General features: G+C 48.7%; 1 protein-coding gene, 1 long non-coding RNA gene, 1 other non-coding gene and 1 pseudogene across 4 annotated transcripts; 2 read left to right on the plus strand and 2 right to left on the minus strand.

The window, feature by feature from the left end:
• Nucleotides 1-27567: 27567 nt before the first annotated feature.
• Nucleotides 27568-79384, minus strand: SEC14L1 (SEC14 like lipid binding 1). 2 transcript variants are annotated; one of them, XM_029211840.1, is made up of 17 exons: nt 79204-79384; nt 77777-77881; nt 76563-76655; nt 45237-45386; nt 44991-45122; nt 43623-43751; nt 42635-42869; nt 41289-41398; nt 39430-39619; nt 38499-38587; nt 37320-37390; nt 36207-36378; nt 35768-35902; nt 33769-33903; nt 31485-31736; nt 30186-30364; nt 29562-29948 (listed from the first exon to the last, which is right to left on the minus strand). In XM_029211840.1, exons 3-17 carry the CDS (start codon nt 76623-76625, stop codon nt 29843-29845), a joined length of 2148 nt encoding a protein of 715 aa, XP_029067673.1. In that variant the 5' UTR covers nt 76626-76655; nt 77777-77881; nt 79204-79384; the 3' UTR covers nt 29562-29842. The 2 variants fall into 2 exon arrangements, with proteins under 2 accessions (XP_029067674.1, XP_029067673.1); XM_029211841.1 differs by lacking the exon at nt 77777-77881 and having other exon boundaries at nt 27568-29948; nt 79204-79378.
• A 1911-nt stretch (nt 79385-81295) lies between these two features.
• Nucleotides 81296-85034, minus strand: LOC114889530 (annotated as a pseudogene).
• Nucleotides 85035-114272: 29238 nt separating this feature from the next.
• LOC114889694 lies at nt 114273-119538 on the plus strand. The gene is made up of 3 exons (XR_003792077.1): nt 114273-114512; nt 114658-114776; nt 115990-119538. It is a non-coding gene; the product is annotated as an uncharacterized LOC114889694 (long non-coding RNA).
• LOC114889821 lies at nt 114813-114999 on the plus strand. The gene has a single exon (XR_003792123.1).
• Nucleotides 119539-144179: the final 24641 nt, after the last annotated feature.

The following is a 144179-nucleotide window of genomic DNA, read 5'->3' on the forward strand; positions in this document are numbered from 1 at the left end:
CAAAATAAATAAATAAATAAATAAAACAAAATAAAATTTATCTTTTTGGCAAAATGAAGACATAGCCACTCCATCTTAAAATCTCCAATTAAAAAAACAAAACTGGACTGTGAAATCCCAAAGCCAGGGGCAGTAAAATGATTGTCTCCACACCGGAGTCTGGTGGGTTCGCCCCTCCCCAGGTCCTGTCAGAAGTTACATTTCTCTGCTCGCAGCTGCCACTTCCCAGCCCTTCCCCCCTGCTCCCCCCTACCCCCCACCCCCCAGCCTTGAGGCCTGGCTGTGCCCTCCTAGCTGGGAACCTTGGAAAAAGCCCTTGACCCCTCTGACCTTTTGCTTTCTTGCCCTTGGGATGGAGACCATGACCCAGGCCACAGGGTTGCTCAGGATCGGGTAGAGGCTGCACAGGTGTCTCCACGTGCTGTGTTCTTCGTGTTGTACACTTATAATCTGCGCACTTTTCTAGTGTTGATGCTATAATTCAATAAAATCGCGCATTAAAAATTAACAACTAAGTTCAATTAGCAAAGAGGCTTCGAATAGAGAGAAACTGACACGATTTATCTTGCTAGGAAATGTTCTTACCTCCAACTTTTAAGTGGGGATAGTAATTTATTATTTGTTGCCTGCATGTAGCTGGCAAAGCCCGCCACTATGGAACCAAAATGTTCAGCTGAGCTCACATTTGGGTCAGTTTAATGAGGTTTTATTTTTTTAAATTAACCTTCAAACCTATTACATTCCAGGACACTAAAAATTTCCACTGGTTTTCCATTTTTAATGGGCTTACAATAAAAGGAAACATTTAAAGCTCAAAAAAAAGAAATAGATGGCACTTTAAGTTCATTTTTCAAGTCATCCCGTATAGACATAAGAGACAGAGAAAGACACATAAACTATAAAAAGAGAAACTTAAAAGACATAACCATAATAAAAAATAAGACACCCATCTCCACGTAACAGACACTAAAGGAAGCAGGGACTGGAGCCACGCTCGGCACAGGGGCTGGAGCAGGGCTCTCAGCTGTGTACCTGGAGAAGTAGGAGGAAGCAACCAGAGCTTCCAAGCCATGACACCCAGGGACTTAGCGACTGGGTCTCCAATATGCCCAACATCTCCCCAGGAGATGGGTTCTGAGCCGACAGGAAATGACTTCACTGTTCTGGACTGTGACCACCAGGAGGCCAAGTGGAGGCCACTGGAAAATGGGGGAAGGTGGTGGCATGGGGAGGATTGAAGAGAAAGAAACATCCGCTCAAGATGAGCCTACAAACCTGACCCCCCAAACTTGGGCACAGTTAATGGTAATAAAGATAATCAAGAAAAATCAACCACGGAGACATGAAATCATTCCATAAGAAATGGAAATAACAGAGGAACCTGAAAATGATTTTCAGATAAAAATATGTAGGATTATCAAATAAAATTTTTAAATTATGAAACCCAAACTGGCTTAAATGAAACAAAAATAGGTGGTCTTGAAAAAGAATCAACTAGAAATCCCAGAGGTAAAAGGTGTGATTATTGAAATTAAAAACTCAACGGAATACACTTGGTTGGACACACTGGAGAGAGCATTAGTTGGCAGATATTACTGAGAATGGGGCCCAGAAATAAATAAATGAAACAGACAAAATAAGAAGTTACAGGTAAGAAACACAAGGGTGGATCAAGAAGCTTCCGAACATGTCTAACAGGGACTTCAGAAGATGAGAATAGAAGGAATGATGCAAAAATAACATTCTAAAAGACAACAGCCAAAATCTTCTGAACACAAAATGCAGCACATGATAAGATAAATAAACATCAATTCACACTCAGACACTGAATAGTGAAACTGTACCACACCCAAGGAGAAAGAGAAAATCCAAAAAGGTATCAGAGACAAAAAGACAGATTATCCACAAAGGAATGAATAGAATTCAGTAGATCTCTTGTAGTCTGGAGAAATATTTCCAAGGGCTAAAGGGACACAATCGTCATCCTAGAATTCTATAGCCAGCTAAACTATCATTCAAGAGTGAGAGTAGAGAACAGACATTTTCAGACATGCAAAGTCTAAGAAAGAGTTCCCCTACCTCAAACCACCCCTGAAAGATTTACCAAAGGGTGAACTTTAGCAAGAAGAAAAGTCAACCCAGGAGGAAAGAGAAGGCTGCAAGAAACAAGGGTGAGCACAAAAACATACTGGTTGATTTAGTACATGTTGATTGTGAAAATAATAACTAATTTCATGTGTTATAAACAGTGGGACTGAAATTCTAAAAACAGTAAGAAAGACTATGAAGGATTATGTTCAATGGCAAGTTCAAGCTTGCAAAGAAGGATAGAAATACTGAATAACCTTCCACTTTGTTATAAAAATTTACAGTTAAATATCTATATTTAAATACCTAGCAGGAATTCCCTGGCAGTGCAGTGGTTAGGACTCCACGCTCTTACTGCCAAGGGTGTGGGTTCAGTCCCTGGTCGGGGAACTAAGATCCCACAAGCTGTGCAGCATGGCCAAAAATAATCAATTAAATAATTAATTAATTCCTACCAAAAGGGTGCTTCCTGCAGCTTCCAAACAGAAAAGAAAAAGAGAATGTTGAAACCCTTATCAATTCAACAGAAGATAGGAAGGGGAGACAAAGCGTCATGGTAAATAGGAAACATAAAATTAAACAACAAAGTCCAAATATATCAATGATGCAGAATGATATGAACAGCAGGATTGACACACAATCTAGGTATTCCTTATGGATATTTATACATGTTAAAAAATATATAAAATTATAAATGTAAAGACATTAGGAAAGTAGTTAGCCTTGCAAAAGCAGGAAAAATGGGGTCCCAGACAGGGTACAGAGTGGTCTTCAATTTTATGTGTAACATCTTATTGTTAACATTTACTGGAGGGGAAGGAGGGAGAGAGGGGCGGTCTGAATCAAACATGGCAAGATGTTCACCTTTGTTAGCTCCAGGCAGTGGACACACATGTTTGTTACATGGTTCTCCACTCGGCAGCTGTGGTTGTTTCCGGGGGCAAAGGCGGAGTGTGGTGGGCAAAGGAGAAAGCCCCTATTTAGGCCCCTGCCTGGGTCTCCAGGCTGCCAGGGGGGCTCCTGGGAAGGCAGCTCCTCACTGACCAATAAGCTCAGAGGACCTGCTGGACCTCTCAGAGCCTCGGCTGTCAACTGGGAAGACAATTCCTGCCTTGCAACGTGGCTTCAAGGACCAAGAAAGGGTCCGGCGCTGAGCCTGGCTCCGAGTAAGAGGTGCTCAGTGATGGTGCGAGACTTGGGACCTGGGGGTGCCTTCCTGCCTGGCAACACTGCTGCTTGCCCCTCCACTGCACACCCCTCACCTATGGGGCAGGAGCCCACGCCTGGGCCAAGAGCACTGATCCTTTCCCAGGATGTCAGGCGTGGCAGGGACAGGCACTGGGGCTGATCTGACTTTTCCAATTAGGAGATGGTTTGGGTTGGTACCTTCCAGAGAGGAGCATGGCAAGGTCAGGAAACAGAGCTGGGAATGGTTTCAGGAAATGATGAAACAGGCCAGAAATAGGATGTGAAGGTAGAAGTGGAGGTGGAAATGGAGGAGGTGATATGGATGGAGGAGGTCATAGAGATGGGGGAGGTTGAGGAGGTGATGAGAATGGAGATGATGGAGGAGGTGATGGGATGGAGGAGATGGGGTGGTGGAGGTGATGGGATGCACGAGGTGACAGGATGAAGGAGGTGGGGATGGAGGGAAGGCAGTTGAAGGAGGCCACAGCTGTAGGCTGGAGTCCACGTCATGGAAAGGGTGACCAGCTTACTGAACGGTGACCAGCTTACTGAAAATAAAGCAAACCGCTTTATTTTTTCCTCCATCACTATTGTTCACTAGGCAGTTTGAGAAGATTTCCTCCATCTTCAGCACCAAGAACCATCTCATCTTTGCTAATCTAGACTCGCTGTCACATATTCAAATAACCAGACTAATCCAACCCATAATGTCAACATCACACTCCATTCAACGCCGCAGGGCCCGAGGCTGACTGCCCTTCACCTACGGGCTCCCCTCCAGCCCCACCCCCCACACCTCCTCTCCCCTCACTCTGGTGAGGCAGGAGGGAGAAGGAAAGGGGGGCGAAGCTGAGGCTCACTCAGTTGGCGCCGGCGCAGTTCTCTTGCCCGTCAAGTCCTGGGTCGGGGGGTGTCCCAGCAGAGGCTCTGACGTGGAGATGCCCGCAGGGACCACTCCAGGCCCCACCGCAGCCCCTGGCTGGTGGCTCAATGCACTCAGGCAGCCAGCCCTCCAAAGACTCCCCACCTAGCCCACCCCGCGGTGCCATGAGGAGAATAGTAGAAATGTAGAGCGTGGCCACCCAGGCAGCCTTCAGATCGCTCCAGACGCACGCAGAGCCAGCTCTGCCTGTCTGCACACAGGAGCCCCACTCACACCGGCCAAGCCTCCCAGGAACGGCCCACTTCTCACATCCCGGGGCGCAATTCTGAAGCTCAGCAAACGCCCCGCTGAGGATCTGACCTCTGCGAGTGGTTCCCTCAGGACTCCCTCTCTCGGCTTGGGTGGGGGGAGCACGCCTCCCCCTCCCCACTCCCCACCTCTGTTCCTAAAACCTTGCCTCCAGCTAAGCCCACTGTCAGATTCTAGCATCCTCTGTGCTCTTATGGCCTTGGCTCAGGCACGCCCTGTCTTTGTGCTTTACAAGCACTAGTTCATCGAAGCCTCATCACAGTCCCGTTTCAGATGAGGAAACAGAAGCACAGAGAGGTTAAGTCACCCACTCAAGGTCACACATTTGCTCAGCAGTGCAGCCGTAACGCAATCCCAGGCAGCACACCTCCTGGCGCTGTGCTCGTAACCACTATGCTGTCCTGTCTGCCCTCTGCTGACTGCTCTGCCATCTCTTGGTGAGTCCTGCACGGCGTGGCCAGCACCCCATTTGAAATGTGCAGGCTTTGTCCATTCTTCTCTGCTTCTGGGCTTCATCCAGACCCCGGGGGCATCGGGGAAAGCCCAGTGGATGTGGGGGGCCCAGCGCTGCCTGAGCGGGCGGGGTGAGGGAATAAAGGAGTGGCTATTCTCAGCCTGGACTCATAGCATTTAAAGGCTTATTCACAGGCAAGGCCTCCTGGGAACAGGCCTCTGGGCTCCCCACCGCAGGCCCAGGACCCAGCAGCTCACTGCAGCGCCCATGCTAGGCGGCACGCTTACCCGGCTCTGGGCAGGCGGCAGTGACTCAGCCCTTAGAAATTACAGGCTTCCAAGGATCGGTGGGCGTCTGTCGGAGGAGGTGGCCCAAGAGGGGCCTAAATACAGGCTGGGGGAAGGAGAGAGGGGCAGAGCCGGGGTGGGGCAGGGCCTCTGCTGAGGGCGACCCGGGTCACACCCTCTGGGAGCCACAGACGGGCCCCAGCAAAGGGAGGTGAGGGGAACACAGTAAGCACCGGGGGCGGGGGGCCCCCCCCCGCAAGACAGGCCCCAGCAGGAGAAGGGGAGGGAGCACAGGACAGGCCTGGGGGCAGTGACTGGGGGCTGGGCTGGGCCTCAGCTCCCCCTCAGTGATGGAGGGGACCCCTCGCCCGGCCAGGTGCCAACCTAGAGAGAGATTGGCTCTGTCCGAACGCTGGCATCTGGAACCTTCCAGTGCTCTGAACTGCGACCACCTAGGGCAGGACTGGGAAGCATTCTCACTTTGTTGCATTCCTGAGCCTGCGTTGCTCTTCCAGGGCTAGGCTGTGGATTAAGGGTTTGCGAACTGGCACGGAGAGCGGGGCTGGGTCTGATTCATCTGTGTGCCCACTCCCCACACCCTGCCTCTCTCCCAGCACGGAGTTGCGCACAGAAAGGGACTGTCTATGTTTCTGGAAGGAAATGGAAAAGAACGAAAAAGGATTGGCCTCTGGGGTCTCCCTTTCCTCCTGTCCTAATCCCCCCAAAGTCACCTGCCTCCACGGCCTCCCCTCCGGGCCCCACCCCGGCGGGGCTGTTTACACACTGACTCAGTGGCCAAGATTCCAGGCGATAAGGAGCTGGGAAGCTGGCGGGCTCTGAAAGGCAGCAGCCATTCCCTCTGGAACAAAGGCCCGTGACGGAGCTCTGAGTTTCGTTAGGCCCACAGAACTTTCTAGAGGTTTGTGCAGCTCCCACCTGAGCCCAGGCTCAGGCACTGGGGCAGTAGGAAAGGAGCAGAGAAAGGAGATTTGGTCTCAAGAGGTCCCTGGGCTCAGAGGGATCCGTGCGGCTCGCCGCCCAGCTTTTCTCTTTCCCACTCCAAAAGGCTGCACACCCATCCTCACAGACCCTCCACTCGAAAGGGTGACCCTCATCTGGGGCAGAGGTGGTTTTGCAGGTGTACCTCTCCCTGCTTCTCTCCATCCCTCAGCTGGGGAGCAGTTGGCTGCTTCCCCCCGGCCAGTGCCTTTCAGTGGAGGGCAGATGAGCAGCGGGTCCTTCAGGACACATCCCGTAGCCTGGGATCCTGGCCCATCGCTCCAGAGTGGTGCCCCTCCGGGGGTGGGACAGTGGGAGAAGCTGGCTAGCCTGCAAGTCCAGCCTGTGTCTCATGGGTCCAGCAGGAAGCAGTTCGTCCACCTTTCACAGAGGAAGGTCTTGCCTGGGACAAGGTCCTGTGTGCATCACTGTCCTTCAAACAGATGCTCCGTCACTCAGACAAATAATTAGGGACGTCCAGGCTGGGTAGGACGGTGCAGACTAGTCTCTTCCTGCACCTCTCTGCTAAGCACAGCTATAAACCCTGGGATGATGCAGGAGGCAACCAGAGGGGGTTCTGACGAGTGGAAGGAGAAGGCGAGCTGGTCAGGGACCCCAAGGCTGGGTCAGGACAGTGAACAGCAGGGCACCTATGATCCTTCCCCTCCGCAACCCAATAGAAGCAGGTGACCCAGGTGTGCATTTCCCAAGCTCTGACCGCGAAACAGGAGGCAGTCCCAGCAGGCTCACTGCTCTCCTGGACTGACCCAGAGTCCCACAAAACACAAGCTCCCCCAGGCAGAACCAGCAAGAGGACCGACTGCGAGTCCCTGACATTAAGTGGCCAGGTGTCAGACGGTGCTACAGTTTTTGTTTCAATCATCACATTTGATTTACAACCCTGGTGGGGAGGAGAGTCTACTGTATGTACCTACATTTCTGCTCTTTCCATTGTTCTTTACACCTTCCTGATGCTTTAAGATTCCTTCTTGGGGCTTCCCTGGTGACACAGTGGTGAAGAATCCACCTGCCTGTGCAGGGGACACGGGTTCAAGCCCTGGTCCGGGAAGATCCCACATGCTGCGGAGCGACTAAGCCCGTGCGCCACAACTATTGAGCCTGCGCTCTAGAGTCTGTGAGGCACAGCTACTGAGCCCGTGTGCCACAACTACTGGAGCCCGCGTGCCACAACTTCTGAAGCCCGCGCGCCTAGAGCCCGTGCTCCGCAACGAGAGCAGCCACCGCGATGAGAAGCCCGCGCACCGCAATGAAGAGTAGCCCCCACTCGCCGCAACTAGAGAGAGCCCGCGTGCAGAAAAGAAGACCCAGCGCAGCCAAAAATAAATAAATAAATTTATTTTAAAAAAAGATTCCTTCTTTTATTATTTCCTTTGTTTTAAGAAATTCCTTTAGCCATTCTTTAGATCTGTCAGCTAGCAAAAATTCTTCTAGTTTTCCTTTATCAGAGGAGGCCATTCATTCCTGAAGGACAGTTTCACCGGATTTAAAATTCACAGTTGACAGTTCTTTTATTTCAGTACTTTTGTGGCCATGATTCCAATGACAGTCTCACTTTCAGAGCCTTGGCAGTGCTGTTTGGGTTGGGCCGGTTTATCCGGTGCTTCTGGAGCTCCCGCTGGTTTCGGCTGGTTCTGCTCAGGTGGAAGGATCCCGGGCCGGTGCTTCTCGTGGTGGGGTTTCCCTCATCAGTGTCTCCCTCTCTCCCTATGCCGGCATTTTTTTCCCCAAGTGCCCAGAAAACACTCATCAAGATAGACCGTATCCTGGACCATAAAATAAACCTCAACAAATTTTTAAAAATTAAAATCATACACAGTATGTTCTCTGACCCTAATAGTATCAAACTAGAAATCAGTAACAGAAAGACAATGGGAAAAACTCTGAACACTTGGAAATTAAACAACACACTTCTACATAATCTATGGGTCAAAAAGGAAATCTAGAAGGAAATTTAAAATACATAAAACTGAGCAAAAATAAAGATGCCACATACTAAAACATGTGGGATGTACCTAAAGCAGTGCTGAATGGGAAATTTATAACCCTGGATGCTTACATGAAAAAGAAGGAAGTCTCAAATCAAGTGTTTATGGAGATGAGTCCTGTGCTTGGTGCTGGGGTAACAGTGGGGCTTACCAGTACCCAAGGGGCAATTCCCTGGCGGTCCAGTGGTTAGGACTCCACACTTTCACTGCCCAGGGCATGGGTTCAATCCCTGGTCAGGGAACTAAGATCCCACAAGCCATGCAGCACGGCCAAAAAAAAGAAAGAAAAAATACCCAAGGGGCTTACAACTCAAATGAAAGTGAGGCAAGGAAATAAAGATTTCACATGCAGTGTGGTCAGGGGCTTCCATCAAGGGTGGTGCAGAGGTCCAAGAGAGCAAAGACAGTGCCAAATCCAGGCTGGGGGAACCAAGGAAGGCTTCTCAGAGGAGGTGATCCTGAGCTGAGTCTGGTAGATGAGGTAGACCCCTAAAATGGGGAGAGGGAGCTCTGGGATCAGGGAGCTGGACACTCAGGAGTGCCCGGCAAAGGCGAACACGGCCCACTGAGGCCCAGTCAGCTTGGCCAGGGCAGGCAGACAGTGGCAGGCAGGGCCAGGCCCAGAGCAAAAGGGCCTTCCAAGACCAGTGAGGAGTTTGGGCTTGACCCCAAGGCAACTGTGGTTTGCAGATATCTTCTTCCCTTCCACAGGTTGCTCTGTCGCGCTGTTGGTTATTTCCTTTGCTGTGGAGACCCGGATTTAAAGGATGCCTGTGATTAGCCCAACCTGATAATCTCCCTACCTTAAGGTGAACTGTCTTGGGACCTTAATGACACCTGCAAAATCCCCTCACTGCAGCGTCTAGACTGGCATTTGAGCGAATCACCGGGAGAAGGTGTGAGCACACGGGGGGCTGGGAATCCTGGGACATCTTGGAAGCCTGCCCTCAGCTGTCACTGAGTGGAGGAGGCTGTTGTCACTCAGCCGAGGGTGTCGGCTAAGATGTCACAGATACTGAAGCTGTTTATCAAGATGGCAGGATCTGGGTGAAAGGAACACAGTGAACCAGGGCCCGAAGCCCTAGGGTGTGGCAGTGGGGGCTGAGTCAGGTGGGAGCCCTGGCCTCAGTGGGGCAGGGGGAGGGGGAAGACCAGGCCTGGAAGCAGCATGGGATCCAGAGGTGCTGTCTGTTAGAAAGGGGGTGGGGGGCTTCCCTGGTGGCGCAGTGGTTAAGGATCCGCCTGCCAATGCTGGGGACACGGGTTCGAGCCCTGGTCTGGGAAGATCCCACATGCCGCAGAGCAACTAAGCCCGTGCGCCACAACTACTGAGCCCACGAGCCACAACTACTGAAGCCCGCGCGCCTAGAGCCTGTGCTCCGCGACAAGAGAAGCCACTGCAATGAGAAGCCCGCGCACCTCAATAAAGAGTAGCCCCCGCTCGCCGCAACTAGAGAAAGTCCGCGCGCGGTAACAAGGACCCAACGCGGCCAAAAATAAATAAATTTATTAAAAAGAAAAAGAAAGGGGGTGGGGAGGGCAGAGGAGGATGGGAATTGGGGTGGCAAGTCAGCACCCTGCAAGGAGCACCCATAAGATGCTCCTGCCGAATCTGAGATATGACCAGCTACGGGGCTGCCCCTGGACCTCACTGGGGGATAAGGGTCCTGGTGCCCATCTGTGAGCTCGGCAGACACAGGTCCTGCCTCTGCACTGCTCAGAGCCCAGCTCAGTATCTTCCTTGGAGGCAAACCCCAGAGGTACCCCCAGCCAAACCCAGCAGGAGATGGGCTTCTGGTGCGTCCTCTGACCTTGCTCCTCCTTCACTGTTCTCCACCCTCTTGTAATTAAGTTAAAATTATGCAATTAAAGGTTTGGTTCATTACAGTGGGCAGGTGAACAAAACAGACGCGGTGACACCTTCAGGAGCTCACAGACTGGGATTAAGGTGAACGTGGGACAGATGAACAATGATGGTCCAACCTGGCGAAAGCTAGGATGGGAAACAGGCTGCTAGGCGAGCACAGAGCAGGAGTACCCACCCTAATGTGGAACGATCAGGGAAGACTTCCTGGAGGAGGTGGCCTCCTGGAGGTAAAGTTCCTTAGGTTAGGCTGAGGGAGAGAACATTCCCGGCAGAGAGCCACAGGTGACTGTGGAGCCAACCAGCCTGGGTCGGAATCCCAGGCCCTCTGCCCACCCACAGGCTGTGACTTCTTTGGGCCTCAGTTTCCCTGTCTTTAAGATGGAGAAGCAACGGGGGAGGGGGGGTTAGGGGGGAGGAGTGCAGTGTCATCCACCTGGTGCAATGAGGCTCAGTGAGGACCAGCCCTGCGAGGGAGGAGGGAGGCCCAGTCCCCGCTGACCTTTGGAATGTCCACTGAAGGTCCCAAGGCCCAGCTCTGGGTGTCAGACGCTTCCCCGTGTCGCGCAGTCTCCTGGCCTTGGTCTTTCCGGGAGCGTTTGCGGGTGGGAAGGGCTAGGTGAGCCCCTGGCACCCTCGCCAGAGGCTGGGAGATGGCCCAGTGCCCGCCGGCCTCACTCCAGCAGGTGGCGCTGTTGCCCGTCGGACCGAGGCCCGGGGCTCCCTCCCCGCGGACCAGACCAAGAGCCGAGCAGAGGCGGGGTCGGGCCAGTCTTCATCTGCAAAGTGGGGACAGCATTCTTTGTCGCCCCTCCCTACAGAGAGGAGGGAGCTGAAAATCCAAGCCCATTTTCAAGTGCTTCGTTTCTAATTATCCTGGGACCATGGAATTTGGAGTTGAGAAGAGCCTTCGAGGTCTCACAGATGGGACAAACGGTCTGGCATTCCTTGACCTTTGCACGTGCCCCCCATCCGGGGCTGAGGTGCCTTCAGCTGGCTTTGGTTTCACCTTCAGAGGGATCCTCCCTCTACTTTTTTTTTTTTTTTTAAACATCTTTATTGGGGTATAATTGCTTTACAATGGTGTGTTAGTTTCTGCTTTATAACAAAGTGAATCAGTTATACATATACATATGTTCCCATATGTCTTCCCTCTTGCGTCTCCCTCCCTCCCACTCTCCCTATCCCACCCCTCCAGGCTGTCACAAAGCACCTCCCTCTACTCTTAGGTCTTCGTCAGGCAGGTGAGAAGGTCGGGTCTCAGAGAGGCTGAGAAACTCACACCAGGGCCCACAGCCAGTGACTAGGAGGCAGGGCTGGAAGTCTGACCCCACCAGCCCAAGCCCGATGCTCTCTACCACGCAGTCTGCAGCCCCGAGACCCTGGGAGGGCCTGGAGACCCCAGCTCCCTGCCCTGCAGCCCTCTCCTGTAGTAAGGACCTTGATGATCCATCTTCATCCTCCATTCAACCACCCCCACCCGTGAGACTCCGGGGCTACAGCACTGAACACGGCACACGGGGCCCCTGCTCTCATGGGGCCCGAGTCTGCGGGTCACTTCAGAGGAGACTGCAGGAGTACCTGAGCAGGCGGTGCCATTTAAATCAGGTGGTCAGAGATGGGGCCATCAGGCCAAGACCTGGGGGAGAGATGGCAGGTGCAAAGGCCCTGGGGCAGAGACCAGCCTGACTTGAGGGAAGGGAGGCAGGGGAGAGGGTCTGCAAAGAGGCTGAGCTGATGAGCGGGGCTGGTGTGGTGAGCTGCACACAAACCAAGTTCATACAAGAGACCAGGCATCGGCAAGTGTAATCTTCTACCTCAGTGCTGGCCAGTGGACACTGTTCTCTTCATTTTTGTAGGTAAGAGGCATGAGCTTCTGGGACCTCCCGGTGGCCCGGTGGGTAAGACTCCATGCTCCCAATGCAGGGGGCCTGGGTTCGATCCCTGGTTGGGGAACTAGATCCCGCATGCATGCCGCAACGAAGACCACACACACCGCAACAAAGATCATGCACGACGCAACTAAGACCCAGCACAGCCGAAATAAATAAATATTAAAAAACTTTTAACATAAATAAAAAAAGAGGCATGAGCTTCTGAGAAATTCATTCTCCCAAGGCCTCGCAGCTAGAAAATCATGGCCTGGGATGGGCGGCCTTTCTCTCCCTGTGATGTGCTGCCTCAGAGTCTCTGCTCCCCTCGTTCCCCTGAACTTTGCAGAGTTTAACTGCCCATCCCTTGCACAGACTCTCCTCAGGCCTCGAGTCCCCCCCCACAGTTCCTTCCTAAAGCTCTGAACTTTCTGCTCTCCTTCCCCTCAGACTCCTCCCCCCACCACCGCCCCCCCACCCCGACACACACACAGTGTTGATTACAGCTGCCCTGTAATCAACAGGTTGATTGATGCCCTGTAATCAACAGCTGGTGCTCAGCACCCTGCCCTGGGTCCTGTCACTGCCCCCTCCTGGCTGAGTTCCCTGCCCAGCCCACCATCCACTCTCACTGTTCTGATCGGCTCAGATTCCCCAGTGTTCACCCCCAAAGTGGGTCACAAAAGTTTGAAGTGGATCCTTAGGAACCAAGCTTATAGGAGATCATGAACAGGTTAGCCTGAGGTTTGGAACCAAGGCCGCAAATACCCTGGGGGAGATCCTTCCACTGAGAAAACTCAGGGGGAACAGTCACCATGCAGTGGGAGGTCTGCAGGTTCAGACCCCAGCTTGATGAGTGTAGGGGAGGGGCTGTTGAAGCCGTGTTACCTCGGATAGATTTGGGGTCAGAGACAGTATCTCTCAGGAGGGACCAACAATCAAGGAGACAGGGTGAGGACGCAGAGAGGACACTTTAGGCTCCGGGTCTGACGGCCACAGAGCCTGGTGCTGGAGGCAAAGGTGAATGAGCTGATTTCATCAGGAATCAGTGAGACTTGGGCACAAATGGTTCTACTCCCGCCACAGGGGAGAAGTGCCCCCTGGTGTCGGGGGGGGGTGGGTAGGAGGTCTTCCATTTCCATACAGCACACAGAGCGGCCCTGACACAGCTAGGGGTAAGCGGGGCAGTGCACTCCGGTCTGGTGAGTCACAGCCATGAAGGTGTGCGCCCCCTTCCTTCACCTGCAATCGTTAAGAAGTGGAGCTGGACAGAACGCACCTGCACACCTGCCGTAAACAGGTGTGAATGAATCACCTGGGAGACACGGGCTTATGGCAGAGGCAGAGGTTCTGACGTTTGGGGGGTTTTGCCGATACTCTGGCCTAGTGAGGCCTTGGGAAGCTCAGCTTACAGGTGGGAAGGAAAGATCGCAGAGCCAGACAAAACCCGTCCTGTGTCACTTAGCCACACGGTGACCAGCACTGCCACTTTAACCACACCGCTGCTACTCTTCCTATGACTGGGTCTCCTTGCCTAGGGCAGTGCACCTGCTCTGGGCCAGCATTCTACCCCCAGGCGTGGGCCGAGAGGCTTGGAGTTCAGCCAGCTCCCCAGGCCCAATGTCTCGGGTCTGGAAAAGTGACATTATGGGTGATGCAGCCAGACCCCAGGCTCAAGAAGGACGTGCAACTACCAGGAATCGATGAGAGATGGGAGTGTCCATGCTTTGCAGACCACGAGCACCCCCGTGCTCAGATTTTGGTCTCTAAAACCAGTCTCTACTCAAAGGAACCAGGGCTCCTTGGAGAAATGGCTGATTCCAGGTCTAGGGGCAGAGAACGTACAAAGTGATCATGGGACATCTTGTGCCAGAAAGCAAGGAAGCTTTCCAAGACTAATAGGGTCATGTCAAAAGGACACAGGAACCAGCTCAAAGAGGGTACCCCTGGCCAAAGCGGTGACCATTTGAGCATCAGAAAGAATAATGATTGAAACACACTGGATATATAAAAATCCACGAGTCCATTATAATCAACAAAGAAAAAGCAAAGACAAAACAAACAAATAAAACCTTCCTTGCCTTTCTTGGAAATTATTACACTTACTCCTTAATTTGAAAACAGTATATAAAGAGAACAAATCAAGTGTCAACACTGCCACTCAAGTAGGAACTGTATTTAAGGACAACAGAATGGTCCAGGTGATGAGGCAAATTCTTCTTTCAGAAGAACGTCACGCGGGCGAGAGAGAGGCATGGACATATATACACTAACAAACGTAAGGTAGATAGCTAGTGGGAAGCAGCCGCATGGCACAGGGATATCGGCTCGGTGCTTTGTGACCGCCTGGAGGGGTGGGATAGGGAGGGTGGGAGGGAGGGAGACGCAAGAGGGAAGAGATATGGGAACATATGTATATGTATAACTGATTCACTTTGTTGTAAAGCAGAAACTAACACACCATTGTAAAGCAATTATACCCCAATAAAGATGTTAAAAAAAAAAAAGAAGAAGAAGAACATCACGCAATAAACGTAGAAGGAGTGATCAACTAGAAATCCCCATTTTGTAACTCCGAATGAAACGACTGACTCAAGCAGGGTCATTAGCAGGTGCTGGGGACGGACTGGCAGGGAACTGCATGTTCTCCCTGTGCCACGGTGTCTCCCACGGGTTACCCGATGGCCCCCAAGAGGGGAGCTGTGGCTTTAAGAACGGAGAGGGCCAGCTCTCACTCCCGGGCCCAGGGACCAACCTTAGAACCACTGGCCACTATGTGCGTCCTGAGGTGACGCATCACCTATAAGACATTCCCGCCAAACGTCTAACCTTCTGCTCACAGCTCGTTCAGATCTGACACCCGTGTCACAGCCAACGTGGGGCGACAAAGCGAGTAACGGCAAGAGGGAACAGACAAATCCTGAAGGTCGGACACTCTGCAAATCACCCGGCCCAGTCTCTTCCACAGTCAGTGTCATAAGAACAAAAGGGGAGGCGGGTCTGGTTCTAGGTTACAAGTGACATAAGAGACTTAACGACCCAGTGCAAGGCACCATCCTTGATCACATCTTGATTGCACAAGTCAGCTCTGAGAGACATCTGGGAGATAACTGGACAGATTTGAACATGGACCAGGCGCTCAACGACATTAAGGAATTATTGTTAATTTTGTTAGCTGTGATAATGGCATTTTTGTTTTGCTTGGTTTTGTTTTTTGGTTGCGCCATGTGGCATGCGGGATCTTAGTTCCCCGACCAGGGATCGAACCCGCGACCCTTGCAGTGCAAGCGTGGAGTCTTAACCACTGGACCGCCAGGGAAGTCCAATAATGGCATTGTTGAAGTAGGAAATGTCCTTTTTTTGGGGGGGGGCCATGTTGCACGACTTGTGGGATCTTAGTTGCCCGACCAGGGACTGAACCCAGGCCCCGGCAGTGAAAGCACCAAGTCCTAACCACTGGATCGCCAGGGAATTCCCGAAAATGTCCTTTTTTTTTTTTTTTTTTTTGCGGTACGCGAGCTTCTCACTGTTGTGGCCTCTCCCGTTGCAGAGCACAGGCTCTGGACGCACAGGCCCAGCGGCCATGGCTCACGGGTCCAGCCGCTCCGCGGCATGTGGGATCTTCCCGGACCGGGGCATGAACCCATGTCCCCTGCATCGGCAGGCGGACTCCCAACCACTGCACCACCAGGGAAGCCCGAAAATGTCCTTTTTTGAAGATACGTGTACTCAAATACTAAGGGCGGAAATGTCACAAAGATGGCAACTTACTTTAAAATAATTTTGGAAAAAACAGATGAAGCAAATATGGCAAAATGTTAGCAACTGCTAAATCTAGAGGATGGATGCATAGGCATTTGTAATTCTACTCTCTGTACTTTTCCATACGTTTGAAATTTCTCATAATAGTCTTTTTTAAACTTTCAATAAAGATCAAGTACAGATCACACAGGGGACGTGGGCGTTGTATAGCACACAATTATAGTGGCAACAATAAAGTGCAGTCGATGGCCCTGACATACAGGGAGTGGCCGTGTTGGAAATTCCACGTGAGTGCTTGGGAGGTGGGGACGGGCGCCAGAGGACGAAAGCCCTGGGGGCCCCGGGGGCACCTTCTCCGGGGCTCAGCACCCGGTCCATGGCTCACACACCCCACGGCCAGAGTGGAGACGGAGGAATTGTATGACTTGTCACAAACCACCACATCGTTAGTAGGTGAGGGAGCTGAGTGTTGAACAACAATTTTAGAAACTGGAGAGCATGGCAGCCTGGGGACACTTAGTGAAGGAGCAACATAGGGGCATGTGAGTGGGGAAGCCCCGGTGCTCAGACTACAGCCTCCACCTGAGACCTCCGCTCCTGACCAATCACAGCACCTGCTGAGGCTTCTGGCCAGTTCAAAGTGTTCCTTGAGCCACAGGCCCCCGCAGGCCAGTCCGCACCCTGCCTGGGGGATTCTGGTCACCCCTGACTCACCTCCAGTTTCATCGTCCCATTGGGAGGATTTGCTTTGTTTCTGGACGGGAGCTGCCTGTGTGAGGCTGGCAGGATTGTCTGGTGACGTGCGCTGCAGGCTCCCCCTGAGCCACTTTCATGGAAGAGGTGCTATTTACCCTCTCAATTCGCTTCCAGGGGGCTGGGGGTGTGGGAGTCTCGCCAGGAAAAGTATTGAGAAACTGCGGCGGTCTCTGAGAAAGGTCACCGGTCCCTGCGGCAAATGCAGCGGCCCGGCTGGTCCGTGGGTGCCCCCAGGTCACTGCCCTGGAGTGTGCACAGCCGTCCTCGGCCACAGATGGAGGCACAGCGAGCTGTCCCCAAGGCAGCCATCCCGGGAGCCAGATCTGAGGACGGGAGTGTCGTGGGCACATGCGCTAGCAGCCCTGGCTCAGCTCGGGGCCATGCATCTACCCGGGATTCTCCCGAAGGCTCAGCTGTCTGGGGAGTGGGCGAGTCTGGAGTTGGCCCTTTGGAAAGGCCCAAGGCATAACATGACACCCCAAATCAAGGGGAAGGTCTCCAGGAAGGAGCGCTGCTGTATGGCGTCAGGTTTGCGGACATCTAAGAACTAACGTAATCCAGCTACAGGTACTGGAGTATGCAGACTTCTACCGTGTTATTATGTTCATCAGCTTGTCTCTCAAGTTTCAGGGGACCCTCAAGTGGGTCTGAGTCCTTTGCCTGGAGGAGCCTCGGCTGCTGGACCCCGAGGGGCTGTGTGGCCGTGTTCCCAGGACCACAGGCGCAGAAGCAGCCGGCGGTCCTCGCTGGCGTGCACAGCCTGGTGGAGGGCCTCACCCTGTGTTCTGCTCCCCTACTTCTGTCTTCCCTCTGAGACCAAGCAGGCGTCCTCTGGCTGTGAAAGCTGGAGGGAAGGGACAGCGGAGCAGACAGCCTGTGACAACACCCGGCTGGGCTGAGCTGGAGCCCGGAATGGCTCTGGGGGCCTTGCTGCAGCCGAGACCCTGCAAGTTTCAGACTAGCTCTGATCACATCTGAGGAAGGAACCGAACCCTGAGTGTGACTGCAAGGTCCTCAGGTCACCTTGAATCAGCGTCATCACGGGCCTCCTCCAGTGGTGAATATTTATAAAAGATTTGCTGTGTATGTGCCAGGCTCGAGGCTAAGCACACCATGCATGTGAGCTCATTCCGCCCGGAGGATAATCCTCTTGAGATTTAAAGAGGTCCCATAGCTTCCCCAATGCCGAACAGGTAGCCCGTGGCAGAGCTGAGGCCCGCAGTCCCCGAGCCCTCGCCGGCTCCCTGACACCTGGGCTCCCGTGTCTCGGTCTGCAGACGTCCAGCCTGAAGGCGTGAGACGGGACACACGCAGACCCCAGGGCTGTGGGACGTGCCTGGATGAAGATTAGAAACCCCCACCTGGCTCTGACCGAGGCCGTCCCAAGGGAGTCGGGAGAACAGGCTAGAAACAGGAGCGAGGCTCTGCTTATCTGGGGCGACTTCCCTCGGATGTGCGCATCGTGTGCGGGAGCCGCTGACCCCGTCTGGATGACAACGTCAAATGCGTGCCTGGATTCACGCACCCTGTTCTAGGACAGACAGACTCAGGCCTTAGGGTATGTCTGACCCCCACAGCACACGCACACACTTCTATCGCTGCCCCCAAATAACTGTATTCGTGATTTAAGGAAATTCCCCACCGTGTCTAGTTTCATTTATTAAACAGAAAATCAGGAAGTAACCACAAGGGGAATCTGGCATTACTAAAGGGTTCTTTTTTTTTTTTTTTTTTTTTGCGGTACGCGGGCCTCTCACTGTTGTGGCCTCTCCCGTTGCGGAGCACAGGCTCCGGACACGCAGGCTCAGCGGCCATGGCTCACGGGCCCAGCCGCTCCGTGGCATGTGGGATCCTCCCGGACCGGGGCACGAACCCGTGTCCCCTGCATCGGCAGGCGGACTCTCAACCACTGCGCCACCAGGGAAGCCCCTAAAGGATTCTTGCTGGGGGCTCCTTTCTACACCCTTTTCCCAGAGCACATCTTCAAACCTGATCTGAGCGACTGGGGAGGTGTTTACCGAGGAGCCTGCAGTCACGTCTGGACCTCGGAGTCTGCGGTGAGTAGTTATCGATGATTAGGAGGATGAAGACGGTCCGTGAGGCTGAGCACAACAGCTGGAACAACCCGGGCATTGTCCGGAGGTGAGCGCGTTACTGTCTGCTCCAGATGTCCCGGCCCGGATCTGCAAGGCTGTGTTCTCCGTGCAGGATCAGGCAGGGGAGGGTCCATGTTGGGGCCTGGAATTCAAACTCCCTTGGCTCTTGGTCCAGCCGAGGAGACTAATTTCTGCCCGTCCCAAGCACCTGCAGTCTCAGTGACTGCCGTGGGAGAACTGGGCCTTGGAGGAGTCCGAGTTGCACCCTTCATTAAAACCGCACTCCTGGGCTTCCCTGGTGGCGCAGTGGTTGAGAGTCCGCCTGCCGATGCAGGGGACGCGGGTTCGTGCCCCGGTCCAGGATCCCACATGCCGCGGAGCAGCTGGGCCCGTGAGTCATGGCCGCTGAGCCTGCGCGTCCGGAACCTGTGCTCTGCAACGGGAGAGGCCACAACAGTGAGAGGCCCGCGTACCACAAAAAACCAAAAAAACGAACAAAAAAAACCCCACACTCCTCGCACCGGCTGCTGCACTTGCAATGGGCAGAGCACCAATCTGGGGGCCCAGGACCAGAAGCCAAGCTCCAGCTCCACCTCCATGGACTCGCTGTGTTACTTTGGGCAAATGTCTTAACCTCTCTGGACCTCAGTTTCTTCCTCCCACTCATGAGAGTGTTGGATTAGAACAGCAATTGGGGACGGTTTCACCCCCACAGGGGGACAGTGCACAATGTATGGAGACATCATTGGCTGTCACAACTGGGGGATGCTACTGGCACCTGGAGGGTAGAGGCCAGGGATGCTGCCAAACACCCTGCAGTGCACAGACAGCCCCCACTGCAAAGAATGATCCCGCCTAGAATGTCAGTGGGGCCGAAGTTGATGCCATTTGTCAGGATGACGGGGCAGGACCAAGGTCGTAGCCAGCCCTGGCCGGGCAGGACTCGACCGGGGAGGCGGAGAAGGCTCACTGCCCAGTTCTCCCCCCGTGCTTGAGGGTTTCCAGGGAATCTGGTGGCATTCCAATGGGATTCCCTCCAGCTCTGGCAGCAGCAGAGAAGATGTGAGGAGCTGGCAGCCGAGGCTGGAGCTCGTGACAGTGAACCCTGGGAACTCGGGGTCCAAATGTCACATTTGGGGCTCAGAGAACAGGGTGACCGAGGCCTGGGCCTGCCCTCTCTCCTCCATCCTGCCTTCGTTTGTTCATTTCCTAATAGCTTCAGAGACAGGCAGGCACCCCTTTAACCTGACAGATGTTCCCTGCCTATTTCCAGAGGCAGTGGAAGCAATATTCTTTATGTTGGTTAATAAAAACCTATGTGCCTCTTTCAGATCTGTATTGGGAATCAGACCCTGCCCAGGAAACAGCCACCTGCTCCAGAAGCCCAAAACTGACCCCTAACAAGTGACCCACAGCCGAGTAGAGCCAAGGTTTCAGGGCAAAGCCTTCCCCACTTGTCTCTAGTTTGCATTTTCTCTTCAGCTTTCTCTTGTAATTTTTCCAAACCAAACAGCGTCCTGGGAAGCATACTGAAATGTTTTAAAATGAGGCAAGGGACCTCCCCGGTGGTCCAGTGGGTAAGACTCCGTGCTCCCAATGGAGGGGGGCCTGGGGTTCAATCCCTGGTTGGGGACCTAGATCCCACATGCCACAACTAAGACCCGGCGCAGCCAAAATAAATAAATAAATATTTTTCTAAAAAGACCACTTGATTTAAATAAATAAATAAAATGAGGCGGTAAAAGAAATCACTTGTCCTCGGACAACAGCTGGTTAGCTATCTGGCCGCATGTTTCTGGGACTCAGCGCTGACGCAGGGATGCTGTCAGCTTTGTGTCCACGTGAGGGTGATCACGACTGTGGCCGCTGGGTATGGAAAGTGTCCACGGTCAACACCTGAGCCGACTGGCATTAGCACTGCGATTTTTCAACCCTTAAAACTGTCTGTCCACAAGCAGCTGCCCAGCTGGCCCTGGCCCTCCCTGGGGACCTGCTACTGTCCGCCTCTTTCTCCCCGCCCTTCCTACCCGCCACTCGGCACCAGTCCCTAAAGGATTTCTCACGAGTGTCTCAAGGAGCTGGAAATGAGTTTGGCCCTGCAGCGGCTGAATCTACAGAGTCACTGAAGATGAATCAAAAGTCTCTACCTAGAAACCAACATCTCATGCATCAGAGATTTAAATGTGGAAAAATAAAACCAGGAAAGCACCTTAAGAATGCAGGAGATTTTTTTTTTTTTTTTTTTTTTTGCTGTGCCACACAGCTTGTGGGATCTCAGTTACTCGACCAGGGATTGAACCCAGGCCACTGCAGTGAAAGCCCGGAATCCTAATCACTAGGCCACCAGGGAACTCCCCAAGAATGTAGGAGAATTTAGCGTGGGGAACTCCTTTCTAAGCAAGATGTAAAACCCAGGAGCTACTAAGGAAGAGATAATAGAGTTGATCTCATAAAGATTAAAATTTTCTGTTCAAAAATAAACAAAAGAAAAAAGTCAAGGCCAAAGGACGGAAAAGACAACTGCTCCCAACTCATTCAGAGCTTAAGCCAAAAAGCTGGTGGCCTCACAGGACCCATACAGCCTTTGGGGACCTAGCCTCCCCTCCCTGCCCCGACTCTGACCTCATCCTGTATTTGTCAGGACAAGCTCCTTTCTGCAGTGGTGACAGATAAACCCTGACGTCACAGAGGCGTAATGCAGTATGAATTTACCCCCACTCACGCCAAGTCCAGTGAGAGACAGGCAGCAGCCACTCCACGCAGTGACTCAGGGATCCAGTCCATCCTGGGCACAGGGCCATCACTGTTTGAGCTTGTCCAGAGGCAGCTCATCTCCTCGGTACCAGGTCCCCGTCCCTAACAGCCAAGTCCCGCGGTGCCAAAATCAAAGTGCAGGTGAGGGAGAAAATAGCAGCAGGTGCTTGTCCCCAGACTCACACCTGTCCCGCTCTCTTTCCCGTGCAGAACTCCGACTTGCCCTATTTCGCTTCCAAACACAAAGGGTCTCCTACTTGCTTGTCTGTGGGTTGGCAGAGAGCGGTTCTGAAATAGGTAATCAGGTCCCAGGAAGCTGAGCGCCACCCTCCACATACACCCACCCACCAACCACCAGGGACCCTTCCCCTCCTCCAGGCTTCTCCTACATGGTCTATGGGGCACGGGTCCTTCAGAGACCTCCGCAGGGTCAACACAGACCCAGCGTGCGCACATACACACACGCACACACATGCATGCACACGCATGCACACACATGCCAATGCCTGGGGCCGTGAGGGGGCAACATCCCCTCGGAGAAGCGCTGTAGGGACAGGGCCGCCCGGCAGGGCTCAGGGTTTACCTGTCAGCGGGTGGCTCCGGACAGGACTTCTGGAAACCTGGCAGGTGCCTCCCCTCGCCCTCTGGGCTGCCCTGACACTGGGCCAGCGCCGCCTTCCTCACCAGGCCCGGGAGGCCGGCACCCAGGGCCCAGGATTCTTCCGGGGGCCCCCGAACGTGTCTTAACTTCTCTTAAAATCAGAAGGAAACATGAGCACAGCCGTCCCTTGGTTTCTGGGGGAGTGGCTCCAGGCGCCACCGTAGCGCCCAGACCCTGCGGTTGCGTGAGTCCCTCACCCAGAATTCCTCCCGCGGCTGCGGATTTCGCATCCGCAGATTCGCTCCAAGCAGCCACGGTCAGTTGAATCTGAGGATGCGAAACCCGCGGCCACGGAGGGCCGACTGTGTCCCAGGGCTGAGTGTACAATGAGTCCAGACCGGATTACGTGCATCTTTATGCCTCCAGACAGAAACGTCCTCAGCCGCCTTGTCGAATAGAGGAAGGCCAACGTGCCCGGCTCGTGGGGTCAGAATAACGCCCTGACTGCGAGGCCGGAACGATGAGAACTCCACTCTCACTGCACAGATATTTCGGGATGTGTGCCCTGTGGCAGGCACTGTCCTAAGCCCCGGCAGGGCCAGAGCCACGGGCCGGGCGAGCCCCCGCCCATTGAGCGCGGGCGCCTCGTCTCCGCCCACCCCGCCCCGACGCCTTGTGCTGAGCGCCCCACACGGAGCGCGATGATTGAGGCCAGCCGGAGGCCAGCGTGAGGGCAGAGAGAAGGTGCCGGAAGGCCTGGGAGCAGCTCTCCCGGGCAGCCACCTACCCCCCCCCCCACCCCACCCCCAGCCCCTGGCTCCAGCAGCAAGCCGTCTGTCCTCCGGTTCTCATGGGCGCCTGAGCAGAGGGACATTTAATCATCCCCTGTGGTTGTCTCATTTCCTCCCCAGAAGAGGGAAGAAAGGGCCCCACAATGCTTTCTTACTGTTTGCCCTTTCTGATCTCCCCTGTGGTGGCTTGCCTTCCGTTGATGCCGAGCTCGTTCTTCTCCCAGAGGACCCTCCCGCGCAGGCACGGTGGGGACGGGCAGGCCCTGGTGTCTCCTCGGACCTGGGCCTGGCTGTGCTCCCAAGTCCTTGGTGCGCCCCGGCTGTACCGCACTCCCCGCGTTCGCAGAGCGCTTCCAAGTGTGTGTGACATGCGCTAGTATCGCTTGCTATGTGTCTTGACAACGACCCGAGGAGATAACCTGCTTCTTCCCACTTTATGATCAGCGGCAACGACAGCGAGATGGAAGGGATGCAGGAGCTCTCCCGACTCAGCCTTCACGATGGGCAGATGAAATCGGGGCTGAGGAGGTGGACTCACGGCCACCTGCTCGGGGAACACCCCCCCTCACCCCTCTGGGCTGCACCTTCTCAAGCTGCAAGAGCTGGAACCAGATCAGGCTAAGCTCTTTGCCCAGCTCTGACAGACTGGCATTTTTTTTCTTTTTTTCATTTTTTTTAGAAAATTTAATGGCTGCTTCCTTTTTTTAAAATTTATTTAATTTATTTTGGCTACATCGGGTCTTAGTTGCAGCATGCGGAATCTTCACGGCGGCGTGCGGGCTCTTCGTTGTGGTGCGCGGGCTTCTCTCTAGTTGTGGCGGACCAGCTTAGCTGCCCTGCAGCATGTGGGATCTTAGTTCCCCAACCAGTGATCAAACCCACATCCCCTGCATTGGAAGGGGGATTATTAACCACTGGACCACTAGGGAAGTCCCCAGCCTGGAATTTTATTCTACATAAAGAAGGATAAGCCTATTGATGGAAAAAACCCAAACCAAAACACACACACACCCCAACAAGATATGATTCCAGATTAACCAGTTTTTGGTAAATGTCAAAGGCTTTGCAATGCCAGGACTTTGGAGCAAACTTCCTGTAATTGGTCAAGGTTCCACAGAGAAACAGACCCAATAGGATGCATATATACAGAAAGAGGCTTATTATAAGGAATTGGCTCACATGACGATGGAGGATGACAAGTCCCAAGACCTGCAGTGGGCAAGCTGGAGACCCAGAAGAGCTGATGGCATAACTCCCGTCTGGAGGCCGGCAGGCCTGAGACCCAGGAAGAGCCAGTGCTCCAGTCCAAAGGAGAGAAAAGCCAGTATCCCATATCATGGCCATTGGGCAGGAGGAAGCCTCTCTTACTTGGGGGAGGGTCATCCTTTTTGTTCTATTCAGGCCTTCAACTGACTGCATGAGGCCCACCCACATTAGGGAGGGCAATTTGCTTTACTCAGTCTACTGAGTAAATGTTACTCTCATCGAAAAACACCCACACAGGGACTTCCCTGGTGGCGCAGTGGTTGAGAATCCACCCGCCAATGCAGGGGACACGGGTTCAAGCCCTGGTCCGGGAAGATCCCACATGTCGTGGAGCAACTAAGCCCGTGCGCCACCACTACTGAGCCTGTGCTCTAGAGCCAGCGAGCCACAACTACTGAGCCCATGGGCCACAACTACTGGGCCCATGAGCCACAACCACCGAAGCCTGCACACCTAGAGCCCGTGCTCTGCAACGAGAAGCCACCACAATGAGAAGCCTGTGCACTGCAACAAAGAGTAGCCCCTGCTCGCCGCAACTAGAGAAAGCCCACGTGCAGCAACGAAGACCGAATGCAGCCAAAAATAAATTTATTTTTTAAAAACCACAAAAAAACAAAACACCCTCACAGACACACTCAGAACCTTAGTTTGACCAAATATCTGGCCCATGGCCCAACCAAATTGTCACACAAAATTAACTATCACACCCCTCCCAAGGTAAGATTTCGGTAGACATGTGGGCTGGAGACTTTGCTCCCATGGCTCGGACTCCAGGGGCAGAGGTGAAAGGAGCAAAGACACGCTCATCGCCCCAGCTCGGTGACCGGGATGAGCATCTCCCATGTGGCCACAAGGTGGCGCCCGCGGAGGCAATTCCCTGGATGGAGCCGTGACCACATGCAGCCGGCTGGAAAGGGGCTCCACCTGGGGGCTGAGGTTGGGTTTCACTCTCTGGCTGTAGCCCCAGGGACTCAGATCTAGAGTGTAGACCAGCCTTGCAAAAGGGAAGGAGAAGGACTTGGCAGCCAGACAATTCCGTGGAAATCTGGAAGACTCTACAGGTGGAGCTGAGAGGGTCCTCCTTTCTGCAGCCAGGCACCTGCCCCTCTTTGGTTCCCAGAAATAGCCCAGAAACCCTCTGTGCTTGTGTCTCACGTTGACACAGAGTGGTTTGGGACTGGTGCACAGAGGCTCAGTAATTTGAATCTCCCAGGGCTCGTAGCTGGCTCTCTGTCGCTGTCAAACTGGGTCCTGGTGACTGACCGAGCTCTTAAACCCAAAGGCAAGGTCAGAGTGGGAAACAGTCTAGTTGCTTCTATTTGAAGAAAGAGAAAGGACGGGTCATGGGCAGCACACGGCAAGGGGCAGAGCTTTAAAGGGACTGGCCTCAGATTTTCTCCTGGAGAACTGCAGGAGCCTTGCTGTCACTTGTCACCAGCTGGGTGACTCTGCTTTGCTGTCCTGGGCACAGACACAACACACGCAGGATCGAACACTAGCTACTGCAGGGTATGTCCCCGGCCACAGTGCCTGGGCCATAGGTGCCAGCAGTCCCCACATGGTGATTTGGGTAAAAGAAGGAAACTCCCAATTCAAGAACCTGCGTTACTTTCCTTGAAGGCAAACTAACCCACCTAAAGCCCTAACTAAAACAAAAAACCTTTCTATTGTAAGATAAAACACAGACATGGAAGAGCACACATGTCGAATCTGCGACTCGGTGAATAAGAACTGCCCCACGCCTCCCATTCCATCCCATGCAAAACCAACACTGAATGTTGTCTTCGCTCTCTGCCTTTCTTCATGAACGCAAAAATCCTCTTCCGAGTTGTTACCGAAAGTGGGTATTAATATAGGTCTTTCATAAAAGCAAAATGGTGTAAGACGAACTCTGGAAAAGCAGGCTATACCTGTATACACACACATATACACATGCACACACACAAACATGTTATATATGTATCCACGCATATATACGTCAACATGGTTATTCTTAGTATGTGACCTATGTGTCGATGTATGTGTATACATACATACACACATATATTACATACCAAGACGCTCAGAATAACCATGTTAATTTCTTGCATATGCCGTCCCCACTCTCCCCTCATTTTTTTTGGCTGTGCCCCACGGCATGTGGGATCTTAGTTCCCCAACCAGGGATAGAACCCGTGTCCCCTGCAGTGGAAGCACGGAGTCCTAACCACTGGACTCCCTGGACCAGGGAATTCCCAGACACTCCATTGTTTAACATGAGTCTTGTGACTATAGCTGGTTTGTGCCTCTATTTGGGCCTTATCCCCTAGCTTTGGTGTAAATTATGTCCATGACTTTTTCTTTCTTTTTTTTTTTTTTTAACTGTGGAGACTATATATCATAACTTTGCCATTTAGCCATTTTCTAGGGTACAAGTCAGTTGTACGTAGGTTTCAGGTTCCACATCGGTCTTTCTGTTTTCGTGTGGGGACGACACTACAATCCTCCCAGAATCCCCTGCTTTCCAAAGCCCTAACTTTTCAAACAAAACTGAGTCATTGGTTTGTTTCACACCAACACTTCACCGAGAACACCCCTGCCACGACTCAGGACCGCAATGCAGCCTGTGGTTAGGCTCTGTCGACGTCTGATAAGGCCCGGTGTTAAAGGGAACGACACACGTACGGATCAATACACGTTACGGCTTGGTGGCCCGGTACAAAAACCTGACGCCCACTGTCAGGACGCCCCGTTTCACTGTGGCCCTGAGATAGTCAGAGACGGGCAGCGGGGGACAGGTGCCCACAGCCTCACCTGCTTTTCACGTTGCTCTGGCCACCCTGCGAGAACCTGACGCTAAACCAAAGGCTTGGTAAAGTGGGCCCAGGAGATGGCAGAGCTCGAAGGAATTCGTGGGAAAAGCCTTTCCCTTCCCTCGGGGACAGGCTGGCTGAGTCATCAGTTGCACGTCCTGCAGGTGCCGCTGAGGGAGGACTGAAGCCCGTCTCCTGTGTCGACTGCCGGGGGGCGGGCTCACAACCCAGGCTGGGCCGCGGGCATGGGGGCTCATGCAGGCGTCACCCGCGCCCGCCCCGCGGCCGGGCCGGTCCCACGGCCGCTGCCACCAAGGACGGGCCCTCGAGGCTCCTGACGGGGTAGGCACTGCTCCTGCATGTGCAGCGTCCCACCCCGGCAGCCCAACTGCAGGAGCCGGGGACAAGGCGGCCCAGGTTTCTGAGGGTCCACGCTGGCCACCTGACAGAAGGACCCATTTTGTTACTAAAGCAACATTGCATCGTGGCTGAGTCCTGTTCGACCTCATGGAGTTTAAGGGAAACTACAGCCTGTTCTCTTCCGGGAGCGAGGGAGCTGTAAGTACCGGGCTCCACACTCCTGAGGAATCGGCAGCCCACAGCTGCAACATGTGTGCAGGACAGTGTACAATGGCCCCTCACAAGCTAGCCACTGCTCCCGAGCTTCTGGAACACCAGTCCTCTGGCTCCAGAATCTCCCCTTCCTTCAATCTCTAAAGTCTCCTAAGGACGTCACACCCTTCAAGGGAGACTGCCGATTCACAGTAAGAAAAAGACATTCGTTTTTTTAAACAGTTCACATTTATTATTGATAACAATAAAAAAATCTTTTAAAGACTATCAGTATTGTATTACCAAGAGTGAGGTAATATGTTTACAAAACATTTACAGAATTTGATACGTAAATAATGAAATTAGGAAAGAAAGTGAATTAAGACACTAGTAACAGAGGGGAAACCAAAAGGATCGTTAGTGCTGAGAACAGGTGAAACGACAGCAGCATTTTAAAAAGAGTGCAGGGCACTGAAGTAGAGTAACGATAAACTGCGTGATCGGAGTCTACCTGCCTCACAGCCCCCTTCCAAGGAGGACAGGGCGATGGGTACTCAGGAGGAACCCTGTAAGGATTTGTGCAGTGATGTGCTGTGAACGCTTAAGGATGCATTCGACTCTTTGGGGATAAGACAGTGCCACTTCTGAGTCAGCTCAAAAAGAGCCGCTCTTCAGACTGGGGGAGGGGTGGCCGCAATTCAGATAGTTCTACAAGCGCCCCTGGGCTGATGTGGACTGTCAGTGAAGTGTTTTCTTGGCAGCTGTCAGCAAAATCGCCATCTGAGACACAGAGAAAGAGAGAGAAGGAGAGAGACGGGACTGTCTTCAGGTCCTGAGAATTTGGAAACAGGAAGCAGCACGGATGCACTAACTAACCCTACTGTGCTTTCTGGAAACAAGGCTTTAGGTGCCAACGGTGAGCTTCTCTTGTGCAGGAAATGCACAGCTGTGCCCTGGACGGGCCAGCAGCCCTGGGAGACGCCCAGGAACGTCCTCTGCGTGCAGGCAGCCACCGAGTGTCGCTGCCTGGGAGGGTTGCTCCGCCCCTCCTGAGCCCTGCAGACACCTCCCCGCGGGCGCACGCTCGTCCACACAGCTCTCCCGCCACGCGGCACCCACCTAACACCTCCAGGGCAGGTTTACAACAACGCAACTCAGGGTTTCCGTGCCCGTCACACACTGACGGTGGCCGCCTGGCTTTTGGCCCAGATCCTTAAAAGCACAGCCTCCGCCACGCACCCACCACGACACACATCTTCATTCACCACGGAGACTGACCCAAGGCAACACCTGGACAGATTCGCAAAGAACCTGCTTTTCCCATAACAAGCCGAGAAAACGAGGGCCAATAAAAGGTAGACCAGGCTTGGTAATTGGAATCAAAAAGAAAAAGTAAAAAGCAGACCGACCTCACACTCTGACCTGCTTCTATGCAATCGAACCTTTCATTACTTGAACTAAGTTTCTACTCACCCTGTCCCCCGCTGACACACACCCACCCCGAGACACACATGCCTGCAGGCACACACACACACACACACACACGCCCACAATTTCCTGTCACAAAGAAGCAGGGCTCCCCCAGGCCACAGGCTGTCCCGACATGGCCACACAACGAACACAGGACAGTTTCAAAACGGCAGATGGGACTCACTGTCTCTTAAGTACCCTTCTAGTGACTAGAAGAACCATTTGGGCTCTGATGCTACCAAGCTGTGAGGGGCCTAGGGGAGGCCAATCTAGAATGAGTTCAGAACTAATGCGTGCAGGTAGGAAGAGCAACACACCGGGAGGAAAAGGGAGAGGACGCCCTCGGCCCAAGTTCATGGACAGAGGAAGCCTGCTCTCAAAGTACCAAAAGGTTTGAAAGGAGGAAAGAGAAAATAATGTTTAATGATGGCGGTGTTCTTCCTGGCATTGTGGGGAGTCCGCGAGAGCCCCTGACCCCCCAGACCCACTTTACAACAGTGGGTCCGTCTGGCCCCGGAGCCGGGCCGGGGTGCCCACAGGCTCCCTCTGAGCGGCGTCTGCTCAGAGGAAAAGGAGCCTAGCGGGCAGTCACTGAATCCTTGGACCGCGTCGACCACCGGCAGGGAGGAGGTGAGGGCCAGATGCAGGGCAGGGGACAGGTTGGCAGCTTCTGCTCCGCGGAGGAAGGTGGGTCACCTCTGACGGGTGGTGGGGAGTTCATCCACTAAGGGATGGTGTGGAGGTGCTTGGAAACATTTTTTGCATCAACATTTGAGACAAAGTCAACCTCTTAATTGGTATATAAACTACTTTTCTTTGAAGAGAGAGCCCTTGTGCTCGGGTTGGATTTTGTGCACACTGTATATAAAACCTATGGCTATTGAGCTAGAGTTAAAACTACCTGTCGAGATTGTTTCGGGGTCAGTGACTACGTTTGCCACCTGGAGAGCTACGTGCTACCTAGAGGGCCAGAGGAGTCTGCACAACGCGGCTGCTGGGTGGGCGGGCGGGCGGCGGCCCGAGGCGGTGGGCGTCCCCTCTGCGCACTGGGCGCTACCTGGAGACCATGGAGCTGGAGTAGGACTGGCTGGACGAGGTGGTGGCAGCGCTGAGCTGGGAGAACCCGCTGTGGCTGGACTCCAGGCTGGTCATGGAGCCTCTGCAAGAAGCACGGGGAGGGGGGTGTGTGAGGACTCCACCGCGGCCGCCCACCGCCTTCCTGGCCGATCCCAGGCCGCTCCCAGCCCGCTCCCCGCAGCGCCCCCCAGAGCCGGGCCGGCCGTGCAGGGCCCAGGGGGACACAGCCCCCCACCGCCCTCCCACACTGATGACGCCGTGAACTGCCAGCGACAGGGGGCCCGGAGGCCACCCCGGCCTGGACCCCGGCCTCACGCACCGGAAGTCCTCGGACCCGATCACTTCAGTGTAGTACATCACTTTGCACTTGTGGGAAGAGACCTGCAGGGAGGCCAGCACGTCGTCCATGCGGGGCAGGCTGGTGGCGGCACAGGCCGGCATGCTGTGGAACTTCCACTGCAGGATGTAGAAGCCCGGCCACCGTGTCACGTGGGAGCCCTGGAACGAGTCAGGAGGCACCAGCTGAGGACCTGCTTCGCGTGCCCTCCCACAACAGGTCTGACAAACGCCAGGAGACCGGGTCCACTCGGATCCAACACCGATTACTGACCATCTCGACGGGGGAAGGACCGGCTGCCCTGATTCATGATCGGGGTCCATCCCACGCTGCCTCCCGGGTGTCGGCCCTGCAGCCAGGCCTCTGCCAGGCGCAGGGGAGGCCACGGGAGGGACCCTCAGAGGCTGTCCGCCCCCAGGACTCCACCTTGGGAGGAGGATGCAGGCGCCTGCAGGGTGGGAGCGCCCGGGGGTCCTCTGCTCACCCTTGAGGGCCTGGGGTCAAAAAAGGCCACTTGGACCAGGCAATGCTCTCTCTGATGTGCTTCCAATGACCTTACCGGTGTATTCTGGGTTAAAAGGACGGCAACCTAAAGTAGAATGCCAATCTGTGAAAACTACTTTCTCCCTTAATTCTGGAACTAAAGACTGTGATACAGATTAAAATGTTCATTATTTTTAAAATGGAATAAAATACTCTCTTTTACCCTGCTTCTAAGACCACCAAAACACTGACAGGCTCATCCCTGAAAACCGTAAAGACAGCAAAATTATGCATCTATTATGAAGGCCAGAGGCACCCGAGAGCTACCACTCTGAGCTCAGGCACTCGGAATAACCAGCCAAAATTTTAAATGAGCTGACAGAGCATTTAAGATAAATTAGGGTGCTTAGTAATGACACTTAATAGTTCCCTAATTACTTGTTTCTCTCCCTTCTATTCGGGGTGATTTTCCTTGAAGAGAAGAATGCCGCCAGGTCAAAGGCCGTCTTAGCAGAAGCCTTCTCAATCCCAGCTTTGTACGTGCACCGAATGCCTTTCCCTTTCTTCCATGTCGCTTTTGTGAAAATACTTCCAGAAATAATTCATGACTTTAGATACAAGTAACGGATTCTGCTGAGCTCTAGGTTCTTCTGGGATTCGCTCGGCTTCTTAAGCGACTCTAACCGTAACTAAGAGGACACACTGAACTGCCTGTCTACAGACGCAGGACGGGGCCGAAGCAAGACTTCCTTCTCCAGACGGAAGAGCCACGCCGCGGGGACCCCCAGGAGACCTTACCTGCACACTTTCCCCTTCTTTGCAGATCAGAGGTGACTCCACCATGCTGTAGTCACGGCCCAGCTGCCAGATTCTGTCTATCAGCTGTGCATTGTTCCCTCCCGGGGAAGTGATGCTGTGCGCCCCCAGGGAGTCCTTTTTGGGTGGCTGCGGCGACCTCTTGGAGTGATAGATGTTAAAGACGATGTCCCCTTTGCACACATCGAAATCCCAAGTGATCACCGAAGAGGCATCCACAATCTGAACGAGAATCTGGAAAAAGAGGTTGCATCAACCCACCAAAATAAGCACGGGCCTCTGAGGCGACGCCGCGGCAGCAGGCCCCCCGGCAGCTTTCCCCCGGCTAGGGGGGCGCGCACGGCCGACCCTCCTCACCCCACCTTCCAGGCCTCTGCTCGCTCTTTTCTTTCTTTCACCCAGCTGCTCCTGCTACGCGTCAGCGCCAAGCTCTGTGCTCTGTCAGCCACACCTATGGTCCAAGCTTCCCCTCAATTCCCTGAGTGCTTTAAAACACCCAGTGCTGGCTGTAAAAAGTGTCTTAATACAAAACAGAAATAACGCTAGACACCACAGAAGTGGTTCCGTGGGTTGCTCTGGGCTGAAGGGCACAGGGAAGGTCGCAGAAGAGCCCAGGAGGGACGGGAAGGAAGCATCCAAGCGGGGAGCGGGGTGGACGCGAGTGCAGGCTGAGTGGCCTCTGCGCTAGGTGGGAAGAGGGCGCCACGTGGCCCTGGGGTGGGGAAGGGCCCCGGGTGTCGAGTGCCAACCTAAAAGCTGAATTTCATGCGGCGCCCATACAGCTTCCCCACAGGGAATGATCAAAGTTACAGTTTCAAAAGATTACTGTGGGAGGGATGTGAGAATTAAAACCAGCTGTAAAAAGTTATGTATTCACTAAAAAATTCCAGCAGAAGCCAGGCCCCGCACCCCACCCTGCCCTGGAAGCCTGCCCGCTGAGCCTTCCGGGAGGCGTGTTAGCGCTTTGCTTCTCGTCAAGCAGCCCTTTTGGCCCCACCACGGCCACTTCTCACCGCTGACAGAGCCACACAGAATCTCCCTAAAGAGCGGATTCCGTAAGCACAAGAGCTGCATCTAAGCACAGCGGTGGCACCAACGACACCAAAGTGGCTCTAAGGGCAGAGCTCCCTTGGACGTCAGCCCCTCTGCGGACCGGCACTCTCGCTCCTGCATTCACAGCGGGGACGAGGAATTCAGTGCTCATTTCATGAGACCACCGTTCTCAATTTGTGCTTTACTGAACCCCAAAGCAGAACTGAAGTTTTCAGTTTTGATGTAGAAACACTTGCACAGATATCCTGTGACTCACAAGAACACACCACACCACTGAGTTCTCTACCCTGGATGAGAGCAACCGCAACCTAAGGGAAGAACTTGGCCTCCTCGCGCCTGCCGGCCTCCAAATAAAAAACTAATACAAATAATCCTCAAGACACAGTCGACTTCCCCCTACAGAGGCTGTGAATAAGGTACATCGAACCTGTCTTTTTTGCTCGCTCAAACCACAGCCCCATGTCCACTCGCCCCACGAGGCACAGGTGGGCCGTGCGGGACACACTCCGGCCAGGAGGATGGAGGAGGCAGTACGGCGTCAGCTCCCGGCCACCACTGTCCACCCGGCCAGCAGCCCAGCGCACTGAGCGGCCTCTCCATGCCAGGTGCCACCCCTCCCACGATCCTGAGCCACAAACCTCAGCCCGAAGTCCAGGAAGGGCCAGTCTGTGCTGAGTCCCTCATGACGCCACAGCACACACGCGTGTCAAAACACAGGCACACTCTTGCTTCTGCACCACCACGTGACAACAAGGAGAGAAAACACATGTGCTAGTTTCTCCTCACTCCATCAGATTTATAAAAACGGGCAAATTCCTTAAAGGTAATAAATACCCAAATCCGGTCAAGACAAAACAGAAGATGCGACTGGTCCTGATCACTGAGTACATCAAACTGAAGAGCTACAAACCTTCCCACGGGGAGACCTGCTGCGCGGCCCTGTGTGTCCAGGCTCTCGGGTGAACTGGACCGCGAGCTGCCTACCCTCCTTCCAGGCGCCCTGACCAAGGGCAGCCCCCTTTCCCTCTGAGAGAGCCCTGCTCTCCTGTGTCGACATCTACCTAAACTGCAGATCAGTGTCAACACAAACCTAAAGACCAAGACCAGAGAAAAGCATCTGATCCTCCTAAACTACACCCCACTGGGGAGACCCACGGAAGAACCTCGGTGGGAAGCGGGGGCCCGGCCCCTGTGGCTTCGTCCCGGCACCTACCTCGTGCGGGGCCCCTTTGAAAACGCTCGCGGACTGGTAGATGGTTTCGGTCCAGAGCTTGAGGTCTTCGTTCTCCAGCTCCTCCGCGGTCCTGTACAGGGACTTGGGCACCAGGCCCCCCTCTGGCACTTCACACTGGAAATGTAAACGCAGTCGTGTGAGCTGAGCCAACACAGGCCACTCCTCTGAGAACCAAACGCCGGCAGCGCCATGTCCTGACACACGCGGCTCCTCGGAGCCGCTTAGGAAATGGACAACACCTGCCATGTCGCAAAACACTCTACACTACTTAGCAAAATAATTGTGAAAAACCACTTAAATACATGTGTCTCGCTTTAAATAAATGAGAACAAGTTGAAGCTGATTTGCCACAGAATTCACACTAGTGCGTATGAGGGACTGGATCCAACTACTGAAGCTGGTTTATGTAAGAATATTTAAGTACGTATATTGCGCTGCAGAAGAAAACATTATGTTAAGAAAAGAGTTTTATTCTCCGCAGCTACAGGCACTATTCTCATTACATACAATTACAGTCCAGATATACAATCTATAAAGAAAGCTTCGTGTCTAAGCCAGATCAAGCGATCAGTCCGTGACACCAGCCAGAAAATAATAAAGAGCAGCAACTTTCGGACTTGCTTGAAACAGGCTGAATTAGAATTTGCACATTTCATAAATTTCCTAACTGACCCGGATATAATGACTTAACACCCGAGCTCATAAAATCCAAGCACTGCTTCCATTATCAGCCCTGGGAGGCGACCACACAGGAAAGAAACACAGCCGTCTGCAGCGGGCAGTGCAGCGGGACGCAAACACGCCACAGCACCGAGGCCACGTTAGACGGCAGCGGGCAGAAGCGAGCACTGTCTCTTCAACGCCAGCCCGACAGCGGCACGGAAGAACAGAGAAGGAGCCTTAACGGCCAGCGTGGGGAGATCTCTGCTAACTGCGGGACTCTTGGCATCCTGAACACCTCACGGGGGAGTCAGGTCTGCTTCTGCTGCAGCCCAGTTGCTTTCGTCGTAACTGGAAGAAGCAACCTCGCTGGGTCCTGCTCTGATATAATCGAAGTCTGTGGGCTTCTACAGATCTGACCTCGCGCTTTAATCTCACGGGCGCTGGGTGAGTGAAGGACCTCTACCTCACTTGCTCCTTTGTGCTGCACTGCGATTCCCTGGAGCAGGACTGAAGGCCTCAGAGCTGATCTCAGTGGCGGTTAAATTCCCCGAACAGTCCAGACGGACTCCCCCGAGCGCCCAATCATCAGCTGAATACGTGAGTCGGCCGGGGGGCCGCATCTCAGCATCTCAACGGCTAACCTTATTTACCATGAAGGGTGATGGAAGTCCCTTCTCTGCGAAGAACCACTAGTCCCTGCTGGCGCCCGTCACCTGTCACGTCAGCTAGATGCGTGGACCATGCTTCTGTTTCCTTCACAACCCCCTCCGCCCCGTCAGGCCGTTGTGCCCCCGAGTCTGTACAGTCCTCAAGGAACTAAACTTCTCTGACTCCATCGCCACAGTACAGGGTAAAGAAGTGGAGCCACCTGCCTGATAACCTAGCAACTCAATGTATTCAAAACCCCACATCACATACAAGAGAACTAGTTCCCTTAACTATCCCTTTTAAAATATTATCCTGATTTATTGTCAAGGGGGAAATCTTTTTGAGAATCAATTTGATTTTTTAATGTTTCAAAAAAATACACAGCTCCTCTAAAACGATTAAAGAATCTGATTCACACAAAGCTGAGTGAATAAAGCAAGCTGCGATTACACTGACTGTGAAACAAATTCTCATTAGTATTTAACAATGGAGAATATGTGTTAGCAAAAATTACCGAAATGGTTCTGTTTAGTTTAACCCAGTATCAGAGAGATGTCAGCCAAAACAAAAACGGAAAGACAATCAAATAATCCAAACTAAAAGTTCTGAAAATCCTTTGTGCAAACCAGCATCCACCTCTGCTACAGATGCTTTCCTAGATACGTACCATGCACTCTCCACTCAGGAAGTCTGGAATAATCTCTTTATCGATGTAATCCAGCAGGCCTCCAGGACCCTGGTAGTCATTTCCTGCATAAATAAGGAATTTCCTTCTGGTGTTGTCATCAATGAATGGACTAACCTATAAATAATCAGAAAAAACCACATAGTCATATTTGCTTTGCTGTCTGTATTTCAAAGATTAAAATTACACAGTGATATTATGGGGCGGATTCAAGTTTGACACGCTTTTTCTGTAAAGCCCGAGTGCACGACATTAGGACCCTCAGGAATTCTTTCTTTCCTTAAATAATCTGAGAAACTCTGATGTCTCCGTGCTTATTTTGCTTTATGACTTCGAGTCACAGACACATACACATACATGAACGCACGTGTGTGCACCTTCCAAGCGGCTACCAGTTATGCAGAATGACACGGAAACCCACCAGAGTCCAGAGGACAGGAAACACCCTGGGGGCACGCAGGATCAGAAGGCGGCCCAGCGTCTCGGGGTAGTTGGCCTCCACCACCTCGATGATGCGCAGCAGGGCCTTCACGCCCGGCCTCCACAGGTGGCGCATGTTCAGCCCTTCCAGGTCCACCAGGCAGGTCCACGAACTGCAGGTGAGATGAGCTCCGTTCAGTACACGGCACACTCGGCAAACCGCGGCCCAGAGCGACTTGCTTTTCTTTTCGATGTTATATACGGTCATTTGTATCCATTTCCAAAGATACACCAGGTTTTAAAAATCACAGTGTAATGAACTCTATTTATATCTGCTTGTATCAAGATATGGGATGGGTGTGGTAGGACTAATCCCTGAAACTTCAAAGCCACCAAGAGCTAAGGGACCGTGACTCAAAGCTCCAGCCTGACGCACTCAGCAATCCAGCGAAGGAGGCCACGTGCTGCCCTTGACCTGCTGAGCCCCCTCTACTGACCCAGTGGGGTGTGTGTGTGGCATTTAAATACGTGGTGTGACTGAACGGCGATAACCTAGTCTTTGACAAACGTTATTGAGTCAAGCACTGTGGCAGGAGCTGCGAATACAGCAGTGAGCAAAGGCCCTCAAAGTCCCTGCCCCCCTGGAACTTACGTGCTAGTTAACCATCTATACCCTGCTCTATGCCAACCTCTGAACCACTGCACGTTTTCAAAAGGGTTTACCGTAACTAGAAGTTTGGTTTAATAGCACAGACTGATTTTTTTCTCTCCCACCTCCCCACCACCAAAAAATAAAGGAGCAAAAACCAACCACCTGTGACTCTGGGCTCCCAAGGACCATGCAGACCTCGGACACGCCAATCCACTCAGACTGAGGGGATGGCAATGCCTGGGGGCAGAAACACCAAACTCTAGCAACGGTCCCTCACAACTGACTACATTACATGCTCTACATGTTTCCCTCTTACCTGCCTCCTAGAGCATTATGGTAAACAGTAAACTATTTCCACTTGGTCCTATAAAATCAAACCAGATTTTGGTTCTAAAAATCAACTAGAAATACTTAACTCATATTCTCAATAAGCTAGCAGGACAAACAGCACCACACAGCTACCTGATAGGCCGGCCGAAGACTTTTGTATTTTCTTCACACCGTCTTAGCCCTTCTTCATTTATGGAGAGAACCTACGTACACAAGGGCCATAAAGATTCCATGATCAGTCTAAGAAGCTACCACGACTGTATCAAAGCTATGCGACTGACAATAACACGGCGTGTTTTAGGTAGGTGTGTAAACCCAGTCATGTATTTAAATCTTGACACATTCATACACACAAAACACAGCACGGATGAAGAACATCTCTTTCAAAGAGAACGAGCGCTGTCCTGTGTGGCAAAGGGGACAGCTCCCCAGTGAGATGACAGGAGTCTCCAGATGGGCGGGGAGGGCACAAACTGCTGACCTATCTCTAGAGCAGACACGTCCGGAAGTGTCGGACGTCAGTGTCCGTCAAGTGGGGGCACTGTGATGCCACACGTACCAGCCGAGAGAAGAGGCAGTCTGAGAACTGACGTGAAGTCCAGCTGAAGGGAACCCTTCAATCTGGAGTAACAAGTCCTTCCCCAACAGATGTAGTCCACCCGTATCTTTGTGCGCACACGTGTGTACGTGTGGATGCATACATACGCCCATGTCAGCACATGCACAGTGGCGAGCGCTAACAGAATAGCAACAAAATGCCAACAGTGGATATTTTGGGATAATGGATTATAGATATGCCTTTTAAAGTTTTTGCTTGTTTCTAATTTAAGGACAATATTCTTCTCTTCATAGTTGCCCACGCAGTGGAAGCTGCCCTGGAAGGGGTCAGGGAGACAGGGAAGGAGACAGGGAAGTAGCCCTGATGAAAGATGCTAAGAGCCTAGATCATGGACGTGCCAGTGGAGACAGTGCTATTAAGAGGTCCGATCTGAGGGGCATCTTAAAAAGAGAGTGAGGGTGGGAGGGGACGGCCCGAGCCAGTGGGAGAGAAAGGAAAAGGCGACCAGCTCCCCATACCCTCTCAAGGGTCTATACTGATTCTTCTGTTCATGCTGCCCCACCGTGAAAAACACTTTTATAATTTTTGTGCCCTCTTTTGAAGTTTTTGAAATATATTAATAGATCTTCCTTTCTAATTATGAAAGTAAAACATGCTGGTGCAACAGGACAGCTGTCCTATCCCACCCCTGCGGGCAGAGAAAGAAAGTGAAGCCACAGCGGAGCCCGGTGTCCTCTGCAGGGGGCACTCACGTATCTCAGCAGGGCCTCCTCGCCGAGGGCTCTCACCAAGCCTTTGGTGTCCATCTGCCCCAGCCTGAGCACGTAGAGGGGCCGCCCGTCTGCAGGGGGAAGGACAGGCGTTGTGAGCGCCATTCCTGACGTGAGGCTGGGGACACAGCTCTGAGGCCCTGACAGGGAGACGGGCTCACCCAAGTTCCAAAGGAGCTTCAAGCGCTCTCCCGCTGAGAAGCAGCAGCTGCCTTCTGTGGTGCCCACGGGGCCCCCGCAACCCTGCCCCACCAAAGCCAGCCGACGGAGCAGCTTACTAGCAGGGCCCCGGAGGCGCTCTGCACGGAGAGAGGGGGCCCAGCGGAGCTCTGTGTTCCGTCCGGCTCTACCACCCACACCGCGGCCATTGCCGGGCTCAGCCGTGACCCCACTCCACCCGCCACCAAGTTGAGTCAGGAAGCACCGGGCAAGCCTTTCGACGGCGCAGGCTGTCCTGCAGGGCGCCGTGCGCAGGGTAATCCAACCAACCCACGCACACCTAATCATTCATGTTAGGGATCACTGTTCTTGGTTTAAGTTTTGTTCACTCTCCAGGTAGAGCTGAAATTCTGATGTACAAAACCTGGCTACAGGTTTTTACAGATATTGCAGGGGTTAAGTCACTGGAAAGTACCTTTCTTAGCACTGTGCTCCTGAAAAACCTCTGCCTTCGAAGTTTTTTAAATAAAGTCAAACTCCACGCAACTAAGGAACGCGGTGGAGCAGGCTGCCCGAGGGCAGCGAGAGCAGTGAGGGAGCAGCAGCCTCAGGCCCTTCCTTCCGCTCTACAGGGCATCCCCAGGGTGGCGGCGGCGAAACGGGCATCCACTTGCTCAAGCCGGGGGAGGGAGGGGCAGCGTGCCCACGGGCCCGCCTGTCTCTACGCACGTCCCGATGCCAAGTTCCCAGCTACCTTTGTCGTGATGGTGCCAGCCTCCCGCATAGTAGTCCTGAAGGACCTGGGGAGGCTGCCAGGTGTCGAGGATGTAGTCCACCTGGTGCTGCTTTCGCCAGGTCAGAGACTGACACAGGGTCTCTCTGGCTTTGTCTATGTTGAAGTCCCGGGCACGCAAGAACCGGAGAATATGCTCATCTTTCGGGATCTGTTGAGAGTTAGAGATGTTTCTAAGCAATGTTAAAAGCTGCTAAGGGGAAAAACCAAGTTACCAACGGAATACGGCTCTGAAAGTCTCACTTCTTATCAACAGCGAGCTGCGCTATCGCACTATGTAAAATTAGCCATTACCAGAAATTCCTTAATGCTTTAGAAAATCAGCATGATTAGTCTGAATAATCTTCATGCTATTCCCATTTTAGTTTCAGCAAAGTAGAGTGAAGGCATAAGGAATTTCTTAAACACCAGATGCTTCAATTCATTGAGCTAACCTATGAGTTATTATGATCTGTGCACTTTTCTGTGTATATATTACACGTAAATAAAAACCCAGAACACAAAACAGTGTTGTTGGTTTTGGTAGTGGTGCTGGTGTCCTGACACACAGGAACCTTCTCCAGGTTCCGCTCCTGGCAAACAACAAGTTCGACAGGTCGGCTTCCCTGAGTAAAACACAGGCCAAGGCTGTGTCTGGGTCTCCCGTGGACTGGCTGCCCTTGACCCCGGCCACGCACTCACTGCCACATGCTGCTGGTGCACAGATGGGGGACGTGTGCTTGGCATCCCCTTAACTACCCCACTCCTGGGAAAATAAAGCACTGAGATGGCATCACCTTCTCTCAGAAAGGAGCACCGTTACAAGGAAGTGGCTAGGAATGGCGGTTCCAGAACCTAAAGGCCTGGCTTCAACCCCAGCCCACCACTCACTAGAAGACAGACCCTGGGCAAGTTACTGAACTCCTCTGTGTGTACCACAGGGCTGACAAAAATAGCACCACCCCATAGGGCTGCTGGGAGGATTTAATTAAGATCTTAAAAGAGAGGCTGGTGCACGGTCAGCACACAACAAATGGCAGCTCTTACCACAGGGGCTGTGTTTTCAATTACTGATACAAATGGTCCTCAGATGTTGGGTGCTAGTGACCAAGACTGACAGACTTAGAGGGCAGGCCAGCGAGTGAGTAACCACCCCGACACACAAATCTGCCTCTGCTCCTCACTAGTCCCCATCAGCTGGAGGATTACAAAAACCTAACTCCTTATGAGGCTGCTTACCAAAACCCTCAAAATCAAAGCCCAGGGGCTTCCCTGGTGGCGCGGTGGTTGAGAGTCCGCCTGCCGATGCAGGGGACACGGGTTCGTGCCCCGGTCCGGGAAGATCCCATGTGCCGCGGAGCGGCTGGGCCCGTGAGCCATGGCCGCTGAGCCTGCGTGTCCGGAGCCTGTGCTCCACAACGGGAGAGGCCACAACAGTGAGAGGCCCGCGTACCGCAATAAAAAAAAAAAAAAAAAAAAAATCAAAGCCCAGACAGTTCTAACCTCTGAATAATCTGTGAACCACTTCCAAACCTTCTGAAAATTAAAATGTATGAATACTTGGAATACAATATTGCTTTGCAACTTGACATATAATTGTTTTTCAGCAAGTCCATTCTCTGTAACATCTACAAAAGTACAGCTAATTACACACAGTAGGGGATCATAACTTGCCACGAGAGACTCGGATGCCACACACAGGGATACGGATTCAATGACTTTGAGACTGGAAGGGCCATCCCCAGCTATGGCGATCGGGCACATTTACTGAGTCGCTATGAACAGGACCAGGGACCCGAGGCTCCACAACAGCGCCCCTGCACATGACTGTGAATTCTCACTTTGCCCTTGTGGGTCTCCTGGAGCCACTGGCGAAGCCGGATCAGGCAGCTCTCCTGCAGTGGAGTCAGGTCACCCAGGTATCTCTTGATGTAGTCTGCGTCTAGTTTGTCTGGAATATAAATTACAGGACATCATTTACAACAAAGAACACTGAAGCTCGAAGGCTTCCAAAGTCCTCCTGCTTGGTGACGTTCCTGTGTGGTCCCGGAGTCTGAGAGGTGACTGAACCACAGGGACGGGGGACTCTAACCAGCCACCCTAGAGACCCCCAATGACAGTCTTTAAGCCCAATCACTGCCAAAGCCACACAGAAACGTGCCGATTCCTTTACACGCCCCGACTACCACCAGATCAACTCTGTTTGCAAAATATCAACTCTATTCATGACAGAATGGCTGTTACAGGTATTTAATGATATTTAATTCAAAGTTACACAAGGAGGACGCACATCATATAAAACTATGAAATAAAGCAAACAAGTGGATCTAGACCTATTTTGGATGTTCAAGAACACAAGAAATCTTCCTCATAAGGTAACATAAACTGGAAGAATGAGATTTCAAATTAAGCATAGCAAAGAAAAATTCCCAAAGTGAAAAATAAAATGTATTGCCAAAGCAACTAAAATACCTGCCACCTGCCACCTGTTGAAAAGTAACCAAGGGCACAGCTGAGCCGCAGAGAAGAAGGTATGGAAAGATAAATGCCAATAATTCAACAAAACTTATGAGGGCAGAATTTTCTTGTATTTTCTTATTTTACAATGGGCACAAGTTTGCGAAATGAAAGAGGTGTGTGTGCACGTGCGCGCACGGGCATAACGCACGAGAAGGCGGCACGGCCATGGTGGAGCCCGCCACCGAGCCTCAGTTAACTCATGTATGAAACGCGAGCAGTAAGCATTTCCTACCTGACAGGAACGATCATGAAATGCGTGAACGTTCATAAAGTGCTTAGAACAGTGCCTTGAACCTAGTAAGCCTAAAATGTGTTTGGTGATGATGTAATTGTGTTAGAAAGATCAGTTCCTACCTTACAATTCCCTGAAGATACCTTCAACTAAAATGAAAAACATTTCCTGGTCTCGGTAAAAGAGTAACTTGATACGTTCCTTCCTGCCCATTTTTTAAAAACTCATAAAAATAAGAAAAACTTATTTTTTCCTTAGAAGGAAGTTTCTTCATTCTAAGAGAAAAAAAAAAATCAATGTGTTATATAAGCCAGAGGAAAGGGGACAGTAACGAGATCAATTTTCTGCTCGTGTAACCTCTAAGCGTCCCGAGAGGCAATGGCTTGAGGTAAGCCTGGAGTCTTGCTCTCAGAGCGAAGCCTCGCTCAGACCCACCGTCAGGGGTCCCCACTGCGGGCTCAGGCACCCCGCTCGGGGTGCTGAGGGGCTCGCTGCTCAGCCCTTCCTTTAGCGCAGGGTCTGGGACCACTACAGCCAACGGCGCTGCTGGTTTCTTGCAAGATGAGGACATCTCTGAAGAGGGTGCAAGGGAAGGTGGAGTCCAGCGGGGCACAAACGTGATGCCTTCTTCTTCTAGCTGACGAAGGTAGTACTCAATGATCTCTTTTCCCTTTGAAGCAAAAGCGGTTTTAAAGTTAGTATATACTGAGTTTTCAAATTATTCATCCCTCACGGGTTTTTAAAACCGTGATAAAAACTGAGTTACATAAATAGGAAAAAGAAAAGCCAAATGCCTTTGTGGGTTGTTTTTTTTTTTCATAATCTTACTTCCTCTTCTCTAAAGGTCTAGGAAATCATATCTAAGATGGAATTTTTTATATAACCAGTTAAAAGCACTGATTTACCACACTGGTACTCAACATGTGCTTTGTGTCTCAACCCAAATGCTTTCCAGTATCACTTAAAACAAGCTTTCAGAAAGCACTCCTAATCCCATACATACTGATACGTTTCGCAACCCAACTGCCACAATGATGAGCAGCAGCATGAAAACCAGAAGGAAGGGAAGACTCCAAGGAAGACAAACCTCACCTCTCAGCGCCTGGGACCCGAGAGACCCCCCGAAATGCCTCTTCAGGACAGCAGCGCCTTCACCCAGCAGGGCCCTGCTGGCCCCGGGGCTGCTGGGGGCTGCTGCCCGGCCTGACTGCAGCACTCACCTTTCCCAGAATGCCCGGACCGGGGGGTGGGGGTGGGGGGCGCCAGGCCAGCGCCCACAGACCCCTCCTCCGTCCCCCAGCGACCAGCGTCACCTGCAGCCCCGCCCACCCCTTCCACCCCCGGGAGCCCTGACTAACCCATTCCCAGCCTCCCGAAGAGACTCCCGCCCACCCGCTTCCTTAAAATCCCAAGACATACTCACTTTTTTAATGTTGCTGGTATACTGCTTCATTGCAATTTTTTCCACTGTACTTTCAAAACCAAAGAAAGATTTAATATCTAAACTTGCAGACTGTTCAAAACAGGTCCAATCTTCATTTTCAGGGTGAACCTGCAGGTAAAGGAGAAAGTACTCCCACTGATTATACAGACAACTGAGAATATCATTTACTCCTCAGTCAACTGGAGAAACACTTATTTTACCAACGATGTTATTATCATGAAAACAGCAGGCGGAAAAATTACACAGAGACGTTCAAATCCATGAAAAGGCTCAAATAATGTTTCTAAAATAGTCTAAAAGTGACTATTAGGAGAGCTTCATTTTCGTTCTTGGTTCAGTCATTCATTTATTCATTCATTCACCATATTCATCGAGCCATGTTCTCCACCATGAACAAAACCAAGATCCCTGCCTTGTGAAGCTTCCAGTCTAGCAGGAGGAGACTGACAACTGGCCACAAACATACAGGCAAGAAATGATATCATTGTTGAAGATAAGCACTATGGACAAAAGCCAAGTTGGTGCAGGTTAAAGGGATGGAGGGCAGGTTACAGAACCGAACAGGGTGCTCAGGGCTGGCTCCATCGAGAAGGGGAGAGCTGAGCGAAGCCGAAAGGAGGGAAGGACGGGAGTCAAGCGGAGGTCTGGGGGCAGAAGGAGCAGAGGTCCTCCGGGAAGTTCGCCTACATGACCACAGCCAGCAAGACAGCGGGCAGGCTGTGCCCAAGGCAGGCAGGACAGCAGAGGAGAGATGAGGAGAAAACAGGGCTTCATGAGCCACTGCAAGGCCTCTGGGCTTTTCCTCTGAGTGAAATGCAGAGACACTGCAGGGGTTTGAGCCCAAAGAAAGCATGACATGCTCTGACATACTTTAAATGGATCACTTTGGATTCAGTGTCGAGGATATATTGTAGGAAAGTAAGGGCGGAAGCAGAGAGACCTATTAGGCTTTTCCAATAATCTGGTCAGAGAAGTTCTTGAAACAGGGTGGTGAGCAGTGAAGATGGGGGGCAGATAAACACACTCGGCTCCAATCTTCGGGGGACACAGTAGCCTGGGTCCCTCAATACACATTTCTAAAGTGTTAGAGTGGCCAGAAACGATGTGGCATATTAAAGAACAAGTCAGGCCATCACTTGGCCACCGGAACTGCGACAACAATGGAATCCACCCTGCGGTACACCACACCTGCCGCTCCCGCTCATCAGAAACCAGTGACTACATGACGAAGAACTGCCCTCTCAGACAAAGGCAGCCCTCACGCACTGCTTAGAGCAGTGGCCAAACGACTCTCAGAAGCTCCGCGCCAGCGCACTCTGCGCCTCTGCCTGAGCGCCGGTTACTCACGCTGTAGCAGCAGTGCTCGTTGATGATGACGCGGTTAGAAAACGTTTCATTACGGGCCTCAATGTGCAAAGTACGTTCCCGAGAATTCAGTGAGTTTTTCTGGATAAAATAAACATAATCGACTCCTGCAATCTTTAAAACAGAAACAGAAAGAAAACGGGTTAATAACAAGAGCAACAGAAGCTATAAGCATAAGTTCATTTTGGTTTTGGGGGGACTGCCTTTTAAGGTGTCCTTTTCAGTTACCTTTTTCAACAGTCTAGGGGCATCTATATCCAGTTTGCAGCGCCTTTCTATAACATGAATAGCCCCATCTTCACTCTTGAATTCATTCACAGTGTCACTGTCCACAAACATCGGAATCAAAGGACACGTAGGGAACCTCCTTTCATAGGCCTATGAATAAAATTTTTTAAAAAAGGAATTGAACAAAGATGCAACCTGACAGTCTGTCTTTGATAGTCTCCCTGGAATAAAATCACCTCTTAATACATGGCAACATGTTACATCACAACCATCTTCATCTTTACACCTTAAGCTTTCATTATTTTAAAAAGAAAAAGACATTCAACGTTAATGGACTGGAAGACTCAATATAGTAAAGACGTCAATTTTCCCCACGTGGATATAGAGTTTTAACAAATTCCTATCAAAATCACAGCAAGATTTTCTTCTGTAGCTTATAGACAAGATTTAAAAATTTATATGGAAAGAAGAACGAAAATAGCCAAAACAATTTTGAAAAAGAAGACCACACTGGGAGGCATCCCTCTCCTCGGGATTAAAGCTTACTACACGGCTACAGGAATCCAGGCTTCGTGCACGGGTGGAGGGAAAGGCACACAGGTCAACGGACAGAGCAGAGAGCCACAAGCTGACCCACACAAACATGCCCAACTGACTTTTTTTTTTAACAAAGCTGCAAAAGCAATTCAATGGAAGAAGGATGGCCTTTTCACACATATTACTGGAGAAATTACACACCCACAGGCAAAAAAAAAAAGACCTCGACCCCTCGACCTAACTCCACACCTTACATAAAAATTATATCAAAGTGGATCATGAACTTAAACATTTCTGTAACATTCTTGAAATGACAAAATTATAGAAATGGATAACAGATGAGTGGTTGCCAGGGGTTAAAGAAGGGTGGGGGGTGGGAGGGGAGTGGGTGTGACTACAATAGGGCAACGAGACGGGGGCACTTGGGAGATGTTCTGTCTTGACTGCATCATGTCAATATCTTGGTTGTGATGATGTACAACAGCTTCCCTGGATGTTACCATTTGGGGAAGATGGGTAGAGAGCACATGGAATTGCTCCATAATATTCCTTGGGAATAATATGTTATTAATATACTATGAGTCTACCATTATCTCAAAATGAAAGAAACTTAATTTAGAAAAAAGAAAGAAAAAGACTTGCTACATAATTCATCCAAACTTTTAGAAAATGTACTTAGGCACCAGATTTAGTTTGCTCTGTAGCAATCTGTGAAGTTACTGAACTAAAGATACTGTTGAATTCACACTAAAACCTAAGCCATCCAAAGGATCACAGGTGTGCAAACACAGGAAACCATAGGGCATGGGATGACAAGTGTCCGGCTGTAAGAAGAAACCTGAAAAAGGAAGCCCAGGGCTCGCCTCGCAGTTCTGCTCCCCTATAATAAGGGACGGTACCGTGAGATGTTGTCATGTTAGACTGACAGACGCCACTCCCCTCTTAGGCGGGAGTAGAAACGGGGGCAAGGGGAATTGAGACACCCCATCTTTAATGACAAGCAAGCACAGATTTAAGGAAGAAATTTACGGTGTTGAAAGATTAATGAAAGTGTGGAAATGGCACAGACTGCTCTGACTGCACTTCTAACAAGGTGCACGTAGTTTCAGAGCACCGTCATACTGAAAAAGTTGGCCTTCTTGGAGAAGTTCCCTGACGTTCCCCTTCAACAGGCTCGACCATTTGAATATAAGTATACTCATCACACGAGCGGTCACAGAAGACCCCGTAAAACACCAGAGTGACCTAGCAATTCCTCCACCCAGGATGTTCACAACCATTTCATTCCAAGTAATTCTCAGTTTTCTGGTATCTCATCTTCTCTCCATAACATTATAAAGTTACCCCAATCTGAAAAATGTATGCTGCCCTCCTGCTGTCTATATATTTATACTGTACCCAGCTAGGCAACATGGGAGGGAGGGGAAGAGGAAGTGGACAGTTCGGGAAACAGTGTCAGGGAAATACACAGGAGTGTCCTAAGAATAGCAAGTGCTGTAAGGCCTTAAGGAGAAGAAAACACACAGCTTAGAGGAACAGAGGGACGGAGGCTCTGGAAGGCTTCCAGGGAGAGGAGGCATTTACACCGGGCCTCAAAGCATGGAAAGGGCTGTTCATAGTCAGTGATGAGGGGAGAACATTCCCAGGAAAGAGAACCCAGGAGCGCGACTTTGAGGATACCTCGGGGCGTGAGCACAGAACCACAGCCGGCAGAGGAGGGAAATGGGGGCCTGCAGTGACGCCGTGACAAGGAACATCCCTGCTCAGCACCAGCCACGTAGCCAGGCCCCGAGAGCACGAAGGGGGTGGGGGGGGGGGGAGACCAAGACCAACAGAAGGCCCCGCCCTCTTCTGCAGGGAAGGAGGGAACGCTACCATGTGACCAGATGGTCAGAAAGGGAGGCAAAACCCACATGGTGACCAATTACATTTGCTTTTTAAATGTTTTTACTTTGGGAGTTGAAAATATAATCTTCATACTTATGTACTCCCCGCCGTTCAAATATATTCTGAATTCCGTGACTGCTACCATGGGATGATAAATCACACGATAATTCTCTTAATGCATATTATAATAAACAACATTTAAGAAGTTTATTCAGCCGCTGAGATCGTAACATAGATAATTTAGGCCTCCACGAGGCCCTAAAATTTGTTAGTATTAAGTACTGCACACACAAACAATTCTAGAAAAAAAAATTGCTATCATTTGTTCTACACACTGACACTGTCTAAACTGACTTTTAAATTTTACTACATTAAAAAAAAAAACTGGCTTTCTCCATTGCAGCACCATGACATATCAAGAAATTGAGAATACAAGGGCTTCAAACAAAACAATTCTTTTTAAGTTACATAAAAGGTAGAGTAAGCACTTAGCAAGAAACAACCTAGGCTCCGATCTCTCCTATTTAAGTACCTGTTATATACCATTTTCAAAATACCCACATCTTTAAATTCTTGAAATAGAGTGGTCAGCATAAGGCATTACCCACACAAGCTAGCCCTGAATTTAAAACGTAGTAAAAACTTTCCATTCCCTGTAAAATTATCCCTCCATGCAGATTCATATTTGCAGAGACATTCATTTTTACCTCGGTATGCCCCAACCAAATGGCATTTGAGGTATCCAGGCTAACGAGCCACTAATACAGGAATCGGTATGTTCCTCTCCAAAGCTCTGTCGTTGTGGAAAGTGGCTAGTAAGCATCTACCCTCCTCCCTCCACATCCGTCACCCTGCCACCAGATGCAGGGTGACACTCAGCCACAGGGCAGAGACCAAGTCCTTTTTCTCTTTGATTATCCAGGAGAACAAGGACCTTACTCAATGCCTAGTAAGAAGAGAGTCACTGTTCAATAAACATTTTTTGAAATACGGAATAAAAGCTTCCTAAATAAACCAATGAATCCAGCTTCTTGCTTCTGTGCTCACTTACCCTGGCCTATCTTTCAGAGATGTGTGAGGTTAGTGAGTCCTGCGTACTGTTAGCATAGAAAACCCTAACTTTCTAGAGGGTTAAGGAAAGGAAGACTGCAAGAAGTTGACAAAACTTTAGTCTCTGAAACTGCTTAGGGTACCAGTACCCTAGTTTTCCAGCATGAACTACAACCTGTAAAGTTTCTGGAGCCTCTGAAATATAGCAGCATTCTGATTTTATTCAAAACGTTAATATATGTTCTAGCTCCATCCACAGGAAGGGCCTCCAAGTGATGACACCTCAGCTGCCGTGAGCAAACTTGGCATCCAGATCTTGTTTCCTAAATACCATTCTCTACTAAAAAGGAAGCTGTGCTCCCTGGAGAAATGGCTGATCACAAGTCTGGAGCAAGGAAAGGTCAAGGTTAGTCTTAAGTATTTCTTACCAGAAATCAAGGAAGTGCTCAGTGACTGATGGGGAACCAGCCTGAAGGGGTTCCACTTGCCAATCCCGGGATAATTTGAGCACCAGAAAGAAAAAAGGTGGTAAAGCTTTATAAATCATAGAGTGATCCTCAAGAAAAATGGGCGGGGGAGGAAATTTTACAGAAAAAGATCACCTAATAATCATAGAAGGAATGACAGAATTAGAAAAAAATCATCATTCTGCAACCATCAATTTATAATAACTGATTCAGGCAAGGATCATAAATGGTTGCTACAGAACGGTAGTTGTTGGAAGATACCACAGTCTCAAATTATCGTCCTGCCGATCATTAGTGACAAAGGCACAATGGTACCTTTATAATGGAAAGATCTAGTAGACATCACCTTAACCAAACGATTGCACTTGGGGCAATCTGACAATCCAATGGTTGCAATGGAAGCACACACAAACCCACGAAGTCCTCATGACGCAAACGGCAAACTAAAGCTAATCGTGGGGAGCAATCAGACGAATCCAAATTGTGGAATATTCTACAAAATAACCAGCCCGGACTCTTAGAAAAGAAAAACTGTCCACGTCTTGAAAGGTGGACAAAGAAAGCAGGGAAGTGTCTAGAATAAAGACAACTGAAGAGACAGGACTATGGAATGCAATGCTGTCCTGGTTCCTGGATTGGAATAAAAATAACTCTATGTACTCCGTATTAAATAATATTATTCTATCAGTGTCAAATTTCTCAGGTGTGATAATGATGACAGTTATGTAAGGAGAATGTCTATTCTTCAGTATTTAGGGCAAAAGTGTTAATACGCAGCTTACTTTCAAATGGTTCTGCAAAAAATATATACATATATGGTGTGTGTGTGTGTGAAAAAGCGAGATAAAGCAAATGTGTTAATTTACCTGGGCGAAAAGTATACAGGTGCTCGCTATACTTTATCAACTTTTTTTTTTAAATGACATTTGTTGTTGGCTTTTTAAAAATATTTATTTATTTGGCCGCACTGGGTCTTAGTTGCGGCACACAGGATCTTTGTTGCAGCATGCAGGATCTTTAGTTGCTGCATGTGGGATCTAGCTCCCTGACCAGGGATCGAACCCAGGCCCCCTGCAATTGGAGCGCAGAGCCTTAGCCACTGGACCACCAGGGAAGTTCCTTTTTCAACTGTTTTTTAATAGAAATTTTTCAAAATAGAAAGCTGGGAAAAATATTAATAGGAAAAGGTAACCCTGGGGGGGGAGAAAGTCCACGTGTAAACCAACAGTGCTTTTGCAAGTAACTGATTAAATACAACATTGTCCCATTTTATACGTGAAAATGTACACAAATTTTAGGTTTGCCCACAGCCCTAACCCAAGGCGCACCTGCTCCTCCTTGTGGGGCCTCCTGCCCGCGGCCGTTCGCTGCAGCTCGGAGGAGACGCAGGCCCAGGGAGCTCCAGCTTACGGTTTTTCAAGAGAAGCCAGCAATCTGGATTTTATGAAGCTTCCCTGTTTTTATAAAACCCTGTTTGGTCCAAAGAGCCCACACTAGCAGGCCTTCAATTTTATCTCCGCAGGAAGAAATCTCTAGGAGAGAAGTGAGGAAGAAGCCCATATTTCAACGCTCACCAGGTTCCAACCACTGCGTCAGAAGAGCAGAGGTAGCTTTCAAATGTCTCCTTGTTTTTTTGCCAACTACCTGCAATATTGCCCAGTCGCCTGCTAATCACACTCGGTGCTTAACAAATACAAACATCAAGAAAGGCCGAACAAAAGTAACTCTTCCAGAAGTAACTTACTCAGAGGGGGAGAAATGTTCTTTGATGTCTCCTCTTAAAAGGAAAAACTACTTTTGGAAGAGGAATAACCATTGTAGTCATTTGCTCACTCTTTCTGTCTAACTTAGTGATCGTTTCAATGGTAGAAGCAGCAGGAAAGCCTTGTCCACTTGCCCCTGAGAGCAGAGCTGCTTCTGGGTAGCAACTCCCGCCCACCTTCCTACACCCACTCTTCCTCCTTCAAAAGGGATTCTAAGCCTGCAATTTGGGAGCTTGGAAACAGTACTTTCAGTTTTTAACCAACCTCCGAATGCAACTGTGACATATTAAAAGCTAGTACTGTGCTAAAGAAAACCATATTTTAGTGAAGACATTTCAACTTGTGCATTAATGAGCGTAACACTGCACAGTGCCAGGAAAACCCATTTAAAAGAAATTCCATTTAAAGAACCTACCTTTAAATTGAACTACGTTCATACCCAATTTAGCCAACAAACTAAGCCAGTTGCTTTCCCTCAACTTGGCTATCCTGTGGCACCAGACTTGACCCTCATGAACAGATAGGGTTCTACCCTGGAAAGAATCAGTAAGTGAAAAAGCTAACCATGGCTTAAGTCTCTCTTAGAAGTTGCCAGTGTTCAAAGAAATATACAACATATCAAGAAAACACGGCAAGTTGATCAAAGTCCCTCAGAGTTATATTTCTACAATTCACGGAGTCTCAAAACAACAGCTACGTAAAGAGGGCCTACCATAACGCAGCCCTAGGCTAAGGTTCTGGAAAACACTCGAGTGGAAGACACAGAAACACACGACTGTACACAAGGGCAGCAGAGAGGCCCCAGGGAGAGGTGAGCCACCACCGAAGGGGCTGTATGACAACAACGCCCCGGCTGGGTGGTTCCAGAGGCTTCTCGGAGGAAGTACGTCTGCCGGGGGTCTTCAAGGGTGGGCAGCTTTACAGAAGTAACCCAAAGAGAAGGAAACATCCCTGGTGGGAGGGACAGGAGCAGAACCAAAAGGAAGCCAAGCTGGACGAGCCCCAGGGAGGCTGCCAGGTTCCCGGGGAGCAGCTAGAGCGCGGGGGTCGCTGCCCCGACAGCAGCAAGCTCCACGTCTGTGGCTGAAACTCAAAAGCAGATAAACATCCAAGCTAATTCCAGACGTGGAAAGTGACAAGTGCCCAGGGAACCCGGGGGCCCTGCACTGCACCCTGTCACAATTCAGCCCTCGGTGGGCCCTTGCACTCCACCTCTAAGCCGAGGTTCCAAATCACAGGCCATTTGTGAATAAATGTGTTCATACTTAACAAGATATCGATAAAACCAAAATCTGTAGAAATTTGAGTCCTTTTAAAGAAAAGTTATAATCCAGTTAGTCATGATATACTTCATTCATCCAAATACTTATTGACAACCCTATCAGATTAGCTATTTTCAAACCAGTACAAGACCAACAAAGGAACAACGGTAACATGGCACACACAGTTGTATTAGTAAGTGCTGTATTTAACCCAGTCGTTTCCCTCAATCACCAGTCTTCAGATAGACCAATGTATCAAGTCACAACAACAGGCTGGATACCCACTGGTAAAATCAAACAAGAAAATAAAATGATTATACTAAAACTAAAAAGATATATATAAAAATTTAATATACTCCAAGCCATTTCCCTTTAAGATCAAACATATCTGAAGTTTAAATTATGAATTTCATCTTAGACAATCTCAAATTCCATGGTCCTGATAACACACTTCTTTTAAAATTAATTTTTATTGGAGTATAGTTGCTTTACAATGTTCTGTTGGTTTCTACTGCACAGCAAAATGAATCAGCCACACACATGCATACATCCCCTCCTTTTTGGATTTCCCTCCCATTTAGGTCACTGCAGAGCATTAAGTAGAGTTCCCTGTGCTATACACTATGTTCCCATTAGTCGTCTAGTTTATACATAGTATCAATCGTGTATATGTGTCAGTCCCAATCTCCCAATCCATCCCACCCCTCCCTTTCCCCCTTGGTATCCACACATAACACACTTTTTCCAGCGGCAATATTTAGTCTGGAAAAGACCTGAGTTCAACCTATGGTGCCATAATGTCTAAGGAAAGGGCATCTAAGAGGATCACATAACCCATTAAGAGGTTGATTTCTTTTCTAGAACCTTCTCGTTGAAATGTGATTTTGATGAATATTGTGGAGGGCACAATTATAGCTGAAAGAACAGATGGTGAATGCATTGCTCACATACCATGCACCAAAACTCTTGCAACTCCAAACATTTTAGACAGTTTTACCAGGAACGTATCCCTTTCTCCCAACACGCACTCCCACAGTGCACAATGATATAAACCAGCTCAGTTTACTTTTGATAAATGAGCCATTTCAACATACATTACTCTGCACAACAGAGGGGGAATGCGCAAACACTGAGAAGAAACGTGGGGAATTTTGCACCAACACATCACAGTTTCTTTCACTCATAAATCCACTCCTTTGCTTCAACGGTCCTAAACATGAAATATTTTTGTTAAAGGATAAGAAACTTCAGAACTGCTTCTAAAATCCACATCTCTTCTCCTGGGAAACAGCACACAGACTCAGGGCCTTTGTGCCAATTGGCGTGTCAGGCCTGCATGAAGGAAAGTCACTACTTCCAGTGACCGTCTGTGTCCTCTGCACTTCACTCACACCTTTACCACCTGCCCCTTAACGGACCTTCAGACGACTATTACCAGGCAACAGTGACAATTCTAAAGGACCTGGTAAAAATTACCCACAAAATTAAAAGACTTCACACGTAAAAAGTTTTAATTCCACAGAGAGGTCAATAATCTGATTTATCCATACTATGATATTTTAAAATAGTATCCAAAAAGAAAAAAACAGTAGTAGGGTTTTTTTGTTTTATTTTGGCTGCGTTGGGTCTTCGTTGCTGCATGCAGGCTTTCTCTAGTTGTGGTGAGCAGGGGCTACTCTTTGGGGTGATGTGCAGGCTTCTCATTGCAGTGGCTTCTCTTGTTGCGGAGCACGGGCTCTAGGCTCATGGTCTTCAGTAGCTGCAGCACACGGGCTTCAGTAGTTGTGGCACGTGGGCTCAGTAGTTGCAGCTCACAGGCTTAGTTGCTCCACAGCACGTGGGATCTTCCCAGATCAGGAATCAAACCCGTGTCCTCTGCATTGGCAGGTGGATTCTTAACCACTGCGCCACGAGGGAAGTCCCAGTAGTAGGGTTTTTGATCTCTTAAAATATCTGGTTCGTGATGCCCATGTACTTGACTCTACTCCAAAAGGCAGCATTCTTGCAGATCTGAATGACGAGTGGGATGGAAGTGCTCTGAACCCAAATTCAGGGCGATGGTCTCTTCCCGAACAGCCACATAAGTTGTTCCTAGAGAGTTCTACCCATTTTAAGATTTCTTTTTTTGTGGTACGCGGGCCTCTCACTGTTGTGGCCTCTCCCGTTGCGGAGCACAGGCTCCGGACGCGCAGGCTCAGCGGCCATGGCTCACGGGCCCAGCTGCTCCGCGGCATGTGGGATCTTCCCGGACCGGGGCACAAACCCATGTCCCCTGCATCAGCAGGCAGACTCTCAACCACTGCACCACCAGGGAAGCCCCCATTTTAAGATTTTCTACCACAAATTTTCCTAATCCTTTGGGTCCTAGAAACAAGCACTAGTTCATGACCTCCCCCCGGCAAAAAAAAAAATATCAGTGAGCAAAGAAACAAAGGAGTGGGTACAACAGAGGAGCAGGCAAATATTAGCAAAGAACTGGGACGTCACCCATAAAGTATAATCGGACAGTGCCCGCCACCCCCTGAACTCTCCCTGCAACATACAGTGAATTGTGGCTGTGATTTTACACTGCACATACGGCAGTCACGTGTCCTGCTAACAAACTGTTCCTGGTTCATGGGAAATGTCTACATGTTAATATTTTATAATGTTCAGCAAAAAGTACCATGGCATCTAAGTATCTGAGTCATCGCTATGAGGTCAAAACAAGTAGGAAAACAAAGAATTCTGCTTAGAAGAAAAAGAATCATCTAAACCTGCTTACAAACTGGCTTGTTTACATTGGCTAAAGCAAGACTAGCACAGGGCTCTTGCTTTAGATACAATGCACAACAGGAAGCCAGTCTCAGGTGGGCCCTGGTGGAAGACGGAGCAGACATTACCCCTTCTCTCCTTGCCAAACCTAACACATATGTGGGTGCTGTATCGTGAAAGCCGTGACTTAGCGAGGCCTTCCAGAATACTGTACCTCAAAGTTCTTGTAATGTGTTCCTCTTCAAGAATTTCCAGGCAAGACCACCCGCAAACTTTTGTTAACACAATTTAATAGACTGACAAAGTTACTGGGTTTTCAAATAAAACTCAAAGGGTAATCAGTATGCTTGATTAACTGCATCTTCTGCACGTTAATTTAGGTTAGGAAACTACGGCCACCCACACTCGTCCAACTGTGTCACTTTCTGAAAGATCTCAAGATCGACATCTAAGTCAATAGCCTGGGGGCTCCATACTTCCAGCGGGTTTATTTTCTCGAAGATAATCATTGATGACATTTCTGACTGGCTTATCTGGGGTCATCTGTCCTTTAAAGCACTGTCACTTGGTGCTCTGTGTCAGAGGTTCCCAAATTTCGGTTCACAGCACCCTTGGAATCTCAGCAACTTTTTCACAGTGCCCCAAGGCCAAAAGAAATACCTTTTATTAGATTATTAGGTCCAAACAATTTAAAAAGCATTTGTGTCTTAATAACTTAGTAAGCATTTGAAAGAAATAACGCACTTAAGTTGAAGGAAAAGATGTTTTTGTTTCATTCCTAAGTGACCAGAACTACCTGAGGGTGTGCGCGCCTCTTAAGAATCAAGCTGGAGCCACACTGCTGCCCCAATTTCCTGTTGGACACCAACTCCTCTGTGGCACTTGCCTTTTAGCACAGCAACCGCTGCAACCCTAGCTTCACCAAGATGTGACACCATCAAAAGAAATGCAGTGCGATCCTGAAACCGTGAACTACTTGAACGAGGAGTCTGCAGTGTTTAAGAAATGTGGAGCATCACTGTGCTTCCTCAAAAATTAAAAATATCCCATAGCACTGGCGTGCTCCGGGGTGTCTCAGAACACAGTTTGGGAACTGTGGCTCCAAGTGCTTTAAATTTTATTCATTCATTCACAAATCCCTCTGCCTATAAATACATTATTCAAAATGCAAACAAATGAGCTTCAATCCAAGTGATTATCCTCTACTATCAAACTTTCAAAGGGTCCGGTGTTCATGTTAAGTTTCCAATTTCTGCATAAGAGCCTTCAAAAATCTAAGAGAGGGGTGGGCAAACCTTTGCCGTAAGTGAAGGGCCAAATGGTAAATACCTTCAGCTTTCTGCGCCAGTCTCTGTGGCAAATATTCAATTCTGCCTTTTGAGGACAGAAACTGCCACAGACAATATGTGAACAAATTGAGTACAGTTGGGTTCCAATAAAACTGTATTTATAGAGACTGAAATTTGAATTTCATATACTTTTCACATGTCATAAAATAGTCTTTTGAATTTTTCCCAACCGCTAAAAAATGTAAGAATGATTTTTAGCTTGTGTACAAAAACAGACAGCAGGCCATCGTGTACCCACTCCTGATCTAAGAGATTAACTGTAACAGTTTCCATTTAATTATTTTCTCACAAAAATTCAAGAGTTATTTTAAATGCCAACCAGTCAAAATTGTGAAGGACAGAAACTCGAAATAAAATAGAAAGGACTAAAAAACCAATGGACTGTCACTTACTGTACTTGTACTTATCTGTTCTCCGTTATACAGAGGGGTCCCAACAAATGCACATCTAACTTACATACACAAATTGGACTATGTACATTTAACCCAGAAAAGAAAGTGGGGAGGAGGGGAGAGGAAAGAATGAATGTGAATAATGAAGGTAACTCCTACCATTCCACTCAATGAACAGATGCGCTCCAGAACCATCTCTTCTATAACCTGCAGCCACCAACCACATGCGGCTATTTAAATTTAATTAAAAGCAAATAACATTAAAATTCAGTCCCTCAGTCTCACTGGCCACATTTCAAGTTCAAGAAGTTGCTCTGATCTTCTTGACTGACTCACCATGAATAACTTAAATCTGCAGCAAACATGCTGACCTGACAACCACACATCTCTGTCCTCATTACTGTCCTTAGAACGTCTGTAAGGCTGTGGTGGCACATGCCCAAAATGATAAGTCTTATGATAAATTTCTTCTCTCCATGAAACCCAAGAGTCATTCGTACTTGTTGATAAATGAATCTAGTATGAGTTTCAAATCTGTTTGATCAACTAGGCTTTTTTAATTAAAGCCTTTTGTCTAGAAGCAGAATAGAAGGCTGCGCTACCTATTTAAAATTTTTCTGGCATCAGAGGGAAATTTTTTTAAAAACAGGCAGTCTCTGAACGCACACCAATCATAAAGCCAACTTACAGGTAAACATCAGCTAATTCTTTCAAGGACAGCTGATCGAGGTGGCTCAAAGGCCTTTTCTGAAGAGATTCTGGGGGCAGAGGGACCACTGTCAGGCCACCGGCCCTGCCCCTCCCAGGTGTGGCCTCTGGAAACCACACCTCCCGCCCCTGCAAGCTCCCTTCCTGTTCAACTCTTCCCCCAACTTTACCCACTGTATCCCTCCCTCTCTAGCTCGCCAAGAGTTAAAGATCTAGTTTTGTTTTCTGCCTAGAATATAACCTCAGTAACTGGTTTTTTCTTTCTTTCTTTTTTTTCTTTTTTGGTTTACCAACTGAAAAGTATCCCTTTGTTTTCTAGTTTACAAATATTAATCCTAACTTGAAAATAAATGATAGGTTTTACTCTTGATTCTAACATCTAAAATATTAGAAAGGTACTACTGAATGAAAAAGTATTATCTCTTTTTAATGCTTATGTTTTCCACTGCAATGTATACAAATAATGGAGCACTCTTCAGCAATACAATGTAATGAACTATCTTTCATCCACAATGAATGAATCCAAAATAATTATGCTGAATCAAAGAGGCTAGACAAAAAAAAAAGGTTATGATTCTATTTCCGTAAAACTCTAGGAAATACAAACTAATTTATAGTAACAAAAGGCAAATCAGTGGTTGCCTGGAGGTGGAGGTGTGTTGGTATGGGAAGGAGGGAGAAATTACAAAGGGACATAAAGCACTTTTGGGGTGATGGATATGTTCACTATCGTAATTATGGTGATGGTTTCACAGGTATACATATGTCAAAACTTATCCAACTATGTATTTTTAAAACATATAGTTTATTATTTGTCATTTATACTTCAATAAAGCTGGAAAAAGCAATAAAAACACAAACACATATAGTTTTAAATGGCAGGCCAACTCAGGGAAGCATTTCTAATAGTGACCAGTATTTCCTGATAGAGAAGCTTGACGCGCCATCATCAGCACAGCTGGAAAGCTCAAGGTTAAGTGAGGAGGAACGCGGCATAAAGGCTTCATTCACAATTGCCCAAGGCTGGAAGCAAGCAAGATGTCCTGTGAAAGGTGAATGGATAAACAGACAGTGTGTGGTACATCCACACAATGGAGTCTTATTCAGCAATAAAGAGAAATGGGCTATCGAGACACAAAAAGATGTGCTAGAAACTTAAATGATTATTGTTTAATGAAAGAAGCCTGTGTGAAAAGGCTGCAGAATGTATGATCCCACCTATCTGACGCTCTGGAAAAGGCAACACTACCGAGAGAATAAAAAGACCAGGGGCTGCCAGTGCTGGATGGGAGAAGGGAGGGACGAAGGGGTGGGGCACAGAGGAGTTATAGGGCAGTGAAACTACTCTGTAGGACACGGTCCTTGTGGACACGTGACATTATACATTTGTCAAAACCCACAGGCCTGTACTAACAGAGAGTGAATCCTAATGTAGACAGTGGACTTTAGTTAATAATAACGTATAAACACTGGCTCACCAATTAAAACAAACCCACTACGCAAGATGTTAATAATAGGGAAAGCTGTAGAGGGGCATATAGCAACTCTGTACTACCTGCTCAATTTTCTGTAAACCTAAAACTGCTCTAAAATCTATTAAACATGAAAAAAAGAGAAAGGGATCAAGTAACACCTTGGCCAAAGGTAAAAGCCTATTAGCTACCTGTGGTATAAAAAAAACAAAAAGAAAAAAACTTCTTCTAAGAAGAACCTAGAGAAATTCGTAACATCATTTATTCAACAAACATTCCCTCCAGTGCCCATGACAGGCACTGCAGAGCAGGCACCAGGGACGCAGGAATGGAAGGTGGGCAAGGGGGAAGGAGCCAGCACTGCCTCCCCACAGCCACACCATAAGCAGGTTCATGAAGATTAACGCATGTACTGGGCAGACTCTTCCTGTGAAACAAGTTTCTCCCCACTTTAAAAGGAGGAAACAGGGGCTTCCCTGGTGGCACAGTGGTTAAGAATCCACCTGCCAAGGCAGGGGACACGGGTTTGAGCCCTGGTCTGGGAAGATCCCACATGCTGCGGAGAACCTAAGCCCGTGCGCCACAACTACTGAGCCCGTGCGCCACAACTACTGAAGCCCGCGTGCCTAGAGCCCGTGCTCTGCAATAAGAGAAGCCACCACAATGAGAAGCCCGTGTACCACAATGAAGAGTAGCCCCCGCTCACCACAACTAGAGAAAGCCCGCACGCAGCAATGAAGACCCAACCAGCCAAAATTAAATAAATAAATTTATTTAAAGTATATAATAATAAAATAAAATAAAATGAGGAAACAGAGGCAGAGAGAAGTCACATCCCGGGATCTGAACCCAGGCGTGTCCCAGAGCAACGTCATGTCTCAGAGCACAGGCCCTGGGAGAGCAGACCCGCCTTCAAGCCCAGTCCTACCATCAGAAGAGGGCCTTGGGAAGGCTACTCAATTTCAATGAGCCTCAATTTCTTCATCTTCAATTCATCTTAGTTTCTTCATCTTCTTTAACGTACAGAATTATGGAAGATTAAAAAAAGAAAATGTAGAGTGTTTAGCAGCCCTGACACAGAATGAGTACAAAAAATGTAGCTACTGTTCCAGGCTGCGCACAAACTTCTCAAAGAAGACAAAAGTGATCACTAAGCAAAGACACTGCCACCCACAGTCCAGGAACCAACTTGGCTCTGCACAAAAAGAGGAAGGGAAATTTCTAATGTGAATGGCTTTAAAAACTAAACATTTTCATTTGACATTTACCTTCTCTACTATACTTTGAAAATGCACCCCCAAAACCCATGTGTTCACCAAGCTAAGATTATAATTATATCCTCCATGGCCCTAAAAACACAGGATGTAAATATCATGAGGCTTGGTTGGAAACTAATTATTTTAAGTTTATAATTAGCCAACTGAAAAAAAAAAAAGGAACTAGGTGTAAGTAATATCATATAGGTCTCTTTCCTTCTTTAAGGAAAAGAAAAAGCCAAGAGGGGATGAAGATAGAAATGATACTATTTCAATTTAGGCACCGAGTGAAATACTCCCTCTGTAATATGAAATACAAGAAACACATGGATTTAGTTGTATAACTCATTAATTCGCTAAATATACTATACTCAGTTGCTAGAAGCAGAAAATATGGCCCCAAAGACAAATGACCAAAGCTGGGAAGAGAACTTTCATAAAATAAGTGGGGGGAAGGGGAGCTGCTGAGGAACAAGGTGTTCTCTGAAAGGCTAGGGTTACAGGTAGCCCTGAATCAGGCTTAACGCTAATGGTATTAACGTTTTCCACAGAATGAAGAAACACAGTATACTTGGAAGGGAAAGAACTCGTGTCAGGAAACGAATTGCTCAGCTCCCATCATGGCCTGAATGAACGTAAACAGACTGCTGTTCCCACAATCCTGGAACGTCATCTACTGTTCCAAGGACAAAAGCCTTCTCTGGGTAACCTTGCACAACTGACTACTCGAGGGCGCCAGCACTCACGGCCTCACACTATTTTAAACTCAGAGCTCCTAGCAACTTGCCATCCACTCCCTCCCTGCCACCCCTGCCACCCAATTACCAGGTGTTCACCTCAGCTACACAACAGCGCCCTTTCCCTCCTCTCCTCCAGCACTGTCACTTCAGGACTCAGACACAAACCAAGGAGCTACACAGCAGAGCCAACAGAGAGCCTGGGCTGGAGTATCACCAGGCCTTGATTTGAATCTCAGTGGTACCACTCACAAGCGCCAGCCTTCTGTTACAGAAAAGAGCAAGAAAGGCTGCGAGCCACCAAAGATGGAGCATTAGGGCGAAAACATACTGCCCAGCTGCGAACCAGGTCAGACACAGACAGATCATAGGGAGAATGAGGCTGGGGAAGACGACTGGGGAGGAACTTCAAAGCAAAGACTGCAAACTCGCCCTGTCCAGAATCAGGAAAGCCAAGGGCCTGAGCGCTGCCTGCGGAGGGGCGAGATCGGGTTTGCCTGGAGGCGAGCCAGCTGCAGGCGGTCTGGGCTTACATGCAACCGGATCAGAGCCATGCCACCTGGGTTGTCTGCACCACAGTCAGTGGGCGAGGCAGCCAGGGCAGGGATGGTTACTTGGCAAGCAATTTAAATCTCAGTTTTCTCATTTGTAAAGTGGATTAAGAGAAGAGCCTATCCCAAAGGTACAAACTTCCAGTTATAAGCTAAGTTAAGTCCTGGGGATGTTAACTATACTGTATTGTACATTTGAAAGTTGGTAAGAGATCTTAAAAGCTATCATCACAAGAAAAAAAATGTGTAACTGTGAGGTGATGGATGTCAACTAAACTTAGGGTAATCATTTCACAATATGTACATAAATCATTACATTGTTAAATGAATACAATGTTATATATCAATTATATCTCAAAAAAGGGGGGGAGGAGAGGGGAGAAGAGCCTACCCCACAAAGCCAGTGTGAGCAATGAATGAGATACTGGCATACAGCACCCAATACATGCTCGTCATTATTCTTAGGTCTTTTAGACGTTCTTTAAGTGTTTCTTAAACGGTGGTTCAGCTGTGAGACCCCCGTCTGCGCACAGGGGCCCAGGCAACCAGGTCTCCTCAAGGGGCTATATGCTGTCCGGTTGCCCACGGCGTGCTCAAGGCCTAGCACAGAGGAATGCCCTACCAGTCCCCTCCAGGAGATAAGACAAGAAGACTTCTGCAGGCAGAACTCGTTTTGAAATTGTTTCCCATCCCCCTGTGGCATCCGGGCCTATTTTGCCTTCCCATTACATGACTAACATTCTCCAACGAAATTGCCTTAAAAGCTTTAAGTTAAAAACATGATACAGCTGTATTTGAGGGCCATTCACAATCTAAGATTTCCTTCATGAAAAACAAACATGACCATGAGAATCACAAAAACATAAAAAGATATTTTTTCCCCACCATTCCCCTGTATGGTGACAAAGCAGAATCAAAATGTTTATGCTGTGTTAATTTCCACAGATTTAAGTCAGACCCGGAAGCTGAAGACAGTGCTATCCCTATTTTCCATTCTCAGCCTCACCAGTCAATACTCAATTTTAAGTCAAAGAACTGTGACTCCTGATCCATCGTGCGAAAGGGCTGCCCACTATCATTGAAAACAGTTGAGCCAACAAGTCACTCAAGTGAATGTTTATCTCCCTCCCCACCCTCTGATTGGTTTCAACCTTGGCTAAGTGTCAAACAAAACCCAGCTTAAGGACCTAACTGACTTGGATTCATGAAAGTGTAGCAAAATCTATCTCAGAGAAACGGTTTGAGTAACGTACAAACTCCTTTTAAAAGATAAAAGTTTCCTTGGACCTTTAATGTTAACCAGTTATTTTTACTATAATGTTACTTAAATACGTACAAACAAACTGGGCAAAAACTCATACAATTATAAAATTCAAACTATCCATATAGGGACTTCCCTGGCGTTGCAGTGATTAAGAATCTGCCTGCCAATGCAGGGGACACGGGTTTGAGCCCTGGTCCAGGAAGATCCCACATGCCGCAAAGCAACTAATCCCGTGCCCCACAACTACTGAGCCTGCGCTCTAGAGCCCATGAGCCACAACTACTGAGCCCGCACGCCTAGAGCCCGTGCTCCACAACAAGACAAGCCACTGCAATGAGAAGCCTGCGCTCCGCAACGAAGAGTAGCCCCCGCTCACCACAACTAGAGAAAGCCCGTGAGCAGCAACGAAGACCCAACGCAGCCAAAAATAAAATAAATAAATAAATTTTTTTTAAAAAGATGGGCTTCCCTGGTGGCGCAGTGGTTGAGAGTCCGCCTGCCGATGCAGGGGACACAGGTTCGTGCCCCGGTCTGGGAAGATCCCACATGCCGCGTAGCGGCTGGGCCCGTGAGCCATGGCCGCTGAGCCTGCGCGTCCGGAGCCTTTGCTCCACAACGGGAGAGGCCACAACAGTGAGAGGCCCACGTACTGCAAAAAAAAAAAAAGATACATGCACCCCAATGTTCACCACAGCACTATTTACAATAGCCAAGACATGGAAGCAACCTACATGTCCATCGACAGATGAATGGATAAAGAAGATGTGGTGTGTGTTTATGCGCGCGCGCACACACACACACACACACACACACACACACAATGGACTACTACTCAGCCATAAAACAGAATGAGATAATGCCATTTGCAGCAACATGCATGGACCTAGAGATTATCATACTAGGTGAAGTCAGTCAGAAACAGAAAGACAAATACCATATGACACCACTTATATGTGGAATCTAAAATATGACACAAATGAACTTATTTACGAAACAGAAACAGACTCACAGACATAGAAAACAAACTTATGGTTACCCAAGGGGAAAGGGGGTGGAGGAGGGATAAATTAGGAGTTTAGGAGTAGCAGATACAAACTACTATATATAAAATAGATAAACAACAATGTCCTACTGTATAGCACAGAAAACTATATTTAATATCCTGTAATAAACCATAATGGAAAATATGAAAAAGAATATATATATGTATAACTGAATCACTTTGCTGTACACCAGAAACTAACACAACATTGTAAATCAACTATACCTCAATAAAAAGAAAAAAGTACTGTTTGGTGCCCCCAAAATAAACTTAAAAGAAAACACATACTGTCTAATAGCACTTAGCTATGAATATGATAGGTATCCAGATGATCTCAATGTGTTTATTTTTTTCAATTATCAAAATAAAAGCACAAGGGCTTCCCTGGTGGCGCAGTGGTTGAGAGTCTGCCTGCCGATGCAGGGGACGCGGGTTCGTGCCCCGGTCCGGGCAGATCCCACATGCCGCGGAGCAGCTGGGCCCGTGAGCCATGGCCGCTGAGCCTGCGCGTCCAGAGCCTGTGCTCCGCAACAGGAGAGGCCACAACAGTGAGAGGCCCGCGTACCGCAAAATAAATAAATAGATAGATAGATAGATAAATAAATAAAAAAAATAAAAGCACAACATTAACCAATCGTGTTAGAGAATTAAAGGATAATAGTCAGAAAAAATAGAGGTATACACATCTTTAAGTACATCTTTATACTTAAGATAGCTTGTCTCTGTCAATAAATCTTGAAGGTCAAATGTTTCACAGACCACAGTTACTTAAGTCCTAGGCAAACAAGAATGTCTGGAGTGCTATGAAGGGTTTCTCTTCTCTTCGTTTTTTGTCTTTGAAACAGTCACATGACTGATCCGTGACCCAACGGAATCCAAAACATGCCATGATTTTCCAAAAATATTCCTAATCCATGAAATCTTTTGTCTAATAGAGAGCAAACTGAGTATATGTGACAATAAAAATAGCAGTTTTGCATATTCTTCTTCAAATTAAGCTGTATTTGGCAGAGAACTGTTTTACTTTCCAGAGTGTAAAAAATAAATTCGTGGACTTCAGAAGAGCATTTGATATTCCAGGGACCTGCAGCTGTCAGCTTTTAAAGATGCCATGTGTTTGCCCACATAAAAGAATGTAATAAGCCATGGAAATATTATCCGGTCTCATGAACCAGAATAAAAAATCTATTGTCGGTAGGCTAATAGTAGGAGTTGGGTTACTGTATCAGGAAAATATCTATCAAGCACTGCTTATTAAACGCCTATGATACAAGTTGTACCTCACAGACCTTGACGTGTTCGGTTCTCTCTCTTCTCTACCACTTCCCTTCCTTTATGGCAGAAGCCCCCATTCTGCTTCAGTGCATGCCCCCCAGCTCATCATTCTACATCTACTTTCAGGCGCTCTTCTTTCTTTGTTAAGAAACTAACAGCAGTGGCAATCATGAGATGTAACTTTAAAGATCTATTTTGAACAGGTGGAATGAAATACAGTGGTTGAACTCCTCAAGGAACTTGTCTTTTGGATCTGGAATCTATCAAATATAAAAGACCAAAAAAATAAACCTAGAGAGATATGCACTTATTTTTGGTTGACATAATAGTCAAAAACTAGACTTTAAAAATGTACAGTAAACACAATAGCCAAAAGGTGGAAGCAATCCAATTGTCCACTGATGAATGAATGGATAAACAAATTGTAGTGTGTATATCTATATATACACGCATACGTGGGATTATTCAACTTTAAAAAAGAAAAAAACTTTTGACACATTACAACATGAATGAACTGTGAAGACATTATGCTAAGTGAAATAGGCAAGTCAGAAAAGGACAAACGTTGTGTAATTTCTCTTATGTGAGGTATCTAGAATAGTCAAATCTATAGAGACAGAAAGTAGAAAAGGGGTGGGGCGTACCAGGGGCTGGGGGTGGGGGAGGGGGAGGGGGAGTTAGTGTCCAATGGGGACAGAACTTCTGCTTGGGAAGATGCAAATGTTCTGCAGATGGACGGTGGATGGCTGTACAACATGTGAATGTACTTAATACCACTGAACTGTACCCTTGGAACTGGTTAAAATGGTAAATTTTATGTTATGTATATTTTACCACATAAAAAAAAGTACAAATCTACTCCACCTGAAAATTAGCAAATAAAGCCATACAAATAATTCAGTTAAGACCAGTTCAAGGAAGCACATGCTTGTTAATATAATTTTGGTATCACTAAATAAACTCAAGAACAGCAGTCTGGAGAAGCACACAAAGCAAACAGTCTCCTTTTAGTGTACGTTCAATCCTTCAAAAGAAAACAAAATGTAACAGGAGTCTCTGTTACACAACTGTTAAAGAATCTATCCGTTCAAAATTTTTAAATTAAAAAAAGTTATAACTGAAACCAACTTCCTTTCTTCCTATTCCATTTACTACAAACCAAATTAAGGACATCTAAACAAGTGGTCCTCAAACCTGAGCAGGCATCAGAACCATCTACAGGGCTTGTGAAACTAGACTGCTGGGCCTGCCCCCAGAAGTCCTGATTCAGTAGAGAATCAGAATCTAGAACTGTTAGAATTTGCATTCTAAACCAACTCTGTGTTCAGTAAAATGAAGATAACATGCATTTGGGGAAGAGCTTTCTCAATATTAATAGCATATATCCTGCAATGCAACCATCTCTTAAATCAATTTACTTCTTAAAATATGTACCTGTAGCTTTTAGTTCTGGACTTGGTTTTTAAAAACATATATAGGCATTAAACTAGCAAAAAGAAAAACACATATTTTATGATTAGGACCACCTTATGTTACAGAGTAACTTATTCATTAAGAAAAAAAGAGTCAGGGCTTCCCTGGTGGCGCAGTGGTTGAGAGTCTGCCTGCCGATGCAGGGGACGCGGGTTCGTGCCCCAGTCCGGGAGGATCCCGCATGCCGCAGAGCGGTTGGGCCCGTGGGCCGTGGCCGCTGAGCCTGCATGTCTGAGCCTGTGCTCCGCAACGGGAGAGGCCACGGCAGTGAGAGGCTCGCATACCGAAAAAAAAAAAAAAGAGTCATGCATCACCAACCTCTCAGGTTTAAACCTGTAGAGATCTCAAAAAGAAAATTAGAATACTATTCTATCAGAGTCAAGAATTTTTAAATGAATTTTATGTTCTGTAGAACCACAGAAACAAAATTTTTTATATACTTGGCATTCATTGCTATGGGAAAAAAGCCACTCAAGCACCAAGTGATACATAAACCAGGACACGTTTGTCAGTCAACTATAGTAATTATAGGCTTCAGTTCACTGATCATAAACTCTATTTTACTTACAAAAACCAATTTGCATCAGATTCCTTCAAAACATGATATAAGTATAAGCAGTAAATCCAACCAAAAGAGTATGTTCCAATGTGACCTTTTGTTGAAATTTTCACTGCCAGAAGCAGAGTCATACAGGAAGCGAGAGCACACATCCCAGGACTCGCTTATTCTTTTTTTTTTTTTTTTTTTGCGGTACGCGGGCCTCTCACTGTTGTGGCCTCTCCCGTTGCGGAGCACAGGCTCTGGACGCACAGGCTCAGCAGCCATGGCTCACGGGCCCAGCCGCTCTGCGGCATGTGGGATCTTCCCAGACCGGGGCACGAACCTGTGTCCCCTGCATCGGCAGGCGGACTCTCAACCACTGCGCCACCAGGGAAGCCCTCGCTTATTCTTTAGACACATCAATTTCTGGGGCCTTCCTCTATGCTCAGGGTAAAAAGCAGAACATTTGGTTCCCACCCTCAAGATGCTCGAGTGTAAGGGAAGGTGACAAGCCTAGCGACCCCAGGAAGGCAGGGACCGGCGAGGTGACAGTGGGACACCAGAGCCCAGAGCAGGAACTCCTCTGAGAACAGGATCTGACCAGTGAGAAGGATGGAGAAAGGCCCTCCAGGCACGAAGGCCAGGAAGCAGAATGGCACACTTGGGAAGCGGCCAGTGACCCTACAGAACTCGAGTGGGGAGCACGTGAGGGTCTCGCCTGTGGAGACGAGGCTACGAGAAGACCTTAAGAGGTAGAAGGAGAAGGGCTCCGGGATGGAGCTAAAGGGTCCAAATTCGTCTCGGAGGTGAGGTGCAGCCACTTGAGAATTTTAAACTAGCAAGTGACATGGTCAGATGTACAACTGGAAGACTGGGCGGCAGCAACCCTGAGAAAGAGCGGGTGGGAGAGACAGGGTTGAGATGCAGAGCCCGTAGGTCACTGCAGGGACCTGGACGTGAAGGGACGAGCTGTGATCTGAGGCTGAGCCAACAGGGTCAAAGGAGCAGATTCAGACCCAGGTCAGAAGACCTCCTCAACGGGCAAGGGTCCAGCCATCACCAGGGCTGAGGGGGGAGGGGGGCTGTCAGGGATGTCTGGGTTCCGGGTCTGAGGGTTGGGCACGTGGCAGTGGCACTCAGCAGAAGCAGCAGCTCGGAGGAAAAGTAGAGCTTTTCAGAGGAATTTTAGTGTGTGTGTGTGTGTGTGTGTGTGTGTGTGTGTGTGTGTGCGCGCGCGCGCGCATGTGCGTGTCTTTTTTCTGTTGGTGTGCTCTTTGTGGGGCAGAAGGAAGGTGTGGACTCTGTTTCAGAGGTACTAAATCTGCCTTGAAATGGCCAGGTGGAGATGTCCTGGCAGGGAGCTGGCTGGAAATCTGGAAGCTCCTGCGTGTAGGCTTAAGATAAGCTTTCAGAGCTTTGGTTTATAAAGTGACGGTTGAAGCCACGGGTTTAAATGAGGCTGCCCAGGAAGAGATGTCGGGTGAGAGAGAGCTGGATATTCCTAAAATAGCATAATTACCAATTAAAACACCTGTGATGTCCAGAAAACACAAAATATTCAACTAGGGGGTCTCAAAATAGCAAAACAAGTTATCATTAGAGGAAGAGTCCATCTGTACCCAAGAAGGCAAGGAGGTAGGTGGAGTAACAAAAGCAAGGGCGACCAGAGGGAGGGCCAGAGACCCGAGAGGAAGAGAGCTACCACCAGCCGTCTAATCAAACATGCGAGACATTTAGAACCGGACACTTGTCAATCACTCAGATCTGCACTATGCATGTGAACAATGCACTAGGGATACTCTAGTGCAAAAACATGTAGGAGAGATCTATGAAATACTCGTGGCGGACTTCGGAATGGAAGAAGGATTCAGTACATATCACGATATATATAGCAATTATCTTACAGAGTGATAATTACATAAACCTACATACAAAAAACAAAAACAAGGCCAGTACTCCTAACATCAAATTGTACCTTTCAAGAGAACTGTAATGCGATACATGCTTTCTGTTGCAACATGTAAAATTATTCCACTAGAAGTATATGAAATTGTCAGTTTCACTCTCGCACAGGTTAAAAATCAAGGTAGAAGTATCAATTATCACACCTGCCAAGGCAAATCCTCTCTTCAGTGAATTTCTCTGTGGGCACTTCCCCAACTAGACCGTCATCCCTATCCGGGGCTCTAATGAAAGAAGCACAAACAAAGGACTGGCCAGCACCACTGCCACCCCCACCACCTCAGGGGTCCCCAAGCGCTCACAGCAGACGCTACATAGAAACCCTCTTAATCAGACCTGCCAATAAATTAACTCCTTTCAACTGCTCACTATAAACAGTAGGATCAATGAAGTGGGTTACAAAGTAACTATAAATGGAAAGACCCAGTTTAATTTGGGAAAAAAATGTTTTGCATCCTATTTGCAACTCAAAATTACAAAGGATAATCACGAGGACAAAAAAGGAGCAGCCGGTTTTAACCACTCACTTCAATCTCTATCAGGGAATGTTTAAACAGAGCTGCTAAAAAGTAGATGAACTGATTGATCTGAGGCCTGTGTGTACTCCCTGTACCTATTTGCCGTCATGAACAATTAAATCAGCAAAAGGTTAAGGTAACTGAAAAGGACAAGTGACCCAGTTTCTGTATCAAAGCCATGGCAGGAAAGGAAACAAAGGAAAAGGAGGATGTAAAGGAACAGAGGAGGCTGAAGAAACGTAATAACCAAACACAAAGGTTTATTTGAAGCACGATCCAAACAAGTTATAAAAAGACATTGCTTAAGGGGCTTCCCTGGTGGCACAGTGGTTAAGAATCTGCCTGCCAATTCAGGGGACACGGGTTCGAGCCCTGGTCCGGGAAGATCCCACATACCACAGAGCAACTAAGCCCATGTGCCACCACTACTGAGCCTGCGCTCTAGAGCCGGCCTGCCACAATTACTGAGCCCACGTGCCACAACTACTGAAGCCCGCACGCCTAGAGCCCGTGCTCCGCAACAAGAAAAGCCACAACGATGAGAAGCCTGCGCAAAGCAACAAAGAGTAGCCCCCGCTCACCGCAGCTAGAGAAAGCCCACGTGCAACAACGAAGACCCAACGCAGCCAAAAATAAATTAAATTTAATAGAAAAAGACATTGTTTTAGACAGCTGAGACAGTCTGAACATGGACTTGCTATTGGATGACATCAGGGAATTATCAGTACTCTTGCCGGGTGGATAATGACACAGAGGTTACCTTTTAAAAAGAAAAAGGTCCTTATAGTTTGAGGTGCATGCTGAAGTGTTTTGGGATGAATTAACAAGATGCCTGAAATCGGCTTTACATACACCAGCGGGGGAAAAAGTGGGGAGAGCAGATGAAACAAATTGGCAAAATGTTGATGCTTTTGGAGCTGGGCCATGGGTACCTTTCTCTCCACTTCTGTATGCTTGAAATTTTCCATAATACAGGGTTTACCTGTTTGGTTTTTTAGACAAAATCAGGTAAATCAAAGAGGCAAGGAGCTGAATCAGATCCTGCTTTATTTCTTCTTGAAATATCTCCTACTGAACTATAACTGTCTTCACCCTAGCACATTAAAAGTAATTCAGAGTGCATAATGTATTGGGAGAGTGGGTTTAAGAGAATGGAAAATGCCTGGTTCTGTACACAATAGTGTACAATGGAAGTACACTATAATTGCTCATTTTCAAAGCTAAGCACGTCTGACTACAATCCCAGCTTTGATTAAATGCAATAGCATTTACACTATGGCATTCAAAAACTTGATAAATGAAAAGAGTACAATCTCCCCCACTAAAAACTGCCCAGGATCCTTAATATAACATTAGGGAAACTGGACCATTTCCCTTCACTCCTAGACTGAATAAAACTGGTTTTAAAGTTAGCGACCCCAAAATGCAGACTGCTTATTCCTTTGAGTAAAAACAAATTCTATTGCATATTAGGCTCACTGAAGATCTAACAATACCTCAATTAATGAAAAAGATGTATTTCAACATCACACCTAACCATCAGAAACCTGGAAACTACAAAAAGGCCCAGGGATAAAATCTAGGATGAGAGGAAGAGGATGTGCTTCGAAAAGAAAAGCAAAAGATGGAATGAAAATATTTCGTAACTGAAATAAAGGTAAAAACCCAATATGCATGGGACTCAGGTCAGAGGAAGAAAACGAAATCAGAGGAAAGGGGACTGGGGCTCCCGATATCTTCAGGCACGGAGGAAGGGGTGGGTGAACACAGGGGCTTCAGGAGGCAGCCAGCCGCCTCGGAGCAAGAAGGCAGAGCAAGCCGGGCTCCGGCAGGACCCCAACCAACAGAGGAACAATCTGGAAAGGGCTGCATGGGGGGGCCTCCTTGGGAAGCACTCTGCCGCTCGGATTTCTGTGCACCTCGCCCCCGCCACCGCCCCAGAAAGAGCCAACTTGATTGCCCTTGGTGTGAGGCTCCCCTCAGACTGCGCTGCGATACACGAGCCTACGCCGGGGTCCCCCACGTATCTTCCCAGCTGTCCTGATGTATAAACTGTGAACGGATGAAATAAAGCTTAAATATAAATACAAATGTCTATTTAATCTAAAAGAGACACACATTCAGAGTTTATATGCCAGCATATGACTCTGTTGATTCATTTCACCTTGTATTTGGGAGCGGGACAGGGGCTGGCTGTCAGAAAGGGATGGGGGAGGCTGTGGATGTTTCCAGGCCCTGCCTCACCCACCGTCACGTCTGTGGTCTGCTTAGTTCTATCACGTCCTCACAACAGTCTCCACTAGTGACCGGCCTAGACACTAGGTTACAGAGCACGTCTGTAGCGGGGCCCAGCTCTGCACCTAGTATCACATCAAATCTTTCTCCTCCCTTCATCCTCTAGTCTTGGTGGGAAGACATGAGGTATCTGAGGAAAGAGAAAATGAACGGAAAAAACCAGAGAACAAAACAAACAAGAGAATGAAAAGAGCAGAAGCAAATGTTGTTCTGGGGGCCATTCAATCAGCAACCACACGCTTGCAAAGAGGGCTTTACGGTTACTCAACTTGTAAAAGTACATCACTTAAACTACTACGAAATTTGTCAAATGGGTTTTGCATAATTTATGAAGATGTTAAAAAAAAAAAATCCACTTCCCATATCCTCACACGAAAAGCTCAAGTGAACAAACAGACACCAGCTGATCAAAGATATCTGAGTGCCCGCTATGTGCTTGGTACCGAAGCTGGAGGGAACAAGGGAAAAAACAAAGCCTCTGCCCTCGAGGAACATACAAAATAGAGAATAAAAGAAACTAATCACCTGCCACTGACTACACCGTGAAGGAGGAGTCGGAGGAAAGGGAGAGAAACGCGAAGGGCTTCTGAGCAGCATCAGGGAAGCGGGTGGGCCAGTCGGAGTAGGTAGGATTAGACAGCTGGGGAAGGTGAGCATCTAACGTGGGGAAGGAAGTGTCAAAAGAAAGGGTGGGGGCAGGAAAAGACACCGAGTGGGAAACAGGGACAGCACAGAATAGAGGTAAACATTCATGCTGGGAAGTTTGCATAATTATGAAATAAGCTTAAACAGAGAGGGTAGGACATGAGGGCCCTGAAGAAAAAGCAAAGCAGTTTAGAACGGATATGACTGATAAGAGACATCACTTCAACAGAGGGCTGACAAGTGGAAACAGTGTCTGGCAGGAGAACACAGTACGGACCAAAGGGAGGCATGTGTAAGTAAGAAAATAACAGCTCTGGTCACGCCCTCCAAAGGCTGGACCGAAGGCGGTGCTCAGGAGAGAAAGGGACAGAGACGTGACTTGAGGGCACAATCTAAAAGATGCACCTGCTAGGGATACAGATGGCCAAGGGGGTCTGGGAGCACGATGACAGGATGGAGAGAACAGGGAGAGTGTGCGGGTGCGGAGAGGAGAGAGCGACGTGACCAAATCCATCGGATGACAGGAAGCCCACTAGCAACGGGGCTGGACAAGGCAGCGACTCGTGGCACGTCACAGAGAGCAGTGGGGCCTCTCCTGTCACACGCTCCAACTAGTCCCAACGGCAGCTGTCCCCAGGCGAGGAAAGGATCAGAGACAGGTCCTCGCCTCCCCCGCCACTGTGACCACAGAGGCCTCGGCCCGTGCCCCGACCCCCTGCCTCTGCACTTTACTCTGTTCCATGGACTCTCTCTCCTTCGTCCTCCCTCTGTATCCTTTATGAAAGGGCCATGAACACTAGGAGGGAGAAAGCTCAAAGTTTCAAAATTTGTATTTTACCTCAGAAATTTCAAAATGAAACACTCAAACCCAAGCATCTCGGAACCACGCCTCCCACCTTAAGTCCCTTCTCTGCGGGCACCTCACTAGGCCTGGGTGAGACCACAGATCCTTGAAGGCACAATCCATTGGAATGTTCTTCACTGATTAAGTTCTCCTCCCACAAGTCAGGCAGAGCAGCCCCAGGAAATGTTTCTGGTTGAGCTTGGAAAGGTCACAGACGTCTTCAAGGACAAGAACCCTCATAACACATTCCAGGATACACATTATGATAAAAAGAACACCGAACTCTCTACCTCAGCTAACTGTGGAAGCTTTAACTTCTCTGAGGCTCAGATGCCTCACCCTCAAAGGGGGCTGAGCTGGGGGACTTCTCAACTCACTGAAGCTCCAACAATTGTTTCTGGGCTCACATCTAACAACAGAATGTCCCTCAGATGCCACAAATGCCTCCTGAAACACCTTCACTTCAATTCTTTTTGTTTACCATTAACATTTGCATGATTTCTTAATTCTACCAGTATATTGACCCCAAAACAAATCATCAGTTGTCATTAAATCAATCAAAATCAATTAACATACTTGATACCCACTGTATACCTACTGACACAGGCACTTCCTACCTCAGCATATCCTGGCAATGCTAAATTACAACAAAACTCTTGGTTAAAACAAAGGCCTTAAGTGAAGGACAGCATCTCCGCCAGTGGTCATCACAGGACCCTGTAAATTAGGACCTGGATCCACCTGTCAATACCACAAGCTGATCACCTGATGAACACTTCTGTCACTGTCACATGCTGTGATTACTGAAGCACAATCACTTTTTGAGGTTCTCAAAAATATTTCTGTTGAAGCTATAGTTCCGTTCTTGCATTAACTATATACCTCTTTGCTCATCCTGAATGAAATGAAAAGAACATTTTTAGAGTAACTCTTTTATACCACTGTTTTTCAGCAACAAGAGAAAAAACAGAGCAAGGAAAATACTGAGGATTTTATGTTGTGCAATTACAATCAGAAAAGCGGCAAGTGGCACCACAAAAATCACTACAGGTTTAACGAACATTCAAGTCTGTATCTAATTCTGGAAGGAAAAAGGTAACATTTCATTTTCAGATTAAAAAATAATTTCTAACAACGCAAAAAAAATTTACTACTGCTTAAAACAAAAGCAAGTGAAAAATCAGTTAATTTTAAAAGATTGAGGTGTGGCTGAGAATTTCAATTTCTTCTGTAAATCCATGCATAAAAGTGGCAAGGCAAACTGTACCATTTTGAAAACTGTAAAGAAAGGAAAATAAGGAAGCTGAACATTAGACAATCAAAATACCTCTTTATTAAAGCTAGTGTCTGCATAAGAGATTAGTCTTTGCCTCAAATGATCAGGGTTGCATCAAGATTTTAAAATCGTCCTTAGCGTTCTGGAAAACATAAGACACCAGTCTCATGCCTGCCCGCTCCACTCCCAGGCACCTCCCGGGCTCACTGCCCTCCACGGCCCCACACCAATCCCCCAGCGCCACCAGCCCCTGCCAACCGAAAAGGGATAGGTGACCAAGCCCCACAGGCCGGCCAGCAACCGACTTCCTGGGCCCAGGGGGAAGGACCAGATCTAGTCTCTCTAGAATCTGAACTAGGAAATGTGACAAGAATCAGTCACTTAGAAATTGAAAGAAGGCAACAAGAAATGCCACAAAGGCAAACTGGAGCCAGAGGGGTTATGACCAGCTGAAAAAGCACAGGAGCTGAAGGCGCAGGGGAGGGAAAGGCAGGAGAGAGCAAAGCAGCCTGGTGGTGGTGGGGGGAGAGGCAGATGGAGGAGGCAGAGCCCGGGGCGGGGGTGGGGGGGGGTGAGTTCCGGGGACAACTGCTGCCAGGAACCACCCGCCCATGCGGGGCTCTTGGAGCTCAGCCTTGCCGGCTCGCATTCCTGGATTTCTGCGCGATCTCATTGCACACAGCATGTGTTCCACCGACAATACCCGCTCTCAGGCCGGAGTGGGCCTCTCTGCTCCTTGTGACCAAATGCCAAACCAGCACCCAGAACATGCAAACAGGAAGCAAGCCTTTCTGATAAGCCCTAGACATAAAATACTGAACAGTCCTAGTATTGAAGGAACACACAGAACTAAAGAGTACCCCCCCCAACAACAACAAAAAACCCAAACCTCACACCTGACAGAGAAGGGGCACAAGGGAACTTTCTGAGGTAACGGATGGAAAGGTTCTGCATCTTGACAGAGACGCGTGTCACTCTTCAGTCAAAACTGATCAAACTATAAATCTGTGACCATTTCACTGTCTATAAATTATACATCAATTTAAAAAACAGACGCCCTAAGTCTAAATTGTTCCCTTGAGAAGACTTGAGTTTTGTTTTGTTTTCCAAAACTAAATTGATCTGGATAAATCTCACAAACAATGCTGAGCAGGAAGAAGCCATATGCAAAACCACCTGAGTTTCTATTTATACACGGAACAGACACAGACAAATTCATCTCCGTGTCATAGTCAGAGTAGGGGCTAACTACTCATCGGGCTGGAAGGCTCTGGTTTCTCATCGCGGTTCAGACTGACACTTTCATCAGGGCATACTTCACGACAGAGGCATCTTCCTGTACATCCACTTATATTACACCTTAACAATAACACAAAAGAGAAGGGAAAGGAAACAATACCTTATACTAATCTAAAAGGGATTGGCAAAAAGTTTGTTTTGGGTTTTGGGGGGATTTTTTTGCCTCCAGTGAAATGCTTATTTTGAACCAAACTCTTTAGGCAGTAACAAAGAAAATTAAGACTTTAGTTACCCCATTTGTAGAATTCTAATATGACTCATGAATTTGATATTAGCGGAGGAAATTCATTCATCAGAGTCTTTAGAATCTGGTAAATTAAACTCCATCCTATAGTGTCAATTCCATATGGTGAATTCATCCATAATCTAAATGAGCAGCAGAGGGAAAAAACCACTCTCCACATCCCTTTTCTACTTTAACAAACAAAAAAAGAGCAAAATCCAGAGGAAGAATTATTGAGTCACAATCCCACTTCTGTGTTTTCAAATGGAGAATTAACTGAAATTCATACATTACCCTGAGGTGAATTATTTTAAAAATAAACATGCAGATTTTGATTTTCAGAAACTTGTAGTTTAAAAACATTTCACAAACTCGATAAAGTTCAAAAGCATAAAAACAGAACAAATAAAAGTGGAGCAACAGCTCACCAAATTTGAATACCTAAAAAAATAAGAAGCTGAAGAGTAAACTGAAAAGTACTTACAGCCATAATTAATTCAAAGGGGTGTTTATACACCCTCACTGGTGACTGGTATTTTTGCACCATGATTGCAATAAAACAGCAATCCTCTCACACCTGCAAAACACAAACATTTGTGATAAATAAACATGATGTGGAAAAAATTAAATCTGCATTTACACAACATACTACAGTCTAAGGAATCTCAGCGGGTCGTAATTCTATGCACGCAAAAGTCAAAAGACGAGGCTTAATTATAGAAGGACAAGGGAAGGCGATAAAGACAGTAAGAAAAGGTGAGGAAAGCCCAAGTGGAGTGAGGGAAGCGGCTCTGGTCTGAGGGCTGGAGGACTCCATTGCCCTACCTGCCTCACCGCCTCTCCAGGGGCTGCCCTGGGTCCTTTCCAGCAGTGAAATGTCATGATTCCATTATTCTGATAACCCATACAATTAGTTCTTGAATCATTTTCTCTTCAACAACTTCCATTAGAAGCCAAATTAAAATGGTGGCACTTCAAGATATTAAGCCCAGGACACACAAAAATAAAAGTGGAAAAAAACACTAGTGTGTCTCAAATTATGGGATATTCCTCAAAAGCTATTTTCAAAGGAAACTTGTCAATCCCCATTTTCTAAGTGCAAGACCACAACTTCAGAGACTTCCCTGATGGTCCGGTGGTAAAGAATCTGCCTTCCAATGCACGGAAGGTGGGTTCCATCCCTGGTCGGGGAACTAGGATCCCATGGGTCGTGAGGCAACTAAGCCCACGCACCACAACTACTGAGCCCGCGTGCCACAACTAGAGAGAGAAAACCCGCACGCCGCAGCTAGAGAGAAGCCCGTGCACCACAACAAAGATCACGCACGCCACAACTAAGACCCCACGCCGCAACTAAGACCCCACTCGGCCAAGAATTTAATTAATTAATTAATTTTTTTTTTTTTTTTTAAAAAGACAACTTCAGGGATCTATCTTCAAATGGCGGAGACACCACCAAGCACTCTGGCTAGAGGCTCCACTGACTTCTCCAGCCTCAAATAGCTGTAATATCAGGAAGCAATCAACTAAGGGCTGAAGCCTACTTCAAAGTCAGGAATCCTCCTGCCAGGGACACATTTACACACTGGCCCCAGCCTACCTGGATTTTTCTGAAAACACACTTTTATTTGGAGTCCTCTATGGGACTTCACTTCCCTATTTAAAAGGGAGGAAGAAAAATAAATCCAAAGAGCCTACCTGTCCTGCGCAGGATAATCATTAAGAATGTTATTTTATGCTGAATATGGTGAGAGGATATTCAGAAGTACAAAATGTAATATCCTCAAGGAGTCCAAAGTCTAGCTGTAAAAAAAGAAAACTTTACGAAGATACGTTTTATATCATAAGATTCCTACCTATATTATTACATTTAAACAGGTCTGGAACCTCCTCTGGTACGTTTCGCATATCTCTCAGAGAGAACAGGTTCTGGCGGAAAACAGCCATATCTGGCACTCTGAAAACTGCTAAAGAATAACTCTGGGAGACCTCAAGCAAGTCATTTGACTTCCCCTGGACTCAGATCCACCTCTGCAAAGCGAGGTTTGGGGTGAGATAATCTTGAAAGACTTCCTGCTCTAAAATCATGAGACTCAGAGACAAACTCCTGAATCCACCACAATCAACTGGAATGCCGTCATTAATCTTGATTCTGGGACTGGCAGGTCCTGGTGCGCTGGGACCGTGTTCTATAATCTTGATTCTGAGACTGGCAGGTCCTGGTGCGCTGGGACCGTGTTCTATAATCTTGATTCTGGGACTGGCAGGTCCTGGTGCACTGGGACCGCGTTCTATTTAGTTTTGCCAACCTGATAATGCCGGTGCACAGCAGGAATTCAACAACCTTTTAAATTTTTAATTAGGAAAATTAATTTTAGGTTGTCTCCCACAGAAGGAGAGGGTGATTACGGGGTATCAAAAGGGGTGGGGGGAGAATGTAAAAAAAAAAAAAAGTAATGCTCGGTTAAGACTCGGTAACACCCATTCGGGATTCCACTGCCCGGCAGAACCCAAAGCGACTACACTCAAGAACCTGCTAATTCACCAGCTTCTGAACTCCTGCCAGTTCCCAGCTTCCGATGCTCTGGTCCGAAGAAACGTCCTACGTGGGAAGCCGGAGTTACAACCGCCAAGTGGCACCGTGGACCAGGGCAACCTCTACTGCATGACAATCGGTGCTTAAAAATTAGCCAATGGCCAGACCCAGTGAGTCCACCCCGAGCAGGCTCAAGGGGCAGCCGGGCCCTCCGTTCGATGCGGGGGTCCGCCGCGGCGGTCCCTCGGGCCCCCAGCCCCGGCCGACCCGGGGAGGTGCGCCAGAGGCCGGCTGGGACCCCAAACTCCGCTTCCCCCAGGAGGGGTCCCGGGTGGGAATATCGACGGGTGGAGGCGGGGAGGGGGCGACCAATACAGTAGGAGCGGCGCGGGGGTCGGCGGGCCAGAGGCGGGCGGGAAGACAGTCCGCTCCCGTGTCGGGGAGCCGGGGGGAGCCGAGGAGAGCCGGGGTGAGCCGAGGGGCCGGGGAAGGGTAGGCAAGGCGGGGAGGCGGACGCGAGAGCCTCGCGCCTCCCGGAGGGGCCGGGCCGGGGGCGCGCTCGGAGCCCGCCACGGAGACGCGCGCCTACCTCTTGTCAGAAGGGCCGGGCCGGGGACGCGGGGCGGCGGGGAGTGCTCATGCCGGCGGCTCCGCGGCGCCGTCGCCGTTCCACTGCAGGCGGCGGCAGCTCAGCAGCCGGTTCCGGGGAGTGGGCCGTGGGGCGGGAGCCGGAGGGGCCCAGCGAGGCTCCTGTGGTTGTTACGGGTGACGGGGAGGGCGGGGCCGGGAGAAGGGGTACGCGTGCGCGAAAGCGGCCGAGGGGCAGAGGCGGGAGAGACGACGGTTGCTAGGAAGGGGGGAGGGGTGACAACCTGGGCCGAGCCGAGCTGCGCAGGCGCCAACTCCAGGCCGGAGGGCGTGGGAGGAGCTCGGAGTAGGCGTCGGCCCAGAAGCAAGGCAGGTCTGCCCAACGGCGCTTGGCCGCACCCAGATTTGCGTCACGGGGCGGGCCTAGTGTGAGGGGCGGGGCTCGCGAGTAGCTGGGCGGAGGCTGCCGAGACACAAAAGGGGCGTCCAGCAGTGGCCCCGGGGAGTTCCGCTGACTTGGAACTGGGAAGTCTGCGAGGCATCAAAATAGCCGGGGCCTTCCGGCTTTACGGGTGCCCAGGGCCGAGCTGGTCTGTCTCATCGGCGCAGGAGGCTCCCCGTACTTCCTCATCTTTTGTTGACTTCTGCGGTGCCCTGACCACATTCTCGCCGAGTAATGCAGATGAGGCAAACGCCAGGGCTGGGGAGGGGCTGGGTGGGACCCAGCAGCATCTTGTCAACACGTCCGAGTTGTTCGATGGACCTAAGACAAGTGGATCTGGCGTTTCGGCAAGAGCTCCAACTTTGAAGCACAAGTGTGATGCACACTGAGACATTTAGGGGTTCTCAAGAGGAGCTAATGACTAGAGAAGGACAGCACGCATGTCCACCCACACAACAAAGATGGTTTTATAGCCAACATACAGTTTCTCCATCAATGTCACTGTTGTTCCGTTTGCGTTAGTCACCCTCGGTGGCTGTGCATTTGACGCTGCCAGTGCACAGCACATTTTTGGAACAGTTTCGGAATTTCCTTCAGGGCCAGTTTACCAGCCACACAAGAAAATCATTCATTACTTGATCACACCTTGTTTTTCCCCTCAAACCATCATTTTTCCAGCTTGATCACCCACCCTGCTTACTAGACTCAGCTAGGGCTGGCTTTTGCCTGTTTGTGAAAATCACATCCACCTTCAAAAGATGGTCCGAGAAAGAGACAACCCAGTAAACAGCAGCACTTATGAAATGGTCTCGCCCCAAAATTGACCTGATCTGATAAGCCTCTAGATGGCAACGGCCAATTTACAAGAAATAGGAAAAGAGGAACATGTTAAATAATACCAGGCGGAAACAATCAGCCAAGCATAAATCATGGGAAATACTGCATGACAAACACATTCCTTATCAAAGTACAAAGGAAAAAATAGGGAAAGCGCCACACTACAGATCAAAAGAGATTGAGAAATTTATTGAGCCATACACTTATGATTTGTTTGCTTTTTTATGTATATATTATACTTCAATTAAAATGTTTTTCACAGTTAAAAGTACATTGTTGAAAAATCCAAACTGTAAAAATCATCACCTGCCATTATTACATTAACATTTAAATAAACAGGCATTTTAAACAAACATTTAGACACTGAAAAACTGAAAAAAAAGAGGGCAGGATTCATAAATACATAAATACCCACGCATGCTTTTAGAATGATAGCTACTGGAAGAATGAGACTTTTTTTTTTTTTTTTATCTAGGCTGCACCGGGTCTTAGTTGCAGCATGGAATCTTCATTGCGGCATGCGGGATCTTTAGTTGTGGCATGCATGTGGGATCTAGTTCCCCCACCAGAGATCGAACCCAGGCCCCCTGCATTGGAAGCATGGAGTCTTTACCCACTGGACCACCAGGGATGTCCCAGAATGAGACTTTTTAAAACGCCAATCTAGACAAGATTTTCTTCCATTCCAATGCCTCTTTCCTACACGTTGGTGATACCAAGAGCTTAAAAGAGCCATTGTTGTCAATGTGGGCATTCATGCCAGCCTCCTGTTCCAGTCTGCAGCTGGTGATGAAAATGTGATGACTCTTCCTCCTTAGCTTTGATGCTTTTTCATTAATTCACTTCCGGTAGTAAACTGTGACTGGTCTGCCACTTCAACGTCATCAGCCATTTCCATCACGTTGTCTAAAAGGTCTTTGTTGTAACTGTAACCCAGGAAGAAGTGGCTGGCCCAGACCATGGAGAGGGACAGCAGCTGGCCAGTCAGCGGTAGATGCTGGGTGGGTCGCGGTAGTCGGACAGGTGACACAGGATGAATTCCATGTGGACCTTCCATTGCTTCTCGCTCTCTAAGTGGGAGAATTGCTCCCTGAAGTTGGTTGCCTGCCACACCCCTGAAAGCAGCTCCTCCACCGTGGTGCCCGCCCTTCAATTAAAATTTCTAAAAACAAAAAACAACCCAGATACTTGAGGTAGCTACCAATTGCAATATATGAACTTTATTTCCATCTTGATTTTAATAAAATAGTAAAAGAAACTTTTATGAAACAGGGTAACTTAAACATTATTAACAATAAATTATTATTGGCAAACAGCAAGGTCCGACTATAGCACAGAGAACTATGCAATATCCTGGGATAAACCATAATGGAAAAGAATATTTTTAAAAAGGTATATATATGTATAACTGAATCACTTTGCTGTACGGCAGTAATTAACACAACATTGTAAATCAACTATACGTCAATAAAAAATAACTAAAACATTATTATTAATTGTTTAGGTGGGATAATGGTATTATGGCTAATATTGATATCTCTTAAAGAAGCCTTCTCTTTTTAGGAATACACGCTGAAATATTTGGGGGTGAAATGATGTGATCTCTGGGATTAGTGTCGTAATAATCCAGATGGGGAAAGAGAGGAGGAAGGGCCTAGATGAAATAAGGTTGGTTGTAAATTGATCATTGTTTATTATATGCCTCTGTACACTTTTGTATGTGCTTGAAGTTACCTATAGGAAAATATTTTTAACGGAAAAGATGGTTTGTCACCACTGAGGATGACAAATCATGGCATAATCACAAATGAGGTATTGAAAAATGTCTCAAGAAAATAAGATACACAAACAGTAATCCCAGGGCCTGACCTGGATCACATGCCCATCCCTGAACCAATCTTTTGATCAGGGGGGATCCAGAGATCTCACTTTGCAGTTTTGGGTCATGTGATCTTAACATCTTTATTGGAGTATAATTGCTTTACATTGTTGTGTTAGTTTCTGCTGTATAACAAAGTGAATCAGCTCTATGTATACATATATCACCACGTCCCCTCCCTCTTGCGTCTCCCTCCCACTCTCCCTATCCCACCCCTCTAGGTGGTCACAAAGCACCGAGCTGATCTCCCTGTGCTATGCAGCTGCTTCCCACTAGCTGTTTTACATATGGTAGTGTATATATGTCCATGCTACTTCCTCACTTCGTCCCAGCTTACCCTTCCCACTCCCCGTGTCCTCAAGTCCATTCTCTACGTCTGCGTCTTTACTCCTATCCTGCCCCTAGGTTCATGAAAACCTTTTTTTTTTTTAGATTCCATATATATGCGTTAGCATATGGTATTTGTTTTTGTCTTTCTGACTTACTTCACTCTGTATGACAGACTCTAAGTCCATCCACCTCACTACAAAAAACTCAATTTCGTTTCTTTTTATGGCTGAGTGATATTCCATTGTATATATGTGCCACATCTTCTTTATCCATTCATCTGTCGATGGACACTTAGGTTGCTTCCATGTTCTGGCTATTGTAAATGGTGCTGCAGTGAACATTGTGGTACATGACTCTTTTTGAATTATGGTTTTCTCAGGGTATATGCCCAGTATTGGGATTGCTAGGTCATATGGTAGTTCTATTTTTAGTTTTTTAAGGAACCTCCATACTACGAATAGTATCTTTCTTTTATTTTTTTTAGAACATTCAAACTTTTTTTTTTAATATATGGCAAAATTTTAAAGTCTGATAATTTTTGTTTTTTTGGGTTTTTTAAATTAATTTTTATTGGAGTATAGTTGATTTACAATGTTGTGTTAGTTTCAGGTGTACAGCAAAGTGAATCGGTTATACATATACATATATCCACTCTTTTTAAAGTTCTTTTCCCATATAGGTCATTATAGAGTATTGAGTAGAGTTCCCTGTGCTATACAGTAGCTTCTTATTAGTTATCTATTTTATATATAGTAACGTATATATGTCAATCCCAATCTCCTAATTTATCCCTCCCTCCCCTTTCCCCCTTGTTAACCATAAGTTTGTTTTCTACATCTGTAACTCTATTCCTGTTTTGTAAATAAATCCATTTGTACCATTTTTTTAGATTCCACATATGTGATATCACATTATATTTGTCTTTCTCTGTCTGACTTACTTCACTCAGTATGACAATCTCTAGGTCCATCCATGTCACTGCAAATGGCATTATTTCATTCTTTTTTATGGCTGAGTGATATTCCATTGTGTATATATGTACCACATCTTCTTTATACATTCCTCAGTCGATGGACATTTAGGTTGCTTCCATGTCCTGGCTATTGTAAATAGAGCTGCAATGAACGTTGGGGTGCATGTATCTTTTGGAATTATAGTTTTCTCCAGATATATGCCCAGGAGTGGGACTGCTGGATCATAATACGGTAGCTCTATTTTTAGTTTTTTAAGGAAACTCGTCACTGTTCTCCATAGTGGCTGTACCAATTTATATTCCCACATGAACAGTATCTTTAACTAGTATAATTAAAATACATGAACAAATCCCCAAGGCCAGTAATTTGAAGGAAACAACACTCATCTAGATGTATAAGTTATGGTATGTTTGCTTGTTTTACAATCAGTTCTAGGGATTTCCCTGGTGGTCCAGTGTTTAAGACTCCACGCTCCCAATGCAGGAGGCCTGGGTTCCATCTCCGGTCAGGGAACTAGATGCTGCATGCCACAGCTAAGATCCCGGATGCCGCGACTGAAAGATCCCGCATGCCGCAACTAAGACCCAGCACAGCCAAATAAATAAATAAATATTTTAAAATAAAAATAAATAAATAAAATCAGTTCTATTGGGTGTGTATCCAAAATCTATAAGAAACAGTACTGAGCACCACGCTTCAGAGTTAAGCAGAAAGATCCGGTCCTTTTAACACACGTGCATGGAGTCCTTATTATGTGTCAGACGCTGTGTGAGGCAGAAAGATGAGCACATATGGAGGGGGAAGTGGAGAAGTGTATCGGGATCAGGTTTGGCTGCCAGTGACCAAAAGCTCAAAGTAAAAGTGCCTTGACAAGATAGAAGTCTGTGTCCCTTGCATGTGAATGGAGTCCAGGGTGGGAATGACACCTCCACCGTCACCGTCAATGGCCAACTCCCAAAAGACCACCGGAATGGGGATGCAGGTGGCCTCAGGTCTCATCACCAGGGACATGGGTTCATTCTGTCTTGCTGCTTTGCCATCATCATGATGTATCCTGTACCTCCGGCAAGTAGGAAGAAAGGCTGAAGAGGATCAAATGTCCTTCCTTGAACGATGCTTCCTTGGAAGCCGTGTGTGTGCGTGCAGTAGTGGGTGTGTGACAAGCAGAGCAAAGGACAGTGCAGCAGCACAGGGCACGCTGCTGCTCCTGTGTTCAGCCGCGCACCTGCTCTCTTCCTCAGACAGACTCTCTCTAAGGTCATATTATGAGAGTATCTGAAACACCTTGAGTGAGTCCCTAGCATGAGGAGCATCTGTGCCCCCTCTTACTTGGTAGATGGAAGCCCTGCCGGGTACTGTGTAAAGGCCATTTATCCGGTGTCTTTGTGATGGAAACGGAGGATTCCCAAGCTCTGGCCTCCACAGCAAGACACTCTGGTTCCTTTGGGTTGCTCAGCTGAGTCCCCACTAGGAGCCTGAGTGTGGCGCTGCCTTTCCTGGTGGCACTCTGGCTGACGGCAGGATGCAGCGTCTACACCCTGGACACAGACCCTGTGGCCTGTTACATCTTCCCCAACAGGATTAGCCTGAGCTGGGGACACTGTTACTGGTCCCTCCAACCACATCTTCTCCATTGATCTTAGCACAATATGAAGAGTCATCCCAAGGAAAGCATGGGAAGTTGTTGACACCAAGAGGATTGGGTCATTGCAGGAAAGACACTGGGAGAGAAGTGATGGTCTTAGCTAAAATTTCAGCCTGCAGAACCCAACCTCTTCCCCACAACAGCGAGATACGTAGGAGGTGAGTCTGAATGACCCCTTTGAGCATCACTAAGGGGCAGGGTCAATGAAACATTTAGGCTGTGCTGAGAACGCCTCGTTCTGATTCTCTGGTAGCCCTACCCACCTTGGCATTTGCACCTTGCACTTTGGCCAGCTACTGGGACGTGTCAGGTCTCTTCCACTTCTGGAAGGGATTATTTTCTTATTTGGTAGTAAAAGGGTAAAAGACAGCCTTGCAAGGCATGACAGATTATCCTGACATGGACCAGCTGGCAAAGTTTCCAGCCTGGAAAAGTACGAAAAATATAGGTTACCCTACAGGCACAATTTCTTCATCCTGCTCTGGCAGTCATCCAGTGGTCTTGAGCTAACACCATTGCATCATTCCCAACCTGGGAAAACTTCAGGCCCAGAAACCAAATCTGCAAAAGTTATCATCCAGCCTTACATATTTCTAAAATATTTCATTTCAACCTGGAGAGGCAAAGCTCCGCATATCTTAATTGATTTCCCCACCTCAGAGTCTTTCCTCTTCCAAGGCACTCTCCATGCTGCTGGCAAAATTCTCTTTCAAACACACACACACACACACACACACACACTCACTCACTCACTCACTCACTCCTTTGCTCAAAATCTAACACTGACAACAGAGATAAATTTAAGCTTCAAAGCCTGCCATCCGAGGTCTTCTATAAATCTTTCCTCTGTCCAGAATGATTTTAGTTTCATCTCCACTTTATCTGCTCATTTATTCATTCCTTCGTTAACTCAGCAAACATGTATTCAGCCCCGTCATTTATTCAGACACCATATTTAGCACAGGAGTGTGGGAAGATCCACTATATAAAAACAGATTTTCCTTCAAGGAGCTCAGCCTACTGCATGGGAGAGACATGTAAACAGTGACGACCACACAGCCTCTTAAGCTCTGTGACCCCTCCCTACAGCCGTTCCTTTTCCTCTCCTTCTCCTCTGTGTCCTTCCACTGGAAGGCACACTGCCTGAAATGAGACTGTAAATGAATCGGGTCTGTCTCTCCCCTCCAGTTGTGAGTTGCTTGGGTCCTGGGATCACATCCACTCACACGTTCTTCTGCCTATGCGCTTGGCATTTTCCAGAACCCTATCAAATACTGGTTGGGTTGAAGCGATGAGTCTTCAATTAGGCCTTGATTCTGTGTGCGTTAAACAAGTCTCTCCACCCCCTGCACTGAGCTGATGCGTCCTTGGGAGACGTGCTCTCAGCACCTCACCCCACCCCCCGGTGCTGTCCCCTGTGTCACCAAGCGAGGACATCAAGCTTAGGGAAGCAGCCCAGCTTAAGAGAATTGCTGTCGTGTGCCCTGGAAAGCATAGCACTCATCCAATGAGATTTAGGACAAGAAAGGATGACCTGAGCCCTTTTAGCTTCTGGCTCAGAGGAATAAAAATAGGCAATGCAATCAGACTTTTTTTTGCTTTGTTTCTCTCACAAAATATTGTCCTTGCTTCTCCTACCCTGGTGCAGCTGTGTGGCGCTTTCATCGGCCAGATGGAGACTTAGATTAGCAAGTCAGCAACTCATCCCCGGCTACTCCACCTTGGGTCATACCAGGTGGGCGGGGTAGCCTCGCACAAGGAAAGGAGTGCTAACAAGGGACAGACCAAAGGCCACAGAACAAGGGGGGACCGGGTGAGGATAAGAAGCAGAGCGCCCCAAATTCGATTAGTAAAACAATTTTCCCAAGGCTAAATATGGACGAGAATCTCTTCAACCTCAGTTCTGTGGGCAGAGACTGGACTGCACAAGGAAGAGACGGACAGGGCCCATCCGAGCCCAGAGCTCCCCCCCTTCCTCCTTGACGTGGGTGAAAGACAGGGCCACGGCAGACCCCCAAATCGCCTATCCGCCCAACCGCTTTTTGTCTGTGGGGGGAGTGTCTATTTGGGGTGCATCCCACAGCCAGGCATCTTACAGCTCTGCCTCCAGAATATTCTGTGACCTCCTGCTGAGAATCACACATCTGCTCCTTTCACACCTGCTGAAAATTCCATCTCCCCTCCCTTCCCACCATGGCAGGGCCTGTGTGCCTGACTGGGCCACCTTAGTAGCCCAAAGCAGCTTTTAGGATTTTTCTTTTCTAAAGGGAAAGAAAACAAAACAAAACAAGTTTTTTAAAGTCGGAAGTTGACGGGATTTGGTGTCAGAAACATGTATCTTACAGGGTTGCTAAGCTGAGATAAGAAAATATTTGTGAAAACACTTTGGAAATGGTTAGGCTGTATGTAAATGCTTCCCACAGACAGGCATCCTACACAGCTCTGCCTCCGGAATGTTCTCTAAGCATAGATTATTCTCCTGCCTACCCCTGTGGTTGGTTACCAGCATCAACCTCTACTATTTAGATAAGTCCTTCCCGCATCTTAAATTTCCCCCAAACGGAAAAATAATATGAAGAGTGTTGTTCAAAAGATCAGTCCTCACTTGAATGGCTGTAAGCACAGACATGCTGAAACAATATGGGGTCTTTCTTGGTAAACCACTTTCCGTAATTACAAGCTACATAGGACTTGAAGGGATCAGGGGACGCATGCAGAGATGGTCATCTTGCTTGGCTGGATACAGCAGTCCCTGCCACCCTCCAAATTCACAAAGCTCACTGGAGCACATGCCCAAGCGTGAATGCATAACTGATCCTAACAGGGACGTTCCTGGCAGCCTTGCTCCGCCGTGACGTCTGACAAGTACTGTGCTCCTGCCAGAGAGTGACCCTCGGCTGCCTCCGGGACACCAGCCAACCTTCTGCTGCTCCCCAGAAACGTGCAACACTCTGATGCAAAACCAGGAGCCTGCTCGCCCTCACTCCTTACCCCCAGGGACACAAGCTACACCTCTGAACTTTACTCAGCAGGTTTACCACCTAGGCTCAGGAAGCACCTGGGGCTGGTGTGTTAGTTTCCTGGGACTGCAGTGACAAACTGCCACAAACCAGGTGCCTTAAAACAATAGAAATTTTTTCTCTCACAGTTCTGGAGGGAAAGTCAAGGCGCTGGCAGAGCCGTGCTCCCTCCTGAGGCTCTAGGGGAGGTCACTTCCGGCCTCTTCCAGCTTCTCGGGCCCCAGGCATCCCATGTCTTAGGGCTGCATTCATGTCCTCTAGTCTCTGCATCTGCGTTTCCCCTGTGTGTCTCTGAATGTCCTTTCTCTATAAGGACACCAGTCTTTGGATTTAGGGCCCCCCCCAAATCCACAACGATCTTCTCTCCCTTCCAGATCCTTAACTTAACTGTATCTGCAAAGACCCTATTTCCAAATAAGGCCATGTTCCCAGCTACCTGGGGTTAGGACTTGGACACATCTTTTGGGGGGAACCCCCATTCCACCCTCTACAGTTGATTAGAACCAAAGTCCGGTTGGAGGGAAGGGGGCACTTCCTGCACGCTCCCCTTTCACTGCATCACCGGTTCAGCCTGAAGCTGAGAAGAAGGTGCTTGCAACCCATCGGGGGGCCTCCAGGACTCCGAGGGCACGTGCTTTTGCCTAACCCCCAACAAGTGTGGCTTTAAGGAAAGTGAGGCCAAAAGAAGTTTAAGGCGGGCCTACAGTCCACTTTAGGGTCTGGGCTCTGAAAGAGCCAGAGAAAAAAGACCATGCTCTCAGGACTTCCCTGGTGGCGCAGTGGTTAAAAATCCGCCTGCCCGTGCAGGGGACACGAGTTCCAACCCTGGTCAGGGAAGATCCCACATGCCTCGGAGCAGCTAAGCCCACAAGCCACAACTACTGAGCCTGCGCTCTAGAGCCCGTGCTCAGCAACAAGAGAAGCCATGGCAATAAGAAGCCCGCGCACAGCAATGAAGAGCAGCCCCCTCTCGCGGCAACTAGAAAAAGCCCGTGCGCAGCAACGAAGGCTCAACGCAGCCAAATAAGTAAATAAATAAATAGCAATTAAAAACAAACAAACAAAAAAGACCCTGCTGTCCTTGGCTCCCGGGGCAGCCTCCGCGGTGGGTGGGCCATGCTCAGTGGCTCACCACATGTATCTGCAGAGGAGCTCGTCCCCGGAACCCGCTTGGGCACACAAAGGGCTTCTCTGAGGACCAGCCTCTTGGCAGCTCAGGGGAACCTTCCAGGAACCTCTGTGATGCTGGCAACCTGGGCTCATTCTACACCCAGGGAAACTGAGGCACAAGGAGGCCTGCTTAATCCCCACAGAGAATTCGGATCTTTGGAGGCAGTGGGTGGTGCCTCTCACCTCATATGGTAACTGAATATGGTACCCTAGTTAAGTTAGTTATGGTTTAATAACGGCCCCCTCTGCTGCACACTGACTGTATTGGCTGGCCACTAGGCAGGGATCCTCATAAGAGCCCATTTTACAGGTGGGGCCACCAAGACACACACACGGTGACTTCCAGGGCAGAGAATATGACCCTAATGCTGTTTGACTCCAACACTCATGGGAGTGTTTCCGTTGCATTAGCCTCTCTCTGCAGAGGTTAAACTCATTGTTTCTCCTTTTTGTTCTTTCTTCCAACTCACCAGGTTCAAGACCTGAACGCCCAGGTGTCGTGGTGAAATGCCCATCACCCCTAATCACATAGGCATGTGGATGCCCAGGTGGCATCCGACTGGCAGTGTGGGAGCACCTGATGGCAGAGACACCTGTGAGTCCCCGGACATTCTGCTGAGCTCGCAAACGTATCTGGCCTTAAGATATTTCCATATGACCTCTGTGTTGCAGTCAAATAGGCTTGACTCATACATTCTTTAAATAGCAAGTGGCAATAACCTGTGTGACTTTTTAATGTTCCATTTATTCTTCCATCCACTAATTGTTCTGAGATTTATAATAATGGAGCTCCCAAGCGCCTGGCACATGACATAATGGAGGCCAAAAAACCCTGATTAAGTTCAAGTTTGAGAATGCTGAATGAAATTAAAGGTACCCTTAACTTGGTGAAAATAATAGAAAGGTTTTTTCCCCTTTCTTTTTCTTTAAATCCACTTATTTTTATGTCCCAGCAGCAGACTACGAGGCCAGCTGGGGTCTCGATACAAAGCAAAGCTTGCTCCCTGATGGAAGACATTGAACCCTCTGTCTTAGTTTCTGCATCCTTTGCATTACACAGTTTAGCAACTGTACAACAGGCTGAAAGAAAATGATGATTTCTCTGCAGCTGGTTCACGCTTGCTGAAAGTGATACTGAGGAAATTTATGGATGCAGGAAAACCCGGCATACCTCCGAGTGGCTCCTCTTAGCCCCACCCTCAGATTTGCAATGCTGGGATCCAAGTCATCTTCAAAACCATTTCCTTCATCTTGGCCAAGCCCTTAAATGTTTAAGAAGTCTCAGATGAATGGATAAAGAAGATGTGATACATATATATGACAGAATATTACTCACCCATAAAAAAGAATGAGATAATGCCATTTGCGGCAACATGCATGGACCTAGAGATTACCATACTAAGCGAGGTAAGTCAGAAAGAGAAAGACAAACACCGTATGATATCACTTATATGTGGAATCTAAAATATGACACAAATGAACTTATCTATGAAACAGAATCAGCCTCCCAGACATAGAGAACAGACTTATGGTTGCCAAGGGGGAGAGGGGGTGGGGGAGGGATAGTCTGGAAGTTTGGGGTTAGCAGATGCAAACTATTATATATAGAACGGATAAACAATAAGGTCCTCCTGTATAGCACTGGGAACTGTATTCAATACCTTGTGGTTAAACCATAATGGAAAAGAATATGAAGAAGAATGTATATACTGTGTCACAGAATCACTTTGCTTTACAGCAGAAGTTAACACAACATTGTAAATCAATGTTACTTCAATAAAATAAATTTTAAAAAGTTTTTAGGTGTTTGAGAAGTCTGCATCAAATAATGTCTGATAAAAACTTAGCGTTCTTCGTGGTTAAGGACACGCTAAAACTTAATTTTGAGCCATAACACCTTAAGAAAGGAATTTTATTAGCCAAGGCAGGGAGCCCTGGTCAGTGGTCTGGCTCATGTGACCCAACTGATAGACATACCTGAGGAAATTCAGGCCGCATGACTGCCAGCTGGGACTTGTTCGGTTCCTGATGTTCCCAGAGATAAAACAATACCCTGAAGCAGAAAAAGAAGGCTTTTGTTCCTGCTTAGACGGTGATTATTTTCCAAGAAGGAGCAGAAAGTTTTCCTAAACAGAGGGACCCACGGGCACAGCTGCTGCCAAAACTCTCAACTGTGGCTCCAACCGCAAAAAGGGTGATTTAAAAATTTTAAATATCAATGTAATTTTTTTTTTTTTTTTGGTACACGGACCTCTCACTGTTGTGGCCTCTCCCGCTGCGGAGCACAGGCTCTGGACGCACAGGCTCAGTGGCCATGGCTCACGGGCCTAGCCGCTCCGCGGCGTGTGGGATCTTCCCGGACCGGGGCACGAACCCGTGTCCCCTGCATCGGCAGGCGGACTCTCAACCACTGCGCCACCAGGGAAGCCCATCAATGTAATTTCTTAAATTATAAAATAATATACGCTACAGCAGACTGTCTACACAGCATCCACTGCCCATGTCTTCCTTCCCAAGGCCAGACTCTGTTCAGGCGCCCACCCTCCTTCACATGCGGGGGCGGCGGAACTCCAGGGGAAGCTGACTCTGCTCCAGCTCTGGCAGGCCGACCAGGTAAATCTAAGGCATCCCTTCTCCCAGGGACTGATTTAGGAGTGGGCATGTAACCCAATTCTGACCAACGAGACCCACAGGGAAGTCTGCTAGGGGGTTCCAGAAGGGCTCCTGCCGTCTAAAAAGGAGACACTGAAAAAGACAGCCCATTTCTGTGTCTGGGCACTGCTGTGTCCACTCTGATTCCTGGGACTGCGACAGCTGTGCTGTGCCCACGAGGGGAAGTGGCCTTTGATGGGGATGGGTGGGTCCTGGGGCCACAGAGAGTAGAGGTGGAGGGAGCAGAGCAGGTCTTTGGTGACACATGGCCGCCTTGCCTGGGGCTTCCCTTCCCGCTAGACTTCCTGTCATTTGCACTTGTCAATGTCCTCATTGTGCAGTCCAGCTTGAGGAAGGGTTTTCTGTTCCTTGTAGCTAAAAGCAACCTGAGCTCACACTTGTTTTAGAAACATGTTGAAATGCAGAAATGCATAAAGAGGAAAATAAAAATCACCAATCCTCCCACCATCCAGTAACAACCATGATTTATGTTTTGTTGCTTTTCCATCACCTGTTGGTGGTGCTAATTGTGATATATAACTACAGAAGTCATACACTTGCTTTTTGTAAAAAATTCAGATAGCACAGCAGTTGAATACAGAAATAGCTGCTGTAACCCCAGCCCCTCAGTGACGGACTCTTGGCAGTTTGTCATCTATTATGGGAATTTCCCCCACAATGTCAGCGTTTTCTAATGTAATTGCTGTTCCTGAGGGATGAATTGCTCACCTAACTTCCTGAGCCCATACGCAGGTAAACTGCAGTGTGACTCAGACTAGCAGAACGTCTGGGCTGTGAGAGCGGGAAGCCGGGAGGAGTAAAAGGAACCGGGGAAGGAGTTTCCCCTCCTTTCTGCAAGCAGGGCTGGCCTGGGCAGAGGAACAAAGTGGAGAGATCCTGGGCCTTGAGCACAAAGGATCTGGGTTCAAAGTCCTAATTCACTGTGACCTTAGGCAGGTCCCTTAACCATTCTGAGCCTATTTTCTCAGCTGTAAAATGGGCATAGTAATGCCTAACAGAGTTGTAAGGGTTGGGGATAATGCACGTTGTACAGACGCAATAAATGGTAGCCATTATTCAAAATATTTGCCAACTTCCCATTTCTCTTTCTGGACTCTTCTACTACATCCTGACATCTCTTCCCACTCCCCCCATCCCACCCCCCACCCCCCAGCTGTTTTTGCTCCATCTGTATTAGCCAGGGGGTTCTTAGTTGCAGACAATAGGATCCACTCTAGCTAGCTCAAGCCAGAGGGGGTTTCTGAAGGGCCAGAGGGCTCACGGAATTGCTGGGAGGACGGGAGTTGCAAGCAGTAGGCAGGCTTCCAGGAACAACTGACTCCCCGAGTCACACTGGCTCACCAAGGGAGCTGCCACCTCACCAGGATCAGGAAGCTGCCAAGTCTGCTTGGTCTCCAGAACCGGCCTCCCTCTGCCATGATCCATGCCAACAAAATGATGCCCTGTTTCCTGTCTCCGTCTCCATGTGTCAGTCCTGAGTCAGAGTCCCCTGCGGGAGCATGTGATTAGCTGAATCTAAATCGCACATCTGAACCCCAGTAGGTTTTATATTTCTGCATTAGAAAGGGGATACCTACAGTCTGGAAATCTGATTATCGTCAGTATGTGAAGAGAAGGCTCAAAACCTTGGGGGCAGCCTCAGATTCTGGGTGGTGAGCAGGCCAAGGACACATGCTCAGAAGCGCTGTACCCCTGTCCTTGTCCATCGGAGATGGCATTGTGGGATGCTCCAGTTACATCCTTGGCTGAGCTCATATGTGAGAGGCAAAGCCAGGTGATTCAAGATCCATCCCTAGGGACAGTGTTTAATGGGTCCTTCACATTGCACTTTTAAGAAGTTGCTTGGGATGTGGGGTTCAGGACATGCTCCCCCGCAATACTGCCCCTTGATACATTAAATATTTTAAGCTGAAGGAGTTTGAGAAAATGGCAGAAGCAGGAAGTTCACACTGCTTCCCCTGCTTCTTCCCCTCCTTCTCCCCTGAAACAGGTCATAAAACCCTTATGGAAGAGGTGCCCACCCTATACCCAGAGGAGAGGAGCATTCTTATCTCCTAAGACAAAGGGACACCAGGAAGAATCCAAACGGGCCATGCAAAGTTTCCACCAGTTTGCTACATTCACTTCATACTCTTTCACCTATCATATTCCTCCACGACTATCCACCCCATCAAACTTAGCAAGAAATACTCAGGTTAAACTGTTTCTTTGGGTCTTCATTTCTGTAGGAAGCCTCCCGTGACACATAAAGTTGACATTACATACATTTGTATGCTTTTCTCCTGTTCGTCCCTCTTTGTCAGTTTAATTTTCCTAAGAGACCCTAAGAGAGTCAAGGACAACTTTTTCCTTCCCTGCATTTGTCAACTCTAATCTCCGATTCATGAAATTTTGGGCCTTATAACAAGTGAGTTGAAGTTGTTTTCGGTGCAGTGAAGGAAAATGTTATGAGTAAGGGCAAATGAAGCCTGAGGGTCAGAGCAGCGTGTAGAAGTCCTCATGATCAGAGTCCTGAAATTTTTCCTGCTTTTTTTTTTTTTTGGCCACGGCCCGCAGCATGTGGGATCTTAGTTCCCCGAACAGGGATCAAACCCATGGCCCCTGCACTGGAAGTGTGGAGTCTTAACCACTGGACTGCCAGGGAAGTCCTGTTCCAGCTTTTTTAAGCTGCTGCCTTTTCTCTGGAAAACTGGATCAGAACGTATTTGTACAGGCTCTGATTTTTCTAATAATTACAGCCTTTGCTCTCCGAGAGATAAGAGCCGGTAGGTGTGAGCGCAGGCTGGCTAATGTAATCCTGGGATTACACACATGATAGGAGTATGAACTGCTGGAGTGTAACGGCCCTTCGAGACAAGCCAGACCGCGGCCCTTTTCTTATAGATGAAGACACTATTCATTGTCTGTGATTGTAGATGACATTTTGCATTCACTTATCATCAACGATTTCATCGAATATTGACTCGTTTTTCTGATGGGTGGATAAAAGGAAATGCTGCCTCTTGTCCTGCCAGAGAGTTGGCATCCTCGACAACAACGCAGACTGCTCTCCCACAGGGTTACAAGCTCCTTTATGGGTTTTCCTCCAGCTGATGCAGTGATTTGAGAGTCATCCTTTCAACTCCTGAAAGAAGTGGGTATTTGTTCCTGGGTAGGACAGAAGGCTGAAATTCACTCATAACCCCTAAGGAAAGGCGGCCTAGTGATCTTCTAGACTATTTTTCTTCCTCCGTCGCTGCATGCAGAGGTAGCTCTTGGGACCCTGCTTAGGAAGGCAGCAAAGCCAGGGCTTCCTTCATCTTGTTGAAGATGATGGGATGGTTACTGGAAGATACTAGTTATTTCTTTCTTGTTCTAAACCCCCTGGTATTACTTTGCCAGTCAAAGCCTGTGCTCCCTGCATAATAAGATAGGAATGCTGTGCAGAGACGATGCTAATGGCAGCTAAATATAGATGGCAGCTTCTAGGTGCATGTGTGCCTGCACGAACACTAGAACAATTACGGGAAGAAGCCTTCCATGCTGCATGGTTATAACCTTGACTTTAGGAAAGTATGAACTTTTCTGGCTGGGCCCAGGGCTCTCCTTCTGTTAAATGGCATTCCTGGAGGGGCAGCTGGAAATGCTCTGTCCTTTGTTACCCTTTGGACTTGGTGGTGCCCGGGATATTATTACATAACAGAAAAGTGTCCTTTTGTCACTCGGAAATGTGTGGGGCTCAAAGGACAGTCCTACATGGGTGGAGATTAATATGCCTCATTAATTAGTCACATTCCTGCCCTTCTCCATTCTTTATAATTAGGGCGTCAGGCATCCCTGTTGGCCTGAGATAGTCTCAGTTGATGCCTACGGACTCAAGGGAATTATCAATAACGTCCCCTTTCACTCTCAGAAGTGACCTGGTTGGGTGATAAATTTTTATTTTAATTTAATTTTTTAACTGAAGTATAGTTAACGTACAGTGTTGTGTTCGTTTCAGTGTACAGCAAAGTGATTCAGTTATACATATATATATATATATATTCTTTTTCAGATTATTTTCCATTATAGGTTATTTCAAGATAGTGAATATAGTTCCCTGTGCTACACAGTAGGTCCTTGTTCTTGATCTATGGGTGATAATTTTTTTTTTTTTGGCCATGCCACACAGCATGTGGGATCTTAGTTCCCCGACCAGGGCTCGAACCCTTGCCCCCTGTGGTGGAAGCTCGGAGTCTTAACTACTGGACTGCCAGGGAAGTGGGTGATAAATTTTAAGATCACTGATTTGTAATCCTTAAGGAGAAGGAGGGAGACAACACCACTTTGTAGGTGTGGACCCCCTGAGAGCCAGCCTGGGTAAGAGGGCTTTAAGTTGAAGAAAGAATAGGGAGAAGCAACTTCTCCAAACCCTTCTAAAGAGCTGTCTGCTGTATTCACCCTCAATGGCTCTAAGTGGCCATATACCCCCAGCTTCTGGGGCACTGGGGTGATCAATCTAAGCCAGGGAGACCTGTTGGCCTAGGCAGTATGGTCAGACTGGAAAAATCAAATGGTTCCTGCCATCCAGTTGACCCTGGAGCTGACCAAGATGAAATGGTCACCTTGCTGCTGGCCTTCAAGCCTAAGGTCATAGTTCAAGAGAATGTCAGAGCTTGGCTTGTGCAGGGGGTGCTGGCCATCTGTGGGGCTGGTCTTGTTTGTGGGGTCTTCTCCCCATGCTGGGTTGTTTCACGGCCCATTGTAAAAAGCCAAATCATTCCCCGCTCTACAAAGATTCTCACCTAGAGTGATGAGAATGTAGGGGGAAGGACTGGGTGATAGCCTTAAGAGAGTCTCAAAGATCTGATGCCCCCAAACTAAACCCTTTCCCTCCAATCCACTGGGATGAAGGACTTTCTAATCCCTCAGCCCTTCCAAATGTGTCTTCCTGCAAGAGGTGGCCAGTGCCAATAGGGGGCTGAGTTTTCTTGGGTAATCTCTTGGTGACAGGCCAACTCCATGGGGAAAATTCTCATCTAGGGCTTGATCTTGAAGTTACTCTCTAATTCATCAGCTCTGTGTAAAAGCTATAGAGCACATCGACCACCGTTAGGCTGTCAAAACATTCATTCAGCTGATGAGAATTAGGGCTTTTAAAATTACCAGTCTTTTGCGAAGATGTTGGTTGAGTTTCTGCATGCACCCAAAAAGTGCCTTTGCATAGAGGTTATTTCGGTAGCATTTACTGCAAATAAAGACTGGAGACTATTGGCTAGATGACATTCCGCAGACCCAGAGATAACCAATTGTGGCAAAAGAAAAGGATGCTCAAGATTTAATTTTGTAAAGATGGGTTGTTGGCCTGGAATCACGTTCCAAAAATTCCTCCTACCCGCAGACCAGCTCCCATCACACCCACAGCATTCGAGATGAGGTGAGGTGAGAAATTCTACAGTCGGCTACTGAGTATCCTGCCGGGCACCTCCTCAGAGGAATGGGAGGAGGTTGCAGAAAAGTCTGTGAAATTCTAAGATTGTTTGAACATGCCATTACTGATAAAAACGTCCTTTCAAATCCCAAGTCAAAGCTCCTGACTTTTAAGCAAATTTATGCCTATGCTAGTTTTCAAACTCGTAAAGCACAATATGGAAACAATGATAAAAATATGAGATTTTAGTTTTGCTGCGTCCCAGGAGCCAAGGGCTGAAAGCCTGGTCCATGGTGCCATCTGAGGACTGGCTGTCCCAGGAGAACATGCCTCTCTAGGACTTTGAACTTCTTCCACCTGGAACGTCTCTTTTCCCCATCTCTGCCCTCTGAAATCCCATCCCATCCGTCAGATGGAAAGGTCAGAATTCATTCCTCTGGGTTCTGGATCTGGTTTTGCTCACACCATTATTAAAGCTCTCATAAGACTACGCCTTGGATAGAGGCCCCTCACACACCCCATCCAGCACCCAGAGCCCAAAACAGCTTTTGTAGGGTTTCAAAACTTTTCACTCTTTTCTTTCGTGGGCCTCTCACTGCTGTGGCCTCTCCCGTCGCGGAGCATAGGCTCCGGACGCGCAGGCCCAGCGGCCATGGCTCACGGGCCCAGGCGCTCCGCGGCATGTGGGATCTTCCCGGACCGGGGCGTGAACCCGTGTCCCCTGCATCGGCAGGTGGACTCTCAACCACTGCGCCACCAGGGAAGCCCCATTCCTTTCTTTTCATTTGCTTTACCACACAATGAACTGACTTCAAAACAGGCCCTGTTAAAGAGGATTTTAAATGTAAGTGTTGCTTGATTCTGACAAGTACCCTTAGATCCTTGGAAAACATCTCCCACGACCTCTCCCGTTGCTGGTTCTGTTCCTTTTCATTTAGGAGACAGTGATTTGTTTTCTGGGTTGTAAAAACAAGAGAACACGCTGCTTTGGTTGCAGTAACTCGCGGGGTAGTCAGAGAAAAATGTCCCTTTACTTGGAGGTGGGCAGCATCAGAGAAGGGCTTTAGCCACCCAGAGTGAAGGCCCCAAGACCCCCTTCTCCCCTCCCATACACACCCCCAGCCGAGAGCAAGGGTCTGTGTGATCCCAAAAGGGCCTGAAACAAGTGGAGTCGTTGGTGAAAACACCTTGAGCCCAAAACTTAGCTGCCAACGGCAAACGCAAAGGACAAACATCCACAGATGCTCTCAGCCTGACTGTTCCCAATGTAAAGACCCCACATTTGAGTTTACCAGTTCATTAGAAACTGGTGGAGGGTCAGACCCAGAAAGGAGCTGGCAGGGGGCAGTCTTCTGGAGTGAATGATTAAAATAAGTGGTTAAAACTCTGCTCAATATTATGTAATAACCTAAATGAGAAAAGATTTTGAAAAAGAATAGATACATGTATGTGTATAACTGAATCACTTTGCTGTACACCTGAAAGTAACACAACGTTGTTAATCAACTATACCCCAATATAAAATAAAAATTAAAAAATAAATCAATAAAATAAAATAAGTAGCTAAAGATAAAACAAGAGTACAGCTCTGTGCCTGCAAACTGAGAGGACCTGTGATGTTCCGGTTGATAGCCTTGAGCCTCCAGAAGATGCTCCGGGGACCCCATGTTTTGTTTGAAGTTTGTGCCTGACTCTTGAATCATGAGGGTTGGGGGTGGGGGAGTGGCTCCTAGGATCTCTAGGATAATGACTTTTATCACAGATACCCAGGTGGCCACACAAATAGTGTCGTGAAAAAGGCAGAGGCGGCAGGCTGGGCTTTTGCATCTATTTTCCACCCAGGGCGACCTTTACTGACCTTATTTGCACCCACATTTAGCAGCCAGGATCTCTCTCCTGAGACCAGAAGGCATGTGCCTGGGAGTATGTTAGGCCCGTGAGTAGGGTAAGAGGCTGTGTTTATTATATCAGAGTTGGGAGCAACTGTGGCAGAAGACACATTAAGACACAATAAGAACTCGTGTCTCATGTGTAACTCCTTGGGAAGCATGAAGCCTTAAGGGTCTTCTTCACTTGTGAATTGTTGTTTGTCCCAAAGGCAGTGATAACCTCAGACTGGCAGTATTTCAGGGGCAGGCGATCAGAGAGACAAACTTATCTCGGTTGGCATTTCTTAACTTGTTCTTTATCGAGTCTGTGGCTGCAGATACGTTTTGGGGTGCATTCAGCTTGTGACCCAGAAAGTACCCAAGAGAGGAGGGCTGGCAAGGAAGGCAAAGGGGTGACTTGGAAGAAACCCATGCCAACTTCACACTCTCAGCGGTTCTGTGGGCAGAGGACGTGCTACCCCTCACAGACCCTGGGAAGGTGCCCAGGCAACCCCCTGCGGAAAGGAATGTTAAGGTACCACTGGCAAGTTTCCAATACTCCAACCCCAAAATGTAATTTGCTTGTTTCACATATTTTCAAAATTCCGTAGTAAAGCATCCTTTTACTTCAAATTTTCAACTTTAAAGTTCAATCAGAATTTTAAGCAGTGGGCTTCCCTGGTGGCGCAGTGGTTGAGAGTCCGCCTGCCGATGCAGGGGACACGGGTTCATGCCCAGGTCCGGGAAGACCCCACATGCCGTGGAGCGGCTGGGCCTGTGAGTCATGGCCGCTGAGCCTGCACGTCCGGAGCCTGTGCTCCACAACGGGAGAGGCCACAGCAGTGAGAGGCCCACGTACCGCAAAAAAAAAAAAATTTTAAGCAGAAAAGCTGTTTTTATGGATAAGAAGATTACTCTGCATGCCTGGAAGGAACAGAGAGTCTCCAAGGGCAGTGATCTGCTCAAGGCTTAGGTGCTTTTTTTTTTTCTTCTTATTTATTATTATTTCTTCTTTTTTTTAAATGGAAGTATAGTTGATTTACAACGTTTTAGGTGTACAGCAAGGTTATGTGTATATATATATATTTATATTTATATATTTATATGTGTATATAATTATATATATATTATATATATATATAAATATACATTTTTTTATATATATATAGTGCTTTTTGTTTCATCCTTTAGAACATTGACGTCTCGGGTACACCATTACCTGCCCAGGACTGTCCTGGCCAGAAGGCTGACCACACCTTGGAAAGACACCATCCATATAGACAACTGAGATTTAATTCTTCTCATCTCAGAAGCAACATGTGTATTCCCAGGAAAACTTCTGAAGTTACAGATAAGGAAATTAGCATTCTTAACTTTGTATTGTACGCTTGTGGTTGGCAAAAGGATGGCCCCCAAAGATGTCCACATCTAAAACCAGAACCTGTGAATATGTTAGATCACATGGCAAAGCGGAATGAAAGTTGCAGATGGAATTAAGGATGCTAATCAGAGAAAAAAGGGAGATTAGCTTGGGTTACCCAAGTGGCCCAATGTAAGCACAAGGTTCCTGCTTTCGGCTTGATTTCAGCTCAGTGAGACCTCAGTCACACTTCTGACCTCCAGGACTGTAAGACAATACATTTGTGTTGCTTTAGGCCACTAACTTTGTGGTAACCTGTCACAGCAGCTACAGGAAATGAATACAGTGCCCCTCCTCCCAGGTTTTTTTCTTTGCGTGTGTATTTTGAACCCCCCAAAGTAGGACCATACTGTACATAATATTTTCAGATAATCTTTTATTGAAGTACAGCAATGGAACAGAGAATCACAAATCCCCAGCATACAGCTGGACGATCACAAAGAGAAAACACCTGTGTGGCTACAGCCCCAGTCAAGAACTCTAACACGATTGCCCCCTGGAAGCCCCCTTATTCTGTTCCCAGTCACCCGCTCCCCAAAGGCAATCCCCTCTTGACTTCTACACATAGCCTAGCTTTCCTGCTCGTGAACTTTATAAATGAAACCACATGGTATGCACACAATGTTTTCTTTTTTATTGAGGTATAGCTTACACATACTGAAAAGCACAAATTTTAGATGTTTTCACACATGCAGACACTCAATTAACAGCCCTGTGAATCAAGATAAAGAGTATTTCCTGTCCCCAAAGTTCCCTTTCCTCTGCTCAGCACATATACCCCTCCCCCAAATAACCAGTTTGCTGATCTCTATCACCATAGAATTACTTTTGCCTGATCTGGGGCTTTGTGGATATAAGTGGAATCATGCAATATGCTGAAACCTGTTTTCTTCCTCGCTCATTAAATTATCATAAGCACCTTTCCGCCGTACAGCTGGACCATCATTAGTTTAATCAATTTCCCCCTTTTGTGTATGGTTGCTTCCAGTCTGGGGATAATTTTAAGAATTAAATATCAAAGATGCATCAGGCTTCTTTTATTCATAGAGGCAGGTGGACCAGGGATGAAAATCCTCCCCCACACAGCCTTCTAGCTGGGTCCTCACACGTCATTATCACCCTTTTCGCAGAGTCACTTCCTTAACTGATCCCTGCAAGACCCAGGCTCTCTGGAGGACACTGAGGACTGTCCCCGCTGAAACAATTGTTTTCTGACAGTCCAACGATACCGGCCACTTCCTCTCCCTGCAACCCAGCAACCTCTTGGAGCTCAGTCAACTGTCTAATTACTCTAGCCAAAGAGCCACTGTTCAGAGCCTCGTGTTCTAGACAGGAAAGAATGTTCCTCAGTGAATAAGTCCACACCTCTATTCTGGGTAACACAGCAAAGTTAAAACGAAGCAGTTGTCCTGCAGTTGGTTCCAACTATTATGTTGTTTGCACAGAAAGCACGGAATCGAGAAGCACAGGGGAGCCCAGAGTATTCCAAGGAAAATGTTTGCAGGCTGACAAATTAGGACGCCGCTTTCCAAAAATGTGCATATAGGATATTGGCATTTTCTGCATTTAGTTAATGTAGTAGATAACAGTCTGTCCAACTGGAGTGAAACTGGGGGCTCTGATGACTGAAAATGAGTAGGTACTAAGCATTATTTTGTTCCTTTTAGACTATATGGAACAGTACATGCTTCCAATGCCAGGCACAAAAAACAAACGGTACAGAAGGGAGATAGAAAATAGACCTTAAGGGACTTCCGTGGCGTTCAGTGGTTAAGACTCCGTGCTTCCACTGCAGGGGGCACAGGTTCGATCCCTGATCAGGGAAGTAAAATCCAGCATGCCGCATGGCGCAGCCCAGGAAAAAAAAAAGAAAAAAAGTAGACCTTTAACAGTTAGTTTCGTTTCGTTCCTTTCAGAGGGAGGCAGTTAGAAAATCTGATTAAACATCCTTTCCTCCTGTGTCATCAGGAGTTTTTTCTTGAGATGACCATGGTTTTAGCAGAACTGAGATGAAACATCATTCAGAACATGAAACGTCACATTTATACAATCATCTTATAAAACCGGGTCCCCTCCCTCTGGGCCCCTGTTTCCTTTACCTGCGGGAGTATGCGGGGTGGAGGGGGTGGAAGACAATGACAGAAATGTCAACCCCAAATTGTCTTGTGCAGAGGCTGTGGAATGGAACCCAGCAGCAAAGGCCCTTTGTCAAAGGGACTTTGGGGTGTCACTGGCAGAGCTAGTGGGCTCCAAGATAAAGCTTAAACAACAACCTGAACGTTTGCATGTGTAAAACCTATAGAAGCACTGTGGAATAAGCCCGGATGTCAGCAAGAGCTAAGACGAGCGCCTTGGGAATTCCCTGGCGGTCCAGTGGTTAGCGCTCCACGCTTTCACTGGCGAGGATGTGGGTTCGATCCCTGCATCCCGCAAGCCAAGCAGAGCAGCCAAAAAGGAAAAAAAAAAAAAAAAAAGACCGGCCCCTTTAAGTCACTGGGGTCACCCCCTACCCCAGGTCTGAGCAAGCCCAGGGTTGTGATTCATTCTCCCTTCCCTGTCCCTGTCCCCATGTGTGCAGAGGGGAGAGTGTGCTGGTCTGGTCCTCACAGCGTCCACTCCTCTTTTCCTGTCTCTTGGACTCAGTCAATCTCCCTCTCTCTCTCCTTCTACGGCTTCGGCTTTGTTAAGTGGGCCTAACAGAAAATGGAAATATTGATATATAATAGATATTCTGTACTTAAAATACTGTTAACACTTTTACATTTTGTTGGCTTAAAACCAAATGAATGAGACTCTCTCTTTACTTTGCATGGCGGTGGGAGTTGGGCATGGCCCACCTTCAAGCTCCAAGTTCACCAGCTGCCTGCCGGGCTGTCCCTGTGCTCCTGGCCCTCTCTCTCTACGAAGTAGAGAAAAGAATCATCCGGCTTCAGAAACCTGTTCCCAGGAGTAAATGAGATGCAGGTGCCACACTCAGCCTGTTGCCCGATGTGGGCTAGGTGGTCCTTAGGTGGAAGCTATTTTAGGTTCATAGGTCTTGGTTCCTTCCCCTGTGTGTCTACAGCGTGGTTGCCTGAATAAATAAGATTCTTCATCCCTGCTCCAGAATCTGAAGTCATTATGACCCCACACGGAGCAGCTGTTTCCCCCCAGTTCATAAGCAATTCCCTGATGGTAAATTGCATGCCTAGGGGAACAAATGAACTTGTAGGTGATGCACAAGTCCCTGGCCTTGCGCAGAGTGGAACTCTGTTGTCACCCAAGGACTCACAGGCGTGTCAGATGTCAGAGGTGAGGTCACAGCAGGGGAACACCCAGGACTGGGGCCCTGAGCCTGACACCTCCTGCCTCTAGAGCAGATCTGAGTCATTTCAATTTCCTCTTACTTGGGAAGAGGGAAGTAGAGGGTGATTTCCTTGATTTGTACCAAAATTAGAAAAGACAAAGGCAGGTGAAGGGATCCAGAATAAGAGTTTTGTTATTGTTTTATTCTCTGAACTCCCCCTTATAGGCCTAAAAGCAGAACTTCCCAAAATAATTCAACAGTCACAAATCCTCTCCCGAGGCTAGGATCACAACTTGGGAAGACTCCTCTCTCTGGAGAGACATCCATACCCAGATGAGAATTCCCCCTAACAGACATAAAACTACCATAGCTCCCATCTATTCTCCTAAAGCGCCATTTATCTTTCCTAAAAGTCTTTTGCTTTCCCATAATTGTCCTTCTTCCCCTCCCGTGCCACTTCCCTTATTAAGATGGTTTATAAGCTCCCAGTTCTAACCACCTCCTTGAATCACAGTTTTCATGAACTCCTGCAGACCTGTGTGAATTTTAAAAATCTGTCTTTTCTTTTGCTAAACTGTCTTTTGCAGGCCCCCAATTAACAGACCTAAGAAGGTAGAAGAAACATTTTTCCTCCCTGACACTGGAGTTCACGTCTTTACTGTTAAATGCTAGAAAAAAAAATACTCAAAACCCTTGTTAGAGACGGTAAGGAGAACTGATTCCAGACTATCACAGTGGGAATGGGACCACTGCAATGAGATTTTACAACGGGGAGAGAGACTGGGCTCAACTCGGAATACAGTGTGGGCAAGTGGAAAGTTATGGAAAATTACTAAGAGGAAACATGAGGAGTAAAATGGGTCCTGGCTGAAGTGAACTAACAGGATTCTTGCTGAAGGCAAGCTAGGGGGCTTCAGACATCACCTGGGGGATGGTAGAGGGTGAGGAACTTGATCAGTTATCAGGAGTGGGGGGTTAGGGTTTAAACTGACTCAGCAGGGCTCTTGCTAAAACTAGGTTTTACAGGGAGGTGCACAGATGGGCCTAAGAGAAGGTCCAGGAGTCTGAGTAAAGTTTGGTCAAGCAAAGAATCTTTGTCATAAACTTACCCTCATTGAGTCCTTTTGAGGTTAATTTGAATGTTCTCTAAAAAGAAGGTACTATATAATATGATGAAAAGAGAAAAGTAGATACTATATGATGAAAAGAGAATGGTAAGCATAATTTATTACGGGCCTAGTAGGGCCTATGCGCTTTGCAGATGTCACCTCCTTGAGCCTCTCATGTTGCAAGCGGGACGTGAGCTCAGTGAGGGCCAGCTCCTGCCCAGGGTCCCAGATTAGTGTCCACTTGTCACACACAGACATGGACTGCACCCTCAGGCCCTGTGCCAGGCACTGGGGATAGAGGGGTGAGTGAGACAGTCACCACAGCCCCGGGACAGACCAGCTGGCTGAGGAAAGACCCCCTCAAAGAGTAAAGCACACAGAAGTAATGCCTTCGGGGGAGCGCTCACGGGGTCCCTGGCTGGGCCCAGAGCAGAGGGGAGGGAACCCTGGTGGGATCTGTGCTGAGAACAGAATCACAAGGAACAGCGGGTAAAGGAAACTGGAGGGAAGGGCATCCCAGGGCCAGGGACAGCGAGAGCAAAGGCCACACGCACACAGGACCGAACTAGTGGTGGTGCTGCGGCCTAAACCCGGTGCCACCCAGCTCCAAAGTCCATTTGACCTCACTGAGGCCTCTGTGTACCTGTAACCCCAACAGAACCAGGCCTTTTGGCTGCCTGGTGTCAAGTAAAAACCGAATCCAGACTTAGGGAAGAGAGACTTTATTGGGAAGGCTTATTGCAAGGGAGGTGGGGGCAGGACCACTGCCACAGGGAAATCACTGTGACCCACCAGATCTGGGAGCACGTCAGGCGTGAGGCAAAAACGGAGTTTCCTTCATCAGGAGCGATGAAGACGGCTAGCAAGAAGCAGGTTGGGCACAAGTGGAGGGAAGGGTGGCTGGGTGGGAGAGGAGGTCAGAGAAGGTTTTAGCTGGGCTCGCCCCAAAGTTCAGGGGCCTGGGAGAGGGAGGGAGACTTAACCAAAGTCTCACTAATGAGCACTTTGTTCCCACTGATCAATGGGACAAGCTGTTGAGCTCATCACTTATGGGGCCAGAAGGGGAAAGTGGAGGGTCCGTGACAGACCTTAACACAGGCAAACGGGGGGTTGTGGGGGGGACATGGGTAAGTCTGCTCTAACTCTGTGGCATTAAATCTGTCACCAGAAACACAAAATGGGTGGAGGGGGTGTTTCTGAACCATCGCTGTTTTTCAGGAGCTCAGTCCCCCCTTTTGTTCAAGATGGAGTCATAAATGTCCTGAGGGGGTGAACAGGATCGAAGACAGTCTCCGGCCCAGTCAGAGCCCGTTCAACCTAGTGACGAAGCCAAAAGGGGGCGTTGAAAAATCATTTGGGTTTCACTGAATGATGGTCGACAGAAAAAAAATGAAGAACCGCCAGCCATAGTTTGAATTTCAGATAACACATTTCTATAGTATAGGCATGGTCTATATAATATTTAGGACTTACTTATACTAAAAAAAAAAAAAATCATTGTTTGTCTGAAATTTCACTGTGTGTCCTGAATTTTTACGTGCTAACTCTGACAACCCTGCACTGAGTGGGTGCCTCAAAGTTACCCTAAAGAACGCTTTTTAGCTTCTCTTTCCTGACATCGGTCTCAGCACCGTAGCTGTTCCCTACACCCACTCCCCCACACACCCCAGCTCTCACCACACACTCCAGGCCCCCGGCTCCCTCTGTGTTCTCTGAACCCCTGGACCCTCCTTCTCAGCCCTTTCTCTGTAATCAATTCAGCCTCTGACCTTGTAGAGGAGCAGAATTTGCCCCCCCCCAAAAGTTTTCTCTTTGGCATGAGGATTAATTTAGGCTGATTACTTTTAAGAAACAGAAGCCTCAAAGTTTTTATTTCCTTCCCCTTAACTGCCCGAAAGAATTTAGATAAAGGGCCTGAGGTATCACCAGAGGTATCTGCGAAGAATGTGGGGAAATTCGTCAGGGCCTGAAGGTCAGAGTCCATGCTGTGTCACATTGTGTCTGCGGCCCTGCAAACGTTTGTCCACCAAACATTTGCTTTCCCATCTGCAGGTGAATTGCCTTCCTCCCCTTTGAAGTCCCAAACCCTTACCCCCAACATCCTCTTTTGTCTCTAGCTGAAGATGGTATTTAAGGTGACGGTTTGGGCGATTTTGGTGAGTTACTCAGTCTTCCTGGGTCTTTCCCATGTATACATGTTACTAATCTTTTGTGTGATTTTTCTCCTGTCACTTTCATTCTTGGACCAGCCAGAAGAATCTAGAATGGCAGAGGAAAATTTCTTCTTCCTCCACAGCCTCTGCCCTGAGGATGAAAAGTCCCAGCTCCTCAGAAAGGTGGGAGATTTTGTTTTGAATTATATTTCCCCAACATGTGACTCCAGATTTTTTAAGCAAACAGCAAGGAAGACTTTGGGTGTTTACCATTGCCTCTTGCTGCACCCGCATAAGTAAGAGGCCTCATAGAACCCAGTTTACATCCTCTAAGAGGCCCAGGGGCATAGACTATAAGAAATTGCTAACACTACAGACTGTGCTGGGAAATTCTTCCCCAATACAGAACGCTGGCTCAAAGGAATAACATCAATGTGTATAAGTACTGCCAGTAATCACAACTGTGCATGTATCATACAATACAGTTAAATCCACCATCCATCTGTGAAAAAAGTACAAAGCGACTAACAACACCCTCCCTCACTCCTCAAAGTGTGGTCCCCAGACTGGCAGCATCTGGGAGCTAGTGAGAAAGGCAGAGTCCCAGGCCCGCCCCAGACCTACCTGCAGCTCCAGACTCTGCATCCGATAAACCTGCAGGGGATTTGTGCACATTGTTTCGGTAGCACTGAACTAGGACACTTTCATTTTTGTTCCTAGAACAAAAACACCACTAGATGGCCCTTCTTGACCAAGTCAGGTATTTAACCAAAACAGGTATGATGCCCAGGACAAAAAGAGGGACTATAGTCCCTCTTTCTTATTAGCCTGATGTAATTCATATCTTCCTTTGGGGAAGAGATTGGCATCCCTGATAAAGTTCATAAGGAGTTATCTGGGAAACCAGTTACCTACCCACCCAGCTGATTGTCAGGACCATTAGCCAGTGATTCTTACTGTATTTAGCCTGGCAATGATACTTTCTTATAAAATATACGTACCTAAAAATGAACTTCTTTTTTTTTTTTTTTTTTTTTTTTGCGGTACGCGGGCGTCTCACTGTTGTGGCCTCTCCCGTTGCGGAGCACAGGCTCCGGACGCGCAGGCTCAGCGGCCATGGCTCATGGGCCCAGCCGCTCCGCCCAGCCGCTCCGTGGCATGTGGGATCTTCCCGGACCGGGGCAGGAACCCTTGTCCCCTGCATCGGCAGGCGGACCCTCAACCACTGCGCCACCAGGGAAGCCCGAACTTCGTTTCTTTTAAATTGAAGTATAGTTGATTTACAATGTTGTGTTAATTACTGCTGTACAGCAAAGTGATTCAGTTATATATACATTCTGTTTTTTAATATTCTTTTCCATCATGGTTTATCATAGGATATTGAATATAGTTCTCTGTGCTATACAGTAGGACCTTGTTGTTTATCCATTCTATCTACAGAAGTTTACATCTGCTAATCCCAACCTCCCACTCCATCCCTCCCCCAACCCCCTTCCCCTCGGGGAACCAGTCTGTTTATGTCCGTGATTCTGTTTCTGCTTCATAGATAGGTTCGTTTGTATCATATTTTAGATTCCACATATAAGTGATATCATACGGTATTTGTCTTTCTCTTTCTGACTTACTTCACTTAGTATGAATAATCTCTAGTTGCATCCAAAAAAATGAACTTTTGGTTTGGCCTATAGGGGCCTCTCCCCTTGCCTACGAGATTGTGATAAAACTTTCACACATACTCATAACTAAATTGTTTCACACATACTCATAACTAAATTGTCTTCTTTCACTCATCTAAAAAGAAATTAGAATGGATAGATTACTTAATGTGGTTGACCTCGCTCGTGTCAAGTTATGCTAAGAGGCTACCGTAAATGCAGGAAGAATCAGCAAGAGGTTCAAAGAAAACTCAGCCAGAGAAACGGCTAGACAACTATGGGGGAAAATAAAAAGGCAAAGAGTGATTTTGCACATGCACGATAGTGTAACCTCTGAACGGTGAAAACAGAAATGATATAGGATGCTTGCATTGGGAGGATGGACAAAGGGAAGCAGAGGGCAGGTGCTGAGAGCTCAGCCTGAATCCACCAGGAAGGAAGGCAACAGGCCAGGATGAAGAGGGTGAGTCAAAGAGCAGCACATACAGGTTATTCAGAAACAGGGAGATGAGTGAACTAGGAAGGAGCTAAGCTGAGCGCGGAGGGCTGTGGGAAGTGGGGAATGGCTGTTTAGTGTCAGCCTTTTCATCCTATGAACATTTAGGGATCTTAGTTCCCCAGCCAGGAATTGAACCCGGGCCACGGCAGTGAAAGCACCAAGTCCTAACCACTGGACCACCAAAGAATTCCCTCATCCTATGAACTTTTAAAACTAGTGCATTAATGATCACTTTAGGAAAAAAACTGAAAACAAACACCAAGCAATGTTTACACAGATCTAACATGACCAGAGGAAGTGAGGCCTTTATTTCATTTTGACTTCTTAATATCTTCTTTTTCTCTCCCCCATTAACTTTCAAAGGGGTAATTAACTTTCAAGTAATTTGGAACAGAGATGGCACATTAGTGAAGGGGATCTACAGGAGCTTTGCCCATAGATCATTACGGTAAGTCATCGTGACAGAAGATGACAACCAAGTAAAGTTTGCAAGTGGGCACAAATGTTGGAAGTTTGACTCAGCGGGGACAGCCCACACAGGTGGAATACGGCTTACATAGCTGCTGGTGGAAGTCAGTTATTAAAAACCCACGTCTTGGTTTTGTTAACTAGGAATTTGTTGTTGAAAGAAAACAGGAGTCCTATTTTATTATATTTATTTTAATTAATTAATTTATTTGTGCCAACTGTCCTATGATCAAGCTTGGTTCAGCTGGCCCATGACATGATAAATACTTCCCAGGAGCTGTGTGCAGCTGGGACTCCCCGGCAGATTCCTAAGAAAGAGCCCAACCCTGCAGGTTAACCTTCTGTATAACTTTCCAGTGAATAAGGTCTTGGCTAAATTACAAAAACAAAAACAAAACAAAAAAACCCAAAAAACAAAATCCAAAAAACTTTGTGCCAAGTTACAAAAGAGAACAGTCTGGTGTAGGATTCCGCCCTCTAGTGGACGGAGAGAGAAGCTCAAAATCTTGACTTGATAGAACTATTCTTCAGCTCAGTTTTTATTAACTTTTCTGTTATAGGCCTTTTGTGTCCCACAGCCATTTTTCACATAAAAAATTACTTCTTAGAGACCACAGTTTAATTATCCATTGCTACTAAAGTTTAGCATCTTTTTGAAAGACTGGACTCCTGCCGGCTTTAACACTCTTACGTAATGCAGAGGAAGAAACATCATAAATGCTTAGGCCCATTCACAGTACACAGCCTCCTATAACACACACACACACACACACACACACACACACACACGTATTCTTGGGGAAAACAAGCATGCCGTCCCCGTGCCTCGAGCAGCTGGGCCGACTCCATGAAGGGGCTGGAATGGACTGAGCAGGAGACAGCTGGGGAATATTCCAGGAGCCACACGCAGGGGTGACATCCTCCACACATGTTCTCACAAGTCTCCTCCTGTGGGTTCGAAGTTTCCCTCCATCACTCACTCAGGTGCCAGCACACTCATCATGTAGGAGGACAAACGAAAACTGTTGTCTTGAGGTGCGGTCACAGACCAGGGCTGGAGGTTCAATGTTAAGAACCCACACCCGGGCAGCATTTCAGCAGATGGAAACAGGATGCAAAGACATGTTTGTTTAATGTCCAGTGCTCTAGAGAATGTTCAACTGGAGACCCTAAGTCCTTTCTCACTGGGAATAGTGTAGAATGATCTGGACAGTTGCATGTCACTAGTAGCTCCTGGGAACTGTCTTCCCCTGTAGCGTTTCTAGCATTGGGTTTCATGCCAATCTTTCCCTTAAGCCTCTGCTTCCCCCAAGGCTGGGGTGTGTGTGTGACTCAATCAAGGACTCCCTTTCAGGCCATTTCACTCCGAGATCAAGGACCTGAGAGCTGGGAAGAGCCCTGGGAGTGTCCCATGGTTGGCACCCTCTGCTCTGTGGGCTGAGGGGTCCACAGAACTTACAGGAGACCTCTGGGACCAGGCTGGCTCGAGGCCTCGGGGGCTGTCCTGTTTCCACCTGAGCAACTCCTACCTTATCTATTTTTCCCCCACACATAAATATTCTTTTTTATTATTTCTAAAGTAAATGGTAGCACGGCAAACATATTTTTCTCCGCCTTGCTTTTCTCTTCGCTTAAAAGTATATCTTGGGGCTTCCCTGGTGGCGCAGTAGCTATGAATCCGCCTGCCAATGCAAGGGACATGGGTTCAATCCCTGGTATGGGAAGATCCCACATGCCGCAGAGCAACTAAGCCCGTGCGCCACAACTACTGAGCCTGCGCTCTAGAGCCCGCGTGCCACAACTCCTGAAGCCCGCGCACCTAGAGCCTGTGTTCCGCAACAAGAGAAGCCACTGCAATGAGAAGCCTGCACACCGCAAAGAACAGTAGCCCCCGCTAGCCGCAACTAGAGAAAGCCCGCACACAGCAACGTAAACCCACCCAACACAGCCAAAAATAAATAAATTTATTTATTTATCTATTTTAAAAACGTGTATATTGAAGGACTTTCTATCCACTTTCTCTTTTTTTATTGTGCTAAAATATAAATAACATAAAAGTTGCTATTTTAATCATTTTTAATTAGGACAAAATTTTATTATGGTAAAATATACCTGACATAAAACTTACCATTTTAATTTTTTTGTTTTTGGCCATGCGGCTTGCGGGATCTTAGTTCCCCGACCAGGGATCAAACCCGCACCCTCAGCAGTGAAAGTGCAGAATCCTAACCACTGGACCGCCAGGGAATTCCCAACCATTTTTTAAAATTAATTAATTTTATTTTTGGCTGCATTGGGTCTTTGTTGCTGCACGCGGGCTCAGTAGTTGTGGCTCGTGGGCTCTAGAGCGCAGGCTCAGTAGCTGTGGCGCACGGGCTTAGTTGCTCCGCGGCATGTGGGATCTTCCCGGACCAGGACTCGAATCCGTGTCCCCTGCAATGGCAGGCAGATTCTTAACCCCTGCGCCACCAGGGAAGTCCCCCAACCGTTTAAAAATGTACAGTCTGTGGCGTTAAGTACATTCTCAATGTTGTGCAACCATCACCACTATATCTGCTTCCAAAGCTTTTTCATCGCCCCAAATAGAAACTCCATGACCATTAAGCAGTAACTCTTCATTCTCCACTCCCCCAGCCCTGTAACCTCTAATCTACTTCGTCTCTAAGAGCCGCCTATGCTAGATATTTCATATGAATAGAATCATACAATACGAGACCTTTCCTGTCTGGTTTCTTTCACTGCTTTCAAGATTCATCCACATGGTAGCATATGTCAAAACTTTGCTCCTTCTACAGCTGAATAATATTCCACTGTATGCATAGACCACATTTCGTTTACCCATGCATCTGTTGATGGACACTCGGGTTGTTTCCACCTTGTAGCTTTTGTGAATAAAGCTGCTATGAACGTGGGTGCACAAGAATCTGTCTGACTCTTTATTTTAAATTCTTTGGGGTATATACCTATGAGTGGAATTTTGGGTCACATGACATTTCTATGTTTAACTTTTTGAGGAACTTCCAAACTATTTTCCACAGCGGCATCATTTTACATTCCCACCAGCAATGTACAAGGGTTCCAGTTTCTCTACATCTTCCCCAATGGTTCTTATTTTCAGATTTTTGGATTCTAGCCATCCTAGTGGATAGGAGTGGTATCTCACTGTGGTACCATGATTAATGATGTTGAGCATCTTTTCATGTGATTATCAGTCATTTGTATGTCTCCTTTGGAGATATGTTTATTTGAGTCCTTTGCCCATTTTTAAATAGGGTTTCTTATCTTTTCGTTGTTGGGTTTTAGAAAGTTTATCTGTCTTAACCACTGGATTTCTGAAAAAATATTGCATCTAAAAAAAGAGGTTTACTGATAAATGAAGGCTGGGACCCGGTCCAGCCTTTTTATCTCACATACAGAGAAACAGAGGCCCATGAGGTTAAGCCACATGGTAAGTAGCAAAACAGCCTGTCTGACAGATTGCTTCACCTCCTCCCATGTCACTCAACACCTGGAGTGAGCAGCGCCCAGGTGCCCGGCTCTGTGAGGAACTACACGTGCAAAAACAAATCCTGTCCTTCAAGACTTCTGGGAAGATGAGGCTGGCAGGGTTGGGTGTTCAGGGGGCACGGTGAGAAGTTCCTCGTAATTGACGGAGGGAGAGAGCAGCAGCATACCAGGCTAGATTCTGAAGGATTTGAGTGCCAATGAGTTGGGATTTTTAGGCTGGAGGCCCCAAGTCACAAATTCAAACACCCTCCTGGGACCTCGGGTGCTGTAAATGTGGAGAACAGTGGGTGAAAAGCAATAGGGATTGGAGGGGGCCTGTGGCTAACCAGAGCACCGCCCTGCCTAAAGGCAGATTCCAAAACTGACGGGTTGTGATTCCTAACATAGAAAGCAGAGGGCCGTTGGCTTCCTGGCTGGCCAAGCTTGGGAAAGTAACTCATCTTCTTTGCAGCACTGCTCTTCTCACCTGGAAAACAGAAGTGATCATTGTACCTACCCGCTGCCTAAGGTTGCATTAGGAGTAAAGGGATAATTCACGCTCAGCACCGGGCACCTGGATGGCCTTCTGATTCTCTTGCTCTAGGACCCTCCCCTCTCGCTAGAGCGCTCGTCCCCATTAATCAACATCTCGCGGCTGCGGCCCCTTTAAGGCGGCCATGGAGGACCCAGTTTCAAAGCTAAGGGCGACCTTCTAGGTGCCGTCTCTATGGTAAGTCGTCACTTACGGCCGGAAGTGCGTATTCGGAGCGGCTTTGGCTCGGGATTAGGAAGAGAGTGGCGGCACGTGCTTTCTGTGTCCGAGGGGATGTGCGCCCTCGCCCCCGACGGGTGGCCGACCCCCGGCCCGCAGGGTGATGCTGGCCCGCGGCGCCGGTTCCCTCCCCGGGCCGGGAACGAAGCTTTGGGGGCCTGGACTTCTGGGACCGCCCCCCGTATAGCAACTGCGGCTTGGACGGAGGAGAGAGAATGCAGGCACCAAAATCGGGGTGAGGGGCTACTGTAGGAGGCGCTGCACCGCACAGAAAAGCCTTGGATTCCCCGGCTGGGGGGCCAGCATGAGTTTCTGCGGGTGTGTAAACATCCAGTGAGACTCATCCTCCTAGAGTACGTGGTATCACTTTCTTTTCCCAGGTATTTCTCAGGCAATAAGAGCTCTCCAGACCCCGGCGATTGGATGAAGGCATGCAGCCTTTCTTTGCTCCTTCTTGTCGGTGACCGTATTCGGAGTGACCTCAGTTTGGGGGATCCAGGTATGTCAAGCGTGGAGACGCAGTGTCCTGAGGCCGATGGTCTGGGAAGAGGCTCCTGTGTTGTTGAACCTGCCCAGTTGTGGGTGCAGCCTTGTACCAGGCAGCCCGACCCTGACCTAAAGTAAATTCCCAGGAGAGGTTTTTCCTGGGTTTTGAATTTGCAGTAACAGGTGTGAACATTCTAGCAGAAGTTTGATGATCATGTATGATACTGCAAACAGGATTTTCGCTGAAAGAAGAAAAGCTGTAAACAGTGTTGATGTTTTATTCAATAAATATTTTTTGATTCTTTGGCCACCCACCATGCTAAGTGTTAGGGATACAGAGATGTTACGGCCCTTGTTCTCAAGAAGCTACAGCCCAGTTGGGGAGATAAAATTAAGTGATCACCCTAAAGAGGGTATATCATTCAATCCGAGGTGAGTGCTCTGAAGGAAAGCAGAGTCTAATGAGAATATGTGTCTCAAAGAATCTGATGGAGACTGGAGAGCTTTCCTGAGGATGAGACCCTTGAGCTGGACTCTGAAGGACTCAAGGATGAGTAGGAGTTTGGTGGGAAGGCCAGGGGACAGCATGTGCAAAGGTCCAGTGGGCTAGCGAGTATGGCTAGTGGAGGAACTGGAAAAAGGCCATTGTAGCCTGGAAAGCAAAGTGGAAAACGGTGTGAAACGAAGCTGGAAAGGTGAGGAGGGCCAGACGACACAGGGCCTGTGGCTTATGTTAGGATTTGGGGCTTTGTCCTGAGAATAGTGGGAGGTTAGTATGGGATTTAAACAAGAAGATGATGTACTGAAAATTAGAACTTCAGAAGAGCCCTGTGTGCAGAGCAGCACAGCCTAGCAGAACTTTCTGCGATGCTGGTCTCTAATCTGTGTCATCCTGTAGAGCAGGCCTCAAGCCTGGAGTGGAATTTTAATTTAAATGTAAATGGCCACATGCGCCTAGTGGCCGCTGTGTGGGACCGCGTAGCTCTGGAACCTGTTGGAGGGGGCAGTGACAGATCGTGGCACACAGATGCCCTTTCACTTCCTGAAGAAGGGCTGAGACAGGTTCCACTTTGGGGAGGATCCACACGTTGATCATTCTTGGGGATCTCACACAGTAACTGCTTGTGGAACTGCTTTTCGTTTTTATTTTCTTGGTGTGGTTCAGCCTGCTCCTTCATGAAGCAGCATATTCCTCCTTCTCCTACCTTTGCCTGTTTTGTTGTCAGCACACAGGTGGAGAAGTGATTCTTCAACTCATCGAAGTACCTACAGCGGTCAAAGCGTTACATCTCCGCTTTGGAGGGGCTGTCAAGAAAAGTGGTCCCTGGTGTTCCAGGGTTTGGGATGCAGAGAGGTAGACGGCAGGAAGTGCCCTGGACCCCAGGAAGGAGCGTTTCCAGTGGAACCCGGCAGAATGCGGCCCTGTGAGGAAGTAAAGGCCGTTTCCAGCCAATGAAACATGTGACCAAAGGGAGGAAGTGTGAAAGTGCTTGAGAGGGTGTGGGGAACTCAAAAGTTGGGGGGAAACTGGGGAACTGTGCAGCGAGAGAAAGAGAGGAATAGGTAGGGATAGATGGGCTGGTGTTGAGTTATGGGGGGCTTTGTCAGAGCTCGGCTTGTTGTGCCCACTATGGGCCAGGAGGGCCCCACGTGGTGGTGGGCGGATGTCCAGGTGTGCCTGCAGTGGTGGGTTAGGAAGTCACTGGGGTGGAGCCCGTAGGTTCGGAAGGAGGGGGCTGATTGGTCGCTGCGGGGCACCGGCTGCATCGTATTCTTGGTGGAAGGTAGATTTTAGATCTTGGAGGGCATTTTATTGTGTTAACAGTCTTAAATTCTCTGAATATTCAGACTTGCTGAAGTCAAATAAAAACTGATGAAGTGTGCTTTTTTTGCAGGTGAGTTCACTGGAAGATTGTGTGTGTGGTGGGTGAAAATCTGCTGAGTTCGTTTCTGCCTGGTTCTGTGTGCCTGAAATGTAATTGTTTTGTTTTAGCACTTTCCAAGTTTGTTTGGTTTAACTCCTGTCTACATAGTTTTTGAGTGCTGACCTGTTTAATGCCCTGTTTTGTATGAGAATACAAATAAAAGGAGTCAGACAAGGAGACTTTTCATACACGTTATGGGTTCCGTGCCCGGTGACCACGCACTGAGTGTGTCACCTCGGCCTCCGAGGGGGCACAGTGGGCAGCACAGTTCCCGACTGAAGAGTGACTCACAGTCATACACCCTCAGTGCTGCCAGTGCCCTGGACCAGTAAGTTAGTCCCTGAGCACCCCGACCCCAGGCTTCTCGGTGGGCGCAGAACCCCCCCCTCACCAAGTCAGACTTGTTCGACTTCAGCAAGGCTGAATATTCAGAGAATTTAAAAGTTAACGCAATAAAATACCCTCCAAGATCTGAAATCTACCCCCCCCCGACACCTAGTGTGTGCACATATCACAGGGTCAGGAGGCTTTGTTACAGAGGTTGGGGGCTCTGCTGGCACTAGCTGGGGCCATACTTCACAGCAGAGAATTCTCCCAAGTCCCACTGTCTTTGAATGTTTTGCCGTCTGTTAAGGTGCAGAAAGGAAAAACCAGCCTGTGTTTTGAGCTGTGATGGTGGTGGTTCTACACATAGTGCCATCATCAGAGTGTTCCGTGCTATCTTCGTGTTGTGGTCAGGGCGTTACAGACAGTACATACATTTTTTTATGCAGTGTAGAAGAGTTATCTTGGACTTTGGACCTAGTTGTGCCAGAGCCAGGTACCTGCCTGACATACTTGGTGACCCTCCCGACTTCACACTCACCTCATTCGTGCAGCTCATCTCCCGAGAGTGTGTGGCCCGCTAGTGCCCACCAAGGCCGAGATGTAGCTTTGCAACTTCAAGGCCAGCCTCTGGTGGGTCTTTATGGACCAATAATCTAAAAGGGCTGCAGGTGTCAGGGGAGGCACGGCCACCACGGGCAGTGCTGGGAACGGCAGCTCGTCAGCTCAGATGACCCGGGCGGAACAGCGCTGACGGGCAGATGAAGCCAAAGGCTCCACCGCTGGCCTGCAGTGTGACCTCGGGCAGGCCACTTCCCTGTTTGTCCCTCAGTTTCAGTAAAATGGGGACGATGGTCATAATTACGATGATTCCTGCCAGATGGCACTTGTGAGGGTTGGGTTAGCAGATTGTGTAAAGCGCTCAGACGTCTTAGCTGGCACATCATCATGGTCATTTCCGTTCTTCCCTGGATTTTCAGTGCATTTTACAAACAAACATGGAAAGAAGGGCGTGTCAAGAGGACAAATCAGAAGAGCAGATCAGATCCATAAAACCCAGGCCGTATATAGTCACAGCTCGGAATAAGCCGAAAGGCACAGAGGGTGCTGAGGACAGCAGGCAGGACTTTCTTGTAAAACCCACAGAACATAAAATTTACTATTTTAACCATTTTCAAGTGTGCGGTTCAGTTTGTTTGTTTTTTTTAAAGTACATTTACAATGTTGTGAAACCTTCAGCTCTTGCCTACTTCCAGAATATTTCCATCACTCCGAGAGGAAGCCCCCTCCCCCCAGCCCCTGGGCACCTCTGATCTGTTTTCTGTCCCTGGATTTGCTGATTCTGGACTCTGCACTTTGCATCCTTTTATCGTCCAGGCCTCCCCTAGGGTTCAAATAGGGCCTCCAGCCCCTTGCCCCACGTCACCCAGCCAGCTGGGGACTATAGAGTAGAGATTCTTAACCTTCTAAACCAGCAGAATCTGATTGGAATTAGGTTTATCCAAAAAGTCAGGTAAAGCGGGGATTAAAAAAAGCAGACATGTTACATACATTTTATTTTAATGTAAAATGGAAGAAGATAACATCCATTTGCTAATGTTTTGATAGGAAGCTGAGGCCTTTTATTTTTGGTGAGCATGGTCTAAACACTTTTAGGGAGGTCTTAAATATGCTTGCGAAGTAATCTGAGCAAATTCGTCTAGATTTTTATGACCCCCCCCAATCTTGTAGAGTTGTCCCGCTCACACCTAATTAAACAAATATTTTTAGCTTTATATAAGACTCCACAGTATTCAACTAATGGAAGAAATTTTCAATATTGAGGTATGGGGAAATCATTATGGCTTATACATGATTTAACATGAATTTTATGCTAACTACAATAGCCTGCTTGTGGCCTGTCAAACATACGTTGTATATCTGCTTTAGTCATTAAAGAAAAAGGTGCATTGGCCAGAAGTAAAGAACGTCCATGTGAAAAATTAAGGTGGGGACTTCCCAGGTGGTCCAGTGGTAAAGAATCTGCCCTCCAGTGCAGGGGATGCAGGTTCGATTCCTGGTCGGGGAACTGAGATCCCTCATGCTGCGGAGCAACTAAGCCTACGCGCCACAAGCAGAGAGCCTGCGCTCTGCAGTGCTCTGCAACGAAAGATCCCCCGTGCCGCAACTAAGACCCAACGCAGCCAAAAATAAAGAAAGAAAGATGAAATGCCTCCCTTCCTGGGAGGCCAATGCTGGTGCTCCTTCAATGATAAGACTCCCTTCCCAGGTGCCAAGGCTATACTGACTCACTGTGTACCTGCTGATATGTTTTTGTTTTGGGGTTTGTTTCTTTGTTTTTTTGGAAACCTTGAAGGACTGTATCCCTGACTTATTTAATGTTTTGTTTTGACAAGATACAAAACAATGCTGAAAACCCTGCTTCTGAGCAGTTGCTCAGTTATCTAAGAGGCCGTCTCCCAGGCTGTAGTCCTGTTTGGCTCAAATAAAATTTTTTTCTATCCCTGTTATAGATTGTTAATTGGTTATTTCTGTCGACACAACTTAGATTTGTTTTGTTTTTATCTCAAGTAGGAGCAACACTTCTGTTTGTTTTACAGTATTTCACCAGTCTGCGTCATCCTTTATTAAGTCATGTATTATTGAACAAGGTCAGCTGGCACGCACAGGTTTGGGAACAAATACAAGTGGCTTTGGCAAGGCTTCAGCTCATGTGATTGGAGCAGAAGCCTGGGTCCTCCCAGCGAGGAGCGTCAGCCTTTGGTGTCCGAGTTTCCTGGAGACCGTGAGGACTTTCCCTGAAGACCAGAGCCTCAGAGGGAGGGGGAGAGAGGTGTCCTGGGCGGAAACCGGAGGAGCTGCTCCATGGCCCCGGCTGTGCTCGCTGGTGGCCACTGTCGACAAAAATGAACCAATAGGCGGTTAAAAAGAGAAACAGGATTTTATTCAAGCCAACCTGAGGATTACAACCCAGGAGACAGTTTCTCAGAAATCTCTGAGGGGTGCTTCATTTCTTAGACGTCGAAGGCACAGTTATATGTATTTTTGAGATGAAATGACACACGTTTTACAGAGTTCACCAACGGTACATAGTCCAGATCTGCACGTCGGAGGCAAGCAGCAGGTCACCATGACCCCTGACAGGGTTAGGAAAGGAATGTTCTTAAGGAATTCATTGCTGGTGTCTGAAGAAAGGAAGAAAAGTTGATCTTTATGGTTGAGTAGACATTCCTGCCTTTGAGGAGGTCTGGTTAACGTATACACTGCCCATTAGGGAGGGCCCAACCTGGGCAGGGAGTATGTTATGCCTACATTTTCTTGTCCTGCCTCAAAAACATAAATTTTACTCCGTCACGGCCCTTGGTGGCGCTGCTGACCACAGGCCGGGTCAGAAACAAACCAGCCACCTGCCTGGCAGTTCTGTTCAGAGGCCTACACAGTCTCTCTGTGAGCTGTAGGAACACATAAATCACGTGTTCCTTAAGCAGCAGAGAGGCATGGGAAGGAGCTGACGGTCCCCTGCCCCACCCCAGTTCAGGCCAAGACAACCTGTGGCCTGTGTGGGTCCTTGTGCACCATTCTCCAGGCTCGGGCAAACACGCATGATACACATGTTGTTAACGTATGTGGTTTCCAGAGTTATCTCGGCATTCAAGGCCTTCCAGAGCCTGCGCCACCGGCTTCGTCAATCTGACCTCCTGGGTCAGCGCCTTTGTCCACACGCAGACGCCCTGCTCGGGCCATTCTGGTCAGCCCAGCCTGAGACACCCCACGTGTTCTCACTTAAGCAGAGCCCACCTGTCCTTTGAGACCAGCTCTGGTCCCAGCTCACAGTTTCCTCTCTGTGGCTCTTTAGTGCCAATTCTCTGTCCTACTCACCTGACCCATCTTGTGCCACCTGGGGCTGTCTGTCCTGCGCCTTTTCATGACGTCCAGCTGCCCTGCATCTGGCCTCTCTTTCTCAAGACAGGACATTGCCAGCCTCCTCGGGCTTATGGGGAGGACAGGTTTGCAGTGAGAGCCTTTGCCCCTTTCCTCCCACTGACAGGAGAGAGGGCGTGGTACCCCAGGTGAACGCCCAGAGTTGGGGGGGGGTGGGCTGCTGGAAGCAGAAACCAACATCTCGTCCCCAGCTGGGTGCTTGCTAAGCTGTAGACCCTGCCAGCCCATCCTGGTGCCGCCACCAGGATGTGGAGAGAGAGTCCTGGGAGAGGTTGACAGGCGTCCCCTGAAGGTGGGGTGTACTTGAGCACAGAGCCTGGTGCTGGCTCTCACCTGGGGAATTCCAGGACCAGAGAGTTCTGCAGTCACCCTTCGAGGCCAAAAGGGACAGGGGTATAGTGGCTTTGGGATGAAGAAGACAGTTACTGTGGTCAACTGAATAATGGCCCCCAAAGATGTCCATACCCCAACCCCCAGAACCTGTGAATATGTCACCTTACAAGGCAAAAGGGGCTTTGCAGATGTGATGAAGTTAAGAAATCTGGGATGGAGGCCATCATGGACTAGCCGCGTGGGCCCAGGGTCATCACAAGGGTCCTTATCAGAGGGTCAGAGACAGAGAGGAGATGTGATGCTGAATTTGAAGGGGGTCAAGGGGCCACGTGCCACGGAGTGTGGCGGCCTCTAGAAGCTGGAAAGGGCAAGGAAATGGCTTCTCCCCTGGAGCCTCCAGAGGGAACAGTCCTGTGGGCACCTAGATGTGTCACACTTAGCTCCAAGGGCATTTGGAAAGCACAGCCTTTTACCTGGCTGTTCCTGTTGGGGGCGTGGCAACTGGGAGAGGTCTCTGCTCAATGCCTTGCAGAGCATTTGGAGAGCTTGCTGGGGGTTGGAAGGGCCAGGCAGCAGCTGGCACTCAGGAAATGATGTTTGCTGAAGCAGCGGACCTGCTTCTCTGTGTCATTCTTTTCAAAGTGTCCCCTCTGAAGGCCGAGCACATCTATACCTGTAACAGGAACCTTGCAGACTGGCAGTGATTAACTGAATGTCGGGACCCTTTGCTTTGATTTGACAAACAACGTCATCATGCAGTGGCACGGCTTTTGCAGAAATTATGACCCAGAGGGGGAAACAAGCCTGGGAATGCTTGGCGTGCGGCCTGGTGTTTAGCTGGGTGATTTCCGCTCATCTTAACCAAATCTCTTTACGCTCTTTCAGTCCAGTGGCTCAGAGAGGCCCAGGAGAACCTGGCAAAGCCCTGTCACCCCTCTGATTGGCTCTGGCTTTCCTCACTCAGGGGTCAAGGGGCACAAGCAAGCCCAGGGTCCAGCAGACAAGGGCTGCCTTCCGTACCCACCAGGCAGGACACTTCCCCTAGGGGTCCGGGCAGTCCTGGAGTTTGAATGCCACAGTGTCCTGGGAAATGTGCACCTTTGTGCCTGACACTCCCAGCACACCCCCTTTTGGGGGAGGAGAGCGTCCTACCCTGGCTGTGAGAGCTGGACCCCAGCCCGCTGCTGCGTTCCCTCTCTCATCCGCGACACCGCAGGGGAGCACTTCCGACGTGGCAGGTTTCCTGTGCACTGTCTCATCTCCTCCCCGCGACAGTCATACGAAGCAGGGACCATGACTGTCATCTCCATTTTGCAGATGAGAAACTGAGGCCTCGAGGTCAGGGAAACAGAGCTGGCAGGTGGCAGAGCCAGAACCTGAACCCTGAGTGGACGCTCTCTACTCTGCACACTCAAACCCCAAGCCCCGCTCCAGAGTAGTCCAAGCAGGGCTGCCGGATTTAGCAAATCAAAACAAAGAAGGTCGCCCAAGTTCGGTTTGAATTTCAGATAAACAAGGAATTTTTTTTTGAGTTTAAGTATGTCCTGAATAGTGCATGGGATATACTTATAAAAAATTCTGTGTTGTTTATCTGAAATTCAGATTTAATCAGGTATTCCCTATTTTACCTGGCAACCCTAACTGCAAGGCAAAAGCCAGCACGTAGTCCTGTGTGAGCCAGTGGCCGTGGGACAGGGAGGGTACCGCCAGCATAACATCGATGTGCAGGGTGAGGGCCAGGATGTCGAGTCTCTGCGCGTGGGCACCCATTCTGGAGAACAGGCCTATCAGTCCCCGGGGCCAGCCCCAAGCTCTCCTCAAGCAAAGGCGGAGCAGCGTGTGGCCTGCGGCGCCTGAGGAATTGCTTGCGCGTGCGGAGAGAAAGGTGGCCTTGGGGATGCTCAGCGGGGAGGCAGAGGAGACCAGGTGTGTTGGATTAGAGTTTGCAGTGCCAGCTGGCCCACTGTGCAAGGTGGGCTTTGAAGAGCCGGCCTGGGGCCCTGCAGCTGTGGCAGCCGGCAGGACCCACCGAGGAGCCAGGGCCAGGACACGAGTCCCACCGTGGCCCTGATAGCTCTTGGTGGTGTTGGGCCCAGGTTGCAGCTGTGTCTCCAGCTGTGCAGGCAGACGGCACGGCCCTCAGGAGCACCTGTGCAGGAGCCTCCTGCAAGTGTGTGGGCCAAAGCCCCGTTATCACCCGCACCCTCTGGTAATGGAAGCTACCTTGTCTTATGTGGTTACCACGGCTGGGGACTCTGACCACTTGACCTCATCGAATCCTCATAGAACCCAGGAGGCTCCTGCCATTAATAGTTTTACAGATGGAGACGTGCTCAGAGAGGTTAAGTAACTTCGCTGAGACCACAAAGCCAGTGAGTGGCAGAGCTGGAGCTTGAAGCCCCTATCTCTAAGCCCTTGCTTTTAACCACTGAACAACAGAGCGCTCTTCATAAGGCTGGGGGCCCTGAGAGAAAAGGCTTTGAAGGGGTAGACAGAACATCCATCTGCACCACATAAAATGCTCCTGCCTGGGTTTGAATAAGGCTCCCCCATCACGGACACACATCTCAGGATGTACTGAGGTGTGTAGCTGCTTAACCAGCCTCAGCTTATATTTTAGATCAACAAATGAAATTTAGGGACTTCCCTGGTGGTCCAGTGGTAGAAAATCCACCTTCCAGTGTAGGGGACGCGGGTTCGATCCCTAATGGGGGAACTAAGATCCCTCATGCCGCGGGGCAACTAAGCCTGTGCACCGCAACTACTGAGCCCACGCGCTCTGGAGCCCGCGTGCCACAACTAGAGAGAGGTCCTCGCGACGCAGCGATAGATCCCGCATGCCTCAACTAAGACCCCACGCAGCCAAAAAATTTTTTCAAAAAATAAATAAAAATTAAAAAAAGTTTAAAAACAAATGACATTTACCAAGAGGTCCCCGTCAGCCCACCAAACACTCTTCCTGGGAGCTCCTGACCTCCCCTCTCTGAGCGGAGAGGGTCTGTCTTTAGACCTGCAGGAGGGTTGGCAAAGCCATGCCTAGGAGCGCCCTCTGCCCCGGTGTTGGTGGCAACCTTGGAGGAGGTTGCCTCAGAGCCACTTGGGAGAGGCAGTGTGACACTGCATGCAAGTGCACATGTGCTGCACAGTTCACATCCCAGGCCCAGCTCTTTCTAATGAGATTTAAGTGAGGATTAACAAGTAAAGCATGTTGAAGGCACTAGAAGTACCAGCTCTCCTAGGGAGGTTGACAGAGTGACTTGGTAAGCTAGCTATTGCTTTTCACGGTTGAGAAAAGCCCTCATCATCAGGGGCTCATGTGACCTCCCTTCACCCTGCAGGAGGCCGCCTGTAGCTTCTGGGATGGACTCTATTCATTTATTTATTTACTTATCGTTGGCTGTGTTGGGTCTTTGTTGCTGTGCACTGGCTTTCTCTTTGCGGCGCGCGGGGGCTACTCTTCGTTGCAGTGCGCGGGCTTCTCATTGCGGTGGCTTCTCTTGCTGCAGAGCATGGGCTCTAGGCGCGTGGGTTTCAGTAGTTGTAGCGTGGGATGGACTCCTTTTGATTCCATGTGAGGCAGCCCAGTCCAATATGGATATAATGTGAGCCACACCAGTAATTTTAGATTTTCGGTAGCCACATTAAAATAAGTAAAAAGAAACAGGTGAAATTGATTGTAATAATATACTTAATATAACAAAACTATTGTTTCAGTATACAATATAAAAATTATTAGTGAGAGTACTTGGGTTTTTTTGGGGTTTTTCTTGCGGTACGCGGGCCTCTCACTGTTGTGGCCTCTCCCGCAGCGGAGCACAGACTCCGGACGTGCAGGCTCAGCGGCCATGGCTCACGGGCCCAGCCGCTCCGCAGCATGTGGGATCTTCCCGGACCGGGGCACGAACCCGTGTCCCCTGAATCGGCAGGCGGACTGTCAACCACTGCACCACCAGGGAAGCCCGAGTACTTGTTTTTTTAAACTGCGTCTTCAAAATCCAGTGTGTATTTTACACTCACAGCTCATCTGGGTTTGCACCAGCCCCGCTCCAAGTGCTCAGTGGTCACGTGTGGCTGCCAGCATGGAAGGTGCACCTCTAGGGCCTGTAGGATAGCCAAGCCCATTCCCTGATTCTTGGGGATGTACAGGGAGGGAGTGAGATTACACTGCGGAGGCTGGCTTTTCTGTCCGTGGTGTCATTTAATCTTCAGAGCAACCTCAGGAACTAGGTATTATTGTGCTTAATTTTTAGAGGCTCAGGCTTGCCTGAGGTCACTGGACAAATTGCTCCCCCTTCAGCCTTCTGGCTGGTCAGCTTGCTCAGGGTTTTTGCTGCCAGGACATCTGGTCAGTTCCATTCAAGGCCAGCCTGCCCTCCCAGACCATCTCCCCGGATGCTCTCCAGGTTGGGATGCATGCGAGCCTGGGGAGCTTAGCACTGGGCTCTCACCCGGCTGAAAACGTATCTGGAGGCTGAAAGCAGACTGGCTCCATACGGCTTTTTTGTGAAAGGAGCCTCTGGGGACTGAGCCTCCCCCCATGTCCCCTGATTTAAGCCCTTGCTCCACGGCCCACCCACCTCGTGGTTACAAGCGTCCCGAGGACAGCTGGTGCGTTACTATCCAACCTATGCATTTCGCCGGGCACTTGAAGGGCCTCTGTGATTACTGTCACTCTGCGGGGCGGCCAGAACCAATTTCCTGAGGATGATAGATTTCTTCTCATTTGCTGCTCTCAAGCTGCGGTTCCTTCTGTGTCTGGGAGCAAAACACTTTCAAAAGAGGTCGTCTCCTGGGACTAACCCCCGGGGGAGGGGGCTTTGGAAGGGGAGTTGTCCCGGGCAGCACCCACCCGGCCCCTTCTGCCCGGTGGTAGGGATGACTGCCCCCACCCCCCAGGCTCAAGGGAAGCCAGGCTTGGGGAAGGGAGAGGAGAGAGGGGTGGGCTGGTGGGGGGTGGGTAGCGAGGCTGGGAGGGGGTGTGGAGGAGATGGGAGTGGAGGGTGGGAGGGATAGGAGTGGAGGGATGGGAGGGGTGGGTGGCAGGGAGTGGACGGTGGGAGGGTAGGGTTGTGATGGTGTGGGAGGGGCGGGGAGTGGTGGGAGGGGCGGGGAGTGGTGGGAGAGCAGCAGCCCGTACCTCCTGCTTGGATGTCCTCTGGGGGGTGGTTCTCAACTATGGTTGCATGTCAGAATCACCTGGGACTTTAAAGATCACCAGGCACCACCCACAGAGATACTGAATTTAAGGGTCCGGGGTGTGGCCTGGGATCCAGCTGTTTAGAAGTTCCCCGGGTCATTCTAATGCACTGGATTGAGGCACTGTCTGTCCTGCAGGTGTGAAGAGACAGAGACAGTCCCTTGTCTAGAGAAATTGTCCAAGACTTGAAAATGGGCAAAGTGATACTGGGCGTGCCGGGTGCAGCTCATCCCCAGGGGTTGCCTTGTTCTGGCCGAGCCTGGACCCTTGTCTTTCTCTTGACAAGGCTACGTTACAGCTCGATGGGGGAGAAGTTGAGCTGTAGAAAATGGAAATAATTCTTGTCCACAACAATGCAAATGCATTTTGTCCCGCAGAGATACAATTGGTTTCTGTCATCTGGAGAAGATGACCTCAAACATTACATTTTATTGCCCCATTGACCCGTTTTGCATCTCTTAGCAAATTCGTTCTGGCGTTTCTGACTGCCTCTATACATGGCTGATTTTCAAATTTTCCTTTCAACTGGTCTTAATATCTTATCGGTTCCCTCATTAATTAATGAGTTGGAAACAGTTACTTACATATGTCCATTTTATATGTGAAAGTCATGTTTTCAACTTTTTGAACATTATAATGTAGCCCCCCTGAGCGTGAGCGGTGTGCCCCTCCCTTCCTGCTTCCTCAGCCCCTACACGCCGTCCCGCCGTCTCCATCACCTTGTGCTGTCTGACCTGCCTGTCTGCCCAGCTATACTCAAATGTATGCACATGAAGTTGTTCATAGTATTTATATATAATTTTTAAATCTCTCCTACATCTGGAGTTGGATCCCCTTTTCCATTCCTGATAGTGTTTGTCTTTTTACCTTTTTTCTTGATTTTTTTCTCGGCTAGACTTTTTCTTTTTTCAGAACTTTTTCAAAGAAAAAACTTGTTTTATTGATGCCGTCTCTTTGTTTTCTATTGACAGCTCATGAATTTTTGCTTTCACCTTCGTTATGTCTTTTATCTCACTTTCTTCAGCGTTACTCTGCTGTCTTTTTTTTTCTAGCTTCTTGAATTGCCTGCTCAGCCCATATTTTCCACCTTTCTTATTTTTAGGGGTTTCCGGCGCCCTTTAAGTACCATGTTAGCTGCATCTCCCATGTTCTGATGACCTAGTGGACACACATCCTATGCACTTCTGTGGCCCCCTTCCTTTTTTTAAAATTAATTTTTAAATTTATTTATTTATTTATCTATTATTTTTTGGTCATGCGGCATGTGGGATCTCAGTTCCCTGACCAGGGATGGAACCCTCACCCCCTGCATTGGAAGCACGGAGTCTTAACCACTGGACCACAAGGGAAGTCCCCTGGTGGCCCCTCATCTTACTCCGGCTGCTGCCAGCACTTCTGCCCAGAGCAGGCATCCAAGTGGAGAATAAAGAAGCTTCAGACCCCTTAAGTCATGACCTTGGAGATCACAGTATCACTTCTGCAGCATCCTATTGTCAAAACAAGTCACGGGGCCAGCCCGGATCCGAGAGAGAGGGAAATAGACTCGACCTCTTGTCAGAGAGTGACAAAGAATTTTCCATCGTCTTCCATCCAGCACCACAATGAAAATACTGCCCATCTAGTCTATTTATATAAAGTTCAAAACAGACAAAACAAATCTACAGGAATAAATAGGTGAATAGAGGTTGCTTCTGGGGGTTGGGGCTGGGGATGGACTGAAAAACTATACAAGGGGATTTTCCAGGGTGCTGGCAAGACTCTATAGTGAGTGGGGGGGGTGTCAGTTACATGGGTGTATATGTATTTGTCAAAACTCATCAAACCGGACACTTAAAAGCTGGGCGTTTGGGCTTTCCTGGTGGCGCAGTGGTTGAGAGTCCGCCTGCCGATGCGGGGGACGCGGGTTCGTGCCCCGGTCCGGGAAGATCCCACGTGCCGCGGAGCGGCTGGGCCCGTGAGCCATGGCCGCTGAGCCTGCGCGTCCGGAGCCTGTGCCCCGCAACGGGAGAGGCCACAAAAGTGAGAGGTCCGCATACCGCAAAAAAAGCTGTGCGTTTTACTATACATAATTATACCTTAATAAATAAATAAACAGGCAACAACACATACTGCACAGCTATCTTAGCCTTAGTTCCCCTCCCCCCTCAACACACACACACACACACACACACACACACACACACTAACCAGAGAGCCAGAGACAAAGGTTTATTTATTTGAGAAGTAATCCCAGTGAGCAGGAGCGAGGGGTATGGGGAGTGGAACAGGGGAGGTGGGAAAATCAATGTAAGACGCATCGTCAATTTGGTGCTGCCAGTGGCGACTGGAGCTTGATTTCACCAGCGCCTTCTCAGGAGCCTTATGAAATGTACCTCAGAACTGCCTGCCTGGAAGGACAGAGGTGAAGCATTTTTCCATTGGCTCCTGCCCCCATGGTCCAAGTTGACTTTTTGGCATTAACTCCCTGGTACTGAAATGGAGCAGGACCCTAGGGTCCTTGCCTCCCATGTCCTCAGCCTGCCTTTTGTCTGTGGAAAAGCTTTGGCCAAAGAATAAGTTTAATCAGAGAAGTGAGAAAATACAGAGGCAAAGGAAAACAGTCCAGCAAGACTAAATAATAATAGTTTAGTCACTAAGCAAATTCAAGGACCTTTAGTTCCTCCTCAAGGACTGTAGATAATATTCTGAGCCATATCCTCTGAGCTGTCTTATAGATACTGAAAGCCCCACCAGGTGGAAGAAGTTAACTACGTGATGACCAGGCTGTAGCCATGACATGGCTACATGACATGACAGCCAAGCTGCCACAATTCTGAGAATTGGCCTCAAGGAAATGGGAGAAAACCGACCCTGGAACTGAAGATGAACTGTAGTTAAAACAGTCAAGATGATGCTGGTCAGACCACCGATGAACAATTTCAAGATGCCTGTCAGAGCTGACTGTGCTGTTTCTACATGTAGCCCCCTCCCTCCTTCTATAAAAGCTCTTGCCCACTGATTGTCGGTTGGGGGGAGTTGGCCCTCCCCCATCCCAGTTGCTGGCCTTTGAAGTAAAGCAAACTTTCCATTCCACCGGGCTTGCCTCTTCATTGGCTTTTGAGCAGTGAGCAGCCGGACCCCACTTTCAGTTACAGTACTTTGGGTTTGTTCCCAGCTGTGATAGCCAGCTCCAAGATGGCCCCCAATGATTCTTGCTCGTGCATTCACGGCTCTGTGTGGGGTCAGCGCCCTCTAGCATTTGTGGACACAGCACCATGTATGGCCATCGATCTGGTGCATCCACCACATCCTGGAGGACAGCGCACTTGTGCCGCAGGATGTTAACTCCTTCTTAGGTGCCTTTGATAAGCCTCTAATGGGCCATCCTACTGTTCTCTGAGTCCAGATGCTTCCACATGATGGAGTATCTGGTGAGACCAGTGGATCTGATAGTGGTCGCCTGTACATTATCACATCTCCTTTGCCTCTGGGAGTTGGGAGTGGGGATTGATTGGGACAGAAGGGAACCCTCTGGGGGGATAGTAGTAATGCTCTATATAGTGATAGAGGTTTGGGTTACAGTGTATGAATTTGTCAAAACACAGCGAATATGCGCTTCAGATCTGGGCATTTCATTGTGTGTAAATTTTACCTCAAAAGTAAAAACTATAAATAAATAGCTCTAGCTAATGATACGTGTGCTGAGTTATTTAGGGGAAGTGTACAGATGACAGCAATTTACTTTGAAATGCATCAAAAATAAGGTGCATGGATAGATGGATGTGGGGATGGACAGATAAAGCAAGAGTAATAAAATGTTAGTGGTAAAACTAGGTGATAGATATATGTGTTCACTGTTTAATTTTCTCAACTTTGCTGTATATTTCAGAACATTCGTAACAAAATGTTGGAAAAAAGAGTGGGAAGTAGCTAGTGGTGAGAACCCAGTGGGTTCACTTCCATCTAGTGAGTTCATCACAATGACACAAGGAGCACAACAAATTGGGGATGGATTTGAGCTGGTTCTGATCTCCTCGAGGGTTTGATATGTAGGTGAGTCAGGGCTGCAGGGAGCCCATAACTGGGTGGAAGACTTTTTAATCTTGCAAAAAAAATTTTTTTGCAGCTACATAAATAGCCTAAATTATGTCCACTTGGGGGTAAGGTGTTTTAACCTACTCTTTGGGGAGGGCATGTAATGAATGAAAAACACTGGTCTGGACTCAAACAAATCCAATTTTTAGCTTCAGCTCTATTACTTATGAGCTAGGCTGCCTCAGGCAAGTCACTGGACATTGCTGTTTCAGTCTCAGTCTCTCCGTGTATACTGGGGTCATAGTTATGCCCACCTCGGAGGTAAGGTTGAATCCTGTCTTTAAGACAGTTTGTGTCTGGTACAAGTATGTTCTCAATAAATAGTAGTTTTTATTCCTCTACATAGGTAAGTAGAGACACTTGCCCAGAAATATTTGATTTTGTCTGGAACACAACTCAGAAGGATAATATGCGTAGGGTTTTGAACCGAGAAGACATCTCATCAAGTACCATATTTCTGACATGTGGTTATTCAAAGATTCTCTACATCTACTGTTTCTCAGCTTCTTTGATTCTCAGTGGAGCTTGAAAAGAAAATCCACCCCATCTCACCATGTTTTACAGCACGTTGGTGTCACCATATTATTCGCTATGTTTCTTCTGCAGTCACAGGACGAGTAGCCTGTACATGTGTCATAAATTCTTTCTCCCTCCTGTCGATTTCTTGGCAAGCGTCTGATTCCATTATGACACGGAGAATCAACTTCGGGCCGCAGGAGGCTCACTGAGTTGCTGTGATGCCGGGGCATTTATTCATCATCCTCTCCCATGCTGCTTCCAGCCTTGTCACTCAGCACAACAAATACTTAATGGATCCCAACTCCTGCGAGGCTTCGCATTTCACAACCAGGAGGCGCTGCAGTGGGTCTGCTCTTTCCCGCGTTCGTGAAAAAACTGGCAGAGGGATAATCGGAAAGTTTTATTCACCCATCTCCTTCTTCTCATCTGGAAGGGCTTCCAGACACACATGACTTATTTATATTCTCACTCTGAGAGAAGCTTGCTCCACGAATGCCTGCTGGGTAATTGAAATGACGGTCTTCAGAATTTTTCCACTTCCTGTCATTACGTGTTCTGTTGTCAACAGTGGCATTCCTGAAGGATATACTGCTCTTGCGAGCACTTGCTGAGGTTTTCCAAGGGTCTGCAGGAGCCATTTTGACTTTGTTTACCGTGGCTGTCTCTTCTGGTTACTCGACATGGTGATGTGCTAGATGGTACCCAGCGGCGCTCAGGAAGAGCCCTTGTGGATAGAGAATGATGGAAACATTGTAATAGGGAAGAAACTTTGTATTCTATTACAAGTTCATCACTAAAGGGATGTTGCCTATAAGCTTAAATTATACATAATGGCCCACCTCTGGGAACCTTGCCTCCCAGGTAATGAGCATTAAGCTAAAATACCTCTGTTTAGCTCACAAGAAACATGCTGACCAAGCCCACCTGTGAATGACTGCAAGAAGGAAGAAATGAACACATCCCCTCCAGAGGCTGACCGGAACCAGGAAACGTTTGACTTTACTCCCTCCTCTTTTAGTATAAAAGAAGCCTGAACTCTAACTCAGGCAAGATGGTTCTTTGGGACACGAGTCCACGGTCTGCTGGCTTTCTGGATAAAGTTGCTACTCCTTTACCCCAACAATTTGTCTCTCAAGTTATTGGCCGGTGTGTAGTGAGCAGCACAAGTTTGGACTCGGTAACAACATCTTTCTGCACACTTTTCTCCATGGTTTTTCTATTCTTTTTTCTTTATTGCAGCTATGATGGTTTGCCAGAGACAGAGGTCAGTGTAGCAGAGGGATGAGCACACAGGCTCTTGAGTCAGACAGCCCTGAGTTCAAATCCTGGATCCCCAACTGTAGTCGAGAAGATCTTTGCTTCTAATTCTTTACTCACTCCCAGTATCAGAATTAGAAATTGTCGCCCTTTTGGCACGTGACTTTGCAGCCCCTCCCGCTAGAGTGGGCAGAGTACGTGGGATGTGGAAGCCTGGTCCAGCCGAGGGCTTCAGAGGTGCCGTCTGTCCTGCCTACGTGTCCTCCATCTACCCTGAGAAGAATATGCCCTGGGAGACTGTTGCATCCCAGAACGATGCAGATGGACCCCACCTGAACCCATCCTGCAGCCTGGAGATAATCCCAGCCAACCCAGAGAACTGTGAGTAAGAAAAACAAATGTTGGGGACTTCCCTGGCAGTCCAGCGGTTAGGACTCGGTGCTGTCACTGCCAGGGGCCCTGGTCGGGGAACTAAGATCCCACAAGCCCTGCAACATGGCCAAAAAGAAAAAGAAAAAGAAATGGTAGCAGGGTTGGTTCACTTTTCTTTACAGTACCAGAGAGTAAATAGTTTGGGGTTTGCAGGCCGTCAGTCTCTGATGCAGCTCCCCAATCCTGCCATTGTGGTACGGGAGCAGCCACAGACAATGTGTAAACAAATGAGTGAGGCGGGTCTAATAAAACTTTATTTATGGACACTGAAATTGAAATGTCATATAATTCTCTCATGTCACAAAGTATTCCTCTTCTGGGTTTTTGGGTTTTTTTAAACGGTTTAAAACTGTGAAAGCAATTCTTAGCTGTGGGCCATAGAAAGACAGGTGGTGGCTAGATTTGGCCCAATGGCTACAGTTTGATTCCCCTCCCCGCCAATTTTCAATTTTTTCATCATCAGATGGAGGTAACGATAGAATACTTCTCTCTGGGGAAATGAAGTGATGTATAGGGATGGCTTTGATGATAAGCGTTTAATCTATTGTGGTTAATCATGATTAATTCTGAGGAATCATTATGATTTTATTCTACAGTTCCGTCATTCTAGTAGAGGGCGGGGAGGAGTGCTCTTCCTTTCAACCCAAACCAAGAGACGGAGTCATTCCCTTGCAAGCAAATCAAACAAGTGGGGCTCCGAGGGGATGGCTCTTAGAGTTGGGGATCCTTATAAGCAGAGGCCGCAGGCAGCTCACTCCCAGATGGGCTTTTGCAGATCTGCAATCTTCTCCGCTCCCTGCTCTCGGAACAGACTGAGGCACACAGGAGGTGTGCCCAGGGGAGCTTGGCCTGGGTCCTCTGGAGTATCATGTGTATAAAACATAGAAACAGATGCCTGCTTCCACCTGGAATATTCTGAGGGCAGGAATGTGGCCGGAGCAGCTGTTGGAGGCTGGGCAAGTAGGGACTATGACGCAGTTGCCAAGGAATTAAGGATATGGGGTCCCCCAACCCATATCTTCACAGTTCTTAGAAGCCATTGTAGAGGCCCTCATTGCCTCCTATGGTTCCATGCCAATGACAGTGAAGAGGCGGGAGTCGTAGACCGCCCAGACTGCCCTCAAGTGGACCACTGGGGAAGGGTCTGGGGTGATACATGGGCGTTCCTTTCAGAGGGCGTCCTCAGCAATGGAGATGATGTCCAGCGTGAGTCTGAACAGCCCCCTGGAAAACTCGGGGAGTGATGGTCTCCATGGAGACCACCTTGAGAGCAGAAACTACCTGGGGCAGATGGACCAGACCAAGTCAGAGTAGATGGGCACTGAGTCCCTTCCACTCCTGTCTCAGAGCCACGGCTGGGCTGGGCTGGGGGACTGGGACCCGAAAGCTTTGAACTGGACGTGAGGCAGTGATTTAAAGCCAGCAGGATTTGTAATGACTGAAAGCGATCAAGAAACAGTGGGGATCTGCCTGGCTATCGGTAGGAGAAGGAAAGCAGAATTTGACAGAGTGTGGCTAACAGCATTGATTAGAGAAAGTGTAAAACCATTTTGTTTATAGCCCCGAGTCTGAGACTGCTCAGCAAACCAGCCACGCAACTGATTACAACCTTCATGTTTTCCCCTCACCCCAGCTCCCCAGCTCCCCTGCCTTTGGCGAAATGTTACAAGCCAGTTATACCTTTTTGCCAAAGGAGGGAAGGAAAAAGAAAGAACGGAGAGAGAGAAAGAAAGAAAAGCACCGTTGGAGGGCTATTTGCAAGGACACACTGAGGCCCAGGGCGCACCATTTATCATGGGAACTCCCCTGAGTTAGATGTAACCTCGGTTCCCTTTCCACTCTAGTGATTCGACTTCAGATTATGACCCACGTGGCTTATAAAACCATGGAAACACAGCTAAAAAGAGAGTTTACACTTCTGAGCTCAAATGAACCAAATGTTTGCTTCCTTTTTGGGTCTTTTCCCTGCTTTTCCCCTTAAAAGTTCCCAGTTTGAACTTTTATCTTCTCTACCAGCATGGTTTAAAGACTCATTTCCTGAGGTACAACCCTTAACTAATGGAGATCTGAGGTTCCCCCCAGCCTGAATGAAACGCAAATTAAGTCACAAAAAATAAAGACATATTCTTTATGTCTTAATATGATGGTATAGTCTTTGTATGTCTTTTTTTTCTTTTTTTTTTTTCGCGGTACATGGGCCTCTCACTGCTGTGGCCCCTCCCGTTGCGGAGCACAGGCTCTGGACACGCAGGCTCAGCGGCCATGGCTCACGGGCCCAGCCGCTCTGTGGCACGTGGGATCTTCCCGGACCGGGGCACGAACCCACGTTCCCTGCATCGGCAGGCGGACTCTCAACCACTGCGCCACCAGGGAAGCCCAATGCTTTCATTTTTTACATTGATGTCTCTGATCCAAACTGGATTAATCTGTGTGTGAGGAGGGAGGTGAGAGGCACGGTTTTAAAACAAATGCGTGTTCCACTGAATCGCGTGATGCCGCAGCTCCCAGCTTCCCGCCTCCATTTCACATGTGACAGGTAATGTTCACTTGGGTGATCCCCGACCCCGTGAGCCTGTGCAGGGCTGAGCAGGTGGCTGGAGGCTCAGGGGAGTGGACGGGACACAGGCACGGAGGGAGGGCCCTTCTCACAAAGACAGTGGAGGAGGTAGGAGGGGGAGGCATTTTCCAAGGAAAGTAGCAGAAAGAGAAAAGCAGGTGCTGAGAACTGAACTCAGGGGCACTGCCTGGGCTAGGAAGTGCGAACAGGAAAGAGCACCCTCAGGGTAACAGGCTGGTTGGAGGGTTAAGGGAAGAATGGAGTAGGTTAACGTAGCAGCAGTCTGGCCAAATATCACACAGAAGGACAGCCCAACAGCTAGAGTTGCTTCTGCTGCATCCAGGATCTCATCAACATTTTGGGGGTAGCTGGTTGCAGAAGCAGGAGCGTGGGCTTTGGGGTTTGACGTCCTGCCTCAGTCCTAGACTAGCTGAGCGACCTTGACCAGGTTAACTACCCTCCCTCAAAAGCCTCCACTTCCTCCTTTATGAACTAGAAACAATTCCTGTCTCTGGGGCTGTTCTGAGGATTAGGTGGGAACATCTGTAAAGCTCGAAGCACAGTGCTTTGTGCCTGGGAGAGGCTAATACCTTCATTATTTTTTCTTCCCCTCCCTCTTCTTTTGATTCCACAAGAGGGAAGCAGTGGCTGAGGGTACCCAGCTACACACATTTCTTCAGGTGAAAAAGGTTTAAAGGCCTTCCGGGTGGTTGCTTTTGGGGTTGGAGATAGTGGTGAAATTGGCGGGGGTGGGTACTTTGGCCAGTAAAGCAAGACTTCTTTATAACGTCCACTCTGGAGGGGAACAGAGCCCCAGCAATACACCTGCACCTCCTTTCTCAGGTTCCACATGTCTGTAGCTGGTATTTATTGTCTGCAGCTTCCAGATGGCCTGTGACTGGAGGGAACAACGATGGGGGGTCCCACGTGGACCCATCTCTCAACTGTAAAATAGAAACACACCAGCGAAGCCGACTTGAAAAGGTTTACGAAGGAACCAGGCTTACTGGAGCATCTCCTCAGCTCTCAAGTGGTACCCAGCGGTAAGATGTGGATCTGCGTCCTCACCACCAGCAGGTCAGTTTCCCACAGGTGTCCAAGTGGCAGGTCGTGAAATCATCTTGTAGCTGCGAGAACCCAAGTCACCTCTTCTTCCATGTCGTTTTGTGATTACTGCTCGAGAGAGACAAAAGAGAGAGACTGACAGATGGGAGTGTGGGGACGAGAGAGACAGAGAGAGAGAGAGAGAGAGAATGCACTAAGGAAGGACTCTCAAGATAATAAAAGAATTCCAAGTCCAATTTTTGTCTCTAGAGGTTCTCATTTTGCAAGCTGCCACAAGGATGTGGGTGTTCACGTGCAAACACAATTCTCCATAATCCTGCAGCACCTGGGCCCAGTGACAAACTGAGTCTGGGGGACATGTCACCCATTTGTTCTTCTGACCAGGCTCCTGCCACGCACCATCCATCAGTCATGGATGGAGGGAGCAGAACGTTTCCATGCTCCCTGGATGCACCGTCTCTCTCCACCTGCTGGAGATGCCTCTGTAGACAAGATGCAGTGGGACTGGCCCCAGGTGGGCCCCTTTGCTTCCTCTGACCCTTTTTTTTTTTGCTTTCTGGTCACGCCGTGCGGCATGTGGGATCTTAGTTCCCCGACCAGGGATCGAACCCGTGCCCCCCTGCAGTGGAAGCACAGAGTCTTATCCACTGGACCACCAGGGAAGTCCCAGCCTCCTCTGTCCCTTTGCCTTGGGTGGTCTCCGAGGTCCCCGGAGCTCAGGCCATCCTGAGGCTGATTGCCTTAGAATGATCTCCCAGTGACACCCATCAAGTTGTTCTGGAAATCTCCTTTACTCCGGTTTGGGGGGCAGAGATGGAAAAAAAGGACGGGAACTTGAGCTTCTGGGCCCTCCAGTTCTGTGATTCAAGGGCTCAGAGGAAAAGGAGCTTCCTAAGCGGAGTGGTCAGGCTGCCTTTGCAGTTATGTGGGTGATGGGGCGATGAAAACACAGGTGCAGCCCTGGCGGTGAAGAGGCAGCGGTGCCTGAGGAGGGAGTTGGCCGCGCGGGGGCGCTTGTGGGCCAAGTACACTTGGGACCCTCAGCTCCCCCCGCCCCTTCCCTCTTGGCACCTCGCCTCTGTGCCTCCCGCCTGCTTCCTGCCAAACCTTGTTGGTCCCCCCACCAGCTCCCCACAATGGCCGTGACAGCTTGTGCCGGGGCCACGTGGTGGGATGGAAGGGGGTTTATCTGTCCTAAACACTCGTGCCGCTGGCACGTTTTATGGGATTCCAAAAGCGTGGCGAGTGGAGGGAAATTCTTCCCTCCGGAGAGAGAAAAAGAAAATGAGGAATGAGAGAGATGAAAAGGCTTTTTTTTCTTCCCCAAATTGGAGCCACACTTCAGATGAAAATAATGCATCTTGAAGGTGGTGATAAGATGGAAGAGAAAATTGCTCTAGAAGCGTTTAAGGTGGTGCCTGCCTCTCAGCTCCTTGTGCCCCTGCCTGTGGGGCACGGTGTTTTCTGCAGACTGAAAAAAAACCCAGAATGTGGAACAAAAGCTGGTCTCTGAGACCATTAGCCCCTTGTTTAAAGTGTTTAATTTCAAGCCTTCGACACTTTTTTTTTTTTTAACGAATCCATGAGGCAACTGTGGGGAGGAAACAAGAAGCTGCCAGGTAGTGCTGTGTCTTGCTTGCTTGTCCAACTGTTCCATCTTTTGTTAAAGCCATAAATGCATTTTTCCAAGCCACTTGGCTTCTCGGATGCTGTATATTTAATTTGCCTGGAACATTCCACAGACTGCGTGCTTTTCAACAGCATCTCATTAGAGCCTTGTGTGACTGCCCATCTCTTCACGGGCAGTGCAGTGCTCAGCTTAACGGGCAGCCTTCCTGGCTGACTTTCGTCAGAGAAAATGCGTGACTTGTGCTCATCGGTTGACTTGTGTCCCTTCCAAATTCATATGTTGAAGTCCTAACCCCTAGGACCTCAGCATGTGACCTTATTTGGAAGTAGGGTCGTTGCAGATGTAATTAGTTGAGGTCATTAGGGTGGACCCTAATCCAATATGACCAGTGTCCTTATAAAAAGGGGAAATTTGGTCACAGAGACATGCACAGAGGAAAGACGGCCATCCAAAAGCCAAGGGGAGGCACCTGGAACAGATTCTCCCACCAGCCTCAGAAGGAGGCTGCCGACACCTTGATTTCAGACCTCTGGGCTCCAGAACAGGGAGAGAATAAATTTCCATTGTTCAAGCCGCCGGTCTGCAGTGTTTTGTTACAACAGACACAGGAATTCCTCGGACATCATAGCAAAAGCCCCTGCGTGGTCTAGAGGGTGAAGGAGGCTGCCTCACTTTCGCCATGTTGCTAAGCAAGGACCTGGTTTAGGGGACGGCGTTGGCTTTATTCAGCCCTGTTTCTCAGGCCTCTCTTCGCTCGCCATCACCCACCTGACTCACACCTGGGACCACCAGTCCAGGAGGCCAGGTAGAGGTGAGAGTGGCCTGCCGTCTGGTACTGCTCCTTCAGCACCAGTTCCCGTGGACCACTGGGTCCTGCTCTGGCACCTAGAGGTGCTGGGTATCTCAAACACCTTTGTTCTGGCTGGCACATCCCTGATCTCCAGGCCATCACCTTCTCCAAGGCTCTTGGGCCCACGTGGGTGAAACATTTCCTTAACATACTAAAAGGCTAACCATTTGACCCAGGAAGCCTGGCTTTCTAGGACATGTTTTTACACAGAACAATTGTCTGGACACTTGTCCTTCAGAGGCCTGCCTGGACCAATCGGGTAGTGAGAACATCTTCTGAGCCCCTTCTGACCATGAGAAGCGGGCAGAGGGGCTGAATCCTAGAACATGCCCTACACGGCTGCCTGTGTCATTGCAGCTGGTGCCTGACTGCCTGCACGTGCCAGTGGGGGAAGGGGCGCTGGTGGGAGAGGGTGGAGCCTGGCAACTGATCTGGGGACACTTCACGGGGTAGGGACAACTCTGTAGCCTTTTAAAGATGGGAAATGATGGAGCTGATCATGGGACGTGATTTCCACTGTGAACAAGGCCAGACATGACCAACGTTTTGAGGTGGGAGCCGGCAAACCCAGTGTGGAGGACCCGAAGCGAAACCGACCCCTAAAACCAGGTTCCTCTGCTGAGTTGATGACTCCAACACCCGTTCCCCTCAAGACTGGGGAGTGTCAAAGAAAAAGGGGGATCGAAACCGAACAGGGCCCTCCCAAGCACAAAAGCCTTTCTGTGTCCCCTGTTGCTTGTTTGTTGGAAAAAGCCTTCAGCCTCCTTGACCTTCCCTGCGTTCCAAAGGTCAGATTCAAACAATTACTAATTAGGGAAGGGAGGGAATGCAGAAACGCGGGAGGAGCCACCAAGAAGCAGTAATGCAGCCATAAAGCAGGGTCCTTAACGACATACTCCGAGCTCTTCTACAGGAACTAAAGCCCCCACCCCAGTGGAGGATGGTGACTTCAGGCTGAGCACAAGCACGGGGACCCCAGACTGGTTGGAACCGGAAGGCTGATGACGAGATTCCTGGAGCACCGCCCTCTTACCTCCCAGCAACCAATCAGAGGAAGGTCACACACCTGCAGCCTGTCTCCCAAATTTTGCCCATAAACGCTCTTCCCTGAAGACCAGCATAGGGTTCGGGCTTTCTGAGCGCGAGCCGGCCGTTCTCCTTGCTCAGCCCCTTCCTGCTCTCCAAACGCGGACGTGCTGGTTGGTCTGGCCTCACTGTGCGTCAGGCACATGAACTGGACAGCGCAGGGCTTAGGTGAGGGCTGGGGCAGAGGACACGAGTGGACCTATCCTTGACTCCAAGGTAAGAAGGGAACCCAGATAACGAATGCTCTATCGCAGGGCTGCTGTGGGCGTGATCGTGTCCCCCCATTCAAGTCCTAACCCCTGGCACCTGTGAATGTGACCTTATTTGGAAATTGAGTCATTGCAGATATAATCAAGTTAAGATGAAGACATACTTTTTTTGTTTGTTTGGCCGTGCCACGCCGGGTGGCTTGCAGGATCTCAGTTCCCCGACCAGGGATTGAACCCAGGCCCCAGCAGTGAAAGCACCAAGTCCTAACCACTGGACCACCAGGGAACTCCCGAGATGAAGATATACTTGATTAAGGTGGATAAGGGCCCTAAACCAATAGGACTGGGGTCCTTATAAGAAGAGAAGACACACAGACACATACAGACAACACCCTGTGGAGACAGAGACTGTCTCGGGACAGACTCTTCCTCAGAGCCTCCAGAAGGAACCAACCCTTCTGACGCCTTGATTTTGGACTTTTGACCTCCAGACCTGGGAGAGAATAATTTCTGTTGTTTTGAGCCACCCTGTGTGGTCATTTGTTACTGCAGCCCCAGGACACGAATACAAGGGCCTACAGTGTGCAGGGCTTCACATATGTTTCCATCGGATGGGAACAGCCGGGACGTGGGAGGTGGCTGCATTTTCCAGAAACATGGTCCCAGTGAGCCGCAGGGTGAGCACCTGAACCCTGGCCACCCGAATGCTCAGAGGGCCCGCCAGGCGGGGGAGGAGACTACCCCTCTCCCTCCAGGATGTTTAACCCACTCGACCGTCTCCTGCTCTGGAAAATCTTCCTCCCCTGCTTCCTGGCCCAGGCAGGGCCAGCCCTGTGCCTTCCACACACTGCCCGTCGCACCCTCCAGCCTCTGGCGGGCAGAGGGGTGGAGCTGGATGCCAGAGGGAAGGCTGTACCCACCATCTGAGGTTGGAAAACCTTCTTCCACAGGCAGGACAGCAGGATGTCTGGCCCCACACACTTGCTCCCCCATACGGGTCACCCCAGGGCTACGCCAAGCCTATGGCTTTCCAGAGAGCAGAGCCCTGGGTTTGCCCAGCAGAGGTCTGAGCCAGACCAAGCTAAACTCTACAGCATCATTTTAAAGGCACAGAGAATTCTGGTTGTCACGAGAACTTGAAACCCTGTCCACGGTTCTGGAACACTCCTGGCTACCGGGTCTGGGAAGCCACTAGATGGCAGTAGAGACCGGGCCTGGCCCCAGTCTAGCCGAGTGGGGCTGGAGGGGAGGAGGGAACCCAGAGGAACCTGGGAAGGGGGGCACTTGAGTCACCTGTGTCAGTGAGGGACCCAGGAGGGGAGACCAAATTGTCCACATGTGTGGAGTATGGGCTGGGAGCCCCATGGTTAGACCCACAGGAGCCTCCTGCTTGGAAGGACGTCCCCTGGGGAGTCCACCTGGGCCCTCCATTTTTAATTTAAAAAAAAATTTTTTTGGCCACACCACGTGGCATGCAGGATCTTAGTTCCCCAGCCAGGGATCGAACCCTTGCTCCCTGCATTGGAAGCGTGGAGTCTTAACCACTGGACTGCCAGGGAAGTCCCTGGGCCCTGCATTTTGAAGCAGGCTGCTTTCCAGAGCCCCAGGACTTCCTCACGGGGCTTCCAGGGCCAGAGACTGATGGCCAGACGGTGTCCACCTGTTTGTCAGGCCAGGGAGATCCAGGGAGATAGGGAGGCACAGCAGAGGCCGCTGGGAGAACACGGGCCTGGGGGAGAAGCCGGGTGCCAGTACCTGCCCGCTGGTGACCCCAGCCGGGTTACTTAACCTCTCCTCACCTGTAAATTGAGGGTATGGACAGTATCTACCTGGTAGGGTTACATGAGACGGTGCCTGCCACCCAATCCAGCCCAGAGTACACGCCATCACCAGCATCACCAACTCTGTCATCCTCGTTGTTCTTAATGGTATATGGTGACCTTAGAAAGGTGGGGCAAGTGTAAAACAGACAAAACCAAACCAAACGTGACTCTTTCACATGCATGGACAGTCTGGACACGAGAAGCCCAGCTTTGAATGGCATCGTGGTCCACCCAGCCTCCTCTTAGACATCTTCCCAGGGTGACCCATTCCCATGGGTCACTTGGGGCGTCTGCAGGTGTATCCAGGCTCCCCGCTGACTGTCAAGGGGCACCCTATTTGACATGTTCCTATAGGGCGGGGCCTCTATCTGCCATTATCTGTGATGGTCAAAGGCGGTAAAGGAGTTGTGTTCTGGAGGGGCCCCCAGGTCAAAGCCAAGGGAGCAAGCCCCAAACTGGACGTCAGTCTCAGGGCCAGGCTGAGAGTTGGAGCCACTGTGTGGAGTCTAATGAGAGAGGATTGAGGTGAGGCGGAAGGTCTGAGAGGCCACATGCGTGGAGGCTGGCAGGGGAGAAACTCCAGAGAGAAAGCAGGGGCGTGGCAGCCTTTCAGCACGTTTGGTTAATGATGCTGAGCAGTGCCGAGTGGGCAGCGTGCAGCCTGCATCGCCCTTGCAGGCTCATGGGGGTATTTGTTTGGTTCTCTGGAGGGATGTGGGGGACGCTTATGGGTTAGAACAGGAGCCTGTGTGTCCCCGCCATGAGCCCCTCTATGCAGAGTGTTCACTCTAGGTAAACACTGAAGGAAAGTGTCAGTAAGTGAACTTCTCCTGGTCACTTTGAGCATCATGTCCTTTATTCACTTCATGTACATCAGACAGGATCCTTCTGGATCAGTTAGTTCATCCAGATCTTTGGGAACCTCTGGAGAAGCATCGATTACCATTGGCCAGCAAGCCTGGCCACGTTCCGTTTCCCTGAGCCAAAATCACAACCATCCTGTAAGATGCTTCACAGGCTCTTTGGACCTGGTGTTGACAGTGATGAAAAGGCACCAGGGAAGCTTAATGAAGACGTTCTTAGTTCTTAAAAAAATAAAAACGACAGTAATAGCTAACATTTGTGGAGTGTGTATGATGAACTAAGTATTTTGCGTGCATTACCTAATTTAATTTGAAATGACCCTCTGAGATAGGAAATAAAATAATTCCTGTCTTACAGATGAGGAAACCGAGGCTCAGAGACCTATGCGGTGTCACCAATCCAGAAAGTCTTGAAGCCAGGTTCAAGGCAGGCCCTGGCTCTGGTAAGCCCACTCTGCAAGAAAGATGCTCAGCATGTGTGCAAAACTCAACGTCGGGACGAGAGGTGAGGAGTTAAAATTGTCGTGAGGAAGCGGTTAGAGGAAAGCCTTTGGTTGCAAAGTGGCTTAAGGTCCAGTCCCACTTTCCCCCAAATATCTTTTGAGAACTTTACAAAAGATTACATGAAAAGAGGGCTCCATGGATAAGACAGCTTAGGGAATGCTGGGTTAAGTCAAGTGCGACAGGGTTCTTTGTGGAAGGGTTTCGCCGGGGTTCCATTAAAGCCAGCGTGGGTCTCTGAGAAAGGAGGGGAGGGAGGGACAACGGTTCTGAAAGCTGTTTGATCCAGAACTCTCTTCACCATCACTCATCTGATGGGACTAGGGTTCCAAAGGACACACTTTGGGAAACACTGCTCCATTCAAATCTGGAAGACTAACGTTCCCTGTGGTTGGCAGGATAATGGTCCCCAAAGATGTCCTCCCTCTCCTGGAGTCTGTGAATATGTTAGTTTCATGGTGTGCAGTAAGGGGTAAACCTTGCCCAGAGAAAGGCTCCTGGGAGGTCACCTCTGAGCCCCGGGAAGGTCCTGCCTGATAAGAGTGTCTTTGTTTACCTGGGGGCCTTGGCCGGCCAGGTAGTCTGTGCTAATGATGTGACTTGGTGGTGGGGGGCAGAGGGGTAGAGAACTTGGGCTCGACTTCTGGAGGGGCTGCAGACTAAGGTCGGCCACGTGGACAGTCCGCTGTGTCTACATGACTGAAACCCAGTGAAGACTCTGGGCACCAAGGCTCAGATGAGCATCTCTGGTTGGCAGTATTCCATGTGGGTTTTTTTTTGTTTTTTTTTTTTTGCGGTACGCGGGCCTCTCACTGTTGTGGCCTCTCCC

Source organism: Monodon monoceros, unplaced genomic scaffold (genome assembly GCF_005190385.1).
Source record: "Monodon monoceros isolate NGI ecotype Baffin Bay Population unplaced genomic scaffold, NGI_Narwhal_1 Super_Scaffold_9, whole genome shotgun sequence".
Lineage (NCBI taxonomy): Eukaryota > Metazoa > Chordata > Mammalia > Artiodactyla > Monodontidae > Monodon > Monodon monoceros.

What these genes read in the sequence shown, in the direction of transcription:
- SEC14L1 (XM_029211841.1), bottom strand. Translation starts at nt 76,625, where the DNA reads ATGGTGCAAAAATACCAGTCACCAGTGAGGGTGTATAAACACCCCTTT. An exon ending in GTCTTCGGCCGGCCTATCAG is followed by an intron (nt 36,379 to 37,319) that starts GTAGCTGTGTGG and finishes TCTCACCTGCAG; the next exon opens with TTCGTGGACCTGCCTGGTGG. An exon ending in TTCCTGTCCTCTGGACTCTG is followed by an intron (nt 35,903 to 36,206) that starts GTGGGTTTCCGT and finishes GATTATTTATAG; the next exon opens with GTTAGTCCATTCATTGATGA.